The following is a 134,718-nucleotide window of genomic DNA, read 5'->3' on the forward strand; positions in this document are numbered from 1 at the left end:
TTGTGTTTTGTGTGTGATCAGAAATGCTGACAGAACGATCACCAGGCACAATGGCAGAGTGAGAGGACATGTGTGTTCCTCTGCACCCCAGACAGCTCTCAGTGTTCTCACACTCTGCCTCAGGCTCCCAAGGAGCTGCAGGTACAGTGTGAACCACAGCGCGTGGTCAGTGAGTCATGATGTCTCCAAGGTGACCATTGTCACCAAACTCCTCCAGCACAGCCACCTCTGCTCTGGGAGTCCAATCTCTAGACTTCCCCCAAGAACTGCTTTATAGCAGAGGACATGCAAATAGGACGTCCCTCTGCCCATGAAAACCAGCCCATCCCTGACCTGAGCTCTGTGAGCTGATTCCACCAGTGACTGAGCACAGACCAGCACCATGGAGCTGGGGCTGCGCTGGGTTCTCCTTGTTGCTCTGTTGAAAGGTGATTCATGGGGAGCAAGGGATGCTGAGTGTGCAAATGGACATGAGTGGGAGGAACAGTGGATGTGTGTGACCATTGCTGACCAGGATTCTCTGTGTTTGCAGGTGTGCAGTGTGAGGTGCAGCTGGTGGAGTCTGGGGGAGGCTTGGTGCAGGCTGGGGGCTCCTTGAGATTCTCCTGTACAGCCTCTGGATTCACCTTCAGTGATTACTACATGTACTGGATCCGCCAGGCCCCAGGAAATGGGCTGGAGTGGGTTGGTTTTATTAGAAACAAAGCTAATGGTCACACAACAGAATATGCTGCATCTGTGAAAGGCCGGTTCACTATCTCCAGAGATGATTCCAAAAGCATGGCTTACCTGCAAATGAACAGCCTGAAAGTGGAGGACACGGCTGTGTATTACTGTACCAGAGACACCATGAGGGAACTTCAGTGGTAGCCCAGACACAAACCTCCTGCATGGTTGCTCAGGAGCAGAGAGCTCAGCACACAGGAAGTACAGGACCTCAGGAGCAGAGAGCTCAGCACACAGGAAGCACAGGACCCTCAGGAGCAGAGAGCTCAGCACACAGGAAGCACAGGACAGTCAGGAACAGAGAGCTCAGCACACAGGAAGCACAGGACCCTCAGGAGCAGAGAGCTCAGCACACAGGAAGCACAGGACCTCAGGAGCAGAGAGCTCAGCACACAGGAAGCACAGGACCTCAGGAACAGAGAGCTCAGCACACAGGAAGCACAGGACCTCAGGAGCAGCAGGCAAGGTCAAAGGCCGGCTGTCTGAGTGTTGGAGCTGCGTCTCTGTCCAACAGTGGTTAAGAATTGCTGTCTAGATTTAGGATCTACCTCTCCTGCGATGTCCACAACACAGCCAGTCCCTGCCTGCATTTTCCTCACTGGTTAATCTTGATGTAAAGAAGTTTCAGCATTGGAGCTCACATGGCATGTATTACACTGTAGGTGGATTAATCCTGTCCGTTATTCTTTCCACATTCTCCTTATCCCTCTATTTTTCTACAGCTTTGGGAGCTGCCTTACACCATCCTCATGCCCAGACACAATATACTTTCATATTATTTGATCTTGAACATACTCCACCCTCTTCTTCCTCCCAGACATCTCCCAATCATTCTAGTTTGTGATGTGTCCACTCAGAAAAACAGAGCAAGTGAAGCAGGAAGTGGATATTAAGTTGGGTCCAAATACTTGATACGCATGAATACAAATAGAAAATGGAACCTGATGAGGTTGTTGAAGGAGGGAGGGAAGGAGGCGGAGGCCGGAGGAGCTGCGTTTGTCAGGGGACACCATGTGGGGGTATAGAGAGTTATAATGTGGTTCCTTGTACAACCAACACAGGCCAATAAACATGAATACAGAGAGTTCTGGATTCTGCTGTGAATTTAAAATGACAACAAACCTCGTCCCATGAATGAAACATACACCATCCTTGTGTTGACGGAGGTGACTGACTTGGTCAGCAGAATCTCAACCTGAGGAAAGTAGGGTCTCTGCTGAAGCCCCGGTGAAGCCCGGCAGACGTGGCTGGGTTTTCCTGGTCAGCACAGAGCTTGGAATGCACGTGGTGAACAGATTAGAGCCGTGTCACTGACCATGAGCCTCACTGGTCTCTCGGCCTTTCCAGGCCTGTAGAGCTGGACACATGGAGAACAGAATTTGACCCAACTGACTTTTTAACTAGTTTAGTTTCTCACGCAGTGACACTCATTCTCACACATCTCCTTCTCTGTCCACCGGATAATGCACATTGTGGGCGAGGTGCTGTAAAGCGCAGGCTCAGCCTCCTGTGAGGAGTCAGGTGTCAGCATCCTTCCGGGCTTTGGGAACAGACGGTGGGAATTCTCAGTCTATTCCCGGGACGTCTCCTGTCTGTGCAGGATCTCCAGAGAATGACAGCTGGCAGCGGGGCTGTCACAGACGGGGTGTGACACGGGTGCAGACACAGGCCTCAGCTGTGGGGCTCCACTCCTATGGAGTAGCCTGGTGTCCTGTGGCTCCCAGCTGACCCGCCTGGGCCCGGCTCTGGTCCCAGAAGCCGCTGACGGGGCTCACGGCAGCCGGGGCTGTGGGGCGGGGACGGTGACTGCAGCTGTGCGTGGCCACCGCTTCCAGCCAACCTCTGACCTTTACAGAGATGTGCACTCACACGTTCTACAGAACAGGGGAAAAGTTATCTTAGTGCTTCATGGAGGCAAAATTACTACAGATGCACCACATGTGCTCGTGTATAAAATACCTACGTATATTACATGTAACATTACTATAGGCACCGTTGTCCATGCTCTCCTCAATGCTGGGCAAAGCTCTCAGCAGGTTTTACTGCTGCAGGGAGAGACCTGAGACATGAGAACTAGGAGTCCGCGGCTCAGGACTGCGGCAGCACCTTCTCTCCACTAACTGCCATCCTGCGGGCTGGGACCACCAACTGAGGCGGAGAGGAACCAGGGGTCTTGTTCCCACACCGCTGCCCCAGCGAGGGCTGCTTCCCACGGGCAGCCACACAGAAGCGCCCGTGCCTCTCAGCAGCATGTGTCCAGGCCTGGTCTCAGCACCTGTGCATAGGGTCAGCAGGCCATGGCCCTGCTCCGTGGAGAGGACATTGAAGAGGAACTGCTAGTATGCTTATAACAGCCACAAGGCCAGAACGTCCTGTGCAAATGTGCACATCAGTCTCCAGAAACAGTGAATTACCAGGTCTCTGAAATCTGTCCTCTAAACCTAAGAAGAGTGTGGTGTCGGTTAGCCACAGAGCACGGCACCAGACCCAGGAAAGATGAGTGCTGCACAACTCAGCAGGGGGGATGAGCTCAGTACCACGGCCATAACAATCAGCAACCGATCTCAGGACAGAGTTCCATGGTGCCACAGCCACAGAACCTCTCCTGCAGCACAGATTGTCTGTAAAGCCACAAAAGGCAGAGACAGGACCAACACTGGACATGGATATCGTGTCTGATAATCTGCACACGCACTCACACAGGGAAGCAGGAAAGACTGTCATTTCCATCACTGAGGAGTCTGTGGGAGCAGAGGACCCTTCTAAGCTCAGGACAGATTCTGTGGTGGCAACATTCTTGCCAAGGCCACAATCCATATGGTGCAAGGCAAAGACCGAGACCTGACCAACGTTCAGTGTGGATGTCGGGTCTGATAATCCCACACACTACATACAGAGGGAGGAAAGGGTTGGTGACATTTCAGAAAGACCAGAGAAGCCTCTCAGAAAACTGTGAAATGACTTGGGAGAGCCTAGAAAGGACAGGTTCTTGCGTTTTCATCTCAGCCTGGGGCAGAGGAAGGTGAGCTCCTCCTCTGCACACACAGCAGGTCAGAACCGCTCACTGAATGCATGAGAGGGGAGAACCAGCACTCCCTTAATCCATGTCCACCAGTGACACACAGGGAAGGGAGAGAAGTGAACTTGGTGCTGCCAGAGTCTGACGTTAAAATGTAGACTACACGCTCATTCCTGTGACTGCACTCGTACCCCATATGACAGCAACAGCGAAAAATAAAGATATAAAGGCACAAAGAGATTGCTGGGAACCACCTCTTCAGCAACATGAAATAATGCAAAAGAGTAAAGCTTCAGCATAATGATAGTAGTGATAATGTCTCTAAAATGATTTACTATCCACGTTGTATCATCCAAACAAATGTCTCAAGAAAACAACAAAAGACAAGTCTAGAACCCAGTGAAATAATGATAAGAAGACCTGCATTGAGAGTTCTTAAAAAGATAAATATTCCGGGTGCTGGTGTCTCTCATTTTTAATCCTAGCTACTCAGGAGGCTGAGATCTGAGGATGGTGGTTCAAAGCAAGCTCAGGCAGGAAAGTCTGTGAGGCTCTGATCTCCAATAAACCATTAGAAAACCAGAAGTGCAACAGTGCCCAAGCAGTAGGGCTCTTGCCTTGAGCTGAAGAGCACAGGGACAGCGCCCAAGCACAGAGTTTAAGCCCCACGACCGACAACAAAAAGACAAATATTCAAGTGCAAGATAATATGCTAATATCAATGAAATGCAAATCAATCCCACAGTGAAATATCACCTCACCTAAGTCAGCATGACTGTTATCACAAACATGAAAAATATAAATGCTGGTCTTCTGGTAGAGTGTGGGGAGGAGTTCTTCTGCTGAGAATGCAAACTGCAGTTTTGTGTTGTTTTGTGGGTATTTTTTACACATTTAGTTTGAGGAAGGTCCTGAGATTAAATAAAGGTCTAACAAGAGAACAGATAAAGGAAATGGGATAGGTGTGGACAATGGAACAGTACTCACACAGACAGGAAGAAAGACTGCCATTTGTGACAACTTAAAGGAAGTTAGCTTAAAGGAAATAAACCAACCATAGAAACACCAGTGTCACATTATGTCTAGAAGAAATACACTGCATAGAACAGAAAAGGAAGTGTTGGTTACTAGAGAATGAGGAAGGATGGAGGGAGGACGGGATAGACGGAGGTTGGAAGTTGGGTACAAAATTGCATGAAATAAGGAATCAAATGATTGATAAAACAATATGAAGAACATGAAAATAATTTATCGATAGTTACCAAATCAATGTTTACCTATGAGCACTGTATGTTACATGTAGTGACTCACTGAAGTTATGACAATATACAATACATTTGAAATTGTCACAAATGTACAATACATATGACTGACAAAAACAAACAACAAAGACTGGGAAAACTGATACAGCAGAGTCCACTATCAAGCACCTGCCTGAATCCTGGCCATCTTGGTTGGTGGTCAGAATGAAGTAAATTGCGGAAATGCCAAACCTGATCTCGGCTCAGGAAGGAGGCTCTGCAGAGCTCACAGATGAGCACCATTCTCCTGGAACACACCAGGAACTGTGGGCCATCCTTGGCTGTGCAGACCCAGACCAGGCATGGAGCTCATACCATGGGAGACACTGCCAGTGTGGAAACACATTCACGATTGATTTACACTCTTGCGAGTGCACAAGGAGGTCACACGCGTGTTGCACTTTGTGTTTTGTGTGTGATCAGAAATGCTGACAGAACGATCACCAGGCACAATGGCACAGTGAGAGGACATGTGTGTCCCTCGGCACCCCAGACAGCTCTCAATGTTCTCACACTCTGCCTCAGGCTCCCAAGGAGCTGCAGGTACAGTGTGAATCGCAGCATGTGGTCAGTGCGTCATGATGTCTCCAAGGTGACCATTGTCACCAAACTCCTCCACCACAGTCACCTCTGCTCTGGGAGCCCAATCTCTAGACTTCCCCCCAGAGCTGCTTTATAGCAGAGGACATGCAAATAGGACGTCCCTCTGCCCATGAAAACCAGCCCATCCCTGACCTGAGCTCTGTGAGCTGATTCCACCAGTGACTGAGCACAGACCACCACCATGGAGCTGGGGCTGCGCTGGGTTCTCCTTGTTGCTCTGGTGAAAGGTGATTTATGGGGAGCAAGGGATACTGAGTGTGCAAATGCACATGAGTGGGAGGAACAGTGGATGTGTGTGACCATTGCTGACCAGGATTCTCTGTGTTTGCAGGTGTGCAGTGTGAGGTGCGGCTGGTGGAGTCTGGGGGAGGCTTGGTGCAGCCTGGGAGGTCCCTGAGACTCTCCTGTGCAGCCTCCGGATTCGACTTCAGTAGCTATGAAATGAACTGGGTCCGCCAGGCTCCAGGGAAGGGGCTGGAGTGGCTCTCATACATCAGTAGTGGTAGTAGCAGCATATACTACGCAGACTCCGTGAAGGGCCGCTTCACCACCTCCAGAGATAACAGCAAGAGCACCCTTTACCTGCAGATGAACAGCCTGAGAGTGGAGGACACGGCCGTCTATTACTGTGCTAGACACACAGTGCAGGAAATCCAGTGTGGGCCAGACACAAACCTCCCTGCAGGGCGCTCAGCACCAGCAGGGGGCGCTCGGCACATCTTGGAGCCAGGTCAGCTCAGGAGCAGCTGCACACAGAGCCCAGGGCTGCTCTCCTGCTGTCTGCCCTGCCTCTGTGCCCACAGTGTGACAGCATGTCTCCTGAGTTCATGACCCGCACTCCTCTGTGATGTCTCCAGTCCTTTGCTAGGACTTTAAGAATGAACAGAGTATCACAAGGGAAGCAAAAATGGCTCTGCAGTGGTGACCAGTATTTGATCCTGAAGAAACTCAGGGACCCTGGTGACCCCATGGGACTCAGGACAAAGATCCCAGGATTCACAGAGCTGGAATTTGTTCTGTGAACAAGAGGGAAAACGCCTGGCATGGTGACTGGTGTCTACAATCCTAGAGACCTGGGAGGAGGAGAGCAAAATTATTTTGAGGAACTCATCTCAATCAATAAGCTGAATGTGGCAGCTGTTTCCTGTGATTCGAGCTACACAGGAGGCAAGTGTGGAATCACTGTCTGAAACCTGCCCCAGGCAAAACCACAGCACTCTACCAGAAAAATAACTAAGATTCGAAAAGTAGAAACATGGTTAAATTGGCAGGTGTGAGCCTAACAGAAGAGGCCCTGAGTTCAAAATAGGAGAGACAGAGACAGAGATGGAAACAGAGACAGAGACAGCTCAGCTCACTGACTCAGGAATCTTATCAGGCCCCAAACCCTGCCTTTCTCCCTTGCCTGTGGCACTGGGCATGGGGCTTCAGAATTCTTCCATTAATTCATTTTCCTCCTCAGTGACTCTCATACTCTCAGCCTCCTTTTCCCTTTGTCCAACCACCAAACGTACTTGGGGACCCAAGTCATAAAACACAGAGTCAGCCATAACCCTGGAGCTCAGTCTATTGCACCCTGGGAAATGTTAGTGGACTCCTCAGTCTCCCCTGCCCAGGGCCTCTTGCTGTTCTCCATGGGGACGTGGAAGTGGACACGAGGAGTCTGGGTTGGACTGGACAGACAACAGGCCATGTGCATGTAGACTGAGCTTGCTGGGCCCCGTCTGTCCTGGGGTTTCCTACATCACGATGGCTCTGGAGTCCTGTGGATGTCCCGTCTGGGATGGAGGCCGGGTCCCTGTGGCTCCGTCATGAGCACTGTCTCCCAGGGACTTCTCTATGTCTGTGTCTGTGGTCATCCTTGACTGTCTGGATCAGATGTTCTGCTTTCCACTGTGAGGTTTACTTAAACATAGGGAGACTTCACTTCAACAAAGCACAGAGAATTACACATTGGTGAAACTGAGTTTGCCATGATCTCCAAGATCAGATCTGAGGAAGGCTAGAGATGAAAAACACAAATCCACCCAAGCCTAATGGAAAATGCTGCCAACAAATCTCCCAGAAACATTGAGACATAATGAAACATATATACAGACATACAGAATTCAAGAATATTAGGAAACACATTTACTATCATATCAAATGTAAACTGTATATATTAATTTATTGCTAGATTTTAGGCAACTAGCAGCAGCTTAGGCTAGCTACCATCATCTCCAAGAACATGCCAAGGTGTGTGATACTATGATATTACAACAATCACAAGGTCACTAAATAATAGGAATGTTTTATCTGCAACATAAACCTGTGGGACAATTTTATTTATCTTGATCATCACTGCCCAAACGTTGTGATCTGAGCTGCTCATCGCTACGTGTTCTGATCAGGAAGTTGGCAAGATGCATGGCAAAGGCCATTCTGATGTTTCTCAGATAGAAATTTGGGACAGAGCAGTGGAGCATGGAGCACAGGACATCCAAGGGAGAATGTGGCAAAAGTGGCCTAAGATAAAAATAAAGGTCCAACAAGAGAAGAACAGATACAGAAAATGGGAAAGGTGTGGACAATGGAATAGAACTAACCCACAGAATGGAAGAAAGACTGTCATTTGTGATAGATCTAAAGAGAGTTAGATTAAAGGAAATAAACCAACCATAGAAACACCAGTATCACATTATGTCTTATTTGCAATAACTAGTATATATCTGAGACAAACAGAAACTGTCAGACAAGTTGATGTTAGGCGAAGTGAACCCCAAGAAAGGATTCAAATGGTTTTACTTTCTTTCAATTGTTTCTAAAATATTTATAAGATTACTTCTTTGTTACTTTGTATGTCCCTCCCCCACAGTATAACACCTGCTTTCACTGTATTTGATGTTGGTATAAGTTGTGGGCAGGAAGGGAAAAAACCAATTGTTTAAATAGGGATACAGGTGGACCCATGTACAAGATGTTATGTCGAAAATCAAACTTTACAACTTTGGCCGGGATGGGGGAAGGTGTTGGTACGGTTGAGAATGGAAGGGATGGGAAGGGGAAACAAAGGAGGAGTCAACAATGCTTGATAAGAAATGTACTCATCATCTTGCCCATGTAATTGTAACCCCTCTGTACAGTATTTTCACAAAAAAAAAATTGCAAGCAAATAAGGAATCTCATACTTAGTAAAACAATTTGAAGATCACACAAATACTTTATCAAGAGTTACCAAATCAACATTTATCTATGAGCACTGTATGTTACATGTAGAGACTCATTGAGGTTATCACAATATACAATACATGGGATACTGTCAGAAATGCAGAGTGCATATGAACCAGAAAAACGAACAAGAAAGCCAGACTGTGAAACTGATACACCAGAGCCCACTGTCAAGCATCTGCCTGAATCCTGACCGTCTTGGTTGGTGGTCATATTGAAGTAAAGTGCGACAAAGCCACACCTGATCTCAGCTGAGGAAGGAGGCTCTGCAGAGCCCACAGATGAGCATCATTCTCCTGGAACACACCAGGAACTGTGGGCCCTCCTTGGCTGTGCAGGCCAAGACCAGGCATGGAGCCCCTATCACGGGAGACGCTGCCAGTGTGGAAACAATTCACCATTGTTTTACACTCTTGCGTGTGCACAAGGAGGTCACAGGCATGTTGCACTTTGTGTTTTGTGTGTGATCAGAAATGCTGACAGAACGATCACCAGGCACAATGGCAGAGTGAGAGGACATGTGTGTCCCTCTGCACCCCAGACAGCTCTCAGTGTTCTCACACTCTGCCTCAGGCTCCCAAGGAGCTGCAGGTACAGTGTGACCCACAGCACATGGTCAGTGCATCATGATATCTCCAAGGTAACCATTGTCACCAAACTCCTCCAGCACAGTCACCTCTGCTCTGGGAGCCCAATCTCTAGACTTCCCCCCAGAGCTGCTTTATAGCAGAGGACATGCAAATAGGATGTCCCTCTGCCCATGAAAACCAGCCCATCCCTGACCTGAGCTCTGTGAGCCGATTCCACCAGTGACTGAGCACAGACCAGCACCATGGAGCTGGGGCTGCGCTGGGTTCTCCTTGTTGCTCTGTTGAAAGGTGATGTATGGGGAGCAAGGGATACTGAGTGTGCAAATGCACATGAGTGGGAGGAACCGTGGATGTGTGTGACCATTGATGACCAGGATTCTCTGTGTTTGCAGGTGTGCAGTGTGAGGTGCGGCTGGTGGAGTCTGGGGGAGGCTTGATGCAGCCTGGGGGGTCCCTGAGACTCTCCTGTGCAGCCTCTGGATTCACCATCAGTGGTTACTACATGGACTGGGTCCGCCAGGCTCCAGGGAAGGGGCTGGAGTGGGTTGCACGAATTGATCCAGTTGGTGGTAGCACATGGTACGCAGACTCTGTGAAGGCCGGTTCACCCTCCCCAGAGACAACAGTCAAAGCACGCTGGACCTGCAAATGCGCAGCCTGAGAACCGAGGACACGGCCCTGTGTCACTGTGCAGGGCACAGTGAGAGGAGCCAGTGGGGCCCAGACACACAGGTGCAGCGGCCTGGGCCAGCAGGCGCTGAGCCGCGTCAGCTGCAGGTGTGGTGAGGAGGTGGCCCTGGGGTCTGGCCTCCACCCTCCCAGGGCTCCAGGACCCCAGCTGGTGTCTCCCCTGCGCTGCTGCTCGGACGCAGAGGCTGGGCTGCTTCCATCTGAACGCAGGCAGGGCCTGACAGCGCAGCGAGGCCCAGGCTCCGGCTCAGGCAGAGCTGGCTCCGCACAGGCCAGGCGGGTCTGGAGCGCTCAGGGCTCGGGGGCGTGCTCTCCCGCAGGGTCAGCACAGAGACTCCGGGCTTCCTGCTGAGCACAGACTGGGCCCGGCTGTGGGAGCGGTGACCGCAGACTCCGGAGCCCGCGCTGACAGGACCGGCCTCCGTCCTCCCGCCCGGGCAGGCTCACAGACCCGGGTGGGCCCGGTGCGCGCGCAGCAGGTCCCGGCTGACGTCATCACCCGCGCTCCCTCCTTCACGAGTGCGCAGCCGCACTGGGCTGCGCGTGCGCCTTGGGCTCCCCTCGCCGGGGCGCGTCTTCCCGCGGTCCCTGTGGCTCGTCGTCTGGAGGCGGTGGCGGCCCCGGGCGGCGAGCACGGCCGCCGCGTCCTCCTGCTCGGTCACAGGACGCGGCCGTGCAGGGGAAGGACGGGAGGACGGCGGACGGGCGATGGCGGCCAGCGCGCTGTCCATCCGTCTGTCCGTGCGGAGCCGCACCTCGGGTTGCGGGGTGCGGACGAAGGCCGTGCGGGCGCCGCTCCGAGCCCGCGGCGGGCGTCTGTCCGCCTCCCTAGGCCGCGTCTCCAGGTGTCGCGCGGCGCTGCGGCTCGGGCCGGGCCAGGCCGCTCGGACCCCGTCACGTGGTGTGGGGCGGGTGTGCGCCTGCGCACGCAGCCAGCTGTCCGTACGGGTCCCACGCAGGACTCCTGCGCGTGCGCACACTGACCCGTGCCAGGTCTTCACCAGGACGGTGGCTCTGCGCAGATGCAACGGAGGCCGGCGTCTGCTCTGTCCGTCTTGGTCGAGGACATTAGGCCGTCTGCGCAGAGCCCTGCCTGCCTCTGAAACCTGATCCCATCTGGTCGTGCTGCCTCTTGACCGAGTGCAGCTTGCAGCCGACCAGCTCACCAAGGACCCCGAGCCAGAGCCCATCCCCTGGCTGCGGTTAGCCTCCGCCGCGGAGGCGCCAGGGCCTGAAGGCCCCGGCCGGTGAGAACAGGCTTCCGTCCGTGTGGCGACACGGGGAGGTGTCACAGCGGTGTGCGCACTCACACAGACGATGAACCAGGCCAGCGGAGGAGTTCGCGCTGAGGAGTTCCTGGCGGTCGAGAGGCGACGAGGTGCGGGACGCGGATCCCATGCCAGCCGGCAGGAGAGCCGCTGCCTTCCTTCTCCGCGGAGGCCGGCACAGAGAAGGCGGGAGCTGCGCGGGGCTCACGGAGTGAGGGCTGCTCTGCGTGACGGGGCCGTGGATGTGCGGGCTGCGTGTGCACAGGAGTCGGCGCAGGCGCACTGCGCGGTGAGTCCGGTCCGCGTTCTCGGGCGTGGGGCGTCATGGAGGGACGGCGGCGTCCGCACAGGAGGCCGCGCCGCGGGGAGACGCCTGGCCCAGGCTTGGCCTCCGCGCTGCGGGCCCTGCCGGCGCTGCGGGCCCGTGTCGGCCTCTGCGACCACATCAGCGGTCTGGGGCCGGGCGCGGCCAGCCGCCACAAGGCTCCGCGGCCCAGGGCCAGGGCGGAGCGCAGGCGGCGGACGGCCCAGGGCAGCAGCCTGCCCTGCAGCCAGAAGGCCCGGTCCAGCCCAGCGGAGCGGGACGGGGAGGGCCGGGCCGCCGCGGAGGCGCCAGGGCCTGAAGGCCCCGGCCGGTGAGAACAGGCTTCCGTCCGTGTGGCGACACGGGGAGGTGTCACAGCGGTGTGCGCACTCACACAGACGAGAGCGCGCGTTCCAGAGGGCTGCGCACCGTGCACCTCCACGTGCGTGTGTCCGTCCGCTGTATTTATACACAAGGCCTAGACATGCACACGGGCTCCGTGTCATGTGGGATCCAGATAATTCCGATTCAGGTTACACGAGTACCACCGGGATAGAAGGGGAAGGAAGCATAGATACATATATTCACAGTGCGCACACACATATATATATTCACAGTGCACATATATATTCACAGTGCACACATATATATATTCACAGTGCGCACACACATATATACATTCACAGTGTACATATATATTCACAGTGTGCACACATATATATATTCACAGTGTACATATATATATATTCACAGTGCACACACACATATATATTCACAGTGTACACACAAATATATATATTCACAGTGCGCACACATATATTCACAGGGCACACACACATATATTCACAGTGTACACAGATATATTCACAGTGTACACATATATATATTCACAGTGCGCACACATATTCACAGTGTACACACACACATATATTCACAGTGTGCACACATATATTCACGGTGTACACAGATATATTCACAGTGTAGACACATATATATTCACAGTGTACACACACATATATATTCACAGTGTACACACACATATATTCACAGTGTACACACACATATATATTCACAGTGTAAACACAATATATATTTTTTCACAGTGCACACACATATTCACAGTGTACACACACATATATATTCACAGTGCACATATATATATATTCACAGTGTACACACATATATTCACAGTGTACACACATATATAGTTACAGTGCACACACATATTCACAGTGTACACACACATATATTCACAGTGTACACACACATATATATTCACAGTGTACACACACATATATTCACAGTGTACACACACACATATATATATATACTCAGTGTACACACGTATATATATTCACAGTGTACACATAATATATTCACATTGTACACACACATATATATTCACAGTGTACACACACATATTCACAGTATACACATACATATATATACTCACAGTGTACACATATATATTTTCACCGTGTACACACATGTATATATTCACAGTGTACACACATGTATATATTCACAGTGTACACATATGTATATATTCACAGTGTGGACACATATATTCACAGTGTACACACATATATTCACAGTGTACACACATATATTCACAGTGAACACACACATATATATTCACAGTGTGCACACACACACACACTTCCATCACCGGCTGGAAGAGGCGGTCTCCATACCCCTCTGTGGTCCTTCACAGGTGAATTCATTCTCCCTCCTGAGGGGTTCTGGGGGCTGTACAGCAAAGACTCTACTCTGAGTGAAGGTTGTTGGCCTTGCGGCCATGCCCAGCTATCTTCAGACACTGGATACCCCAATGGACAGGACACTCTCAGCCTTGCTCATGGGGTCCTGGACAGGGTGCTGACCTGTGTCCTGGCCAAGAGCTGATATCCTGAACTTGTTCTGTGGTGGAGTCTGGAACTGAACATGAGGCAGTCCTGCAATGGAGCCCCTGCACAGGTGAGGCCCAGCCTCCTTCCCCAAGTAGAGCCCTCCATGAGCAGCCTGGACGGAGCCCCAACAAACACAAGGACCAGGGACGCCCAATCCTGCATGGTACCCACGGGACTCCTCAGAGAGGGGTCAGCTTACTGAGCTGGTCAACCAGGAACAACAGGAACTCAAGGACCTGTGATCAACACTGACCGTCTGTGAGCACTGCACAGAATTCTGTTTGTGCAAATGAGAATGAGATGTGACCATATTGACAGCACAGATACCTGAGGGAGGCTGTGCAGACCTGAGTCCATCCACCATGGTTCCCAGGGTTCCGAGTTCAGTGAGGTCACACACAGCCCCACATATCAGAGGGCCGCCTCCCTCCCTCTCCCTCTAAACCCAGGTCACGTCTTGAGCTAACAAGCACCTGCTTCATGAATATGCAAACAAGCAGGATCTGCGGTGGACAATATACACAGGCTCCTTCCCAGAGCAGCCTGCTGTCGCCTCTTCTGTGACACCCAGAGCTCAGAGCCCACTATGCACCTGAACTGGAGCTTCCTCTTCTGGGTGGCCACAGCTACAGGTGAGTGCTGCCCAGGACAAGCCCCAAGGGACCAGACCCTCACCAGAGAGTTCACACCTCCCTCTCCTCTGCAGGTGTTCACTCCCAGGTCCAGTTGAGGCAGCCTGGGGCTGAAGTGAGGAGACCTGGAGACTCGGTCAGGCTAGCTTGTAAGGCCTCTGGATATACCTTCACCAGCTATTATATGCACTGGGTGAGGCAGAAGGCAGGACAGGGGCTTGAATGGATTGGAAGGATCGATCCTAGTGATGGTGAGACCAAATATGCTCAGAAGTTCCAGGGCAAGGTCTCCCTGATTGCAGACACCTCCTCCCGCACAGCCTCCATGGAGCTGAGCAGGCTGACAGCTGAGGACTCGGCCATGTACTACTGTACGAGGCACAGTGTGCACACCCACATCCTGAGTGTGTCAGAAACCTGAGGCAACGCAGCTGTCTCGGGCTGTGAGGAGAAGGCTGCAAACCTGAGCCCATGCTGAATGTGGGAAAGGTTCCACCATCACCATTCTCAGAAAACACAGACAGCAAGGGGTTCCTCGTGAATAAAGCCAGGGCAAACACTCCCAGCTAATAGTCATGTGAACACGTTTTCCAGTCAACTGATCCCCTGTCTACAGAGTTTTTAGCATAAAAGGATGCTGGAGTTTCTCAAAAGCTTTCTGCATCAAGATGATAATTTTTTGTTCTAGACATACATAGGTATATAACGCTGTGTAGATATGCACACATGTATTTGTGTGTAGAACAAGTTTATTCCATGTGTGTTATATATATGTGTGTATATGTTGCTCTAATGTGTACTCTATGTATAACTTCACACATTTATATACATATACAAATCTAATTTGCTTTCATGTAGTTTCTGTCTGTATGTACATGTTCATATGCAAATTTGCAATGCATATCTATGTTCACAAACACAGAGATTTATCGACCCTCTTTTCACTGAAATATGAGGGGAGGAGTTTTCATATTTCCTGCACTGTCCATCACCTGGGAATACGTCTAGAACCTGAAAGTCTGTTTCCTCTTATTTGTGTCTGGTGAACTGGTAAACCAGACAAGGGACTACGGGCTCATCAAACACCTACTCCACAGGGAATATTCACCCAGGACCTCTTCCCCTCCTCTTACATGTTCACTTCACAAGGGACGTCTTCTCTTCCCTTACACATTCACTTCACATGGGACGTCTTACCTTCCTCTTACACATTCATTTCACATCAGATCTCTTCCCTTCCTCTTACACATTCACTTCACAATGGACCTGTTTTCTTCCCTTATACATTCATGTCACACAGGACCACTTTTCTTCCTTACATTCACATAAAAGGAACAATCTCTATGCAATTGCAGAACCAAAATAATTCACAAGCCATATTTGTTTAACTTCAGGTTCATCCTCATTGTAATATTTCTGCTTGTAGAGAACCTATACTGCTACAATATGGAACATTGATCACACATTAAGTCTAATTCTTGTGAAATACCCACAAAATCGGTGCCATTTTTATTTAGCAGAATGTACAGACCAGGTGGTGTTCATGACAAAATGCAGAGGCTACATCAGAGAATTACGCAGGTTCCCAGGCCTACCCATGCACAGACTTCCCCAGAACCTAGAGCCTGCTGTGGGGTCATACATGGAGTAGAGTACATGGACCTACATGGATGTACCATGTCCTCCTACAGTCCCGGTGACCTTATCTGGGGTCATAAATGAATTGCAGTAAATGGAGTTACATGGGTGTACCAAGACCACACACACTCCTGTGACTTACCCAGGTCATGAATGGACCAACAGCCATGTACTGCCATCTCACAGTCCTGTCATGATGCTGTGCTCTGCTGGGTTAGGAAAAAGGATGAAAATGATGGTCATGGAAACTTGCTGCACTTGAGAACCTCCATGATTTCCTGTCACGTGAACTCCCAATTCTCCACAGTGACTGGGTTGTGTGGGACCACGTGGAATTCCTTCTTAGGAAAAATAAGACTGATGTCCAACAGTTAGAATGCCATCATTCTTAGAATGTATTCTGGCGAACTTTACTACCAGAGTAACCACCGTGTGTTCTCGTGCAATCCTGCAGTCTCTTCTCATGAGTGGTCACTTCTACCAATCTCTCTCCCAGTTCAGTATACTTCTGAAGACCAGGACAAGCCCTGCAATCCCAGAACACTTGGTCCACAAGGATTATCCTGCTTCTGCATGCTTGTTCTTTCTCTTTCCCTCCACTGACACTCATTGGATCTACTTCCTGATCAAGGTTCCAAGGTTCTGTGTATGTACATATATGTGTGTTTGTGTATATATGTGTGATTGTGTATTGTGGGCATGTATGTACCTGTGAGGTGTGTGTACAGGTATGTGTAGGTGTGTATTTTTTGTGTGATAAAGAAAGACACTGTTTGCATTCACATATTACATATCTAGATGAAAAATCAGGTCTTTCAGCATGAATGCCTCTTGGTAATTGCAAGGACCAGGGAGATGAGGCTGCAGTCACAGGACTCAGGTGACTAGAGACCCGCGGTCACCTCCTCTCAGGGGACAGGTGACAGGGATGCTGCCCCTCGTATGCAGCCACAAGCAGGATGCCCCCACATGCAAATTCCCACATACACACCAGGAGAAGTTGCACCCTCGCTTAAATTCAGCCTCTTCTGCACTCTGGAAATGCTGTCTGCGCGTGACAGCCGTGACCTCGTGAACGTGAAGCAGGTCTGGTCTTTGTGCTCCTGCTGGCAGTTCACAATGGTGGTGACTTGGGACTGGGCAGGAGCGTGGGATGCGGCGTCTGGGCCAAGATGCAGCTGCTCCTTTGTCCACAGCTGTGCTGTCCCAGATGCAGCTGCAGGAATCAGGCCATGGCCTGCTGAGGCCCGTGCAGAAGCCGTCCCTCTCCTGTGCGGTCTCTGGTGACTCTGTCAGCATGGTGACTGCGGAGCTGGACCCAACAGGCCTCAGGGAAAATGCTGAAGTGGAATGGACACATCTATAAACGTGGGAGCACCGCATACAGCCCGTGCCTCCAGAGCAGAGTCACCATGCCAGTGCACACCTCCAAGGACCAGTGCTCCCTGCAGCTGAACTCTGTGACCATGGAGGACACAGCCTTGCACTACTGTGTAGGACACACTGAGGAGACCAGGTGTGAGCCCTGACACAAGCCTGCCGCAGGGACGCACGGGACCCACAGGGACGCCCAGCACGCCCAAGCCCAGAGCCCATCCAGAACACAACGTGCAGCCAAGGGCTGTTGTCACCATCTGGCTGCCCTCTGTCCAGCCAACTGCCAGGGATCCCCTCTGGATCTGGGAGGCTGCCACTCCGTGGTGTCTCTGAGTTCACAATGTGATCATGTTGTTATGATTTTTAAACGATAAAGCATATTCCCACATCAATGAGACCAGGGCATCGCCCTGGAAACGTCAACAACCCAGCCGTGGTCCCCAGGACCTGAGGAAGGCCAGGGGACCTGACGATCATTTTCCCATGAGACCTGGGGAGACACTCTGGGATTCCCTGCTGAGGAGGCCCTGAAATTCCCGTTGAAAACCTGAGGGACATGGCTATGCACAGGGTACTCCCTGCAATCCAGGCTGTGTGGGAAGTGGGGATGGGAGGATTATAGTTTGAATCCAGCCAGTGAAAATACTAGCCAGGCTGAATCTCAGTCAAGGAGCTAGACGTGACGTCTCAAGCCCTCTGGGCCCCCAGCTACATCAGAGCTATGGACACAGTGTTTGAGCTCCAAGCCCAGCCTCAGTCAACACCAAGGCTCTGCCCGAATGACAGCTTTCAGCAAAATGAGAGGCATGGCCCAGTCACGGCACGATGGCCCAACGAGCACAGGCCTGAGTTCTAACCTAGTACTTCCAAATCCTGTGAGGAGAAGCCAGACCGCCACCCCTGGAGCTAGCAAACCTTCCCTTTCTCCCCTTCCCGCCTGTGCACATCCAGCTCATGACTGGACAATGGGGTAGTGTCAGTGTACTCATTTTCCTGCTCAAAGACTCTGTTCCATGTGTCTTCTTTTCTCTGTTCAGCCAGAAATGGCCGTTGTAAGTGTGTGGACTGAACCCCAGGTCAAGTAGGGACCTGGGGTCAGGTTTTGCTCAGGCTGGGGCTTCTGCAGACCTGGAAAACGTGCTAGTGCCATGTCTCAGCCTGTGTGCATCAGCCCTCTCCTGCTGCGTCTCAGCAGGCCTTCTGTGGGAATGGAGGTGGACATCAGGTCTGGAGGGAGGCTGACCAGGAGTCATGGGATGTGGATGCAGAGCTCACCCTTGTCCACTCTGAATACATGATTTCACCTCCACCGTCTGCAGCTCTGGGGAAATGGACACATGGGCTGCCTGTTTGTGCTGTGAGGTCCAGGACCAAGGGCAGGTGTCCGTTAGTCCTGGAATTGTGCGCTGTCCAGGACCGAGGACAGGTGTCTGTTAGTCCTGGAATTGTGCGGTGTCTAGGACCGAGGGCAGGTGTCTGTGAGTCCTGAGGGCAGGTGTCCGTGAGTCCTGGCGTAGTGCACTGTCCAGTACCAAGGGCAGGTGTCTGTGAGTCCTGGTGTAGTGCACTGTCCAGGACTGAGGGCAGATGTCTGTGAGTCCTGGCATTGTGCACTATCCAGGACCGAGGACAGGTGTCCATGAGTCCTGGTTTTGTGCACTGTCCCAGCACTGCTGCTCACCCTGAACCTTGTGCTGAGAAGAGCAGCCTCCTGAGGCATCTGCCCCACATCCTGGCCACTGTGGTGCAGTTCCTCACTCTCCTCTCATACTCCCATCTCTGAGACAAAGACAAATCACGCCCTGTTCCCTCACCACACCATTACACGAAGGAATAAGGCTCATTTCTTGAGGAAGGTTTTTTGTCTGGACTCCATGGCTTAGGAAAGGCGTCTTCCACCTGTGAAGGTTTCATCCTGTGGAATCATTTGGACAGTACACAAACCCTTCTCCTCACCAGGAGACAGCACCCTCCAGGTACCTGCTGAGTGTGTGTGGAGCAGGAGGGGTGCAGTGCTGTGCTGACCTGGAATCCTGGTGCCTATGTGTGCCACAGCCATGGTGACTGCAGACACCCAGTAAAGACACCAACTGTGGAACTCAGATTTTGGCCTCCAGGATGGCAGAGCCTTCCTCTAGCTCAACACTGAGTTGTTACATACCACACCACATTTCCATACAACAGTTTACCCAGCATAGGAGTCCCCACACAGACACTAGCAGTCTGAATACCATCACCATTGGTACAGATTCTTCCTGTTGATTTCCTCTCCATTCTCCTATAAGCTCCTCCAGCTTCTTGAGAAAATTTCCTTATTTGCCCCAGGGTGGATCGGTGTCAAGCTGGTTCTCCCTGTTCTCCCTGAGCCTATAGATTTCCTCATCCTCCTGAAGATCCCTCCACAGCCTCCTGGACATTGGGTGATTGTCTGTTTATTTCTGGGCTTTAATTTCTGGACTGGTAGGCAGACATCCACTGAGCCTTTGGACACACCAGCAAACCCACCGCCCCGTACTTTGACAGTTCCAGGCTTCCAGGCATTATCAGTGTCATCCTTCTACCATAACGGCTGATGTGAAGATTGCATTATGTGGGTCTTTCCAATGTTTATCTGCTACTGAAGGATTGCACACAGAAGTGGAATTTCAATATTAAGGGCATATAATGCCATTGCTATGTCGTGAGAGCTCCCAAAACTCAAGCTATGAGATCCAAAAGGATAGGGAGGATGCATTGCCACCTCCCACATGAACCCTCAGAGTACTGAGACTATCCTGAAAAGGTCACTCAGTCTTGACTTGATAGGAATGCAGATTTCTATGCTGGTGTAAGCTAATTTCACACCAGGCTTTCTGGAAGCTTGGGCTAGAGAAGAGTCAATTACTGCTTACATTGTCCTCTTAAGATAAAGAGGTCATTATCACTGACATGGGATTATACCACGTGGTTGGTGCTAGTGATTCACTCTCTGAGGTACGCCCTGCACCCTACTCAATAAATACCTTGTAAAATGGCCCCAGGGCACCTGAAGCTGGTGGAAGGCTTCAGAGTCCCCAGGCACCCCAAAGCTGATTCCAGACCTGTGTCCATTACTGTCCAGTCCCCAGGCACTGCATATTGCAACATGTGTGGACATAAATGACCACTCTGGACTGAACATTCCAGAACCCAGACAAAACACCATTAAGAATTGATAAGTGCTTGAGGATATAACTGTTTAACAGGATCTAAACAGTATACAACAGATACATGCACTAAACCTGATAGGCTGCCTACTCTGTTTAGTGTCAGTTCAAATAACAGATCAGGAAGAGCATCGAAAAAATTAAGGCTCACCTTGTGGAGGGGCTGCTGGTGTCTAGGCCCTGCTCAGGAGAGGGCTCAGCCCACATGCTCCAGATGACCGAGCCCCCGAGAGCATCGGGTTCTGGGAAGGAGGGAGGGACAGTGATGGTGCCACTGCTCCTGCTGTGATGGTGACATTTGGTAAAAGTTCTCAAGGTCAGAAAGTTTTGTAATTATTTCTATTTCGTTGACGTAACATGGACAATTAAAACGATGCACATTCACACTTAGAGTGCAATGTGATAATGTACACAAATGCTGTGGAACCATTGTCAACGAAGAGCTAAGGATCGTACACCGCGCACAGGTTCCATTCTTTGACAGTGAGGAAGCTTGCGGTCTGCTGACTTACATGTTTTCACAAATACAGACCACACAGGTGTCACAAGCCCTCCTTTGTCTTTCTGAGCCTGCATTACCACACTTCACGTGAACTCCCTAGAGTCATCTATGTTGTCACAAATGCCAGGACTTCCTCCTTCTCATGGATGAATAAACTCCTGTTTTGCAAAGATACCACATTTCCTTTCTCCATTCGTTCTCTCCTGGCTTGCTGATGTAAACAATGCGACAGCAACCGAAGATAAAAAACAAATATGCCACTGGACATTACTGGAGTTTGGAATCCATGGCATTTCTAGTGTTTGTGTGCTCATGGACTGTGGTATAACTTCCAGTCACGTTCTTATTTACATTCTCACTATCAGCCTGCCTGCTTCACATGACCCAGCTTGGCCCCCAACACTTGGTATCTCTCATGTGTTATACGCATTTTTATTGTGCACTTTTGCACAAACAGGGACCTTGCACTCTCCCTCTGCTTTCTCACTCAAGGCTGGTTCTCTACAATTTGAGTCAGGCCTTAATTTTCTTTTCCCTTTTGCATTCACGACTAGGACTCAAAATCAGAACCTGATGCTTTCTCTCATTGACTAACCGCCTAACAACTGAGCCATGCCCCCAACACCAGGGTTGATGATTTTTTTTTCATTTCCTTCATTTCAGGGTTTTTGCTAGTTAACAGGTCCTCAGCCCGTGTGTCCCACGGCAGAGCTGGCAGTCACTCTGTGAGCACACCTGATGGTACGTGCTGACTGCTCAGCTGCTCTTCCCCAGCAGGAGACCTGCACACAGGTCCGAGCTCAGTGCCACAGTTTCTCCACCCTGACTGCTTCTCTGTCATGTCCTGTGTCCCCAGGAACTCCCTGTCGCTTCTCCTTTCCTCTCTTCCTCAGAATCTGCTCACCTTTGTGTCAGTGGATTCTTGTTCATGGACAAAAATGTTCACATGCAGCTCACCATCTTGTCCAGCACTAGGAATCACTGGAACCAATGAATTGAAAGACTGATGCAAGGAAACTATCAAAGGGTTGATAAAACAATTTTAAGAAGACACTAGTCACTTGTTGATAGTTACCAAATACTCATTTACCTATGTTTTGTTATGAGTATGACTCACTGAGGTTATTACAAGTTCACAATACACATGATTTAGTCGCACATACACAATACATATGAATGAGAAAAATAGATTTTAACAAATGAAACACCAGAGCCCACTATCAAGCCTCTGCCTTAATTGTGGCCATCCTGGCTGGTGGTCAGAATGAAGTAAAATGCGGCAAGGCCACACCTGATCTCGGATCAGGAAGGAGGCTTTGTGAGCTCACAGATGAGCACCATTCTCCTGGAACACACCAGAGACTGTGGGCCCTCCTAGGCTGTGCAGGCCCAGACCAGGCATGGAGCTCATACCACGGGAGATGCTGCGAGTGTGGAAACAAATTCACCATTGTTATACACTCTTGCGTGTGCACAAGGAGGTCACAGGCGTGTTGCACTTTGTGTTTTGTGTGTGATCAGAAATGCTGACAGAACGATCACCAGGCACAATGGCAGAGTGAGAGGACATGTGTGTCCCTCTGCACCCCAGACAGCTCTCAGTGTTCTCACACCCTCAGGCTCCCAAGGACCTACAGGTACAGTGTGAACCACAGCACGTAGTCAGTGTGTCATGATATCTCCAAGGTGACCATTGTCACCAAACTCCTCCAGCACAGTCACTTCTGCACTGGGAGCCCAATCTCTGGACTTCCCCCCAGAGCTGTATTATAGCAGAGGATATGCAAATAGGACGTCCCTCTGCCCATGAAAACCAGCCCATCCCTGACCTGAGCTCTGTGAGCTGATTCCACCAGTGACTGAGCACAGACCACCACCATGGAGCTGGGGCTGTGCTGGGTTCTCCTTGTTGCTCTGGTGAAAGGTGATTTATGGGGAGTAAGGGATACTGAGTGTGCAAATGGACATGAGTGGGAGGAACTGTGGATGTGTGTGACCATTGCTGACCAGGATTCTCTGTGCTTGCAGGTGTGCAGTGTGAAGTGCAGCTGGTAGACTCTGGGGGGAGGCTTGGTGCAGCCTGGGGGGGTCCCTGAGACTCTCCTGTGCAGCCTCTGGATTCACCTTCAGTAGCTTTGGCATGAACTGGGTCTGGCAGGCTCCAGGGAAGGGACTGGATTGGCTCTCATACATCTGTGGTAGTAGTAGCACATACTACGCAGACTCTGTGAACGGCCACTTCACCACCTCCAGAGACAACAGCAAGAGCACACTTTACCTGCAGATGAACAGCTTGAGAGTGGAGGACACGGCTGTCTATTACTGTGCTAGAGACACAGTGCAGGAAATCCAGTGTGGGCCAGACACAAACCTCCCTGCAGGGCACTCAGCACCAGCAGGGGGCGCTGGGCACTCACTGAGGTCATGGCAGTCACAGGAGCAGCTGTGGAGCTCAGGCCCTGACTCCTCTGTGTGCCTGGCCTCTCCACAGGAAGCTGCGTCACCCACAGAGCTGTCTAGGGTGTTTAGGGCTCCCAGGCTGAGTGAGGACATTGCTCTCCATTTCCACTGGTTTCTCTCCATCTGCAGAGATCCTGAGCAGAGTCCATCTGGCCTTCCCCATGCTGTCCTTCGTCTTCCTAGAGGAAGAGCAGACACTCGCTGCTCACTTTTTTTTTTTTTTTTGGTAGGACCTTGGTCTGGAACTCTGGGCCTGGGTGCTGTCCCTCACTCTTCAGCTCAAGGCAAGCGCTCTACCACTTAAGTCACATCACCACTTCTGGTTTTCTTGTGGTTTATTCTCCAATAAAGTCCCTGACAGTTTCAGGGACTTTCCTTCCCCGGGCTGGCTTTGAACCATCATTCTCAGATCTTAGCCTCCTGAGTACCTGGGTTTACAGGCATGAGCCAGCGACACTGGGTTCATACTCACTTGTTTACACTCAACCTCTGCCAGACCCTGGAAATACTTCCTGTGAGTCACAGACATCTTCCTGATGCCTGAAATGCTGGGCGGACCTTTGTTTCCTTGCTGGCCGTTCCTGGGTGTAGGACATTGGGATGCAGTCAGGATGTTGTGAGGACGCTGCATCCGAACTCAGAACACACCGTCTCTCCCCATGCCCGGCACTGAGGTGCTCTGTCTTCAGATGTCCTGTCCCAGCAGCTACAGGAGTCACGGGCTGGCCTAGCCAAGCCCGCACGAGGTCTCTGTCCCTTGCCTGCACCATGTAGGTGGCACTGGCTGTCATTACTGATGGAGCTGGGTCCCACAGCCCCAGGGAAGCTACTGGGAAGGACAGGAGACATCTTCAACTACAGCTGTCTCTCAGGAGTCAAGTCACAGTGTCTGAGGACACAGCCAAGAACCAGATGTCCATGAGCTGAGCACGGTGACCACTGGGACCTAGCCACGGATTACTGTGCAAGAGACACCGGGAGGGACATCAGCATGAGCCCTGACACAGACTGATCACCAGACCCTGAGCCTGAGCTGCGGAGATGCTCAGGGCCAGCAGCCCTGGATCTCACCCCAGAAGCTGGGTGGGAGCTCGGTGTCAGGTTCTGTGATGCCTCCTCCCATTCCCAGGGTCCCTCTGGACACCTCCCCAGCACCCCACAGTCCCTCTGGACATGCCTGCCTTCCTTTTGTTTCCTCTTCCTCACGTGCTCACTGGCGCACTGTGGGAGGGAAGGACTTCCTGTGTGTGGGTGAGATGGGATCAGCCATCAGCTTCCTGCAGAGCACTGCCACTTTCTGTGTCCTTCTTCCCTGATGCCCACACCTGTCTCAGGTGAGCGGCCTCCCTTCCTCTTCCCCTCAGCCTCCCGTGCTGTCCACTCTGTGTACACTCCTGCTTCACAGCCCACGGCAGCTGCTGATGGTCATTTCCACTCTGTCTACACCCTCAGGATGGAGGGGGATGGAGCACCACCTGAGCTCTCAGTCCCCAGCAGGGGGCAGAGGCAAGGGCAGAGAGGAAAGCCCTCCCACCCAGGGGTTTCCAGGGGTCTAATGGAGGCCCCACTGTCTCTCAGGGGGTGTTCCAACATGGTTGACAATGCAGACTCAATTGCACTAAATATCCCTCAAACAAGGACATCCTCAGCTAGGGACTGAAATGTGTTTACCTACAAGACCAATAAATGTAAGTGAAACAAAAGACAGTGTGATATCCCAAGACTCCAGGCTTAAATGAGGAAGTGAGCCCAGTGCAGCCATCTCCTGTCATGGGGACCATCCACAGAGGCCGAGGAGCCTTCATCCTGCCCTCTGCAGCCACCACAGATGCCTGGCTCACAGCACTGCCGACCTCAGCCTCTCTTTACACTGGGAGCTTCTCACAGCAGATCTGTCTCCACCTTCAAGTCCCTGGGGTGGCAGCGAGGTCCCCAGCCGTGTGTCCCATGGCAGAGCTGCCAGTCCCTCTGTGAGCACACCTGATGTCACCTGCTGATGCTTCAGCTCTCTTCCCCAGCAGGAGAGCTGCACACAGGTCAGAGCTCAGTGCCACAGTTTCTCCACCCTGACTACTTCTCTGCCATGTCCTGGGTCCCCAGGAACTCCCTGTCGCTGCTCCTTTCCTCTCTTCCTCAGAATCTGCTCAACTTTGTGTCAGTGGATTCTTGTTCATGGACAAAAGTGTTGTTCACATTTAGCTCACCATCTTGTCCAGCACTAGGAATCACTGTAACCAATGAATTGAAAGACTGATTCAAGAACACTGTGAAAGGGTTAATAAAACAATTTGAAGAAGACACAAGACATTTTCCATAATTACCAAATACCCATTTACCTATGAGCATATTGTTATTGATTGTGACTTATTGAGATTATTATTATTATTGAGATGGACAACACAGATGATATTGTTACAAATAAATGCATATAAACAGGATAAACAAACAATAAAGCCAGACTGTGACAAGTGAAACACCAGAGCCCACTCACTCCCAAGCGTATGCCTGAACCCTGGCCATCTTGGTTTGTGGTCAGAATGAAGTAAAGTGTGGCAAAAACACACCTGACCTCATCTCAGGAAGGAGGCTCTGTGAGCTCACATATGAGCACCATTCTCCTGGAACACACCAGGAACTGTGGGCCCTCCTTGGCTGTGCAGACCCAGACCAGGCATGCAGCTCATACCACAGGAGATGCTGCCAGTGTGGAAACAATTCACCATTGTTTTACACTCTTGCGTGTGCACATGGAGGTCACACACGTGTTGCACTTTGTGTTTTGTGTGTGATCAGAAATGCTGACAGAACGATCACCAGGCACAATGGCAGAGTGAGAGGACCTGTGTGTCCCTCTGCACCCCAGACAGCTCTCAATGTTCTCACACTCTGCCTCAGGCTCCCAAGGAGCTGCAGGTACAGTGTGAACCACAGCGCATGGTCAGTGCGTCATGATGTCTCCAAGTTGACCATTGTCACTAAACTCCTCCAGCACAGTCACCTCTGCTCTGGGAGCCCAATCTCTAGACTTGCCCCCAGAGCTGCTTTATAGCAGAGGACATGCAATAGGACGTCCCTCTGCCCATGAAAACCAGCCCATCCCTGACCTGAGCTCTGTGAGCTGATCCCACCAGTGACTGAGCACAGACCACCACCATGGAGCTGGGGCTGCACTGGGTTCTCCTTGTTGCTCTGTTGAAAGGTGATTTATGGGGAGCAAGGGATACTGAGTGTGCAAATGGACATGAGTGGGAGGAACTGTGGATGTGTGGCCATTGCTGACTAGGATTCTCTGTGTTTGCAGGTGTGCAGTGTGAGGTGCAGCTGGTGGAGTCTGGGGGAGGCTTGGTGCAGCCTGGGGGGTCCCTGAGACTCTCCTGTGCAGCATCCGGATTCACCTTCAGTGGTTACTACATGGACTGGATCTGCCAGGCTCCAGGGAATAGGCTGGAGTGGGTTGCATGAATTGATCCAGGAGGTGGTAGCACACGGTACCCAGACTCTGTGAAGGGCCGGTTCACCCTCTCCAGAGACAACAGTAAAAGCACGCTGTACCTGCAAATGAGCAGCCTAAGAACCGAGGACTCGGTCCTGTATTACTGTGCAAGGCACAGTGAGAGTAGCCAGTGGGAGCCAGGACACACAGGTTGGTAAAACAACTTGAAGAACATGAAAATAATTTATCAGTTACCAAATCAATGTTTACCTATGAGAAATCTGTTACATGTACTGACATTGAGATTATGACAATATACAATACATGTGGAATTGTCACAAATACACAATGCATATGAAGCAGAAAAACCAATAGGAAAGATTGACTAACAAATGATACAGCAGAGCCCACTGTCAGGAATCTGCCTGAACCCTGGCTGTCTTGGTTTGTGGTCAGAATGAAGTAAAGTGCAGCAAAGCCACACCTGATCTCGGGTCAGGCAGGAGGATCTGCAGAGCTCACAGATGAGCACCATTCTCCTGGAACACACCAGGAACTGTGGCATCAAGAAGGTGCAGGACCTGCTCTTTCTTGGCAGCCGCTGGGCTTTCCTCTTCCCCTCCGGGTCTCGGGTGGTTTCCTGTTTCTTCTCTAAGTTCACGTCTCAGCTTCCTTGCCAAATGTTCATGAACAGATCCTGGGCTCTGCTTTGAAAAGAAAAGTGGATCCTCTGACCCTAGCTATTCCAGGGTCTGACATCTGAAGCTCGTGTGGGAAGCCAGCCTGTGTGGGCAAGTCTGTGCTGCTAAATCTAATGATCCAAGACAGCAGTAGTGAAGCTGTGGCTCAAGTGGTACAATGTTAGCCTTCAGAAGCAGTTCGTGAGCTGGGTGCAGGCCCTGGGCTCCAACCCAGGACAGGCACAAAAAATGCAGCCTGCAGGCTTGTATCTGTCATGATAGAAGTTAGTTCTGGCTCATCCTGAACACAGAATTGTTCACTAATGGAAGTGTGTCAGCACACTCACAACTAGAATTCCCTGAATGACCAGAGCTCAGGGACTGGTCAGGCAAACATGATGGAACCAGGAAAACAAAAGTTTCAGGTGAATTGTGCATGCAGCTGTCCAACACTGATGATGGGAATGTACACATAAGACCAAGAAGAGAAAACATAACGCAGACGTCCTCAAATTCACAACCCAGTAGTGTAAAGCACTGCAGATCACTGGGACACAGACACGTGTGAAGACCACACACTGGCCCTCCCCAGCCCAGCCCTGAGGGCCTTTTTCCAGTTGCCTCTATTTCCAGACTCCAGAGGTTCAGCCTCACTGTTCTCTGGAAGCCAGCGTCTCACAGGCCCCGGAGGTTCTTGCAAATGCCCTGAACATTACCGGACAGGACACAGACAAGAAGGGGACTGCTGTGCCTACAGTGCTCAGGACAGGTACCCGTGGTCCAGACCGGTAAGCAGAGCTGTCTGGAGACACAGTGCAGGGTACTTGAAGGTGGAGATCTACCCTAGCAAGACCATTCAGGAAACACTTTTCAACCAATAGCTGAGTGTGGTGTGTGTGTGTCAGCTGGACTCCTGCAGACTAAGATTGAGGAGATCACCAGAGCAGCACAGCCAGACTAAGCAGTTCATGAGACTCCATCTCAGAGAAAGACGCTCAGTGTGCTGACATGTGCCTATAATCCCAGCCATGATGGAAACTTCACTTAGGAAGATGGAGCTCCAGGTGAGAATATGACCAAAATAACCAGACCCTTCTCAAAATGGCACTAGTACAAAGAAAGTCTGGAAGTCTGCCCAGTGCTAGAGCAACTGCATGGCAGGCCGGAGGCCTCGAGCTGAAGAAAACATCAGTACCTGTGCTGTCCAAATGAAACATTGCCAGCCCTGTTATGTACTCACATGCACACAGTGTGAGTAGATTCACATTGTGTGTCAGAAATAAAATGTGGGCTACATTGTGCAAAGAATCTCCAGGTTAAGAGGCCTGGCTCTGTTGACAGACCTTTAAACACTGAGTAAAAGCATCAGGCACCAAGTTAGAGTTTTGATCTTTGACATTAAAACATGAAAGACTAGAAAAGTATCTTTCCATTTGAACTAGTCCGTACCTGGTCTTGAAAGCTCATAGGTAGGAGTGTACATGTGAGTGTGTTGGTCTAAATTATGTGTGTATATAATTCCTACATATTCACACACACCAGCCTATAGTTTGTATATATGATGGGTGTGTAAATGTGTATGCACATACAAATACACCATATGCAATTATCTGTGTGTATATACACATAAGGCATTTACATAGGTATGTCACATGTGTGAATATGTGGATGTAATTGCGTATGCAATATTTGCATGTGTGGATGTCGATGTGTAAAATACCTTTGAATCCCTGAGATGAGAAGGAGGTTTCCATGTTCCCTCCTGTCTTTCCTCTGTGAATACCTCCAGGTCCCTGAACAGCTCCCCTACCATACATCCCATCCGGTGTTGTGAGGATGGGTGCTGGGCTTGATGTACTGGAGACTAGGCCCAGACTGAGCTCTCTTGAGAACAAAGCTGAATCAACAATTCAGGGGACCCTGGGCAAGGATGAGTGTGCTGTGTCTCTCCCTTCCTCCCTCTCCTCCCCTCAGGTCTTCACATATATGTATAAATGAAACTACAACTATCTGGCTGGGTAATCAGATCGATGTATATTACATTTATGTTATCCACACCCTTCAAGATAGTTTGTACTATTTCTGGTCTAGTCTGTAAGCACATGGAGGATTCCTGGGGTATCGGCCCTGATTGGGGCGTCTGCGATTTGGCTAGGGTTGGTGGCTCTCTGTCCTCAGGTGTGCTGTCCAGGTGCTGCGGGAGGAGGCCCTGCTGGCTGGTGAAGCTCTCGCACACCCTGTCTCTCACCTGCGCTGACTCTGGACCCTCCATCAGCACCACCAGACCCTCACTGTCCGGAAGAGCTTGGCGTGTTTAGCATGCCGTCTGTGGTGGTCTCACTAGCTGCAGCCATCCTGCACGGGCTCCACCTCCATCTCCAGAGCCATGGTCACAACCAGAACTCTGCATTGGGACTCTGTGAGCTCAAGGACCTGGCATGGAGTGCTGTGCAGAAGAGACAGTGAGGGGACTCAAGTGAAGCCTGAGCAGAGCGTTTCCTCCCTGAAGGGACAGGGTCAGCAGGGGGCCAGCGGAACCACCAAACTCCCACAGTTAAAAATAGCAGGTGCAGAGATGGAGGCTGGGGAGTGAGAGGCTCCAGTCTCCTCTGTGGTCTCCTCAGCTTTAGCTCATTACCTAGGAGAACCCACAACCCACAGGCTGTAGGGTAAATCGCCAACTTCTGAGCACAGTAAGCTTTTTCCATTCATATGAGCAGCACAGGAAGAATGTGCATGAATAGGAGACAATAGAAAAAGACTGAACATTTTCACAAACTGGGTGTATTCAGAATATCCAGTTTTCATCAACATGAGCAATGTCATCATCCACAATCAAACTTCTATCTTCATCTCCAGGAATGCAGCTTGAGTCTGACTGGAATAAAGTCTTCCTCACTCCTTCACGGAGTCTGAGCACAGCCAGCTCTCTCTTCTGATGGCAACTTGAGAAGGCCTGGTGACACCAGAGAAGGAATCAAATCTGAGGGGAGAAGGGAGCCTGACTGGATGAAGGCCAGCTACCAGGTCCCTTGCCTGTACTCTCTGTCCAAGATGACAGTGACAAAATAGTTTCCTCATTACCAGAACACAATATATCCTTTCTGTCTCTCTGTCTCTGTCTCTCTCTTGTACACTGCTGTCATGAAGATACAACCATATCTAGCGAGAACATGTTTTTAGAATAATAAGCTAACACCTTACTTTTAATAACCTGGAGCTGAAAATTTTTAATACTGATTAACACAACAGTTGGATTACAATTGTTACAATCAATGTAATGCATTTAAAGAAGGCCATGAGCTAACTGGAGGTAAGTCAGGAGGAGGGATGAGGGATGGAAAATTGCAGAGGAACCAAAGGAAACATGTCTGGATGAGCCCTGGGTTTGCTTGTGTGTGCCAATGGTTGAACAAGTGTCTGTATTCACCATGGTCAGATGCACCTTTAGAAATGTGCAGTTAATTACATTCCATATTGTGATCTGTTTTGCAACAGATAATGAACACATGTCAAAATATAAAAAATACCATACATTTATATACTCATGTCTATATATAAACAGATGTGATACAAGAGACTCACAGTCACACTTGTGCCTTCACTGGGTTCCCTCCCTTTTCTTTCAGTAAACACAGTAATGGCGCTAATTCACACCTAGTCTCACTGCAGAAAAGAGCTTCTTCTGAAAACCTCACAAAGTCAACGCCCTGTGTGCTTGAGATGTTCTAGTGAGCAGACTGGAGGGGGAGTGAGAATCAGAGAGGTATGTGCTGAGGATAACTTCAATGAGATATGAAGTCTGTAGACATGTCACAACTATTTATCATTATTTTTGTACTGTGCTTGTTTCCAAAAAGATAAAATATAAAATTTATATTTATAGTACATGTTTGCACACATGCACAGGATTAATAGGATTGTGGTTAACAAGACATAATCACGTAGAGTTACTGTGCTTTCCTTCATGCAATCATTGTCAGACTCCCAACTAGCTCTCCTATATCAGCTCCTCCCCTCTGAGGCCTCCAGCCCAGAGCTGCCTTTATAGGAGACAGACATGCAAATGGGGTGTCCACCAGCCGATGAAATTCAGACCCCGCAGCTTTAGGGGACAAGCCCAGCCTGGATTCCAGTGATCCGATTCAATGGTCAGCTCAGAAACAGACGTGTCTCCATGGAGTTGAAGCTGAGATGGGTTTTCCTTGTGGCTATTTTACAAGGTAATTTATGGGAGCAAGAGATGCTGAGTGAGAAGAACAGTTCATGTGTGACCATTGCTGACCAGGATTCTCTGTGTTTGCAGGTTTGCAGTGTGAGGTGCAGCTGGTGGAGTCTGGGGGAGGCTTGGTGCAGCCTTGGGGGGGGGGTCCCTGAGACTCTCCTGTGCAGCCTCCGGATTCACTTTCAGTGGTTACTACATGGACTGGATTCACCAGGCTCCAGGGAAGGGGCTGGAGTGGGTTGCACGAATTAATCCAGGGATGGTAGCACATGGTACGCAGACTCTGTCAAGGGCCGGTTCACCATCTCCAGAGACAACAGTAAAAGCACACTGTACCTGCAAATGAGCAGCCTGAGAACCGAGGACACGGCCCTGTGTCACTGTGCAGGGCACAGTGAGAGGAGCCAGTGGGGCCCAGACACACAGGTGCAGCGGCCTAGGCCAGCAGGCGCTGAGCCGCGTCAGCTGCAGGTGTGGTGAGGAGGTGGCCCTGGGGTCTGGCCTCCACCCTCCCAGGGCTCCAGGACCCCAGCTGGTGTCTCCCCTGCGCTGCTGCTCGGAGGCAGAGGCTGGGCTCCTTCCATCTGAACACCAGGCAGGGGCCTGACAGCAGCGATGCCCAGGCTCCGGCTCAGGGCAGAGCTGGCTCCGCACAGGCCAGGGCGGGTCTGGAGTGCTCAGGGCTCCCAGGTGCGTGCTCTCCCGCAGGGTCAACACAGAGACTCCGGGCTTCCTGGTGAGCACAGACTGGGCCCGGCTGTGGGAGCGGTGACTGCAGACTCCTGAGCCTGTGCTGACAGGACCGGCCTCCGTCCTTCCGCCCAGGCAGTGCTCATGAGACCAGGTCAGACCAGTGTGTGCACAGCAGACCAGCATCTGACTTGACACACCCATGTTCATACTCACCTTCATGAGTGTGCAACCGCACTTGACTGCGTGTGTGCTGGGGGCTCACCACACTGCTGGATGTGTCTTCCTGGGGATCAGGCATGGCTCATCCTTCTGGAGGAGATGGGTGGACATCGTGCACAACCTGCACAGCCTGCACAACTGCATCCACCTTCTGCGAGGGTGGACAGGACGTGACCGTACAGAAGATGGAGTAGGAAGACAGATGGACAGACACCAAGTAGAAATTAGGGACAGGGTAGGGAGCATGGAGCACAGGACATCCTAGGGAGGACGTGGCAGAAGTGGCTGAGGTACGTTCACATCTTGGGTGACTGTAGAAGTCCACCTAGGGTAGGCCAGCAAGCTTATGGGAGTGTGAATCTCTCAGCAGCGTCAAGCATTCAGGATTGCTTTCTTTGACTACAGGTAATAAAATGTGAGAAGAGGAAACAGGAAAATGTAGTCATAAAGAATCAATGGGTAATGAACAGAGAGTTCTATTAGGAGGTGTGGCAGTACGACTGTGGCCTAAGATTTCCTGTGGAGAGAGAGGCCGGGGCTGCTGACCAGGAAAACAAAGAAGAACCAGGGACATTTCAGAGGCAGTCACCCCAAACCCAGACTCACAGCACAGCACCTTCTGTGTTCTGCTGAGATTTTAACATAAGACACACACACACATTTTAAACGTCACCATCAGGAACTGAAATGACTGCGGGACATCAGGGTTTCTGGTCCTGAGGGAGGCTCTGTCCTGTTCAACCCCAGGCCCAGGGCCTGCACCCCTCCCACCAGGCCCCATTCTGAACATTCACCTCCTCTCTGTGCTGACGTGCTGGGGACCAACACTTGACTTTCCACTTGGACCTCCAAGTTATGGAACCCAGAAGCACAACCCTCCTGACACTTTGACTAAAGTTTGAGTAAGAAGCCACAGTTGTGAGTAGTATTATGGAAAGTGTGCCATATGAATGCCTCTGTACACACATGCTCAGACATCAATAACTAGTCAGGTCTCCCATTCACATCCATGTGCACATACATCAACTGCAAGGTCTCCAATGAAGACACAGGAAAATCAAGGCTTTCTATGCAGAATATAGAGCCCAAGGAATAGCCAATTGATAATTTAGATTTTATATCAGGATCAATTAAAGATGTGACTTAAAACTCATCAAATTCCTGTTCAAGTGAAAAATAAATAAATAACAGGCTTTGAAGTGGAAGAAATGTTGTCAAATCCCACAACCAACGGCATTTGTGCATCCAGACTGTGAGAGGAACCTCAACAGTCAACTGTTGGAAAACCCATTGATGAACTGGCAAAGACTTGTACAGATATTGTGTAGCTGTCCCTAGGCTAATGCATGTCAAGTGCACACTTGGTGACTGTGAGGTTCATGTAGGCATTTATCCTCAGTGAGGTTGTTGGCAGTAAGCAGTCGATGAGATGAGAGGAAGTGACAGACATGTAGATGATGACAGAAGAAATGCAGGCTTGTCAGCAGTGTCCCCATGAGCCTGGCTCTCTGAGTCTTCTTTCAGCAGTTCCTGCAGTGCATCACGTCTCTCCTACTCTCACTAGAGGACCGTGACCCACTCAGCTCAAGAATGGAGCAGAGGACACTGACCTCAGCAATGAGGGAGAGGAAGGACAGATGACGTAGCAGACATGAGATCTTCTCCCCAGTGCACACGGCTGTGTGGAACCTGTGTGTACTTTCCCGTCTGTGCAGGGAGGTGACTGTAATATTCAGATCAACGTGGGACGAATACGTGGATAACCAGCAGGTGGCAGCAATGGGATGCCATGTGTTCTGGGAGGCCATCTTTGTAGCAATGCCCCTCAGGACTCTCACATCTGCCTCAGCACTGCCCTCCCTGACACCTCCACCCCGGCTCTCACTATGTAGTAGAAGACATGCAAATAGGGCCTTCCTCTACTCACTAAAACCAGGCAGCCCTGACCCTGAAGGCATGGAGAGACGTCAGCCCTGGATTCCAGGTGAACCATTCAGGGCTCAGGCTGACACAGACCTCTCACCATGGAGCTGGGGCTGCACTGGGTTCTCCTTGTTGTTCTGATGAAAGGTGATGTATGGTGACAAGACACACTGAGTGTGCAAATGGACATGAGTGGGAGGAACCGTGAATGTGTGTGACCATTGCTGACCAGGATTCTCTGTGTTTGCAGGTGTGCAGTGTGAGGTGCGGCTCGTGGAGTCTGGGGGAGGCTTGGTGCAGCCTGGGGGGTCCCTGAGACTCTCCTGTGCTGCCTCCGGATTTGACTTCAGTAATTACTGGATGAGCTGGGTCCGCCAGGCTCCAGGGAAGAGGCCTGAATGGCTCTCACACATCCGTGGTGATAGTAGTAGCATATACTACGCAGACTCTGTGAAGGGCCGCTTCACCATCTCCAGAGACAACAGCAAGAGCACCCTTTACCTGCAGATGAACAGCCTGAGAGTGGAGGACACGGCCATCTATTACTGTGCTAGAGACACAGTGCAGGAAATCCAGTGTGGGCCAGACACAAACCTCCCTGCAGGGCACTCAGCACCAGCAGGGGGCGCTCGGCACATCTTGGAGCCAGGTCAGCTCAGGAGCAGCTGCACACAGAGCCCAGGGCTGCTCTCCTGCTGTCTGCCCTGCCTCTGTGTCCACAGTGTGACAGCATCTCTCCTGAGTTCATGACCCCCACTCCTCTGTGATGTCTCCAGTCCTTTGCTGAGACTGTTAAGAATGAACAGAGTATCACGTTGGAAGCAAAAATGGCTCTGCAGTGGTGACCAGTATTTGATCCTGAAGAAAGTCAGGGACCCTGGTGACCCCACGAGACTCAGGGAAAGGTCCCAGGATTCACAGAGTTGGAATTTGTTCTGTGAACAAGAGGGAAAACACCTGGCACAGTTACTCATGTCTGCAATCCTAGAGACCTGGGAGGAGGAGAGCAAAATGATTTTGAGGACCTCATCTCAATCAATAAGCTGAATGTGGCAGCTGTTTCCTGTGATTCCAGCTACACAGGAGGCAAGTGTGGAATCACTGTCTGGAACCTGCCCCAGGCAAAACCACAGCACAGTACCAGAAAATAAATAACATTAAATAGCTGTAGAAAGGGTTGAAATGCAGGTGTGTTCCTAAAATAGTAGCCCTGAGTTCAAAACAGTACAGAGAGAGAGAGAGACAGAGACAGACACAGAAAGACAGACAGTCAGACAGAGAGCATGCACAGCCCATTGACCCATGACTCTTAACAGACCTCAAATCCTGCCCTCCTCCCTCCACCTGTAGCACTGCTCAGGGGTTCAGAACTGACCTAACAGAATTGCTACATTCATTCACTTTCTGAATCAGTGATTCTTGGTATCACAGCCTCCTTTTCTCTTTGTCCAACCACCAAATGTACTTGGGGACCCAATTCATAAAACACAGGGGTCGGCCATACCCCTGGAACTCAGCCGATGGTACCCTGGAAACGTGGTGGACTCCTCAGTCTCCCTTGACCAGGGCCTCTTGCTGTCCTCCAGGGGACGTGGAAGTGGACACAAGGAGTCTGGGTTGGACTGGACAGACAACAGGCCATGTGCATGTAGACTGCCCTTACTGGGCCCCGTCTGCCCTGGGGTTTCCTCCATCACGATGGCTCTGGAGTCCTGTGGATGTCCCATCTGGGATGGAGGCCAGGTCCCTGTGGTTCCATCATGAGCACTGTCACTGTGCAAGTGTGCCATGCCACCTCCTGTGGGGTCTGCATGAGAGATCGGGCAAGGCAAAGCATAAGCTTCAAGGAAGCATACCTGCAGGAAGGGGGTGTTGGTTCAAGGCTTCCCATACTCTTGGCTGCATCTTTATTGCCTCTACCTTTATTCTTATTATATTCTTCTTGGCTGTACATTCGTTGCCTTTAATCTCATTTTGCCTATTTTTCTATTGATCTGTGAACAGAGCATGTTTTATCTTTCCAGTCCAATAGAGACGGCTTCTCTGAATATTAAAGACTAGGACCAAAGATTAGATGTGGGCAATGCCCCAATCAATCTATCATCTGATGTGACGCTGCCTCCAGAAGCTCCTGCAACTTCACAAGCAGTTTTGCGGCTCACGTATAGTAAATATAGAAACTTAAAATTTCCAGATATGTTACAACAGGCAGAATTAATGAATTAAACTAACCAGAAGGAGTTATCCCAGAAGCACAGCAAGTTCTAGGAAAAGGGATCCCTGATAATAAAAGGAAAAGAAAGATTCCCCCAACAGTTATGACTAAGTTTGGTCTAGCTTATGTTCTAGGGAATAGATGGTGGTTTCCCACAAAATATAAAGTTAGTGACATCACATTTCCTGAACTGACCGATGAACCATTGCCTTACACAGGAACTTATAAAGATGAAAATGGATTAATGTAAAAGGAAAGAGTATTTGGTACTCATTAGATTTTATGCTAAGATTAGGCAGCTCTAGACCTTTATGGTGTTTATTATTAAAACAACAACAAGATAGTTTAAAATAACAATTAGAAATTTATGTGAACAAATATTGGGATTAAAATTATAGAAAATGGAGAATGCCTGACTCAACCTGGAATTGGCTTTTAGGATGGTTTCAAAGGGACTTGAAAATATATGGAAAAAATAAAAAGAGTACAGTATAAGTACAGCCCTGTCTTAGGTTTGTTAATTATTAAACATAAAAAGGCTGAAGAGATGACGCATTCTATTAAACAATATGCTAGACTTGTCTCACGCCACTTAGCTCAAACAGTTGGTGGGATAGTCATCAGTTTCCATATAACCCATCAATGATTTGCTTTTCTTAAAAATTGATTACATGCTTAAACAAACAAAGAATCTATGTCACAATCACACACTGTATAAAAATGTTAATTCTCCTCAATGAAGATACACTCAGATGCAACTCTTTTGAGTCTGTGTCTGTCACTTTGCCGATTCCTTGCCCACCTATCCCGAGATCCCTGTCCCGTTGGTCCCAGTGCTCTGGCTGAGCTGGTCCATCGCACAAGTGCATCGTAGGCATGAGGGGCTGGGCCCAGGTGATCTCACAGCAATCTGACTGAGCTCCCTGCATCCCAGACACCCCCACCTGCTCAAACAGGTCCTTGTTTATTTCTCCATTACATCCTGATCAGAGAAGAGCAAGCTTCACTTTCTGAACAAGAACGTGTGTGTGAACTCTACAGGCTTTAGGAAGAAGACTTGCGAGTTCTGAGGCTTTCCCTGGACAGTTTTTGTGGATAATCAGACAAAGTATTCACTTGTTCAGGAAGCATCCGTTCTGTGTCCATGTGGACACAGATGTGTGCAGGAAGCAAGATAATCTCTACTTTGTGGGGGAAGGAAAGAGAGTCAGGAGGAGAAAAACTGTGGAAATGGGGGAATGTTTGACACTGTTCAAATGGAAATGTCCTCATCACCTGTCTTCGGTAACTGTAACTCTCTGTACATGAGCTTTTCAATAACATTGTAAATATTAAAGAAAATTAACATCAAACTGTTCTGTAGTCCAGCAATTCCACTCCTGGGAATTTATCCAGAAGATTACAAACCAGGATGCTTTAGACTCATCAGGTTAAAGTATAGAACCAGCCCAGATGCACGTCCCCCCTCAGTGTGTATGTGTCTGTGTCTGTGTGTCTGTGTCTGTGTGTGTCTGTGTGTGGGGGAGGGGGGTGACATAAGTTCCCTTATGTGACCATTACATATTTGTTGACACAGAGCCTCCCTAGACCCAGCCATAGCCCTCCTGGGCACTGACCCTGACATCAGGAGCCAGGATATGAGGACAGCTGCCTGTCCATGTCCATTGACACGCTAATCACAATAGCCAAGATGTGGAAACCGCCCAGACGCCCAAATGAAGGAGTGGATCCAAAGCTGTGGTACCTACACACAGGGGCATTTTACACAGCCATTAGGAAGAACAAAGTTGTCATCTGCAGGGACATGGATGGACCTAGAACAAACTGTGTGATGAGGTAAGCCAAGCTCAGAGAGATAAATGGCCCACGTTCTTCTGATATGTGGGAATTAGATCTAAACTACAGGGGGATGTGATAACTGACATGGGACATGATTCTCCATATGTGACCGTTCCATACTTGCTGACAAATGATATCCTCTAGACAATCGAGGGCCAGGTATTTATTCCAGTCCATCTTATCAACCTATGTTTTTCCCTCTCTTTCTAGAACTTCAAAGGTGAGCTGAGCACCAGTGGCTCATGCCTTGTAATGCTGGCTGCTCAGGAGGCTAAGACCTGAGGATCATGGTTCAAAGCCAACCTGGGCAGGAAAGGCCTGTGATACTCTTATGTCCAGTTGACCACTCAAAAACTGAAAGTGGTACTGTGGCTCAAAGGAGTCGAGAGCTAGCCTTGAGCAAAGAGAGCTCCAGAACAGCACCCAGGCCCTGAGTTCAAACCCACGACTGACAAAGAAGAAAAAATAGGAGAGAGAAACTCAAGCTGCTTTCTTTAGTAAACTTATATTTACTTTCTTTAAGTAGTACAAAGAAGTGACTCCTCAGCCAATCTGTTCATACGAACCATCCGCCTTGATCAAAGTGACCCTTTCATCATTCTCCTCAGCCTCCCGACCCCGCCCCTCCCCTCATTTGTTTAGTTTCCTCAGAGATGCATTGATATCATGGCTGCTTTCTCACCCCTCCCCTTCCCCTCCAACACCTTTCCAGAGCTAGTGCCTGGTATTCATCTTGGAGTGTCAGCTAGTATTCTAAGGAATTACACCATTTGCATTGCAGACACCAGAGTCAGGTAACACATTTGTGTGCACTTGTACACACAATCCTGTTTGTGTTCACGGGCACATGTATGGATTAGATCGGGCTTCCACACAGGAGGGAGAACTTGCATCCTTGTCTCTATGGCCTGACTTACCTCACTTAAGCTAACTTTTGCCAGGCCTGTGCATTTCTTTGCGAATGAGGTAAAATCATTCTTTCTAGTAGATGAGTAATTCCATGGTGCTCCTATACCACTCCGTCCATTCGTCCATTGAGGGGCACCGGGGCTGTTCCGGGCCTTGGCTCAGTTCCTTGCTCTCTGCAGTGCTGGTCACTTCCACTCTGCCTGCCTGGAGGCTGCTGAAGTCTAGCTTTGCTGGGAGTCGCTGCTCGTGTGCTGTCATTACGTCAGCACTAGAGGGCAGTGCAAGTCCAGATTTGTTCAGAATGAACCAGGAAGTCAACTAGAAATAGTAGTTTATCTTCTCAGGCCTGTGCCTGGGGCTGGGGGAGGTGCAGGTGTACAATACAACACACACCCACATTGGCAGTTAATGGAGATGCTAGTGACATGGACTTTCCTACCCTGGATGACTTCAAACCATGATCATCACATCTCAGCTTCCCATGGAGCTGGGATTATAGTCATAAGTCACCAGTACCAGATGATTTTAATTCCTTTTTATTGGAACAGAGTTTGAAATATTCCTTAGTACAACTGTAGAGCAATAGATCCAGAGCTTGTCAGGATATTTTTACATTTAAATTAGACATGAATCGTTTATGTTTTATTTTTATGTGTGCTTACTGAAATAAGTGCACATTTTGGGTGTGTGGAACATCTAATATAAAGATGTTTTGTTCCCCAATAATTAGTACATGAAGTTTTTATATAAGTATATTGTAATTATTAAAGTGTTGTCCAGACCACTTACCATTTCCTAACTCAGGTAATGAGTAGATTCTTTTGGACAATGTCATGCAGTACATGAAGTTTTACCTGTGGATGGACTTTAAATGAGTGACAGAGATGGAATTCTAGGGTGTAGAGACAAAAGCTAACCAGCTGCCTTTTCTACTTTTTCACTGAAAAACTAAAATTGGGATTTCTACTTGTATGAACTCACAGACCAGCCCTTCAGTTTTTCTACCTCCCCTTACATTTGAGATAATTTTAATAGTTTTCCTCCTGCTCTTCTTCCCATCCTCACATCCTTTTAATGTTTCCTTCTGTTCTCTCTTCTTCTCCACCTCTGCTTCCTACTGCTCCTCCTTCTTCCTCTCTTCTGCTTTCTTACACATCACACTTCATAGGAATCTTGTCTACCTGAGTGAGATTCACTCTGCTTCCATGGATATTCACATCACTATCAGAGTTAGATCTCCTGTGAGGGCTCTGCCTCAGCCTCTTAGCTAATCAGCAGTGATGCCCTGGCTGCTGTTCCCAGCTGAGCAGCAGGATCCCATGGATAACAGCAGAGTGGACAGAGCACAGGTGTGAGCCAGCATCCTGCTGAGCCGAGTGCCTTCCTACAGGAGCCTTGGCCATGCGAGTCTCCAGCTGTCACCGTCTTGTGAACAGAGGTCTGTCTTCCAACCCATGGACACCATGCTGGGCCAGCAGCTGCCCAGACTCTGCCTTTGCCTTGCATCTCTACAGAATGAGGAGAAAACCTTGGTGGGACACCAAGGAATCAGGTGGCTGCACTGGTTTCCTGAGCCCAGCGGCAGTCCAGGCCTTTCAGACATTCCTGGTTCATTCTGTAGCACACACTTGTCCTAGGCTGAGACATATGAGCTCAGCCCACATGACAAAGGACCTCGACCCACCATGTGAGCCCAAGTGTGGTGGTCAGACCTCCCAGTTCAGGACAGCTGCATGTCAGTCAGACATATCAGACACAACGACCCAGCATGGTCCATGGTACCACACAGACTCCAATCTTCACCACTGCACGCCGCCATCAGCCACCTCAGCCCACGAGATCCACAGGAAACCTTGGGACTCCAAAGCCCAACCTCAGCCCTGCTGGAAGTCCTTCCTGAGGTTAGCTGCATCTTCTCTTTGTGCTTGTCAGCTGGTGAAGGTGTCACTAAGGACAATAGATTATGTTACACGGTGAGATGTTACCTCATTGACGACTGAAGATCAACCTCCATCAGTGATATGTCACCTGATAAAACCTCCAGATTCAAACGTGAGATGTGATATGAAAGAACTTTTAAGTTTCTCCATGTGTCTCTCAAATAAATATGAGTGAAACACGAGAATTTCCCAATTGCACCAAATACACAAACACACAGGTGGAGTGTTCAGCGTGTCTGCTGCCTGCTGGGGAACTTGGCACACGCTCCTTGGGCTTCATCTGGGGAGCTGGCCAGGGGTCCGCATGGAGCTTCCTTATGTGAGCCCTCTTACTTGAGTGAACGTGAAGCATTGCTGGTCAAGAGCTGCAGGACACGGAGGAGCCTCCCTGCCTGCCCTAGACACAGCCTCCTCCTCTGAGGACAAAATGAGCTCCATCTCTCTTGGTCTCTCTCCCACCCTCTCCAGATTGAACCAGGTGCAGGGTCTTTGCCTTGCTGTCTGGGGACAGGGTCCTGTCTTCCAGAGAGAGGCCCAGAGCCTCACTGCCTCTGAACCACAGCGTTGAACCAAAGCTGTGCTCAGAACCTGGTTCTGAGTGTCACTGGCCGTCCCCATCCAGCAGACGTGGACACTGCCCAACAGTGCACCAGACCTGCCCTCCTCAGACTCCCCATCCTGAGCCATGAGGCCTGAGCGGAGGAGGTGGAGTCAGCACCAGGTGAGAGGAATGCAAATGCACCCGGCCCCTCCCACGCCTGGGTTGAAAAGACCAGCACTGAGCTTGGCTGAGGACGGCTGTGGACAGGACAGCATGGACAGGCTGTGCTCTACCCTCCTGCTGCTCACTCTCCCTTCCTGTGAGTGCTCTGCTCAGGGCCCTGGGGTGGGAAGTCTCCTGTGCTCCCCTGACCCTGCTTCACCTCCGCCTGGTGTTTCTCCACAGGGGCCCTGGCCCAGATTGCCCTGAAGGAGTCTGGCCCTGGGCTGCTGCCACCCTCCCAGACCCTCAAACTCACCTGCTCCATCTCGGGATTCTCTCTGAGCACTTATGGTGTGGGTGTGAGTTGGATCCGGCAGCCCCCAGGGAAGACCCTGGAGTGGCTGGCCAATGTGTGGTGGGATGATGATAAGTACTACAACCCAGCCCTGAAGAGCCGGCTCTCCATCTCCAAGGACAGCTCCAACAGCCAGGTGTTCCTCACATTGGACAGCGTGGACTCTGCAGACCTATTACTGTGCTAGAGACCACAGAGGCACAGCCACGGGGGCCTCCTGCACAAGATCTCAGGCTGGGCCTCAGCTCTGTGCTGGCCCCGAGCATCAGGAAGGTGCAGCTGCTGCTCTTTCCTGGCAGCCTGTGGGCTTTCCTCTTCCCCTAAGGGTCTCAGTTGGTTTCCTCTTTCTTCTCTAAGTTCACATCTCAGCTTCCTTGCCAAATGTTCATGAACAGGTCCTGGGCTCTGCTTTAAAAAGAAAAGTGGAGCCTCTGATCCTAGCTATTCCGGGGTCTGACATCTGAAGCTCATGTGGGAAGCCAGCCTGTGCAGGCAAGTCTGGGCTGCTCAAATCTAATGATCCAAGACAGCAGTAGGGAAGCTGTGGCTCAAGTGGTAGAGTGTTAGACTTCAGCAACAATTCATGGGCTGGGTCCAGGCCCTGGGCTCCAACCCAGGACAGCACAAAAAAATACAGCCTGCAGGCTTGTATCTGTCATGATAGAAGTTAGTTCTGGCTGACCCTGAACACAGAATTGTTCACTAATGGAAGTGTGTCAGCACACTCACAACTAGAATTCACTGAATGTCCAGCGCTCAGGAACGGGTCAGGTAAACATGTCGGAACCAGGAAAACAAAGGTTTCAGGTGGAGTGTGCATGTAGCTGTCAAACACTGATGATGGAAATGTACACATTTAGCCAAGAAGAGAAAAACATAACAAACTCATAGCCCAGTAGTGTAAAGCACTGCAGATCACTGGGACACAGACACGTGTGTGAAGACCACACACTGGCCTTCCCCAGCCCAGCCATGAGGGCCTTTCTCCAGGTGCCTCCATTTCCAGACCTCCAGAGGTTCAGCCTCACTTTTCTCTGCCGAGTCAGCGTCTCACAGGCCCTGGAGGCTCTTGCAAATGCCCTGAACAGTACTGGACAGGACACAGACAGGAAGGGGACTGCTGTACCTACAGTGCTCAGGACAGGTACCTGTGGTCCAAGCACATAAGGCTAGCTGTTCTGCTTGAAGGTTGAGAACTATTCTAGCTAGATGTTTCAGGAAACTCTTTTCAACCATTTGCTGTGGTGTGTGTGTGTGTGTGTGTGTGACATCCCTACTCCTGCAGACTGAGATTGAGGAGCTCACCAGGCCAGCACAGCCAGGCCAAGCAGTTCATGAGATTCCATCTCAGAGGAAGATGCTCAGTGTTCTGACATGTGCCTATAATCCACAGATGGAAACTTCACATAGGAAGATGGAGCTCCAGGTGAGAATATGACCAAAATCACCAGACCCTTCTCAAAAATGGCACTGATACCTCGAGTTGAAGAAATCATCAGTGCCTGTGTTGCCCAAATGAAACATTGCCAGCCCTGTTATGTACTCACATGCACACAGTGTGAGTGGATTTACATTGTGTGTCAGAAATAACATGTGGGGGGCTGGGAAGGTGGCTCAGTGGTAGAGCGCTTGCCTTGCATGCATGAGGGCCCTGGGATCGATTCCTCAGCACCACATAAGCAAAAAGAAAAAAAGCCAGAAGTGGCAGTGTGGTTCAAGTGGTAGAGCTGAGGGACAGCATCCAGGCCCAGAGTTCAAGTCCCACAACCGGACCCAAAAAAAATTAAATTAAATTAAATTAAATGTGGGCTACATTGCGGAAATAATCTCCAAGTTTGGAGGCTGGTTCCATTGGTAGAGCTCCAACCAATGAGTAAAAGCATCAGGCACCAATTTGAGTTTTGATCTTAGACTTACAAAAAAAAAGACTAGAAAAGTATCTTTCCAATTGAACTACTTCATTCCTTGTCTTGAAAGCTCATAGGTAAGGGTGTACATGTGTGTGTTAGTCTCAATTATGTGTGTATATAAGTCATGCATATTTACACACACCAGCCTATAGTTTGTATATATAATGGGTGTGTCAATGTGTATGCACACATACAAATAGACCATTCTAAAATAGCTGTGTATCTAAAGCTACCAGCACGACTATGTTTATTGCAGCATTATTTACTATAGCTAAGATATGGAACCAACCCAGATGCCCCTCAGCAGATGAATGGATCAAGAAAATGTGGTATATATACACAATGGAATTCTATGCCTCCATCAGAAAGAATGACATTGCCCCATTTGTTAGGAAATGGAAAGGCTTGGAAAAAATTATATTAAGTGAAGTAAGCCAGGCCCAAAGAAACATAAGCCCCATGGTTTCCCTTATTTGCAATAACTTGTATATGTCTGAGTCAAGCAGAAAAGGTCAGTTAAGTTGATGTTGGGGAAAGGAAACCTAAGATAAGTATTCAAATGTTTTTTTTTCTTTCACGTGATTGTTTCTAACACATTTATAAGATTATTTCTTTGTTGCTTTTTATATCCCTCCCCTACCGTATAACCCCTCTTTTTACTTTATTTGATGTTGGTATAATTTGTGGAGGGGAAGGGAAAAAACAAATCATTTAAATAGGGATACAGGTGGACCTATTGCAACAATGAGATGTACAAGTCATTATTTCAAAAACGAACTTTACAACTTTGGTGTGGGGGGAGGAGGAGGATTGGATGGAGGTGCGGGGAGAGGATGGAAAGGGATGGGAAGGGGAAACAAAGGAGGAGGCTACAATGCTTGATAAGAAATGTACTCATTATCTTGCCCATGTAATTCTAACTCCTCTGTACCGTCTTTTCACAATAAAAAAATAAAATGTCCAGCATAAATATACCCAAGGACAGAAGGCCCTCTACAATGACAACTCTAAAACACTGATGTAAGGAATTGAAGGGGACAGTCATAAAAATAAAGGCAGTGGAAGGACATTAAATTACAAGGATCCAGAAAACAGATACTGTGAAAATGGCCATATTACCAAAAGAGGTCTAAAGACTTGATCAACCTCCATCAAAAGTCCCATGGCCTTCTTTCCAGAAATGGAAAATGAAAGTGATATTAAATGTCACATGGAAGTACCAAAGACCTTGAGCAAAAGAAGTAGTGCTGGAAGTGCACAAGACTTAATTCACATTTTGCCACTGAGGAGAGAATAACATTCAATTCCTACAGTAAACACAGGATATGCAGAAGGGGAAGAAATCTTGGCCATACATGCATCTGACAGAGGATGAATTTCCAGGATACATGAATCCCTCAAATAACTAAACACCAGTACACACAATTCCATTAATAAATATATAGAGGAATAGGTCAGAGCTCAAAATAAGAATCTCCTATGGCCAATAACACATAAAAGACATTCAATATTCTCAGTCATAAACGAAATACACATCATGACTGCACTGCATTCCAACTGTACCCTGTCAATCATAAAGAGAACAAACAAGAACTGGCAAAGATGCAGGAAAAGAAACCTTCCGTGGTGCCCTCAGAATGTGAGTGAGTGCACTATGGGACTCAGAATGGAAAACCCTCCACAGACTAAAAGCAAAGCCACCATGATCCTTCTCCTCACTCCTGCACACCCCAAGGGGTCTCTGGCAGTCTATGATATAGTGACCGCACAATTGTGTTTGTCTTGAACTGTCCACAATAGGAAAGGTTTGGGGATCAGACTGGGTCCCTTCATGGATTCCTCAAAGGATGAACCTAGAAAGTTTGTTATCTATGCAGAATGGAATTACTCAGCTATAAAGAGAAATAATGGATACAGAATGGAATTACTCAGCTATAAAGAGAAATGAACTTACTTCACTGGAAGGAAAATAGAAAAAATAGAGAACACTTTGTTGATGAAAATAAGCCAGACACCAAAGGAGTAATACTGCGTGTTTGTCTCTTAGCTAGAATAAAGATCTGGAGAAGATCAAAAGCATGAATATAAAATTGGAATGGCAATAGCATGCAGAAGCCAGCAAGACTGATCAGGGGCAGGAGAGCGTGTAATCAAAGTGCATTATGCGTGTGAAAATGTCATAAGGAAACCCATTATTTGGTACAATGAAGCTAATTTGAAAAGAAAAAATGGCCCAACACTGGTGGCTCACACCTGTCATCCTAGCTTTCAGGAGGCTCAGATCTGGGGACCACAATTCAAAATCATCCTATGCCAGAAATTCCGTGAGACATTGATCTCCCATTAATCACAGACAAAGACAGGAGTGGTGCTAGCTCTACAGGAAAAGCGCTAGCCCTGAGCAAATGGAGCTCAGGGAAAGAGTCCAGGCCCAGGTTCAAGGCCCAGGACTAGCTGGAAAAAAGAAGTAAACAGAAAACCTGACAGAGCAGAGAGATGAGCTTCGGCATGAATGCTGGAGTGGTCCAGGATCTCTGATAAGAGACTGTGATGGAAAGAGGAACCGAAGTGGGGCTCCCGGAGCTGAGACCTGAACGGAGCCTTGGAGCAGCCACTCTGTCACAGACGCAGGGCTCAGGATGAGGGCAGAGTGGGGCATGAATGGTGCGGGCACCATGCAGCCCAGGACGCCCTGGACAGACCCCCTCCACACTGCCCTGGGTGCCCATGTGGCCACCTCAGTCTTCGCAGGGGTGAATCCTGTGTCCTGGCAGCGAGGGGTTCAGTGCTGACCCTGTATAGAGCACAAGCCTCGGGGTGTTACATGGTCTCTCTGCAGGGCACAGAATCCAAGATGGATGTGTGGAGACCGTCTGATTCATGGGGACAGGCAGAGACAATGAGAGAAATGGGGACAGCGCAGGAAGACCACTAGACAGCGTCCTCAGAACTATGGGCTCGGCAAACCCAGAGAGCAAAGCCTAACTGACCTGTGGGGTGACCTGTGCTCAGTACTGCACGTGACAAAGCTCAGTGAAAATCGAGCCTGAGAGAGCTGCAGACACACAGACCCCATGCATGGGGCTTCTTGCCCAGGTATGCCCTGTACCGTCTGTGTGTGTGTGTGTGTGTGTGGGTGTGTGTGTGTATGTGTGCAAGAAAGAGAGAGAAAGATCTTGTGTGTGCACATCCACTGTGTGCACACCTGTACCCAGCACAACATATATATGTGCACATCCACACTGTGTGTGCACACCTGTACCCAGCCCAATATATAGGTGTGCACATCCACACTGTATATGCACACCTGTACCCAGTACAATATATAAATGAGTGAGACCTCGTGTGTGCACGTCCACACTGTATGCACCCAGCAGGGACTCAAGTCCCTGTTGTTATATGTCTCACTGGGAGACACATACAATAGACCCTATGGAGAGATCTAAGAGTATAGCTCTTCACAAAGACGAAGTCAAAGACCAACAAAGTAAGCACCAGAAAGAGGGCACTGGGAGTGGAGAGATGAGGGGCAAATGGTAGAAGAATGATGTAGACAACGTGGAGAACGCAGGCAAGAATACAATGCGTATGCCACAGAATTGAGAACACTGAGCTAAGGGTGGGTCAAAGGGGAAAGGTGAGGAAGGAATGACTCAGATCCACATGCCTTGTATCCATGAACTGCTGTGTTCAATGATGTCAGCATACATGTCCTGAACATTAACCAGAGAGAGGGAAGAGGAGGTTTGAGGGGTGGGCAAGAATGTTGAAATGGGCAACGTTGATCAAGCCATACTGTGTTCATAAACTGCCTCACTGAATGGCAATGCCTATATAGAGCGATTTAAAGATCAAGGTGTTTTATTTTTTATTTAATTTTTAAAAACTTTTATGTGTTGTTGATGTACAGAGCGGTTACAGTTACGTGAATCAGGTACCATCAGTGCAGTTCTTTATGAACCATTCTTCCTCTCTGTTGCTCTCTCCCAATCCTTCCCTCCTGTCCCCATCCATAAGATTTCCATTTTGGGGCTGGGGAGGTGGCTCAGTGGTAGAGCGCTTGCCTTGCATGCCCGAGGCCCTGGGTTCAATTACTCAGCACCACAAAATCAGAAAAAGCCAGAAGTGGGGCTGTGGCTCAAGTGATTTAGCACTGGCCTTGAGTTGAAGAGGTGAGGGGCAGCGCCCAGGCCCAGAGTTCAGGCCCAGTTCATTTTGCACATAGTGTCTGGTGAGTATCACTGTTGTATTTGTTCATCCTTGTTCTACCTTTCATATGTCCACCTCAACATCCCAAATACAAACACAGTAAGAAAGAATTCAAAAGGAAAAGGGAAATACAATCTTTAAAAATCAAATGGCTCAGCAATCTTGACTAACTGAAGGAAAGTTAAACTTTAAAGAAGTTCATATTCCCTTAGTGTTTAATCTTGAAGCCAATTGATTAGAGACATTTCACAGTTGATCCACTCATCTAACAAACTCTGCCTTCTACCTGCCTTCCACCTCTGTGCACTGCCCTCCTGAAACTTCTGCCCCAGAGCTGCTTTATAGCAGAGGACATGCAAATAGGACGTCCCTCTGCCCATGAAAACCAGCCCATCCCTGACCTGAGCTCTGTGAGCTGATTCCACCAGTGACTGAGCACAGACCACCACCATGGAGCTGGGGCTGCGCTGGGTTCTCCTTGTTGCTCTGTTGAAAGGTGATTTATGGGGAGCAAGGGACACTGAGTGCGCAAATGGACATGAGTGGGAGGAACAGTGGGTGTGTGTGACCACTGCTGAGCAGGATTCTCTGTATTTGCAGGTGTGCAGTGTGAGGTGCAGCTGGTGGAGTCTGGGGGAGGCTTGGTGCAGCCTGGGGGGTCCCTGAGACTCTCCTGTGCAGCCTCCGGATTCACCTTCAGTGATTACTACATGCACTGGCTCCGCCAGGCTCCAGGGAAGAGGCCTGAGTGGCTTGGAGAAATTAATGAAGGTGGTAGTAGCACATACTACGCAGACTCCGTGAAGGGCCGCTTCACCATCTCCAGAGACAATAGCAAGAACACACTTTACCTGCAGATGAACAGCCTGAAAGTGGAGGACAAGGCCGTCTATTACTGTGCTAGAGACACAGTGCAGGAAATCCAGTGGGGGCCAGACACAAACCTCCCTGCAGGGTGCTCAGCACCAGCAGGGGGCGCTCGGCACAGCTTGGAGCCGGGTCAGCTCAGGAGCAGCTGCACACAGAGCCCAGGGACTGCTCTCCTGCTGTCTGCCCTGCCTCTGTGTCCACAGTGTGACAGCATCTCTCCTGAGTTTATGAGCCACACTCCTCTGTGATGTCTCCAGTCCTTTGCTGGGACTGTTAAGAATGAACAGAGTCTCACGGTGGAAGCATAAATGGCTCTGCAGTGGTGACCAGTATTTGATCCTGTAGAATCTCAGGGACCCTGATGACCCCATGAGACTCAGGACAAAGATCCCAGGATTCACAGAGTTGGAATTTGTTCTGTGAACAAGAGGGAAAATGCCTGGCATGGTGACTAGTGTCTGTAATCCTAGAGACTTGAGAGGAGGAGAGAAAAAGGATTTTGAAGACCTCATCTCAATCAATAACCTGAATGTGGCAGCTGTTTCCTGTAATTCCAGCTACACAGCAGGCAAGTGTGGAATCACTATCTGGAACCTGCCCCAGGCAAAACCATAGCACAGTACCAGAAAATAAATAACATCAGAAAAGATGCAGAAAGGGCTGAAATGTATGTGTGTGCCTAAAAGACTAGCCCTGAGTTCAAAACAGTACACAGAGAGAGAGAGACAGAGACAGAGACAGAGACACAGAGACAGAAAGAGAAAAAGGGAGAGGGAGGGAGAGAGAGAAAGAGCGCACAGCCCATTGACCCATGACTCTTAACAGGCCTCAAATGCTGCCCTCCTCCCTCCACCTGTGGCACTGCTCAGGGGTTCAGAACTGACCTAACAGAATTGCTCCATTCATTCACTTTCTTCCTCAGTGACTCTCATATTCTCATTCTGCTTTTCTCTTTGTCCAGCCACCAAATGTACTTCGGGACCCAAGTCATAAAACAGAGGGGTTGGCCATATCCCTGGAGCTCAGCCCATGGCACCCTGGGACACTTTGGTGGACTCCTCAGTCTCTCCTGACCAGGACCTCTTGCTGTCCTCCGTGGGGACATGGAAGTGGACACGAGGAGTCTGGGTTGGACTGGACAGACAACAGGCCATGTGCATGTAGACTGGCCTTGCTGGGCCCCGTCTGTCCTGGGGTTTCCTCCATCACGATGGCTCTGGAGTCTTGTGGATGTCCCGTCTGGGATGGAGGCCGGGTCCCTGTGGCTCCGTCATGAGCACTGTCACTGTGCAAGCGCATCGTGGGCACGAGGGGCTGGGCCCAGGTGATCACACAGCAATCTGACTGAGCTCCCTGCATCCCGGATGCCCCCACCTGCTCAAACAGATCCTTGTTTATTTCTCCATTACATCCTGATCAGAGAAGAGCAAGCTTCACTTCCTGAACAAGAACCTGTGTGTGTGAACTCTGCAGGCATTAGGAAGAAGACTTGGGAGTTTTGAGGTTTTCTCCTAGACAGTTTTTGTGGATGAGGAGACAAATCATTCATCTCACCAGGAGACATCCATTACTCTGTCCATGTGGAGACTGTGGTGTCTTCGGTCCTCATTTGGATGTGAAAACTCATCAGGAGGAGCTGGTATCTCATAGCACAACACTAATCATTGTAAAAAGATGAAGAAAGGAAAGATTTCACCAAAACAAAATCATCAATACTTTAGAGCATGTGTCTTCTTAGACTATTAGTCATTTAACAATGTATGTCTGTATTGAATAATAACCAGTACCTGTTATTGTATATCCTTTATAATAATAACTAAATTAATTAATTGGTAAACAAATGCACTGGCCCTGCCTCTGCTCTTCCTGCCCCAGCTCTCCTCTGTGTCTGCCCTACTTCTGCTCATCCCCTGACAGTCTCCCAGGCACTTCTCCATGTCTGTGTCTGTGGTCATCCTTGACTGTCTGGATCAGATGTTCTGCTTTCCACTGTGAGGTTTACTTAAACATAGGGAGACTTCACTTCAACAAAGCACGGAGAATAACACATTGGGGAAACTGACTTTGCCATGATCTCCAAGATCAGATCTGAGGAAGGCTAGAGATGAAAAACACAAATCCACCCAAGCCTAACGGAAAATGCTGCCAACAAATCTCCCAGAAACATTGAGACATAATGAAACATATATACAGAATTCAAGACTATTAGGAAACACATTTACTATCATATCAAATGTAAACTGTACAGCAATGTATTGCTAGATTTTAGGCAACTAGCAGAAGCTTAGGCTAGCTACCATCATCTACATGAACATGCCAAGGTGTGTGATGCTATGATATTACAACAATCACAAGGTCACTAATAATAGGAATATTTTATCTGCACCATAATTCTGTGGGACAATTTTATATATCCTGATAATCACTGCCCAAACATTGTTGTGAGCTGAGCTGCTCATAGCTACGTGTTCAGAACGGGAAGTTGGCAAGATGCATGGCAAAGGCCATTCTGATGTTTCTCAGCTAGAACTTAGGGACAGGGCAGTGGAGCATGGAGCACAGGACATCCTAGGGAGAACGTGGCAGAGGAGGGCTGAGATTAAAGTAAAGGTCCAACAAGAGAAGAACAGATAAAGGTAATGGGAAAGGTGTGGACAATGGAATAGAACTAACCCACAGACTGGGAGAGAGACTGTCATTAGTGATAGATCTAAAGAGAGTTAGATTAAAGGAAATAAACCAACCATAGAAACACCAGTATCACATTATGTCTTATTTGCAATAACTAGTATATGTCTGAGACAAACAGAAACTGTCAGACAAGTTGATGTTAGGAGAAGTGAACCCCAAGATAAAGATTCAAATGATTTATCTTTCTTGCAATTGTTTCTAACACATTTATAAGATGATTTTTTGGTGCTTTGTATGTCCCTCCCCCACGGTATAACCCCTGCTTTCACTGTAATTGATGTTGGTATAATTTGTGGAGGGGAAGGGAAAAAAATCGTTTAAATAGGGATACAGGTGGGCACGTTGCAACAATGAGATGTACAAGTCGTTATGTTGAAAAACAAACTTTTCAACTTTTGCCTGGGCAAGGGGGGGGAAGAGAAAGGAGGGAAAGTGGGAGGAGGAGAATGGAAGGGATGGGAAGTGGAAACAAAGGAGGTGCCAATAATGCTTGATAAGAAATGTACTCATGGTCTTGACCATGTAATTGTAACCACCCTGTACGGTATGTCAACAATTAAAAAAAAAATTGCAAGCAAATAAGGAATCCCATGGTTTTCAAAACAATTTGAAGAACACACAAATACTTTATCGATAGTTACCAAATCAGTGTTTACCTATGAGCACTGTATGTTACGTGTAGTGACTCATTGAGGTTATCACAATATACAATACATGGGATACTGTCAGAAATGCAGAGTGCATATGAACCACAAAAACAAACAAGAAAGCCAGACTGTGAAACTCATACAGCAGAGCCAACTGTCAAGCATCTGAACCCTGAACCCTGGCCGTCCTGATTTGTGGTCAGAATGAAGTAAAGTGCAGCAATGCCACACCTGATCTCGGCTCAGGAAGGAGGCTCTGCAGAGCTCATAGATGAGCACCATTCTCCTGGAACACACCAGGAATTGTGGGCCCTCCTTGGCTGTGCAGGCCCAGACCAGGCATGGAGCTCATACCACGTGAGACGCTGCCAGTTTGGAAACAATTCACCATTGTTTTACACTCTTGCGTGTGCACAAGGAGGTCACACGCGTGTTTTACACTCTTGCGTGTGCACAAGGAGGTCACACGCGTGTTGCACTTTGTGTTTCGTGTGTGATCAGAAATGCTGACAGAACGATCACCAGGCACAATGGCAGAGTGAGAGGACATGTGTGTCCCTCTGCACCCCAGACAGCTCTCAATGTTCTCACACTCTGCCTCAGGTTCCCAAGGAGCTGGAGGTACAGTGTGAACCACAGCGCATGGTCAGTGCATCATGATGTCTCCAAGGTGACCATTGTCACCAAACTCCTCCAGCACAGTCACCTCTGCTCTGGGAGCCCAATCTCTAGACTTCCCCGCAGAGCTGCTTTATAGCAGAGGACATGCAAATAGAATGTCCCTCTACCCATGGAAACCAGCCCAGCCCTGTGAGCTAATTCCACCAGTGACTGAGCACAGACCAGCACCATGGAGCTGGGGCTGCACTGGGTTCTCCTTGTTGCTCTGTTGAAAGGTGATTCATGGGGAGCAAGGGAAACTTAGTGTGCAAATGGACATGAGTGGGAGGAACAGTGGATGTGTGTGACCATTGCTGACCAGGATTCTCTATGTTTGCAGGTGTGCAGTGTGAGGTGCAGCTGGTGGAGTCTGGGGGAGGCTTGGTGCAGCCTGGGGGGTCCCTGAGACTCTCCAGTGCTGCCTCCGGATTCGACTTCAGTAGTTACTACATGAGCTGGATCCGCCAGGCTCCAGGGAAGAGGCCTGAGTGGCTCTCATACATCAGTGGTAGTAGTAGTGACGTACAGTATGCAGACTCTGTGAAGGGCCGCTTCACCATCTCCAGAGACAACAGCAAGAACACACTTTACCTGCAGATGAACAGCCTGAGAGTGGAGGACACGGCCGTCTATTACTGTGCTACAGACACAGTGCAGGAAATCCAGTGTGGGCCAGACACAAACCTCCCTGCAGGGCGCTCAGCACCAGCAGGGGGCGCTAAGCACACACTGAGGTCATGCTCAGTCAGCAGCAGCAGGGGGCGCTGGGCACACACTGAGGTCATGGCAGTCACAGGAGCAGCTGTGGAGCTCAGGCCCTGACTCCTCTGTGTGCCTGGCCTCTCCACAGGACGCAGCATCCACCACAGAGCTGTCTAGGTTCTTAAGGGTTCCTTGCTAGGTGAGGACATTGCTCTCCAATTCCACTGGTTTCTCTCCATTGCAGAGATCCTGAGCAGAGTCCATCTGGCCTTCCCCATGTTGTCCTTCATCTTCCTAGAGGAAGAGCAGACACTCACTGCTAACTTTTTTTTTTTTTTGGTAGGACCTTGGGCTGGAACTCTGGGCCTGGGTGCTGTCCCTCAACTCATCAGCTCAAGGCAAGCGCTCTACCGCTTAACTCACATGACCACTTCTGGTTTTCTTGTGGTTTATTCTCCAATAAAGTCTCTGAGAGTTTCAGGGAATTTCCTGCCCGGGCTGGCTTTGAACCACCATCCTCAGATCTCAGCCTCCTGAGTACCTGGGTTTGCAGGCATGAGCCAGCGACACTGGGCTCATACTCTCTTGTTTACACTCAGCCTCTGCCAGACCCTGGAAATACTTCCTGTGAGTCACAGACATCTTCCTGATGCCTGGAATGCCAAGCAGGCCTTTGTTTCCTTGATGGCCGTTCCTGGGTTTAGGACATCGGGATGTGGTCAGGATGTTGTGAGGACGCTGCATCCGAACTCAGAACACACCGTGTCTCCCCATGCCCGGCACTGAGGTGCTCTGTCCTCAGATGTCCTGTCCCAGCAGCTGCAGGAGTCACAGCCTGGCCTGGCAAAGCCCGCACGCGGTCTCTGTCCCCTGCCTGCACCATGTAGGTGGCACTGGCTGTCATTACTGATGGTGCCGAGTCCCACAGCCCCAGGGAAGCTGCTGGGAAGGACAGGAGACATCCTCAACTGCAGCTGTCTCTCAGGAGTCGAGTCACAGTTTCTGAGGACACAGCCAAGAACCAGATGCCCATGAGCTGAGCGCAGTGACCACGGGGACCCAACTATGGAGTACTGTGCAAGAGACACCGGAAGAGACGTCAGTGTGAGCCCTGAGACAGACTGTCCACCAAACCCTGAGCCTGAGCTGCAGAGGTGCTCAGGGCCAGCAGCCCTGGATCTCACCCCAGAAGCTGGGTGGGAGCTGGGTGTCAGGTTCTGTGGCGCTCCCTCCTCCCATTCCCGGGGTCCCTCTGGAAACCTCCTCAGCACACCACAGTCCTTCTGGACATGCCTGCCTTCCTTTTGTTTCCTTTTCCTCACGTGCTCACTGGGGCACTGTGGGAGGGAAGGACTTCCTCTGTGTGTGGATGAGATGGGATCAGCCATCAGCTTCTTGTGGAGCACTGCCACTTCCTGTGTCCTTCTTCCCTGATGCCCACACCTGTCTCAGGTCAGCGGCCTCTCTTCCTCTTCCCCTCAGCCCCCATGATATCCACTCTGTGGATACTCCTGCTTCACAGTGCACAGCAGCTGCTGATGGTCATTTCCACACTGTCTACACCCTCAGGATGGAGGGGGATGGAGGACCACCTGAGCTCTCAGTCCCCAGCAGGGGGCAGAGGCAAGGGCAGAGAGGAAAGCCCTCCCACCCAGGGGTTTCCAGGGGTCTAACCGAGGCCCGAATGTCTCTCGGGGGTGTTCCAACATGGCTGACAATGCAGACTCAATTGCACTAAAAATCCCTCGAACAAGAGTATGCTCAGCTAGGGACTGAAATGTGTTTACCTACGAGACCAATAAATGTAAGTGAAACAAAGAGACAATGTGCTGTCCCAAGACTCCAGGCTTAAATGAGGAAGTGAGTTGAATGCAGCCATCACCTGTCATGGGGAACATCCACAGAGGCCGAGGAGCCTTCATCCTGCCGTCTGCAGCCACCACAGCTGCCTCGCTCACCGGCACTGCTGACCTCAGCCTCTCTTTCCACTGGGAGGTGGGCTTCAAACTGTAGACCTTTTTCTTCTTGATTCTGTTTCTCCGTGGTTTGAATGGTGCTGTTTACTCTTTCATGATTCCTGGGCTCTTTCTGTCTTCCTATCTTCTGAGCACCATCTGTCATTTGGGACCCTGAGCCTTCTCACTGATGCAGGGAATTAGAAGAATGGAGGATGGTGCTAACCTCCTAGTTTGCTGTTTGTGGTGCAGTGATTTGAACTCCATGCTTTGCAGTTGCTAATCCGATGATCTGCTGCAGAATCAGGCCTGCAGCACTCTTCACCATTGTGTATTTTTGAGGTAGTAAGTTTTTTCTGCAGAGGCAGACATCTGGATGGTGATTCAGAAGAGAGTAGAAAGCAGGGCGGGTGCTTTCCATGATTCTCCTGGATTCTCCCCATGGAAGCTGAGCATTCTCTCTTAGGACAGTCTCACAGGACTGCTTTTAAATCCCAGGCTCACGCCTGTAATCCTAGCTACTCAGAAGGCTGAGATCTGAGGATCAAGGATCCAAACAGCCTGGGCAGAGAAGTCCTCACGAGACTCTTTTTTTTTAAATTTTTTAATTGTGAACATACTGTACAGAGGGGTTATAATTACATGGGCAAGATAATGAGTACATTTCTTATCAATCATTGTAGCCTCCTCCTTTGTTGACCCTTCACATCCCTTCCCAGCCCCTCCCCCGCTCCTCCCCACCCACCAAAGTTGTAAAGGTCGTTTTCGACATGAAAACTTGTACTTCTCATTGTTGCAACGGGTCCACCTGTATCCTTATTTAAATGACTTGTTTTTCCCTTTCCCCTCCACAAATTATACTGACATCAAATACAGTGAAAGCAGGAGTTATACTGTGGGGGAGGGACATCCAAAGCAACAAAGAAATAATCTTATAAATGCATTAGAAACAAATGCATGAAAGAAAAAAAACATTTAAATACATAGCTAAGGGTTCATTTCCCTAACATGACCTTATCTGACCTTTTTGGCTTGACTCATACATATACTAGATATTGCAGATAAGGGAAACCATGGGACCTATGTTTCTTTGGGCTTGGCTTACTTCACTTAATATAACTTTTTCCAAGTCTTTCCATTTCCTAACAAATGAGGCAATGTCATTCTTTCTGATGGAGGCATAGAATTCCATTGTGTATATGTACCAAATTTTCCTGATCCATTCATCTACTGAGGGGCATCTGGGTTGGTTCCATATCTTAGCTATGGTAAATAATGCTGCACCTCACGAGACGCTTATCTCCAATTACCCACTCAAAAACCGCATGGACGGGCTGGGAAGGTGGATCAGTGGTAGAGCGCTGGCCTTGCATGCCTGAGGCCCTGGGTTCAATTCCTCAGCACCACATAAGCAAAAAGAAAAAAAAGACGCATGGTGCTGTCTCGCAATGTGGTAGAGCATTAGCCTTGAGCAAAGGAGCTCACAGATAGTGCCCCCATTGTGAGTTCAACCCCCACCAAAAACAAAGACATAAAAAGAAAAAAATCAGTTTGATCAACATGGGTCCATCAGTGTCACCCATTTAAACTTTCTCCCCATTCATGCACAATTATATTTCCTCCAACAATTTGAACCTAAACATCATTTATGTTGAGTGTTCTACCACTAAGATACATTTGTATACTTTTAAATTGACATAACACATTTAGGAGAGAGATCGTAGTAATTTGATATGCTAATGTAATGTGTAATGATAAAATTCAGTAAACAGCATACCCTTCTCTTCAACATTAAATTAATGCAAGACAATTTAACAGGCAGGTGTGTGACAGAGCAGCGAGGCCCAGGGTCCTGCTTCAGGGCAGAAATGGCCCAGAACAACTTAGCACGGGAGTGAGCTTATCACCAGGGACTTAACAGTCAGCAACCGATATCGGGACAGAGTTCCATGGTACCACAGCCACAGAACTTCTCCTGCAACACAGATTGTCTATAAAGCCACACAAGGCAGAGACAGGACCAACACTGGATATGGATGTCATGTCTGATAATCTGCACACACACACACAGGGAAGAGGGAAATACTGTCATTTCCATTACTGATGAGTCTGTGGGAGCAGAGGACCCTTCGAAGCTCAGGACAGAGTCTGTGGTGGCAACATTCTTGCCAAGTCCCCAATCCATATGGTGCAAGACAAAGACCGAGATCAGACCAACATTCAGTGTGGATGTCATGTCTGATAATCCCGCACACATAAATACAGAGAGGAGGAAAGGGTTGGTAACATTATGGAAAGACCAGAGAAGCCTCTCAGAAAACTGTGAAATGACTTGGGAGAGCCTAGAAGGGACAGGTTCTTGGGTTTTCACCTCAGCCTGGGGCAGAGGAAGGTGAGTTCCTCCTCTGCACACACAGCAGGTCAGAACCGCTCACTGAATGCATGAGAGGGGAGAACCAGCTCTCCCTTAATCCATGTCCACCAGTGACACACAGGGAAGGGAGAGAAGTGAACTTGGTGCTGCCAGAGTCTGACGTTAAAATGTAGACTACACGCTCATTCCTGTGACTGCACTCCTACTCCATATGACAGCAACAGCGTAAAATAAAGATGTAAAGGCACAAAGAGATTGCTGGGAGCCACCTCTTCAACAAAATGAAATAATATCAAAAGAGTAAAGCTTCATCATAACTATAGTAGTGATAATGTCTGTTAAATGATTTACTATCCACATTGTATCATGGAAACAAAGGTCTCAAGGAAAAAACAAAAGACAACTCTAGAACCCAATGAAATAATGATCAGAAGACCTGCATTGACAGTTCTTTAAAAAGATAAAGAATCTGGGTGCTGGTGGCTGTCCTCTTTAATCCTAGCTACTCAGGAGGCTGAAATCTGAGGATCGTGGTTCAAAGCAAGCTCAGGCAGGAAAGTCTGTGAGACTCTGATCTCCAATAAACCATTAGAAAACCAAAAGTGCAACACTAGCTCAAGCAGTAGAACTCTTGCCTTGAGCTGAAGAGCGCAGGGACAGCACCCAAGCCCAGAGTCTAAGCCCCACGACTGACAACAAAAAGACAAATATTCAAGTACAAGATAATATGTTTATATCAATGAAATGCAAATCAGTTCCACAGTGGAATATCACCTGACCTAAGTCAGCATGACTGTTATCACAAACACAGAAGAATATAAAAGATTGTCTTCTGGTAAAGTGTGGGGAGGAGTTCTGCTGAGAAGGCAAACTCCAAAGTTTTAAGTTGTATTGTGGGTATTTTTTACACATTTAATTTGAGGAAGGGCCTGAGATTAAAGTAAAGGTTCAACAAGAGAACAGATAAAGGAAATGGGATAGGTGTGGACAATGGAACAGTACTCACACAGAAAGGAAGAAACACTGCCATTTGTGATAGACCTAAAGGAAGTGAGCTTAAAGGAAATAAACCAACCATAGAAACACCAGTATCACATTATGTCTGAAGAAATAGACTGCATAGAACAGAAAAGGAAGTGTTGGTTACTAGAGAATGAGGAAGGATGGAGGAAAGACAGTATTACACGGAGAACGAAAGTTGGGTACAAATTTGCAAGCAAATAAGAAATCAAACGATTGATAACACAATGTGAAGAACATGAAAATAATTTATCACCAGTTACCAAATCAGCGTTTACCTATGAGCAGTGTATGTTACATGTCGTGACTCATTGATGTTATGACAATATACAATACATGGGATATTGTCAGAAGTGCAGAGTGCATATGACTGACAAAAACAAACAACAAAGATTGACAGTGAGAAATGATACACCAGAGCCCACTACCAAGGATCTGCCTGAATCCAGGCTGTCTTGTTTGATGGTCAGAATGAAGTAAAGTGTGACAAAGCCATACCTGATCTTGGCTCAGGAAGGAGGCTTTGCAGAGCTCACAGATGAGCACCATTCTCCTGGAACACACCAGGAACTGTGGGCCCTCCTTGGCTGTGCAGGCCCAGACCAGGCATGGAGCTCATACCACGGGAGACACTGCGGACAGTGTGGAAACAATTCACCACTGTTTTACACTCTTGCTTGTGCACAAGGAGGTCACACGCGTGTTGCACTTTGTGTTTTGTGTGTGATCAGAAATGCTGACAGAACGATCACCAGGCACAATGGCAGAGTGTGAGGACATGTGTGTCCCTCTGCAACCCCGACAGCTCTCAGTGTTCTCACACTCTGCCTCAGGCTCCCAAGGATCTGCAGGTACAATGTGAACCACAGCACGTGGTCAGTGCGTCATGATGTCTCCAAGGTAACCATTGTCACCAAACTCCTCCAGCACAGTCACCTCTGCTCTAGGAGCACAATCTCTAGACCTTCCCCCAGAGCTGCTTTATAGCAGAGGACATGCGAATGGGACGTCCCTCTGCCCATGAAAACCAGCCCATCCCTGGCCTGAGCTCTGTGAGCTGATCCCACCAGTGACTGAGCACAGACCACCACCATGGAGCTGGGGCTGCGCTGGGTTCTCCTTGTTGCTCTGTTGAAAGGTGATTTATGGGGAGCAAGGGACACTGAGTGTGCAAATGCACATGAGTGGGAGGAACCGTGGATATGTGTAACCATTGCTGACCAGGATTCTCTGTGTTTGCAGGTGTGCAGTGTGAGGTGCAGCTGGTGGAGTCTGGGGGAGGCTTGGTGCAGCCTGGGGGGTCCCTGAGACTCTCCTGTGCAGCCTCCGGATTCACCTTCAGTGGTTACTACATGGACTGGGTCCGCCAGGCTCCAGGGAAGGGGCTGGAGTGGGTTGCACGAATTGATCCAGGGGGTGGTAGCACATGGTACGCAGACTCTGTGAAGGCCGGTTCACCCTCCCCAGAGACAACAGTCAAAGCACGCTGGACCTGCAAATGCGCAGCCTGAGAACCGAGGACACGGCCCTGTGTCTCTGTGCAGGGCACAGTGAGAGGAGCCAGTGGGGCCCAGACACACAGGTGCAGCGGCCTGGGCCAGCAGGCGCTGAGCCGCGTCAGCTGCAGGTGTGGTGAGGAGGTGGCCCTGGGGTCTGGCCTCCACCCTCCCAGGGCTCCAGGACCCCAGCTGGTGTCTCCCCTGCGCTGCTGCTCGGACGCAGAGGCTGGGCTGCTTCCATCTGAACGCAGGCAGGGCCTGACAGCGCAGCGAGGCCCAGGCTCCGGCTCAGGCAGAGCTGGCTCCGCACAGGCCAGGCGGGTCTGGAGCGCTCAGGGCTCCGGGGGCGTGCTCTCCCGCAGGGTCAGCACAGAGACTCCGGGCTTCCTGCTGAGCACAGACTGGGCCCGGCTGTGGGAGCGGTGACCGCAGACTCCGGAGCCCGCGCTGACAGGACCGGCCTCCGTCCTCCCGCCCAGGCCGCGCTCACAGACCCGGGTGGGCCCGGTGCGCGCGCAGCAGGGCCCGGCTGACGTCATCACCCGCGCTCCCTCCTTCACGAGTGCGCAGCCGCACTGGGCTGCGCGTGCGCCGTGGGCTCCCCTCGCCGGGGCGCGTCTTCCAGCGGTCCCTGTGGCTCCTCGTCTGGAGGCGGTGGCGGCCCCGGGCGGCGAGCACGGCCGCCGCGTCCTCCTGCTCGGTCACAGGACGCGGCCGTGCAGGGGAAGGACGGGAGGACGGCGGACGGGCGATGGCGGCGAGCGCGCTGTCCATCCGTCTGTCCGTGCGGAGCCGCACCTCGGGTCGCGGGGTGCGGACAAAGGCCGTGCGGGCGCGGCTCCGAGCCCGCGGCGGGCGTCTGTCCGCCTCCCTAGGCCGCGTCTCCAGGCGTCGCGCGGCGCTGCGGCTCAGGCCGGGCCAGGCCGCTCAGGACCCCGTCACGTGGTGTGGGCGGGTGTGCGCCTGCGCACGCGGCATGCTCCCCGCGAGGCTCCAGGCTTCCTCCGCCCACCCTGCACCGCGTCCCGCGAGCTCCGCTGACCAGGCGCATGCGCCCCTCAGGACACTTCTCTCTCCTAGGTCTGCTGCCGCCCTGTCCTGCTCAGCAAGGGCAGCTCCGCGTGCAAGGCGCAGGTGCGGTCTCCATGGCGCCTCCTACGGGAGGACGGGATCGGCAATGTGCGCATGCGGGGAACGCGCGGGCCCCGCCCCGTACCACGCACACCTCTGTCCTTGTGTCCTTCTGCTCAGCACAAGCGGGACGGGTCTGCGCATGCTCTGTGGATGCAGAGGCGCTCAGCCCTGTCCACGTCAGCATGTGTATGTATCTTCACACCTTATTCACAAATGCATGTCCCTAGTGTGTGTGCACACGTGCGCACATGTGTAGACATGCACATCCATGTGCACGCATTAATCTCATTGTATATTCATAGACAATTGCGTCTAGATATAAACATGAACTCTGTATTCCGTGGGATCTAGATAATTCTAACTCAAATGACACTTTAACCACTGGGATAGAAGGGGAAGGGTAGACAGACAGACAGACAGATTATATATATTCACAGTGTACACACACACACACACACACTTCCATCACAGGGCTGGAAGGGGCGGTCTCCATACCCCTCTGAGGGTCTCTGGGGCTGTACGGCAAAGACTCTACTCTGAGTGGAGGCTGTTGGCCTTTCTGCTGTGCCCAGCTCTCTTCAGACATTAGACGGCCCACTGCACAGGACACTCTCAGCGTCACTCATGGGGTCCTGGATACGGTGCTGACCCGTGTCCTGGACACAAGCTGATTTCCTCAATTTTTCTGTGGTGGAGTCTGGAACTGAACACAAGGCAGTCCTGCAATGGAGCCCCTGAACAGATGAGGCCCAGCCTCCTTCCCCAAGTTGAGCCCTCCATGAGCAACCTGGACGGAGCTCCAACAAACACAAGGACCAGGGACGCTCAATCCTGCATGGTTAAACTGAAGTAAGCTCAGCGTGCTTCTCAGGACGCTGTCCTCACATAGACAGCACAGATTCATGGGAACCTACAGTGGACACTCCTGGCCATCGGGAAATGGTGGATCTTCTCAAGAAGGAGATGACATCATCGGGTCTCCCTCCTGCTCTCACCTCCTCCACTCATGACTTGTGGAAAGCTATCCGTGGGCCAGGGGGGCTGTCGGTCCTGGGTGGTGGTGGTTGTGGGCTGACTGGGTCCCACCATCCCAGTTCATAGATCTGACATCAGGCAGAACAGAGGGAACTCATGAGAACATCGCGATCTTCCACCCAACACAGAGGCCATTTGCACTTCTGCTGGGGTGGGATCTGTGCCTGGGTCTAAGGAGTCAGGATGTCCATGGGTAGATTAGCCCAGCAGGTGATAAGGGCAGGGCCATATGCAAATCTCCCAGGCCCCAAGAGTAGAAAGGCCAGGCTCCTCTGACACATACACACGGGCCTCGCCCTCCAGTCTCCAGAGCCACTCGGTCCACATCCCAAGCATGGAGTCGATGTGGAGGCTCCTTCTCCTGCTGATGGTGGCCCCAGGTGAGGACCCCAGGCCAGGGCTGCCGAGGACATGGAGTAGCTCCCGGCCCTAACTCCAGTGTCTCCTTTATAGGAACCTACACCCAGATGCAGCTGGTGCAATCTGGGCCTGAGCTGAAGAAGCTTGGAGAGGCCATGAAGATCTCCTGCAATGCTTCTGGATACACCTTCACAAGCTATGCTATTAACTGGATGCGGCAGGAGCCAAGAGATGGCCTGCAGTGGATGGGGTGGATCAACACTAACACTGGAAATCCAACCTACGCTGAGGGCTTCAAAGGATGATTCATCTTCTCCCTGAGACCTCTGTCAGCACAGCACATCTGCAGATCAGCAGCCTGAAGGCCGAGGACACAGCTGTGTACTACTGTGCAAGACACGGTGAAGAAACCACATCCAGAAGGCATCAGAAACTCTGAGAGAGAAGCTGCTCCTGCTCACCAGACAGCAGCACTAGCTGCACACAGCCTGTGGTGGAGGTTGTGATTTAGAGCTGGGAAAGGTAGGAAAGAGCTTTGCTCATCTGCAGAATATTTTTCCAAGATGTTGACAGGTGGTGGAATGGGAGAGAAATTGATTGCAGCAGGCACTAATTTGTGGAGTAAACATTGCTCCCCTAACAGCTCTCACCATAAAGACACTGAAGAGTCTATAGTGAAATCCTCTCTTAGGAGCTGACACCTCTGACTCCATCGCTTGTAGTGCAAGAACAGGGCAGATCAGACAGCTCACTATGGAGACAGTACAGTGCTCCCTCATGTACAGTAGAGATCACACAGATCAGACAGCTCACTATGGAGACAGTACAGTGCTTCCTCAATACATTAAAAGTAGATCTACTACATGAATCCTGCATATGACTTCAGAGTGTAAAGACAAAGAACAATTCCCTGACTGCCTCAATTCCTTTTTACTCATTCCTTTCAAGGTGCTATTCACAGCAACAGTATTCTCTCATTTTCCTATGTGCCAAGCAAGGGATTACAAAGTAATGATGCTGTTAATATACCTTCCTTGCTGGATATATTGCACTATCAGATGACCAAAAGATTCCACCCAAAGCCTTTGGATATGAGAAGTAATTTTCAGCAACACAGAAAATCAGCATGAAGAATCAGCTCCTTCTCTTTTACCGGTACCCTAGTGAGAAACAAATCAGGAAAACAGCCATTTACAAGACCATCAGAAAATAAATAAAATGCCCAGTATAAATATACCTGGGGACAGAAAGCCCTTTACAATGACAACTCTAAAACGCTGACAAAAAGAATAGAAGGGGACAGTCTTATCAATCAAGGGAGTGGAATGACTTTAAATTACAAGGATGAGAGAACAGACAATGTGAAAATGGCCAAATTACCAAAAGAGGTCTAAAGACTTGATCAACCTCCATCAAAAGCCCTATGGCCTTCTTCCCAGAAATGGAAAATGAAAGTGATGCTAAGAATCACCTGGAAGTACCAAAGACCTAGAGTAAAAGCTGCTGGAAGTGGAACAAAAAATTAACGCCGGGAGCCAGTGGCTCACGCCTGTAATCCTAGCTACTCAGGAGGCTGAGATCTGAGGATCTCGGTTTAAAGCCAGCCCAGGCAGGAAAGTCCATGAAAATCTTATCTCCATTAAACCACTAGAAAACCTGAAGTGGCACTGTGGCTAAAGCGGTAGAGCACTCACCCAGAGCTGAAGAGCTGAGAGATAGCACCCAGGCCCAGAGTTCAAGCCCTATGACCGACAAAAAAATAAAAATAAAATTAAAAACTTAATTCACTGTGGAGAGCTGCGGGAGCCGACCAAAGATGGCGCAGCCACATGGCATGGCCACGACCAAAGATGGCTCTGGCTTCCACCTTCTGCCTTCCCGATGGCGAGTGCTCTCTGTGAAAAACAACTCCTTATATGGCTATGGCTTGGCTACTGGCTTGCTTCCGTGTTTGTGACCCTATTGGTATATGCCACGTGGCACCTCGGGATTGGCCATCCAGGAGGCTTATAACCGGAGTGCGGGTGCGGGGCGAGAGAGAAGCTAACAATCAAGGTTCCTGAATAAACTGCTTTGAGAAGAATCCCGGGTCCTGTCTTCCTTGCTGGTCGAGGTGGATGCGACAAGTGGTGGCCCGTACGGGGACACTAACTCCACAAGGGATCCAGAACTCCTGGCAGTCAGGGTAGTACACTGGTAAGTTCCCAGGTAAGTGGGAATCCGCGATTAAAGCGGGCATAATACGGGGCTCTTCTCTGTAGATAAAGAGAGAGCGGAAACCTGGGAAGAAATGCAGGCCTAAAGTGAAAGTATAAAAAAAAAAAAAAGAGAGTAAAAGAAGATAAAATTTTCATAACTGAGATGGGCGCCGCGACGTCACATCCAATTTTTCTGGCCCTGGATGAGCTCATACACTCAAAAGGACTAAAGTTAAAGAAGGGTATTTTACAGAGTTTCCTTGATGAATGCAACATTGTAGCTCCTTGGTTCATAGTGTCTGGGGGCCTTACAGTAGCCTCGTGGGAAAAATTAGGGAGGGATTTGGACTTTGCCTATGAACAGGGCACATTAAAGGCAGGAGCCCGCACCATTTGGAAACTGATAAGGGGCTGCCTGGAGGACCAGCGCTGCTGTGAGGTTATAGAAAATGGACAGTCAGCACTGGAGCAGTTACAGGAGGAGAGGCCAGAGAAGGCGATCAGTGAAAAGGGAGACAGTGAACAGGGCAAAAGGGGGCAACTATACCCAGATCTGTCCGAGCTAAAATCGGAACGAGGGAGTTCCAGCGAGTTAGAGGAGAAGAAGTGAGAGCACTTATTCAACAGATGAAAAGGAGCCGTATAAAAAAGGGAGAACATAAGCTAAGCCAACCTGTGCTTAATGAGGACGTAGAAAGAACTTTTGGTCAGGCCCCTTTAGATGACGTGGAAAGAACTTCCGGTCAAGTCCCTTTAGGTCCTCCTCCATATTAACATGGAGCCAATGGGCATACGTTTTGCCCGGATACTTGGCGGACTGCCCGAGCAGAACTCGCCTTCCCAGTTTTTCAAGACGGTAATCAACAGAGATTTCATGAGCCTCTAGAATTTAAAGCAATTAAGTCCCTGGCTGAGTCTGTTCGGACGTATGGGATTACAGCCTCTTTTACTGTAGCTCAAGTGGAAGCTATAAAGAGATACTACATGACCCCCTCTGATTGGGCAAGCCTAGCACGGGCATGTTTGAGTCCAGGCCAATACTTGGATTGGAGGGCATTTATGCTGGAATTTTGTAATGAACAGGCAGCCATCAATCAAGCAAACGGACACCAGGCTTGGGACAGAGATATGCTCTTAGGACAAGGCCGCTTTGCTAATGCTCAGACAGGATATCCCCCTGAAGTGTATCAACAGATAAATGATGTTTGCATTAGGGCGTGGAAATCACTACCAAATAAGGGGGAAGTTAGTGGCAATCTCACCAAGATCCTGCAGGGGGCTACTGAGCCTTTTTCGGATTTTGTGGCCAGAATGGTGGAAGCAGCAGGCAGAATTTTTGGGGACCCTGACATGGCCATGCCTCTTATAAAACAATTAGTCTATGAACAATGCACCAAAGAATGTAAAGCCGCCATTACCTCGTATAAATATAGAGGGTTGGAGGCCTGGATGAAAGTGTGCAGAGAGCTGGGAGGACCTCTAACTAATGCAGGCCTTGCCGCCGCAGTACTACAGTATTCAAATAGGCAGGGGGTGGGGGGTGAAGCTCTGGAGTGACATCTGGAGCATGCTTCAAGTGTGGCAAGGCTGGTCATTTCAAGAGAGATTGCCCAGAGAGAAAAGGAGCCGAAAGAGTTGGAGGATTACAACGGGTAAACAGCCAGGGCTGTGCCCCAGATGTAAAAAAGGAAAGCATTGGGCCAATGAATGTAGATCAGTCAGAGATGCTATCGGCCAGCCCTTGGGCCCCATCACGCAGCCAAAAAAAGGGCAAAGGGGCCCCCGTCCCCAGGGCCCGCAAGTGTATGGGGCAATGGAGAGCTCAAACGAGGAAATTCCCCAAGAAGGATGGCCTACCCTGAGGCATCCCAAGAACCGCAGAGAGCCACTACAGGCTCGGCGGGACTGGACCTCCGTGCCACCACCAGACTCATACTGACCCCACAAATGGGCGTTCAGTTAGTAGTCAGATTTTCAAGGTCCTTTAGAATGGGGCACAGTGGGGTTACTAATTGGCCGGTCTTCTGTTGCCCTTAGAGGGCTTAAAATTCACCCAGGAGTTATTGACCCAGATTATACAGGTATAGTTAAAATTATGGTAGAAGCTCCAAAAGGCATTGTAGCAATTTCCCCTGGAGACAGAATTGCCCAATTGTTACTCCTGCCTAGCTTACATGAAAAATTTCCTGCCGTACAGTCTGAGAGAGGTGAAAAGGGTTGTGGCTTCTCCGGAATTGAGTCAGTGTACCTAGCCCTGGATTTCGACCAGAGACCCATGCTTGAGCTGGAAATTGAAGGAAAAAGGATTATAGGACTGTTAGACACAGAGGCCGATCGTACCATTATTGCAAAAAAGGATTGGCCGAGAGGGTGGCCATTACAGGCCTCAGAACAAACTCTGAGAGGGCTAGGCTATGCCAAAGCTCCTGACTTAAGTGCAAGACCCCTCAACTGGAAGGATGGAGAAGGACACTCTGGAAACATCCAGCCTTATGTTTTAGAATTGCCTGTCTCCCTGTGGGGTCGAGATTTACTAAAAGAGATGGGGTTTTGCCTTAGTAATGAATATTCTCCCACCTCGAAGGAAATGATGTTACGAATGGGCTACTGCCCAGGGCAAGGACTGGGAAAAAACTTGCAAGGCCGTAAAGAACCTATTGATGTCCACCAAAAACTTGATAGACATGGGCTGGGTTTTTCATAGGGGCCGCTGAGGATCAAATTCCCATTACCTGGAAAACGGAGGAACCGGTATGGGTAGCTCAGTGGCCTCTATCCTCCGAAAAGCTTTTAGCCGCTCATAAACTGGTAGAAGAACAAGTAGCCCTGGGCCATGTGAGACCCTCAGTTTCACCATGGAATACTCCAATATTTGTGATAAAGAAAAAGTCGGGTAAATGGCGATTACTTCATGATTTGCGTGCCATAAACGCACAGATGCAAATTATGGGCCCTGTACAAAGAGGGTTACCTTTGCTTTCTGCACTTCCTGCCCATTGGCCTATTATGGTAATAGACATAAAAGATTGTTTCTTTTCTATCCCCTTGCATTCCACTGATTGTGAGCGCTTTGCCTTTACTGTGCCCTCTTGTAACCATGAGGAACCTGACCAAAGATATGAGTGGGTTGTGCTGCCTCAGGGTATGGCCAACAGCCCCACTATGTGTCAGCTGTTTGTCGGCAGGGCTATAGCTCCTGTTAAAAAAAGGCATCCAAAACTCAGGGTGGTCCATTATATGGATGACATTTTGTTAGCTCATAAGGAAGAGGCTGGGTTACAAAAGGCTTATGCAGAATTGGTTTTTGCCTTAAGGGAACAGGGTCTTTATCCGGCGCCAGAAAAAATACAAACAGGCAGAGTGGTGGAGTATCTGGGAGCTAAGATACATCCCAGGTCGATCATGCCCCAGAAATTGACCCTGAGAAAAGATAACTTAAAGACTTTAAATGATTTTCAAAAATTGTTGGGGGATATTAATTGGATAAGGGGGTATTTAAAATTGCCAAATTATGAATTAAAACCCTTATTTGATATGCTAACAGGAGATATAGATTTAAACTCCCCATGAGACCTGACTGAGAGCGCCCGATTTGCTCTTAAAAGGGTGGAGGAGGCTTTAAGTGCCGACTGTTTAAACAGGCTACAAGATGGCCAACCTTTTGATTTATGCATTCTTCCTACTGAGACCCAACCAACTGGGGTACTTTGGCAAAAGGGGCCGTTGATGTGGTTACACCCTCATGTTTACCCCGGAAAGGCGCTGGAGTATTACCCTGAGGTGGTAGCGGGCTTAGCTCTACAAGGAGTTCAACAGAGTTTACAATTTTTTGGAGTTTATCTGCACTCCATCATTGTTCCCTACAATGCCTACCAAGTTCAGACTTTATGTGCCACTATTGATAATTGGTCCATTTTGAGATGCAAGTTTCCAGGAGATATTGATAATCATTTGCCCAAAGACCCCCTACTAAGATTTGTAAAGGAACATCCAGTGATTTTTCCAAAGGTAACTGCCCAAAAGCCTATTAGAGAGGCTATAAATATTTTTACAGATGGCTCCAAAACGGGATGCGGGGTATACGTTGCAGGTAACCAAGACCCCGTGCAGCATCAATTTGTCCCCGGTAACCCACAGATTGTTGAGTTGATGATTGTAATTGAAGTATTTAAAGCTTTCCCCTATCCCTTTAATTTAATATCAGATTCAGCCTATGTAATAAATGCTTTAAAAATATTGGAAGCGGTTGGTACAATAAAGGCTACCAGTTCTGTTCTAGCTCCCTTTACCTTGCTACAATCCCTTATATGGCAACGCAAGGAACCCTTTTTTCCAATGCATATTCGAGCACATACGGGCCTTCCAGGGCCACTGACAAAGGGTAATGCCTTGGCTGATGCGCACACTCGTGCTGAGTGGGCGCTCCATGCTTCTTCTGTTGACTTAGCAAAAGATTTTCATGCCAAATTTCATGTAAATGCCAAGACTTTACAAAGCCGCTTTTCCCTTTCTAGAGCGGATGCACGTCAAGTGATAAAGGAGTGTCCTCGATGTATTATTTACCATAAGCCCCCTACGTTTGGAGTTAATCCACGTGGTTTAAGACCCTTACAAGTATGGCAGATGGATGTAACTCATGTACCTGAATTTGGCCGTTTAAAATATCTACATGTTTCTGTTGACACCTTTTCGGGTGTTGTATTTGCCACCCCCCTGTCAGGGGAAAAGGCTACTGATGTAATATCTCACTGCTTGGAAGCATGGGCAGCCTGGGGAATGCCAAAACAGCTAAAAACTGATAATAGTCTGGCCTATACTGGGCAGCGCTTTGTTTCCTTTTGCACTCAGATGGGTGTTACCCTGGTGCATGGACTGCCCTATAACCCTCAAGGACAAGAAATTGTGAAAAGAGCTCATCGCACTATCAAGGAAATGTTACAAAAACAAAAAGGGGGAGCTGGACCCCTGATGGCTACAGCAAGACAAAGAATAGCCATGACACTTTTCACCCTAAATTTTTTGAATTTGGATAACGCTGGTCGCTCAGCGGCGGATAGGCATAACAGTTCCACTCCTTCGGCCTTAGGATCAGCTTTGTGGAAGGATGTGCTCACGGGGCTCTGGAACGGGCCTGACCCCGTGCTGGTATGGGCACGAGGATCTGTTTGTGTTTTTCCTCAGAATCGTTCGGATCTAGTGTGGGTGCCTGAATGACTTGTGCGGCGAGTCCAAGATGAGCGGAACCCGGAAAAAACAAAAGATTGCGTTGCTGATCATACAGCTCCTGATGATCCAACAGGGACAGATGGTACTGAGGTGGGGAATACTGTCTGCATTCCCGAGGCCCATGCCCGTGAGACATGACGCCTCTCTTTTCCCTAAATTTTTCACCACAAATAAGACTCTTAACCTTCCCTTCTACCCAGAGGATAAAGAAATGGCAGGGGTTGGTGAAGCTAGAAAAATTAGCTTGATGGGCACGCTATGCTTTTGCTTAAGTGATGCGACCCTTAATGGTAGTTGCATAGCCTTGACTCATTCCCCGGCTGCTTATTTTAGATATTGGTATGGGAATCCGAGATCAACTGAGGCTTGGGCAAATGCTACTGGGTTTGTTGGTACTGTTTTAGGCAGATATTATAAAAGTTTAAGTTAAGTAGAGACCCGTGGCCTGTAAAACAACCTAAATGGGCCCCTTTTTGCTTGCCTGACCGTATGGGGGAGGCTTGGCCCTGGACAGGTTGCCACTCACGACAGGTTGTTTGGGCTGATGAGTCTGAGCATTTTTCATTTTCCCCTAGTGTCTTGTCCAATGCTAGTGTACTATTTAGGGATGGAATTAATCCCTTTAATAATTGGCTGTTATGTGGTCTTAATGGAAGTTGCTTGCAGTCCGAACCTATAGTTATGCTGCAAGGGGGTCAATTTTTTATAGCAAACATGACTTGTAATGTGATTAGTACTGCCCATACTGTAGGCGCCAATTGTCATTTTAGTAAGAATTATACGGTAATCAGCTATCAGCCTACCCCCATGTGTGTGGTTTCCCCTTTTGTGTTTTTGGTAATTAACGACACTTCTGTATGCTCAGATGATGTGTGTGCTTGTACTAATGAAACCTGCTATTATGCTACCTGCTGGAGTTCTCAGTATCCGTTAGCTATAGTTGCACGCATTCCGCGTTGGGTGCCTGTGCCAGTAGATGCTTCTCAAGCTGTAACCTTGTTTAGGCATAAGAGAGATTTTGGCATCACTGCGGCCATTGTAACTGCTATAGCTGTGGCTGCCGCGGGTGCGACGGCTGCCGCTGTCGCCATTTCACATACTGTGCAGATGGCTCAGACTTTAAATAACCTGTCGGCTACTACAGCCAGAGCTCTGGATTTACAACAAGTGGCCATTGCACAATTAAAAGGAGGACTGATGCTGTTAAATCAAAGGATTGACCTTGTGCAGGAACAGGTTGATAGCGTGTGGCAGTTGGCTCAGCTGGGATGTGTTCAAAAATATGAAGGGCTTTGTATTACTGCTATTCAGTATTATAACTATACTCAGGCAGCAAATTTGTCTAAACAACTGTCAAGTTATCTTTTAGGCAACTGGACTGGGAAATTCGACCAATTGATGTTACAGCTACGATCGGCCATTGTCGCGGTAAACTCCACCCGGATAGATGATGCCCTGTTACAAGAGGTTTCCTCCTGGATTTTGACAGCTGTGGATCATTTGAAGGAGTGGGCGGGAATAGGCTCCCTTATCGGTATCTTGGCATTGGTGATCTTGCTGTGCCTGTGGTGCATATGCCGGATTAGGAGCTCGCAGCGCAGGAGTATGGCTATGGTGGTCCAGGCCTTCACTGCCATTGAGGCCGGACAGTCCCCCCACGCGTGGCTTGCCACGTTAAAGGAATAGCACAGGGTGTAAGGCAAACGCACTGCATTTGGGCAAACGCACTGCACATGGGAATCACTTCCTGGCGTGAGCCCAAGAAGAGCATGTTGTGTTGCAAGTGGGTTGATGCCCAAGATCCCACCTCTGCAAAAAAGGCATCGGACGGGCCTGGTTGTCACTGGGGGAAGCGAGCCCCTCAGGCGAAGACCAGTGCAAGGTCCTCTCATTAATGTTTTAGACAGAGGCCCAACCTCTACTCTTTTTTTTTTTTTTTTGTCAGTCGTGGGGCTTGAACTCTGGGCCTGGGCGCTGTCCCTCAGCTCTTCAGCTCAAGGCGAGCGCTCTACCACTTGAGCTACAGCGCCACTTCCGGTTTTCTGGTGGTTTATTGGAGATAGGAGTCTCACGGTCTCTCTTGCCCGGGCTGGCTTTGAACTGCGATCCTCAGATCTCAGCCTCCTGAGTAGCTAGGATTACAGGCGTGAGCCACCAGCGCCCGGCATCCAACCTCTACTCTTACCTGTCGCTTAATAAAACAAAAAGGGGGAGCTGTGGAGAGCTGCGGGAGCCAACCAAAGATGGTGCGGCCGCATGGCATGGCCACGACCAAAGATGGCGCTGGCTTCCACCTTCCGCCTTCCCGATGGCGAGTGCTCTCTGTGAAAAACAACTCCTTATATGGCTATGGCTTGGCTACTGGCTTGCTTCCGTGTTTGCGACCCTATTGGTATATGCCACGTGGCACCTCGGGATTGGCCATCCAGGAGGCTTATAACCGGAGTGCGGGTGCGGGGCGAGAGAGAAGCTAACAATCAAGGTTCCTGAATAAACTGCTTTGAGAAGAATCCCGGGTCGTGTCTTCCTTGCTGGTCGAGGTGGATGCGACAATTCACATTTTGCCACTGAGGATAGAATAGCATTCAATTCCTACAGTAAACACATAATATGAAGAAGGTAAAGAAATCTTGACCATACATGCATCTGACAGCGGATGCATTAACAGGATATATGAAGCCCTCAAATAATCACCAGTACACACGATTTAATTAATAAATAGGTATAGGAATTGGTCAGACCTAAAATAAGAATCTACTATACCCAATCACATATAACAGATATTCAATATCCTCAGCCATAAATGAAACACTCATCATGACTGCACTGCATTCCAAAGGTACCTTGTCAATCATAAAGAGAACAAACAAGAACTGGCAAGCCTGCAGGAAAAGAAACCTTCCATGGTGCCCTCAGAATGTGAGTGAGTGCACTATGGGACTCAGAATGGAAAACCCTCCACAGACTAAAAGCCAAGCCACCATGATCCTTCTCCTCACTCCTGCACACACCCAAGGGGTCTCGGGCAGTCTATGATAAAGTGAACGTACAGTTGTATTTGTCTTCAACTGTCCATATAGGAAAGGTATGGGGATCAGACTGGGTCCAGTCAATGGATTGCTCAATGGATGAACCTAGAAATTATGTTATGTATACAGAATGGAATTACTCAGCTATAAAGAGGAATGATGTATACAGAATGGAACTACTCAGCTATAAAGACGAATGAACTTAAATCTCTGGAAGGAAAATTAAAAAAATAGAGAAGACTTTGTTGATGAGAATAAGCCAGACACCAAAGGAGTAATACTGTGTTTTTGTCTCTTAGGTAGACTAAAGATCTGGAGGAGATCAAAAGCATGAATATAAAATTGGAATGGCAATAGCATGCGGAAGCCAGCAAGATTGGTAACAGGCAGGAGAGCGTGCAATCAAAGTGCATTACACACTCATGTGAAAATGTCATAAGGAAACCCATTACTTGATACAATGAAGCTGATTTAAAGAAAAAGTGGCCCAACACTGGTGGCTCACACCAGTCATCCTAGCTTTCAGGAGGCTAAGATTTGAGGATCACAGTTCAAAATTGCCTTATGTGAGAAATTCCATAAGACATTTATCTCCCATTAGTCACAGACAAAGCCAGGCGTGGTGCTAGCTCTGGTGGTAGAGGGGGAGCCCTGAGCAAATGGAGCTCAGGAAAAGAGTCCAGGCCTAGGTTCGAGGCCCAGGACTAACTGGAGAAAAGAAGTAAACAGAAAACCTGACAGAGCAAAGAGATGAGCTTTGGCATGAATGCTGGAGTGGTCCAGGAGCTCTGATAAGAGACTGTGATGGAAAGAGGAAGCCAAGTGGGGCTCCCTGAGCTGAGACCTGAAAGGAGCCTTGAGCAGCCACTCCGTCACAGACGCAGGGCTCAGGATGAGGGCAGAGTGGGGCATGAAAGGTGCGGGCACCATGCAGCCCAGGACACCCTGGACAGACCCCCTCCACACTACCCTGCCTGCCCATGTGGGCACCTCAGTCTTCCCAGGGGTGACTCCTGTGTTCTGGAAGCGTGGGGCTCAGTGCTGACCCTGTACAGAGCTCGGGCCTCGGGGTGTCACATGGTCTCTCTGCAGGGCACAGAATCCAAGATGGATGTGTGGAGACCGTCTGATTCATGGATGGCTGGGGACAGGCAGAGACGACGAGAGAAATGAGGACAGCACAGGAAGACCACTGGACAGCGTCTTCAGAACTATGGGCTCAGCACCCCAGAGAGGCAAAGCCTAACTGACCTGTGGGGTGACCTGTGCTCAGTACTGCAGGAGACAAAGCTCAGTGAAAATCCAGCCTGGGAGAGCTGCAGACCCACAGACCCCAAGCACGGGGCTCCAGGTGTGTCCAGTACCATGTGTGTGTGTGTGTGTGCGTGTGTGTGTGTGTGCGTGTGTGTGTGTGTGGAGAGAGAGAGAGAGACTTCATGTATCCAAGTCCACACTGTGTATGCACAACTGTACCCAGTACAATATATAAATGAGTGAGACCTCATGTGTACACGTCCACACTGTGTGCACCCAGCAGGAACTCAAGTCATGGAAAATCATTCAGTCGCTCAGGATTCAGGTCTCTCAGTTGATGTTGGATTTTGTTGGTAACTATACTTGCTCTTTCTTTCCCATCATCCCTCTGGGAGTATCTGCCCTATTCCAGGCTCATGTTGTATTTACAACACATGTAACTTGTGACTCAACACCCTGTGATTCAGACGATAGCAAAACCTTGGAATCTGAATGAAAAATTAGCCCTGGGGGCATTAGCGCTTTGCTGCGGGTGCTATGGATAAATCATTTGGAAGGTACAATGTGAAAGGAGTATAGGCCGAGGTGGGAAGTTATGGGGTGCTTGTCTTGGCTCCCCAACATTCATGACCTGGAATTTAACCCTTGCAGGGAAGCAGCCTGACTCATGGATGGTGAGTGTCCTCCTGTCCGCTTGAGGAAGGGAGCTGATCTTTCCTTCCCATCCTGCAAGGGAAGGATGCAGGTGTATATTGTGCCACATGAGGACACAGCAGTTAGACCACCTAGGAACCAGAAAAACAGCCCAAAGCTGACAGAAAAGTGCTTGATCTTGAACACCTTGGCCCCCTGATTATGAGAACAAATCCTCACCCTGTATAGGTTTCCCCATCGGGGATATGTTAATACCACCAAGAATGGACTAAGACACCACTGAGCTGAACTTGGTGGCTATGCAGGGGAAAACATCCAGCAAACTATGGATTGAGGCCAGCCTGCACAAGAAGTTGATGAGACCGTATTTCCTAATAATCCAGGCATGGGGCCCACACCTGTAAACTCAAATATAATGGGCATCCTAGGAAGATAACAGCATGAAGCCAGCCCTGGCCAAAGTCATTTCATCCTACGTGAGAAACAGCGTAGAGTCAAAGGAGCTGAAGACATGGCAGAGAGCGTGCTTAGCAAACACAAGGCTGTGATTTCAAACCCAAATACCAAAAATAAAAGTAAATGAAAAGAGAACATAAAATGACCACCCTAAAATGATCCCCTTAGCATATCTGCAGTAGGAAGCACACAGCCTTCCTTAACCCACAACCACTGCTGGTGGGAGGAGGGGTGGAGTGGAAGCCAAGGACATGCTTCTGGAAGAATGCCCCATTTCCTGACTGCTTCTGGTGAAGCAGATTTCCCTGTGCTGTGGTGCTTATGAAATGTTATAACCAAGTCCTCTAAGTGGTAAAGCTGAACAAGTTGGCAGCAAATAAAATAAGTGCCTTTCCGTAGTTTAAAAGTGACAAAATGGTCAGATGGGTTGGTTGCCCCTGCTCGGTAGGGAGACTGGCAGGAATGACTGGAGCCAGTCCCAGAGACACATTGTCAGCCCAGAGATAAACACGGTCATGCACAGCAATCCATTCAGCTGCACAGAAAGCATAGATAGGAGAACACATCCCATACCACCAGGAAAAATGCATGGCCATATCCCCAAAATCACTAAAGAAAAATACAGCAAAAATGGCTGGACACACAGCTCATGGGGCAGTGCACCTCTCTAGCAATCAAGAGACTCTTCAATTACAAATTCATACCACCAATGTGACACATGCACACATCATGACACCTAATGTGAGTGATGACTGACGGTGCTGTGTAAAATGCAGTAAGATGAGGTCTCCTAAAGCATTCGCTCTGCTGTGGAATGAGGTCTGTGTTCTCTTCCATGTAATCATTGTCACTGCTGACTGCCTGATTCTCCTGTCTTCTCTGCACTGCCTTTGCTCAGATTCCACCCCAGAGCTGGCTATATACCAAGAGAACATGCAAATGGGGCCTCCCTCTGCTCATGAAAAGCTGCAGCTCTGCAGGTCAGGCCTGACTTCCAGGGGATCCATCCTGAGATCAGCCATGGACACAGACCTCCACCATGGAGGGGGATCTGATGTGGGTTTTCCTTGTGGCCATTTTACAAGGTAATTTGCAGAGAAGAAGGGACACTGGGTGTGTGAGTGGAGCTGAGTGGGAGGAACCGTGGATGTGTGTGACCATTGCTGACATGGATTCTCTGTATTTGCAGGTGTGCAATGTGAGGTGCAGCTAGTGGAGTCTGGGGGAGGCTTGGTGCATCCTGGGGGGGTCCCTGAGACTCTCCTGTGCAGCCTCTGGATTCACCTTCAGTGGTTATTGGATGAACTGGCTCCGCCAGGCCAGGGAAGGGGCTGGAGTGGATTTCATCCATTTATGGTAGTAGTAACATACAGTACACAGGCTCCGTGAAGGGCCGCTTCACCATCTCCAAAGACAACAGCAAGAACACACTTTACCTGCAGATGAACAGCCTGAGAGTGGAGGACTGGGCCGTCTATTACTGTGCTACAGACACAGTGCAGGAAATCCAGACACAAACCTCCCTGCAGGGCGCTCAGCACCTGCAGGGGGCGCTGGGCACACACTGAGGTCATGCTCAGTCAGCACCAGCAGGGGGTGCTGGGCTCACACTGAGGTCATGGCAGTCACAGGAGCAGCTGTGGAACACTCTGGTTCTGACTCCTCTGTGTGCCTGGCCTCTCCACAGGACGCAGCGTCCCCCACAGAGTTGTCCACTGTGTTCTTACTGTTCTCCAACCACTCAGAACACAGCTTTTTCCATATTCAATTGTCCTGATTCTGTTGTGGTTGATGATGCCTCCTTGAGAGGACCAGACACAGCACCATGCATGGTGAGATCACTGGGGTCAAACATGAGGAAGGTCAAGATCCCTGCTCAGTCCTTTCCTCTCAGACTTGGGTGAGACGCAGTGGACTCCCTGGCTAGGTCAGTCTTTATCCTCAGGTCAGAGTGCAAGGGATGTTGTGCAGAGCCAGGGCCTCCATGTCGCTGATGGATTTCAAGGCCCACCGTTCTGCTCACAGAGCCCAGAGTCCAGCCCGGCTTTGGTCCTGTTGTCCCCTTTCCTCTTGCTGGTGACATGTGAGGGGCCATCGGTCAGGACCGGGGGCTGCTCTGTGACCCACAGAGCCCAGTCTTGGGCACCGCTGAGATGTGGTTAACTCCAGAGGCCCAGTGACCCCCACCAGCTCCTCTGCCTCCATCCCTTTCTACACATGCTGTAGATGATGAGGTTTAATGGGATTCTCAGCCACAGTTCTGGATCTGGTCACTGCTTGATCCTAGAAGGACTCCTGTGTTCTTAATTGTCTCTGTGTTGTCCACACCTGTCCTTCACATTAATCCCCTGCAGACGTGGCCTGTATGCAGTCTCTAGACCCCAGACCCAGTACCGGGACCTGGAGGACAATGAGGCTGTGGCCGTGACTCCTGCATGCCTGGGAAGAACTCACTGGTGTCCCCAGGCTGCGTGCCCTGGACTGTCCTGTCCTCCTCTCTATGGACTCTGGCAGGAAGCTCAGGGGATATCTGTAGCTAAGGGCACATGGATGAGTGTGAAAACAGTCGTCACTTGGGATTTCACCTGCATCACCTCACTGTCCTGAGCCTGCGCACATGGGACTGAGGACCGGCTGGGGCCAGGTCCTCCTGGAGCACGTGGGCTGTGGAGGTGCAGGGTGGGTGGGAGCTCCTGCGATTGGCCCTCAGGAAGAGATCTAGAACCTCCCGCAGAGCCTGCTGCAGACGCTGCCTCTGTGGTGGAATGTCATCCTCTCTAGGCTGTTCCCACTCAGATCCACCCAGGTTGCCAGAGAGGAATTAGTGAGGAATTTCATTCCATCCACACAACATCTCCACTGCAACCTTCAAAAGGCTTGGCTTTTAATATGCGGCATTGATCTGCCAGGGCTATTTCCAGTCCTGGGTCACTCAAAATCCAGGCTGCCATGCCTCAGTATCAAGTCTGTGTTTGTGTAAAGGCCTGGAGAAAAGGATCCTCCGAGACAAGTGAGGAGTGGGGACTATGTGGCGTTGGGGACCTGGGTCTAGCGTGGTGACCTTCCTGGATGACAGGTTTCTCACAATGTGCGTGGATGAGAGCAGTGCTCCATGTGCAGTAAGAGCAGAGAGCTCAGGTCATCCCTGCTTCCCAGAACAACGATGCTCATGGTCCTCTCCTGCTGTTGTTATATGTCTCACTGGGAGACACATACAATAGACTCTATGGAGAGATCAAAGAGTATAGCTCTTCACAAAGACTAAGTCAAAGATCAACAAAGTAAGCACCAAAAAGAGGGTACTGGGAGTGGAGAGATGAGGGGCAAATGGTAGAAGAATGAAGGAGACACCATGGAGAACACAGGCAAGAATACAGTGCCTATGCCACAGAATTGAGAACACTGAGCTAAGGGTGGGTCAAAGGGGAAAGGTGAGGAAGGAATGACTCAGATCCACATGCCTTGTATCCATGAACTGCTGTGTTCAATGATGTCAGCATACATGTCCTGACCATTAACCAGAGAGAGGGAAGAGGAGGTGGAGGGGTGGGCTCAAATGTTGAAAGGTTGATCAAGCCTCAGTGTGTTCATAAACTGCCTCACTGAACAGCAACGCCTTCATGGAGCGACTTAAAGATCAAAATGTTTTATTTAATTTTTTATTGAATTTTTAAAAATTGTTTTTTGTGTAGTTGATGTACAGAGCGGTTACAGTTACGTGAATCAGGTACAATCAGTGCAGTTCTTTATGAACCATTTTCCCCTTCTGTTGCTCTCTCCCAATCCTTCCCTCCTGTCCCCACCCATAGGATTTCCAGTTCATTTTCCACAGCGTCTGGTGAGTATCTCTGTGATATTTGTTCATTCCTGTTCCAGATTTTATGTGACCCCCTTACCCTCCCAAATACAAACAATAAACAATACAAAAGGCAGAGGGAAAATGTTTTTAAAAGCAAATGGCTCAGCAATCTTTACTAAGGGAAGCAGAGTTAAACTTCTCTAAAGAAGTTCATATTCCATCAGTGGGTTTCTTGAAGCCAATTGATTACAGACAATTCAGTTTATTCACTCATCTAACAAACTCTGTCTTCCAACTGCATCTCCTGTGTGCACTGCCCTCCTGAGACTTCTGCCCCAGAGCTGCTTTATAGCAGAGGACATGCAAATAGGACGTACCTCTGCCCATGAAAACCAGCCCATCCCTGACCTGAGCTCTGTGAGCTGATTCCACCAGTGACTGAGCACAGACCACCACCATGGAGCTGGGGCTGCGCTGGGTTCTCCTTGTTGCTCTGTTGAAAGGTGATTCATGGGGAGCAAGGGATACTGAGTGTGCAAATGCACATGAGTGGGAGGAACAATGGACATGTGCGTAAACATTGCTGACCAGGATTCTCTGTCTTTGCAGGTGTGCAGTGTGAAGTGCAGCTGGTGGAGTCTGGGGGAGGCTTGGTGCAGCCTGGGGGGTCCCTGAGACTCTCCTGTGCAGCCTCTGGATTCACCTTCAGTAGTAATTACATGAGCTGGGTCCGCCAGGCTCCAGGGAAGGGGCTGGAGTGGGTTGCAGAAATTCACCCTAATGGTGGTAGCACATGGTACCCAGACTCTGTGAAGGGCCGCTTCACCACCTCCAGAGACAACAGCAAGAGCACACTTTACCTGCAGATGAACAGCCTGAGGGTGGAGGACACGGGCGTCTATTACTGTGCTAGACACACAGTGCAGGAAATCCTGTGTGGGCCAGACACAAACCTCCTGCAGGGCGCTCAGCACCAGCAGGGGGCGCTGGGCACAGCTTGGAGCCGGGTCAGCTCAGGAGCAGCTGCACACAGAGCCCAGGGCTGCTCTCCTGCTGTCTGCCCTGTCTCTGTGTCCACAGTGTGACAGCATCTCTCCTGAGTTCATGACCCGCACTCCTCTGTGATGTCTCCAGTCATTTGCTGGAACTGTTAAGAATGAACAGAGTATCCCGGTGGAAGCAAAAATGGCTCTGCCGTGGTGACCAGTATTTGATCCTGAAGAAGCTCAGGGACCCTGGTGACCCCATGAGACTCAGGACAAAGATCCCAGGATTCACAGAGTTGGAATTTGTCCTGTGAACAAGAGGGAAAACACCTGGCATGGTGACTGCTGTCTGTATTCCTAGAGACTTGGGAGGAGGAGAGAAAAATGAGTATTTGTGGAGGCCAAGTGGGCAAAATCTTAATGAGAAACCATCTCATCAGTAAGTTACATGTGGCAGCTGTTTCCTGTGATTCCTGCTACAGAGGAGGCAAGTGTGAAATCACTATCTGGAACCCACTCCAGGCAAAAACACAGCACAGTACCAGAAAATAAATAACATCAGAAAAGCTGTAGAAAGGGCTGAAATGCATGTGTGTGCCTAAAATAGTAGCCCTGAGTTCAAAACAGTACAGAAAAAGAAAGAGAGACACAGAGACAGAAAGAGTGAAAGGGAGAGAGAGAGACAGAGACAGAGACAGAGAGAGACAGAAAGAGAGAGAAGGAGAGGGAGGGAGAGAGAAAGAGAGAGAGCACAGCCCATTGACCCATGACGCTTAACAGGCCTCAAATGCTGCCCTCCTCCCTCCACCTGAAGCACTGCTCAGGGGTTCAGAACTGACCTAACAGACTTGCTCCATTCATTCACTTTCTTCCTCAGTGACTCTCATATTCTCATTCTGCTTTTCTGTTTGTCCAGCCACCAAATGTACTTGGGGACCCAAGTCATAAAACACAGGGGTTGGCCATACCTCTGGAGCTCAGCCTATGGCGCCCTGGAAACGTGGTGGACTCCTCAATCTCCCCTGACCAGTGCCTCTTGCTGTCCTCCAGGGGATGTGGAAGTGGACATGAGGAGTCTGGGTTGGACTGGACAGACAACAGGCCATGTGCATGTAGACTGGCCTTGCTGGGCCCCGTCTGTCCTGGGGTTTCTTCCATCACGATGGCTCTGGAGTCCTGTGGATGTCCCGTCTGGGATGGAGGCCGGGTCCCTGTGGCTCTGTCATGAGCACTGTCACTGTGCACGCGCATCGTGGGCACGAGGGGCTGGGCCCAGGTGATCTCACAGCAATCTGACTGAGCTCCCTGTATCCCGGACACCCCCCACCTGCTCAAACAGGTCCTTGTTTATTTCTCCATTACATCCTGATCAGAGAAGAGCAAGCTTCACTTCCTGAACAAGAACCTGTGTGTGCACTCTACAGGCTTTAGGAAGAAGACTTGTGAGCTCTGAGGGTTTCCCCTGGACAGTTTTTGTGGATGATGAGACAAATCATTCGTCTCACCAGGAGACATCCATTACTCTGTCCATGTGGAGACTGTGGTGTCTTGGGTCCTCATTTGGATGTGAAAACTCATCAGGAGGAGCTGGTATCTCGTAGCACAACACTAATCATTGTAAAAAGATGAAGAAAGGAAAGATTTCACCAAAACAAAATCATCAATGCTTTAGAGCATGTGTCTACTTAGACTATAAGTCATTTAACAATGTATATCTGTATTGATTAATAACCAGTACCTGTTAAGGTATATCTTTTATAATAATAACTAAATTAATTAATTGGTAAACAAATGCACTGGCCCTACCTCTGCTCTTCCTGCCCCAGCTCTCCTCTGTGTCTGCCCTACTTCTGCTCATCCCCTGACAGTCTCCCAGGCACTTCTCCATGTCTGTGTCTGTAGTCATCCTTGACTGTCTGGATCAGATGTTCTGCTTTCCACTGTGAGGTTTCAACAAAGCACAGAGAATAACACATCCGGGAAACTGACTTTGCCATGGTCTCCAAGATCAAATCTGAGGAATGCTAGAGATGAAAACACAAATCCACCCAAGCCTAATGGAAATGCTGCCAACAAATCTCCCAGAAACATTGAGACATAATGAAACATATATACAGACATACAGAATTCAAGAATATTAGGAAACACATTTACTATCATATCAAATGTAAACTGTACATCAATGTATTGCTAGATTTTAGGCAACTAGCAGCAGCTTTGTCTAACTACATGAACATGCTAAGGTGTGTGATGCTATGATATTACAACAATGCCACTAAATAATAAGAATGTTTTATCTGCACCATAATTCTGTGGGACACCTTTTATATATCCTGATCATCACTGTCCAAAACATTGTTGTGAGCTGAGCTGCTCAGAGCTACGTGTTCTGAACGGGAAGTTGGCAAGATGCATGGCAAGGGTCATTCTGATGCTGCTCTTTTAGAAATTAGGGACAGGCCAGGGAGCAGGGAGCATAGGACATCCTAGGGAGAACCTGGTAGAAGTGGCTGAACTACGTTCACATCTTGGATGGCTGTAAAAGTCCACCTAGGGTAGGCCAGCAAGCTTATGGGAGTGTGAATCTCTCAGCAGAGTCAAGCATTCAGGATTGCTTTCTTTACTTGTAATAAAATGTAAGAAGAGGACAAAGAATAATGTAAATTCAGAAAGAATCAACGGGTAAAGAACAGAGAGTTCTATTAGGAGGTGTCACAGTATAGCAATGGCCAAGGAACAAATCCTCAGATTTGCTGTGGACAGAGAGAGGTCGGGGCTGCTGACCAGGAAAACAGAAATGAGAACCAGGGACATTTCAGAGGCAGCCACCCCCAACCCAGACCCACACTGCAGCACCTTTTGTGTTCTGCTGAGATTTTACCATAAGACACACACACATAACGTCATCCTCAGGGACTGAAATGAGTGCGGGGACATCAGGACCTCTGGTCCTGAGCAAGGCTCTGTCCTGTTCAACCCCAGGCCCAGAGCCTGCACCCCTCCCACCAGACCACATTCTGAACGTTCACCTCCTCTCTGTGCTCATGTGCTGGGGACCAAGACCTGACTTTCCACTTGGACATCCAAGTTATGGAACCCAGAAGCACAACCTTCCTGACACTTTTGACTCAAGTTTGAGTAAGAAGCCACACTTGTCAGTAGCATTATGGAAAGTGTGCCATATGAATGCCACTGTACACACATGCTCAGACACATGCACACACATCAATAACAGGTCAGGTCTCCCATTCACATTCATGTGCACATACATCAACAACTTCCAGGTCTCCAATGAACACACAGGAAAATCAAGGCTTTCTATGCAGAATATAGAGCCCATGGAAAAGCCAATTGATAAATTAGGTTTTTTATAGCAGGATCAATTAAAGATGTGACTTGAAGCCCATCAAATTCCTGTTCAAGTGAAAAATAAATAAATAACAAGCTTTGGAGAGGAAAAAACGTTGGCAAATCACACTCTCAACACCATTTGTGCATCCAGACTGTGAGAGGAACCCACAACACTCAACTGCTGGAAAACCCATTGATGAACTGGCAAAGACTTGTACAGATATTGTGTAGTTGTCCATATGCAAATGCATGTCAAGTGCACACTTGGTGACTGTGAGGTTCATGTCAGCATTTATCCTCAGTGAGGTTGTTGGCAGTAAGCAGTCGATGAGATGAGAAGAAGTGACAGACATGCAGATGATGACAGAAGAAATGCAGGCTTGTCAGCAGTGTCCCCATGAGCCTGGCTCTCTGAGTCTTCTTTCAGCAGTTCCTGCAGTGCATCACGTCTCTCCTGCTCTCACTAGAGGACCGTGACCCACTCAGCTCAAGAATGGAGCAGAGGACACTGACCTCAGCAATGAGGGAGAGGAAGGACAGATGACGTAGCAGACATGAGATCTTCTCCCCAGAGCACACGGCTGTGTGGAACCTGTGTGTACTTTCCCATCTGTGCAGGGAGGTGACTGTAATATTCAGATCAGCGTGGGACAAATACGTGGATAACCAGCAGGTGGCAGCAATGGGATGCCATGTGCTCTGGGAGGCCATCTTTGTAGCAATGCCCCTCAGGACTCTCACATCTTCCTCAGCACTGCCCTCCCTGGCACCTCCACCACGGCTCTCACTATGTAGTAGAAGACATGCAAATAGGGCCTTCCTCTACTCACTTAAACCAGCCAGCCCTGACCCTGAAGGTGTGGAGAGATGTCAGCCCTGGATTCCAGGTGAAGCATTCAGTGCTCAGGCTGACCACAGAGCACTCACCATGGAGCTGGGACTGCGCTGCATTCTCCTTGTTGTTCTGCTGAAAGGTGATGTTGAGGGACAAGACACACTGAGTGGGAAAATGGACATGAGTGGGAGGAACCGTGGATGTGTGTGACAATTGCTGACCAGGATTCTCTGTGTTTGCAGGTGTGCAGTGTGAGGTGCAGCTGGTGGAGTCTGGGGGAGGTTTGGTGCAGCCTGGGGGGTCCCTGAGACTCTCCTGTGCGGCCTCCGGATTCACCTTCAGTAGTTCCTACATGAACTGGCTCCGCCAGGCTCCAGGGAAGAGGCCTGAGTGGCTCTCATACATCAGTGGTAGTAGTAGTGACATACAGTATGCAGACTCTGTGAAGGGCCACTTCACCACCTCCAGAGACAACAGCAAGAACACACTTTACCTGCAGATGAACAGCCTGAGAGTGGAGGAAACGGCCGTCTATTACTGTGCTAGACACACAGTGCAGTAAATCCAGTGTGGGCCAGACAAAAACCTCCCTGCAGGGAGCTCAGCACTGGCAGGGGGCACTGGGCACACACTGAGGTCATGCTCAGTCAGCAGCAGCAGGGGGCGCTGGGCACACACTGAGGTCATGCTCAGTCAGCACCAGCAGGGGGCGCTCGGCACACACTGAGGTCATGGCAGTCACAGGAGCAGCTGTGGAGCTCAGGCCCTGACTCCTCTGTGTGCCTGGCCTCTCCACAGGACGCAACGACCCCACAGAGCTGTCCACTGTGTCTTGCTGTTCTCCAACCCCTCAGCACACAGCTTTTTCCGTCTTCCATTGTGGTGGTTCTGTTGTGGTTGATGATGCATTCTTGAGAGGACCAGGCACAGCACCATGCATGGTCGGTGGACACAGCTGAGATCACTGAGGTCAAATCTGAGGAAGGTCGAGATCCCTGCTCAGTCCTTTCCTCTCAGACTCAGGAGAGACGCAATGGACTCCCTGGCTAGGTCAGTCTTTATCCTCAGGTCGGAGTGCACGGGATGTTGTGCAGAGCCAGGGCCTCCATGTCACTGATGGATTTCAAGGCCCACTGTTCTGCTCACACAGCCCAGGCATCCACCCAAGCTTTGATCCTGTTGTCCCCTTTCCTCTTGCTGGTGACATGTGAGGGGCCATCGGTCAGGACCAGGGCTGCTCTGTGACCCACTGAGTCCAGTCGTGGGCACCGCTGAGCTGTGGTTACCTCCAGAGGCCCAGTGACCTCCACCAGCTCCTCTGCCTCCGTCCCTTTCTACACACGCTGTAGATGACGAGGTTGGATGGGATTCTCAGCCACAGTTCTGGATCTGGTCACTGCTTTATCCTATAAGGATATATGTGTTCTTAATTGTCTCTGTGTTGTCCACACCTGACCTTCACATTAATCCCCTGCAGATGTGGCCTGTATGCAGTCTCTAGACCCCAGGCCCAGTACCGGGACCTGGAGGTCAATGAGGCTGTGGCCCTGGCTCCTGCATGCCTGGGAAGAACTCACTGGTGTCCCCAGGCTGCGTGCCCTGGACTGTCCTCTCCTCCTCTCTATGGACTCTGGCGGGAAGCTCAGGGGAAATCTGTAGCTAAGGGCACATGGATGAGTGTAAAAACAGTCGTCACTTGGGATTTCACCTGCATCACCTCACTGTCCTGAGCCTGTGCACATGGGACTGAGGACCGGCTGGGGCCAGGTCCTCCTGGAGCACGTGGGCTGTGGAGGTGCAGGGTGGGTGGGAGCTCCTGCGATTGGCCATCAGGAAGAGATCTAGAACCTTCCGCAGGGCCTGCTGCAGATGCTGCCTCTGTGGTGGAATGTCTCCTATCTAGGCTGTTCCCACTCAGATCCACCCAGGTTGCCAGAGAGGAATTAGTGAGGAATTTAATTCCATCCACACAACACCTCCACTGTAACCTTCAACAGGCTTGGTTTTAATGTGCGGCATTGATCTGCCGGTAGTATTTCTAGTCCTGGGTCACTCAAAAGCCAGGCTGCCACGCCTCAGTATCAAGGCTGTGTTTGTGTAAAGGCCTGGAGAAAAGGCTCCTCAGAGACAAGTGGGAAAGGGGGACAATGTGGCGTTGGGGACCTGGGTCTAGCATGGTGACCTTCCTGGCTGACAGGTTTCTCACAATGTGCGTGGATGAGAGCAGTGCTCCATGTGCAGTAAGAGGAGAGAGCTCAGGTCATCCCTGCTTCCCAGAACAATGATGCTCATGGTCCTCTCCTGCTGTTGTTATACGTCTCACTGGGAGACACATACAATAGACCCTATGGAGAGATCAAAGAGTATAGCTCTTCACAAAGACGAAGTCAAAGACCAACAAAGTAAGCACCAGAAAGAGGGTACTGGGAGTGGAGAGATGAGGGGCAAATGGTAGAAGAATGAAGGAGACAACATGGAGAACACAGGCAAGAATACAGTGCGTATGCCACAGAATTGAGAACACTGAGCTAAGGGTGGGTCAAAGGGGAAAGGTGAGGAAGGAATGACTCAGATCCACATGCCTTGTATCCATGAACTGCTTTGTTCAATGATGTCAGCATACATGTCCTAAACATTAACCAGAGAGAGGGAAGAGGAGGTGGAGGGGTGGGCAAGAATGTTGAAATGGGCAACGTTGATCAAGCTTCAGTGTGTTCATAAACTGCTTCACTGAACGGCACCACCTTTATAGAGCAACTTAAAGATCAAATTGTTTTATTTTTTATTTAATTTTTAAAAACTGTTTTTGTGTAGTTGATGTACAGAGCGGTTACAGTTACGTGAATCAGGTACCATCAGTGCAGTTCTTTATGAACCATTCTTTCTCTCTGTTGCTCTCTCCCAATCCTTCCCTCCTGTCCCCATCCATAAGATTTCCATTTCGGGGCTGGGAAGGTGGCTCAGTGGTAGAGTGCTTGCCTTGCATGCCTGAGGCCCTGGGTTCAATTACTCAGCATCACAAAAACAGAAAAAGCCAGAATTGGCGCTGTGGCTCAAGTGGTTTAGCACTGGCCTTGAGCTGAAGAGCTGAGGGACAGCGCCCAGGCCCAGAGTTCAGGCCCAGTTCATTTTGCACACAGTGTCTGGTAAGTATCACTGTTGTATTTGTTCATCCTTGTTCTACCTTTCATATGTCCCCCTCACCCTCCCAAATACCAACACGGTAAGAAAGAATTCAAAAGGAAAAGGGAAATACAATTTTTAAAAACCAAATGGCTCAGCAATCTTGACTAACCTAAGGATAGATAAACTTCTTTAAAGAAGTTCATTATAAATTAGTTTTTAATGTTAAAGCCAATTAATTAGAGGCATTTCAGTTTATCTACTCATCTAACAAACTCTGCCTTCCACCTGCATCTCCTCTGTGCGCTGCCCTCCTGAGACTTCTGCCCCAGAGCTGCTTTATAGCAGAGGACATGCAAATAGGACGTCCCTCTGCCCATGAAAACCAGCCCAGCCCTGACCTGAGCTCTGTGAGCTGATTCCACCAGTGACTGAGCACAGACCACCACCATGGAGCTGGGGCTGCGCTGGGTTCTCCTTGTTGCTCTGTTGAAAGGTGATATATGAGGAGCAAAGGATACTGAGTGTGCAAATGCACCGAGTGGGAGGAACAGTGGACGTGTGTGACCATTGCTGACCAGGATTCTCTGTGTTTGCAGGTGTGCAGTGTGAGGTGCAGCTGGTGGAGTCTGGGGGAGGCTTGGTGCAGCCTGGGGGATCCCTGAGACTCTCCTGTGCAGCCTCTGGATTCACCTTCAGTAACTATGGCATGAACTGGGTCCGCCAGGCTCCAGGGAAGGGGCTAGAGTGGGTGGCGGTTATATGGTATGATGGAAGCCAGCAAAAATACTTGGAGTCTGTGAAAGGCCGGTTCACCATCTCCAGAGACAACTCCAAGAACATGCTGTACCTGCAAATGAACAGCCTGAAAGCAGAGGACACGGCTACGTATTACTGTGCTGCACACAGTGCATGGAGTTCAGTGAGAGCCCAGACACAAACCTCCCTGCATTGGGCTCTGGCCTGCAGGGGGCGCTCAGCACACAGGGAGCTCAGGCTCAGCCCCAGGGCCAGGAGCAGAGGGATCTTCCAGCTGTGCTCCTCTGTGTCTGCCCTGCCTGTGCTCATCCTACCCCAGTTCCACTCTGTGTCTGCCCTGCCTGTGCTCATCCTACCCCAGTTCCACTCTGTGTCTGCCCTGCCTGTGCTCATCCTACCCCAGTTCCACTCTGTGTCTGCCCTGCCTCTGCTCATTCTACCCCAGTTCCACTCTGTGTCTGCCCTGCCACTGTGAGGTTTACTTAAACATAGGATGCCACTTCCTGAACAAACACAGAGAATAACACATTGGTGAAATTGACTTTGCCATGTTCACCAAGATCAGAGCTGAGGAAGGCTAGAGATTAAACAAATGATACATCAACCCAAATATAATAAGAAATGCTGCCAACAAATATCCTAGAAACATTGAGACATAATGAAACACACAGTGTTTCATGATATAGAGAATTCAAGAATGTTAGGAAACACATTTACTGTCATATCAAATTTAAACTGCACATCAATGTATTGCGCCCTTCATGCAACTAGAAGCACCTTACATTAGCTACATTATCACCAGGAACATGCTGGGATGCATGATGCTGTGACATTACAACAACTGCAAGGCCACTAAATAAATGTTTTGTTTTGTTTTTTTAAATTTAATTTTATTTTATTTGTGAACATACTGTACAGAGGAGTTACAGTTACATGGGCAGGATAATGCGTACATTTCTTACCAAGCATTGCAGCCTCCTCCTTTGTTTACCCTTCACATCCCTTCCCAGCCTCCCCCCTCCCCCCCTAATCCCAATCCTTCTCCTTCCCCCCCTTTCCCCCCATCCCCCCCTCCCCCCCCCCCCGGACTAACGTTGTAAAGCTCGTTTTGGACATGACAACTTGTACTTCTCATTGTTGCAACAGGTCCACCTGTATCCTTAAACAACTGGTTTTTCCCCATCTCCTCCACAAGTTATACTGACATCAAATATAGTGAAAGCAGGGGTTATACTGTGGGGGAGGGACATACAAAGCAACAAAGAGATAATCTTATAAATGTGTTAGAAATACATGCATGAAAGAAAAAAACATTAAAATACACATCTAAGGGTTCATTTTCCTGACATCACATTATCTGACCTTTTCCGCTTGACTCATACATATACTAGATATTACAAATAAGGGAAACCATGGGACCTACGTTTCTTTGGGCCTGGCTTACTTCACTTAATATAATTTTTTTCCAAGTTTTTCCATTTCCTAACAAATGGGGCAATGTCATTCTTTCTGATGGAGGCATAGAATTCCATTGTGTATATATACCACATTTTCTTGATCCATTCATTTACTGAGGGGCGTCTGGGTTGGTTCCATATCTTAGCTATGGTAAATAATGCTGCAATAAACATAGTTGTGCTGGTAGCTTTAGTGTGGTCTTGTTTGTAAACATTAGGGTAAATGCCCAAAAGTGGGATTGCTGGGTCATAGGGGAGCTCTATGTGAAGTCTTTTGAGGAACCTCCATACTGCTTTCCAAAGTGGTTGAACAAGTTTACATTCCCACCAACAATGAAGTAAGGTTCCTCTCTGTCCACATCCCCTCTAGCATCTGTTGTTGTTAGAGTTCTTGATTTTTGCCGTTCTAACTGGAGTGAGGTGATATCTCAATGTTGTTTTGATTTGCATTTCTTTTATGGCTAGGGATGTTGAACATTTCTTCATGTGTCTATTGGCCATCCTTCTTTCTTCTTCAGAGAAGTTTCTCTTTAAGTCTTTCGCCCACTTATTTATTGGGCAGTTGTTTCTTTGAGGATTTGTTGTTGGGGGTTTAATTTTTTGAGTTCCAAGTATATTTTAGATATGAGACCCTTGTCCGTTGTATGGCTAGTAAAGATCTTCTCCCAATCCGTGGGCTTTCTATTGATCTTACTAGCTATGTCATTTGCCCTGCAGAAGCTCTGCAACTTTATGCAATCCCATTTGTCCAACCTTTCTTTGATTTGTTGTGTTTCCGGGTCTCTATTCAGAAAATTTCGGCCTGAGCCAAGGAGACCTAGGGTTTCTCCTATTCCATCCTGTAATGTTTTCAGAGTGTCTGCTTTGAGTTCAAGGTCTTTGATCCATTTGGAGTTGATTCTGGTGCAGGGTGATATATAAGGATCTAGCTTAAGTTTTCTACAAGTAGTTAACCAATTTTGCCAGCACCATTTACTGAAGAGGTTGTCTTTCTTCCATTCTATTGTTTTAGCTCCCTTATCGAAGATTAGATGGCTATAGGTCTGTAGGTTCATTTCTGGGTTTTCAATTCTATTCCATTGGTCCTGAGATCTGTTCTTATGCCAATACCAAGCTGTTTTGATTACTATGGCTTTATAGTAGAGTTTGAAGTTTGGTATTGATATTCCTCCAGCAGTGTTCTTTCCATTCATGAGCGTTTTTGCTATTCGGGGTCTTTTATTGTTCCATATGAATTTTTGGATTGCCTTTTCTATTTCCTTGAAAAATGAGGTTGGAATTTGGATAGGTATTGCGTTGAATTTGTAGATAGCCTTGGGAAGTATTGCCATTTTCACGATGTTAATCTTTCCAATCCAGGAGCATGGGAGGTTTTGCCATTTTTTAAGTTCTGTGTTGATTTCCTTTTCAAGATTTTAAAGTTTTCATCATAGAGGTCCTTCACTTCTTTAGTTAAGTTAATTCCTAGGTATTTTATTTTTTGTGGGGCTATTACAAATGGAGTTGCTTTCCTAATTTCAGCCACACTTTTCTCATTGTTGGCATACAGAAAAGCCATTGATTTTGGGGGGTTAATTTTATAACCTGCTACTTTGCCAAAGTTTTGAATCAGCTTGAGTAATTTGGGAGTGGAGTCTATGGGATTCTTTAAATACAAGATCATGTCATCTGCAAAGAGGGAGAGTTTTATTTCTTCTTTCCCTATTTGGATCCCCTTTATGTCTGCATCTTGTCTTATTGCTGTAGCTAGGCATTCTAATACTAGATTGAAGAGAAGTGGAGAGAGTGGGCATCCTTGTCTTGTTCCTGAGTTAAGAGGAAATGGCTTTAGTTTTTCACCATTGAGTATAATGCTGGCTGTAGGTTTATCATATACAGCCTTTATTGTATTGAGGAATGTTGCATGGATTCCTAATTTTTCCAAAACCTTCATCATAAAGGGGTGTTGGATCTTGTCGAATGCTTTTTCTGCATCTATTGAGATAACCATGTGGTTCTTATTCTTGCTCCTGTTGATGTGATGAATAATATTAATTGATTTGCGTATATTGAACCAGCTTTGCATCCCTGAAATGAATCCTGTTTGATCGTGGTGTATGATTTTTTGGATGAATTGTTGAAGTCGATTGGCCAAAATTTTGTTGAGAAGTTTTGCATCAATGTTCATCAAAGAAATGGGTCTATAGTTCTAAAAGAAATGTTTTATCTGCACCTTAATTCTGTGGGACAACCTTTATATATCTTGAACTTCACTGCCCAAAACATTGTTGTGAGCTGAGATGCTCATATCTACATGTTCTGATCAGGAAGTTGGCAGAAAGATGGATGGCAAAGGCCATTCTGATGTTTCTCAGATAGAAATTAGGGACAGGGCAGGGAGCATGGAGCACAGGACATCCTAGGGAGGACGTGGCAGAAGTGGCTGAGGTACGTTCACATCTTGGGTGACTGTAGAAGTCCACCTAGGGTAGGCCAGCAAGCTTATGGAAGTGTGAATCTCTCAGCAGTGTCAAGTATTCTGGAATGCGTTCTTTGACTTCTTGTAATAAAACGAGAGAAAAGAACGAAAGGATAAATGTAAAGTCAGAAAGAGTCAAAGGGTAACAAACAGAGAGGTCTCTAAGGAGGTGCCACAGTACGGCAGTGGCCAGAGGAACAAATCCTAAGATTTGCTGTGGACAGAGAGCGACCAGGGATGCTGACCAGGAAAACAGAAAGGAGAACCAGGGACATTTCAGAGGCAGCCACCCCCAACCCAGACCCACACTGCAGCTCCTTCTGTGTTCTGCTGAGATTGTGACATAAGACACACACACACTTTAAATGTCATCCTCAGGGACTGAAATGACTGTGGGACATCAGGGCCTCTGGTCTTGAGGGAGGCTCTGTCCTGTTCAACCCCAGGCCCAGGGCCTGCACCCCTCCCACCAGGCCCCATTCTGAACGTTCACCTCCTCTCTGTGCTGACGTGCTGGGGACCAAGGCCTGACTTTCCACTTGGACCTCCAAGTTATGGAACTCAGAAGCACAACCCTCCTGACACATTTAACTCAAGTTTGGGTAAGAAGCCAGACTTGTGAGTAGTATTATGGAAAGTGTGCCATATGAATGCCTCTGTACACACATGCTCAGACACATGCACACACATCAATAACAGGTCAGGTCTCCCATTCACATCTATGTGCACATACTTCAATAACTGGTCAGGTCTCCAATGAAGACACAGGGAAATCAAGGCTTTCTATTCCAAATATACAGCCCATGGTATAGCAAACAGATAATTTAGATTTTATATCAAGATCAATTAAACATGTAAGTTGAAACTCATCAAATTTCGGCTCCAGTGAAAAATAAATAGATGACATGCTTTGGAGAGGAAGAAATGTTGGCAAATCAGACACCCAACATCATTTGTGCATCCAGACTGTAAGAGGAACCCTCAACATTCAACTGTTGGAAAACCCATTGATGAACTGGCAAAGACTTGTACAGATATTGTGTAGTTGTCCCTAGGCTAATGCATGTCAAGTGCACACTTGGTGACTGTGAGGTTCATGTAGGCATTCATCCTCAGTGAGGTTTTTGGCAGTAAGCAGTCGATGAGATGAGAGGAAGTGACAGACATGCAGATGATGACAGAAGAAATGCAGGCTTGTCAGCAGTGTCCCCATGAGCCTGGCTCTCTGAGTCTTCTTTCAGCAGTTCCTGCAGTGCATCACGTCTCTCCTGCTCTCACTAGAGGACCGTGACCCACTCAGCTCAAGAATGGAGCAGAGGACACTGACCTCAGCAATGAGGGAGAGGAAGGACAGATGACGTAGCAGACATGAGATCTTCTCCCCAGAGCACACTGCTGTGTGGAACCTGTGTGTACTTTCCCGGCTGTGCAGGGAGGTGACTGTAATATTCAGATCAACGTGGGATGAATACGTGGGTATCCAGCAGGTGGCAGCAATGGGATGCCGTGTGTTCTGGGAGGCCATCTTTGTAGCAATGCCCCTCAGGACTCTCACATCTGCCTCAGCACTGCCCTCCCTGACACCTCCACCCCGGCTCTCACTATGTAGTAGAAGACATGCAAATAGGGCCTTCCTCTACTCACTAAAACCAGCCAGCCCTGACCCTGAAGGCGTGGAGAGACGTCAGCCCTGGATTCCAGGTGAACCATTCAGGGCTCAGGCTGACACAGACCTCTCACCATGGAGCTGGGGCTGTGCTGGGTTCTCCTTGTTGCTCTGATGAAAGGTGATGTATGGAGACAAGACACACTGAGTGTGCAAATGCACAGTAGTGGGAGAATCTGTGGATGTGTGTGACCATTGCTGACCCAGATTCTCTCTGTTTGCAGGTGTGCAGTGTGAGGTGCAGCTGGTGGAGTCTGGGGGAGGCTTGGTGCAGCCTGGGGGGTCCCTGAGACTCTCCTGTGCAGCCTCTGGATTCGACTTCAGTAGCTATACCATGCACTGGCTCTGCCAGGCTCCAGGGAAGGGACTGGAGTGGCTCTCATACATCCGTGGTGATAGTAGTAGCACATACTACGCAGACTCTGTGAAGGGCCGCTTCACCATCTCCAGAGACAACAGCAAGAACACACTTTACCTGCAGATGAACAGCCTGAGAGTGGAGGACACGGCCGTCTATTACTGTGCTAGAGACACAGTGCAGGAAATCCAGTTTGAGCCAGACACAAACCTCCCTGCAGGGCGCTCAGCACCAGCAGGGGGCGCTCGGCACAGCTTGGAGCCGGGTCAGCTCAGGAGCAGCTGCACACAGAGCCCAGGGCTGCTCTCCTGCTGTCTGCCCTGCCTCTGTGTCCACAGTGTGACAGCATCTCTCCTGAGTTCATGACCCGCACTCCTCTGTGATGTCTCCAGTCCTTTGCTGGGACTTTAAGAATGAACAGAGTATCACAGTGGAAGCAAAAATTGCTCTGCAGTGGTGACTAGTATTTGATCCTGAAGAAGCTCAGGGACCCTGGTGACCCCATGAGACTCAGGGTAAAGATCCCAGGATTTACAAAGTTAGAATTTGTTCTGTGAACAAGAGGGAAAAGCCTGGCATGGTGACTCATGCTTGCAATGCTAGAGACTTGGGAGGAGGAGAGAAAAATGAGTATTTATGAAGGCCAAATGGGCAAAACCTTAATGACAACACATCTCAATCGATAAGCTGTATGTGGCAGCTGTTTCCTGTGATTCCAGCTACACAGGAGGCAAGTGTGGAATCACTGTCTGCAACCTGCCCCAGGGGAAAACACAGCACTCTACCAGAAAATAACATCAGAAAAGATGCAGAAAGGGCTGAAATGCATGTGTGTGCCTAAAATACTAGCCCTGAGTTCTGGGGGGGGGGGGGGAGAGAGAGAGAGAGAGAGAGAGAGAGAGAGAGAGAGAGGAGGGAGGGAGAGGGAGAGGGAGAGAAAGGCACCCACACAGCTCACTCTTAACAGGCCTCAAATGCTGCCCTCCTCCCTCCACCTGTAGCACTGTTCAGGGGTTCAGAACTGACCTAACAGAATTGCTCCATTCATTCACTTTCTGACTCAGTGATTCTTCTCTTTTCAGCCTCTTCTTCTCTTTGTCCAACCACCAAATGTACTTGGGGACACAAGTCAGAAAACACAGGGGTCAGCCATATCCCTGGAGCTCAGTCTATGGCACCGTGGAAACGTTGGTGGACTCCTCAGTGTCCCCTGACCAGGGCCACTTGCTGTCCTCCGTGGGGACGTGGAAGTGGACACGAGGAGTCTGGGTTGGAGTGGACAGACAACAGGCCATGTGCATGTAGACTGACCTTGCTGGGCCCCGTCTGTCCTGGGGTTTCCTCCATCACGATGGCTCTGGAGTCCTGCGGATGTCCCGTCTGGGATGGAGGCCAGGTCCCTGTGGCTCCGTCATGAGCACTGTCACTGTGCACACGCATCGTGGGCACGAGGGGCTGGGCCCAGGTGATCTCACAGCAACCTGACTGAGCTCCCTGCATCCCAGACGCCCCCACCTGCTCAAACAGGTCCTTGTTTATTTCTCCATTACATCCTGATCAGAGAAGAGCAAGCTTCACTTCCTGAACAAGAACCTGTGTGTGCACTCTACAGGCTTTAGGAAGAGGTTCTGAGATTTTCTCTGGACAGTTTTTGAGGATGATAAGACAAATCATTCATCTCACCAGGAGACATCCATTACTCTGTCCATGTGGAGACAGATGTGACCTCGTTTGGAAGAGAAAACTCCTGGTGAGGAGACCCTGGTTCCCATAGCACAGGGAGGGGACTGTAGAAGACACTTCTGTATTCATCATTGTAAGGAGTGAAGACAGGATGGGAAGATTTGTACCTAACAGAAATCATCAATAGTTTAGACAAAATCTACTTAACCTATTGAACATTTATCTATGTGTGTGTGTATTGTGTATTTTATAGCATCCTGTTGTTGGCATGTGTCATTATAATGAATAAATTAATTAATTAATTCCAAAGTGAGTAAATTAGGAAACATACAATTAACCCTGTGTGAGCTCTACTGATGTCTAGGGGCCTGCATGTCAGCGGTGTGTAGACCTCAGGGTCCAGGCACTGTGGCACACTGTGTTTCATGGGTAACGGGGACAGGGAAGCATCATCTCAGGGCATGTGTGAATACTTCTGATATTGGTGCTCATTTTGGTTTCCTGAAAACACTTTTCAAAATTTTTATAGAATGGAAAATATTGTTCCACCTCTATTGGTACAAATTCATAATTAAATACACATGTATTTAGATTTGCAGCATTGCCAAAATTATTATTATTATTATAAATGTGATGTTCACAGGGTTACAGTTGAATAAGTTAGGTAAAGAATAGGTTTTCTTTGGACAATATCAACCGTTCCCTAGCACTCTCCCCATTTCTCCCTCCATCAGTTGTATAAGTCATCATCTACATAGTGTCTAGTGAGTACCACTGCTGCCTTTACTCAGCCTTTTACTTACCCTCTGTGCAGCCCCATGATCCCGAGGGTGCAGTTACTGTGAAACCATTGTGAAATGAAGCTAATGCACAGAACATCACCTCACATGGACTCCTCCATGTTCTGCAGAGATGATGTCTTCTAGGTTCTGAGACTTGGATCGTCCCTATTGTTGAAGAAATGACGTGGTTTCAGGCTTCTGTATTTCTGAGACTTGTCCTGGGGCTGCTGTAGGATCACTCATGGAGGACAGGCCCTGTGCTGACGAGAAGATGTGTTCTGGAGCCATTTCATTAAGTGTTCTGCAAAAACTGTTAGATCCTGAACGTGTCATCACCTAGCTGGGCACCTGTCAATAGTGCGTGTAAGTCTAGCAACTCAGGAACCTGGCATCTGAGGATTGTGTTCTAAGCTAGGCTGAGCAGGAAAGTCCATAGGACTCTGATCTCCAATTAACCACCAACGGCAAAGAATGAAGCTAGGGCTCAGTAGTAGAGCCTGAGCCTGAAGCAGAAATGCACAGAGACTGCACCCAGGCAGTCCTGGAGTTCAAGGCCAAGGACCACCATCATAAATAAAAAAGCAATCATCTGTCACCTTCACTTTAGCTCCAGTATTTCATGTGCATGTATAAGGAGCAACAGCGTGTTGACTGGTGCTTCTCCAGAGAGACCGTGAAGGTCAAGACGCCGCCTCCAGTAACGTGTCCTGTGACTTCATTACTGGACAGAGCATGTGTCACCTTGGTGACCCCTCTCAGCACTATTGGATGACAGTCGTATTCATATATTTAGAAGAGACAGCAAGGCAAACCACTCAAAAAGAGCCAAGAACTCAAGACGAGGAAAGCGCAGTGGAGGAGGAATGGACACCATAATTGGAAGGCTCTTCAGAGCTCAGCCCGGGCAGCGGCAGCGCTCACAGAGCCCTGTGCTCTCAGAGCTTCTCCTCCAGGGCCGGGGTGAGGACAGGCTGCGTCCAGTGCCTGATGCTGTCGTTCTACCCTGTGCCTGAGGCGAGAGTGACAGACTCACTGGGTCACCACAGGGGCCAGCCTGCTGCCGACCCTCCAGGGACGTGGATTCCATGCATGAACTCCAGTGGAGGGCGTTTGCTCCATGGTCTGACCTGTGTCTTCTGGCTTGCGTCCTCTGCCTCCTGCTGCTGCCAGAATCATGGGCTGAGCAGTCAAATGTGGAATTCTCTAGAAAGAGTTGCTCAGCTCTGCTCCAGAGACCAAGAATCCCAGGTGACATGGAGGCAGGGTGAGGACTGTGAGGGAGCACCGTGGGCTCCTGCTGTCCCGTCTCATTCAGACGTTTCCACAGACAGAGATCAGCAGGAAGAGAAACACTGCACTTTTCACAGCGGATGGGGAGTGGGTTTATACACTGGTGCTTTGTGCCTCTTTGTTCCAGGAAGCAAGATCATCTCTCCCTACGAGGCCGATAAGGACACTCCTGCCCTGCAGAACTGGCGTCTGCCCCCTAATATCAAGAGCACACAGGTCAGTAATAAGGAGTGAATAAACGGTTAGTAAGTCTCGGTACATCCATGGCACAGGTAGAAGACGTTCCCTCTCCACCATCACAGTCTGATCCTTGAGAGACCCGGTTCTCGGGATCAGTGATATCACTACTTGTTCACTGTTTGAGACCGATGCTGCACAGCAGTGTGTGCATTTCAACACCAACCCAGTGTCACAGTGACACTGATGAGGAAATGGGGGGTTTAGAATAAGCAAGTGGAGCCAGGCCCCAGTGCTCTCCTTCTCATCCTAGCAGTTCAGGAGAGGATCACACACAGATCTGGGGATCACACTGTAGCCAGTGCAGGAAGGAAAGGCTGTGAGACTCTTACCTCCATTAACGGCCAAAAAGCCAGAAGTGGTGCTATGGCCGAAATGGGAGCCAGTCTTCATCAGAATGCAGACACACTGATTTGAACAGTATACATGTACACCAGGGACTCCAGGTCTCTCTGGAAACTTCTTTTCTATTTCCTGGGAGTAAACTACCCGAGTAACCACCGTGTGTCTTCATGCAATCCTGCAGGCTCTTCTCATGAGGGGTCACGTCTACCAATCTCTCTCCCAGTTCAGTACACCTCTGAAGACCAGGACAAGCCCTGCAGTCCCAGAACACTCGGTCCACAAGGATTCTCCTGCTTCTGCATGCTTGTTCTTTCTCTTTCCCTCCACTGACACTCAGTGGATCTACTTCCTGATCAAGGTTCTGAGGTTCTGTGAATATATGTATATGTGTGTTTGTGTATGTATATGTGTTTCTGTTTGTGTGCATAAACATACAAATGATGTGTGTGTGTCAATGTTCCTGCAGGTCTGTTTTCCTGATGTGTGTAGAGATACAGGTAGGGTTTACCTGTGTGTGTGATACAGAGAGACACTGTGCTGATTGCACATATTATATCTCTTGGTCTCTCCTCATAGCCTTCACCTCACTTCCTTCTTGGCAGGGCAGGGCCCCCAGTGGAGAGCTTGTCAAGACAGGGGCGCGATCAGTGGTCCCCTGTCTCCCGCGGTCACCTCCCCCGGGAGACAGGGGACAGGGGAATGAGGGCGGAGGTCTCTAGAGACCCGTGGTCACCTCCCCCGGGGGACAGGGGACAGGGACGCTGCCCCTCATATGCAGCCACAAGCAGGGTGCCCCTCACATGCAAATTCCTGCATACACACCAGAGAAATCCCACCCTCGCTTAAATTCAGGCTCTTCCACACTCTGGAAATGCGTCTGCATGTGACAGACGTGACCTCGTGAACATGGAGCAGGTGTGGTCTTTGGGCTCCTGCTGGCAGCTCACAGCGGTGGTGACTTGGGACTGGGCAGGAGCGTGGGATGCGGCGTCTGGGCCGAGATGCAGCTGCTCCTCTGTCCACAGCTGTGCTGTCCCAGGTGCAGCTGCAGGAGTCAGGCCCTGGCCTGCGGAGGCCCGTGCAGACGCCGTCCCTCTCCTGGGGTCTCTGGTGACTCCATCAGCATGGTGACTGCGGAGCTGGACCCGACAGGCCTCAGGGAAAACGCTGGAGGGGACTGGACACATCTATAAACGTGGGAGCACCGCGTACAGCCCGAGCCTCCAGAGCAGAGTCACCATGACAGTGCACACCTCCAAGGACCAGTGCTCCCTGCAGCTGAGCTCCGTGACCATGGAGAACACGGCCTTGCACGACTGTGTAGGACACAGCGAGGAGACCGGGTGTGAGCCCTGACACAACCCTGCCATAGGGATGCACAGGACCCTCAAGGATGCCCAGCACACCTGAGCCCAGAGTCCATCCAGAACACAGCCTGCAGCCCAGGGCTGGTGTCACCGTCTGGCTGGGTCTGTCCAGCCGATTGCCAGGGATCCCTTCTGGATCTGGGAGGCTGCCACTCCATGGCATCTCTGAGTTCATAATGTGATCATGCTGTTATGATCTTCACATGATAAAGCATATTCCCATATCAATGAGACCAGGGCATTGCCCTGGAAATGGCAATGACCCAGCCGTGGTCCCCAGGACCTGAGGAAGGCCAGGGGACCTGACGATCACTTTCCCATCAGCCTGGGGAGACACTCTGGGATTCCCTGCTGAGGAGGCCCTGAAATTCCCGTTGAAAACGTGAGGGACATGGCTATGCACAGGTCCTCCCTGCAATCCAGGCTGTGTGGGAAGTGGGGACTGGAGGATCCTGGTTCAAATCCAGCCAGGGAAAACACTAGCCAGCTGAATCTCAGTCAAGGAGCTGGAGGTGATGGCCCAGGCCCACAGGGCCCCCAGCTACACCAGAGCTATGGACACAGCATTTGAGCTCCGAGCCCAGCCTCAGTCAACACCAAGACTCTGCCCGAATAACAGCTGACAGCAAAATGAGAGGCATGGCCAGTCACAGCATGATGGCCCAACGAGCACAGGCCTGAGTTCTAACCCAGTACTTCCAAATCCTGTGAGGAGAAGCCAGACCACCACCCCTGGAGCTGGCAAACCTTCCCTTTCTCCCATTCCCGCCTGTGCACATCCAGCTCACGACTGGACAATGGGGTAGTGTCAGTGGACACATTTTCCTGCCCAGAGACTCTCCTCCGAGTGTCTTCTTTCCCCTGGTCAGCCAGAAATGGAGGTTGTAAGTGTGTGGACTGAACCCCAGGTCAGGTGGGGACCTGGGGTCAGGTGTTGTTCAGGCCGGGGCTTCTGCAGACCTGGGGAACGTGCCGGTGCCATGTCTCAGCCTGTGTGCATCAGCCCTCTCCTGCTGCCTCTCAGCAGGCCTCCTGTGGGAATGGAGGTGGACGTCGGGTCTGGAGGGAGGATGACCAGGGGTCGTGGGACGGGGATGCAGAGCTCAGCCTTGTCCACTCTGTTCACATGATTTCACCTCCTCCGTCTGTGGCTCTGGAGAAATGGACACATGGGCAGCCTGGTTGTGCTGTGAGGTCCAGGATCCAGGGCAGGAGTCTGTGAATCCTGGTGTAGTGCACCACCCAGGACAGAGCGCAGGTGTCCGTGAGTCCTGGCGTTGTGCATGTCCGGCACTGCTGCTCACCCTGAACCCTGTGCTGAGCAGAGCTGCCTCCTGAGGCGTCTGCCCAGCGTCCTGGCCCCTGTGGTGCTGCTACTCACCCTCCTCTCACACTCCCCTCCCTGAGACAAAGACAAATCTCACCCTGTTCCCTCACCACACCATTACCCGAAGGAACAAGGCTCATTTCTTGAGGAAGGATTTTTGTCTGAACTCCATGGCTTAGGAAAGGCGTCTTCCACCTGTGAAGGTTTCATCCTGTGGAATCATTTGGACAGTACACAAACCCTTCTCCTCACCAGGAGACAGCACCCTCCAGGTAACTGCTGTGTGTGTGTGGAGCAGGAGGAGTGCAGTGCTCTGCTGGCATGGGGTCCTGGTGCCCATGTGTGCCGCAGCCATGGTGACCGCAGACACCGCAGTAAAGACACCAAGCTGTGGAACTCAGATTTTGGCCTCCAGGATGGCAAAGCCTTCCTCCAGCTCAACGCTGAGTTGTTACATACCACACCACATTTCCATACAACAGTTTACCCAGCATAGGAGTCCCCACACAGACACTAGCAGTGTGACTACCACCACCATTGGTACAGATTCTTCCTGTTGATTTCCTCTCCATTCTCCTATAAGCTCCTCCAGCTCCTTGAGAAAACTCCCTTATTTGCCCTCTTTTGTCTTTCTGAACTGCATTACCACACTTCACGTGAACTCCCCAGAGTCATCTATGTTGTCACAAATGCCAGGACTTCCTCCCTTCCATGGATGAACAATCTCCTGTTTTGCAAAGACACCACATTTCCTTTCTCCATTCCTTCTCTCCTGGACACCTGGGTTAATCTCCTGGCTTGCTGATGTAAACAATGCCACAGCAACTGAAGATAAGAAGCAAATGTGCCACGGGACATTACTGGAGTTTGGAATCTACAGCATTTCTAGTGTTTGTGTGCTCATGGACCGTGGTATAACTTCCAGTCACGTTCTCATTTACATTCTCACTGTCAGCCTGCCTGCTTTACATGACCCAGCTTGGCCCCCAACACTCGGTATCTCTCATGTGTTATAAGCATTTTTATTGTGCACTTTTGCACAAACAGGGACCTTGCACTCTCGCTCTGCTTTCTCACTCAAGGCTGGTTTTCTATCATTTGAGTCAGGCCTCAATTTCCTTTTCTCTTTTGGATCCATGACTAGGACTCAAAGTCAGAACCTGATGCTTTCTCTCATTGATGAACCGCCTAACAACTCATCCAGACCCCCAACACAAGGGTTGGTGATTTCCTTTCGTTTCTTTAATTTCAGGGTTTTTGCTAGTTAACAGGTCCTCAGACCATGTGTCCCACTGCAGAGCTGCCAGTCCCTCTGTGAGCACACCTGATGGTACCTGCTGACAGCTCAGCTCTCTTCCCCAGCTGCAGAGCTGCACACAGGTCAGAGCTCAGTGCCACAGTTTCTCCACCCTGACTGCTTCTCTGCCATGTCCTGGGTCCCAGGAACTCCCTGTCACTTCTCCTTTCCTCTCTTCCTCAGAATCTGCTCATCTTTGTGTCAGTGGATTCTTGTTCATGGACAAAAGTGTTGTTCACGTTCAGCTCACCATCTTGTCCAGCACTAGGAATCACTGCAACCAATCAATTGAAAGACAGAAGCAAGGAAACTATCAAAGGGTTGATAAAACAATTTGAAGAAGACACAAGTCACTTGTTGATAGTTACCAAATACTCATTTACCTATGTTTTGTTCTGTGTGTGACTCACTGAGGTTATTACAAGTACATGATACACATGATTTTGTTGCAAATACACAATACATATGAATGATAAAAATAGATTATAACAAATGATACACCAGAGCCCACTTTCAAGCATCTGCCTGAACCCTGGCCTTCCTAGTTTGTGGTCAGAATGAAGTAAAGTGCGGCAAAGCCACACCTGATCTCGGGTCAGGAAGGAGGCTCTGCAGAGCTCACAGATGAGCACCATTCTCCTGGAACACACTAGGAACTGTGGGCCCTCCTTGGCTGTGCAGCCCAGACCAGGCATGGAGCTCATACCACAAGAGATGCTGCCAGTGTAGAAACCCACTCACCATTGTTTTACACTCTTGTGTGTGCACAAAGAGGTCACAGGCTTGTTGCACTTTGTGTGCTGTACCTGCAAATGAACAGCCTGAGAACTGAGGACATGGCCTTGTATTACTGTGCAAGAGACACAGTGAGAGGAGCCCATTGGGAGCCCAGACACAAACGTGCACGCAGCCTAGGCCAGCAGGGGGCGCTGAGCTCACGTCAGCTGCAGGTGTGATGAGGAGGTGGCCCTGGGGTCTGGGCCTCCACCCCTCACAGGGCTCCCAGGACCCGAGATTGTATCTCCCCTGCACTGCCTGCCAAGGAACCCCGAAGGCTTAGCTCCTTCTTATTGAACACAAGGCAGGTGAGTGACAGAACAGCAAGGCCCAGGGTCCAGCTTCAGGACAGAATTGGTCCAACACAACTTAGCACCGGCAGTGAGCTCATCGTGGGTGTAACAGTCGGTGTTAGGGTTTTTTTTTAAAGAGGCAGGCAAGTAAGAACTGCACCATGCACCTGGTATTCAGGTAAGGGGTGGGTTTATTCAGTAGACCTGCTGGGACCAGGCAAGGTTGGCACTCCACGCAGTTGGCAAAAGAGAGCATCTGGCCCTGGGTTAGGCCTTATACAGGGTAGGGGTGGGGAAAGGTGTGTCCAGGTAAAGGGAAGTGGGATCAGGTGGGAGAAAGGTGTGGCCACATCAGGTTAAGATGTGACCTCAGCGGATGCAGGTGTGACCTCTTCCAGGTGTCCCAGTTGCCTAGGTAATGCAGGTACTGGGCGAGGTCTGTTCCCTGTCCAGGAATGCACCTTACATTCCAGCCTTTTGATAATTATGAAAAAGGGCGAAGATTCTCTCTGGCTACTTCCTGCTGGCAACGGGCGTCGTGGGGATAAAAGGCTGAGATGTGGTCCACTCTGGGAGAAGGCAGCAGGCAGCAGCTGGCACTTGGGTGCTGAGTCCTTCGATGAAGTCTGGAGAAGTTTCATGAGGCATTGATGGAAACCTGAACAAATGGAAACTCTGACAATTTTTAAACCTAGAATGGCTAGCCTTTGAGAGGGAATCTAGAGGGGGGTTCCTGGGACCCAGCCTGCATCGCACTCTTCAGGGCACAAGCCAACATGTAGAAAAGAGAAAGCGAGAGATAGGGAAAGTTGGACATGAGTGGCAGAGAGAGAGCAAAGAGAGCCTGAAAGTAAACAGACTTCTGACCATTTACCACTGCAGTGGCAAAAACTGTTTAAAACTGAGAATGGCAGAAAAACTGACTTGCAGCACTCCATTAAATGTAGAGTCAGTCTGGTGAGTGAAGGAGAGCTGACCAGGCAGAAGCAGCGTCCCGACTTCCCCCAGAGCCCTCTAGACAGAAATGGCCAAGCCCCCAAAACCAAGCGTCCTCGGCTTCGGAGGTGACCGGCCTTTCAGCTAAAGGCTGTAGGAGCTCTCTGGCATGGCTCCACGTCTGGACAGAGACTGAGCAACAGAGAGCCGTAGAGAGTAGTTTCACTCACCAGAGTAGAGAAGTGGTGTGGACGTGGATGTGAAGGCCAGCAATGGTATTGGTGAAAAATCTCACGTGGTGTCTCAAAGCAGTTCGGTTCACAAAAAAGGGGTGGTTAGGAAATTCTAGGTTTTATTGGGTAGCCGATGAAAAGAACATCACGCTCTATTCAGGCAGGAAAAGTTAATTTGACAGAACAGCTGCCCCCACCAAGCATGGTGGAGAAACATGGCTGAAAAAGGAAAAGGGGGGAGGAAGAGGGGTGACCACCTCTGGGCCAGGACTTATCTAGGCCAGGGACAGGAAGAGGTGTGGCCAGGTGGGGGAAAGGTGTGGCCACACTGGAGATGGGAGGCATGTGACCAGAGGTGGCCTGGGATGTAACCTAGTAGGAGAAGCTGCCTGCTTTCAGGTCTGCTAGTTCCATGATGTCTGCAAGAAGTGAATCTCTTGGAGGAAGTTTTCTCAGGCAGTGGGCTGGACAAAGATGAAAAGGAAATATATTACTGAAAAGATTGGATATCCATGGCTTGGAGGTGACCTAAGGGATGAGGTAGTGAGGTGTGTGGAGAGGAGAGCAGTTAGCTCAGTGTTACTCACCCGGATGTTCAGGGATGCGAGATAGCCTTACCTTGGTAGGCCCAAGGGGGGAACAGGTGTACCTGGAAGTCAGTGTTGGTATAGAAGGGGCAGGAGCAGGAGCCCTTTTTATTCTTGACAGGTGAATCCACTGGGGCTGTCCCTTGAGCTTGACTGCAGTGGGCATGGTCAGCAGAAACTGGTGAGGGCCTGTCCACTTAGGGTGTAAACCAGATGGATTAAGGCTCTTGAGAAACACTTGATCACCAGGCAGGGGGAGTGGGAAAGGGGCCTTGATGAGGCTGAGGGAGACACTGGTCAGCATGTTAGCGCAGCATGTGCCTAAGAAAGGTTAGGATGGGAAGGTAGTCTATTAGTGGAGTCTTGGCATTGTCAGTAGGGAAATTACCTAGGAGAAAAGGTCTTCCATACATTAACTCAAAGGGGCTGAGGAAAGTAGGGCTGCGGGGAGAAGCACGTAAGCGGGTGAGCGCCAGGGGTAACAGTTCTGGCTAGGATTGCTGGAGCTTAGTGAAAGTTTAGTAAGTTGTGTTTTGAGGAGTGCATTAGCTCTTTCAACCTTTCCAGAAGACTGAGGCCTATAAGGAATGTGAGGATTCCACTGGATGTTTAGAGAGGATGCCACCTGTTGGGTCACTTTGGAGATGAAAGTAGGCCCCTTGTCAGATTGAAGTGACCTGGGTAAGCCAAACCTAGGAATAATTTCTTTAATAAGGACAGAGGCAACAGTGTCAGCAGTCTCCGACATTGTGGGATAGGCTTCAATCCATCCTGAAAAAGAAGGTACTTCAGCCGCTTACATCTGGGCATGTGAGTGAAATCTATCTGCCAGTCTTCCCCTGGGGTGTGTCCCGTGCTTGGGAATGCAGCTGGTCGGAGACCACCCTGTGAGCAGGTAAGAGCACGTGTGGGGCAGGCTTGGGTAATAGCCTTTAGTTGGGTAGTTAGGCTAGGGCAATGGATTAAAGGTTTAAGAAGGTGGGAGAGAGGCTTGTATCCAATGTGCAGCGCCTGGTGAACCTGGGAAAGAAAGCTGTCTGCTTGTGTCTCAGGAAGAACAACTCGTCCTTCCAGAGACCACCATCCCTGTGCTTCCTGGGAGGCTCCCTGGTGGGTAAATTTCTTGAGCTCCTGTGTGGTATAAGAGGGTTGTATTGAAGGCAATACCAGAAGCAAAGGAGCTGGAAGTTGTCTCTGGAGTTGTCTCTGGGCTGCTACCTTTGCCTGCTTTTGAATTGCCAACTGTAATGGCATCCAATCCAGTCTGGTGTCCTCTGCAGTGAATGAGCGCTACCTGTTGGGGAAGGGAAGCAGCTTCTAATAGCTTAAGAATAAGTGAGGCATTAGTAATGGGAGTCCCTTTGGTGGTCAGGAAGCCACGCTCCTTCCAGATTGCTGCATGCAAATGGAGAATATGATAGGCATATTTTGAGTCTATATAAATATTAATCTTCTGTCCCTTGGCTAAAATTAAGGCCCTAATTAAAGCTATAAGTTCTGCCTTTTGTGAGGTAGTGCTAGGGGGCAGAGGGCTGCTTTCAAGAATGGTACAGTTATTAACGATGGCATAGCCCGCAACTCGCCTTCCTGAAGAGGTAGATGTGGAACTGCCATCGATGTACCAGGTGTCTTCTGGGTCAGGAAGAGGAGATTCCGAGATACCTGTAAAATGGGGTGTGAATTCCTCCAAGGTCTCTGTACATGAATGGGAAGGAGGGTTAGAATTGGATGGAAGCAAGGTAGCTGGATTGAGCCGGGAGCAGCTTTCCAGTGAAAAGTCAGGGTTTTGAATAAAAGTAACATGAAGCAGCTGTAGGCGGGAAGGGGAAAGGGAAGACAGGGATTTATGAGACCAAAGGTCCTTTAGTCTGTGGGGAGAGAGAATGGTAGTGGGTTGGCCAAAAGTGAGTTTTGTGCTCTCCTGTGCTAAGGTGGCTGCTGCTGCCAAAGCTCGAAGACAGGCTGCCATTTATGTTAGTTTTTTTAAAAAGAGGTAGCCGAGTAAGAACTGCACCACGCACGTGGTATTCAGGTAAGGGGTAGATATATTCAGTAGACCTGCTGGGACCAGGCAAGATTGAACCTCCACGCAGCTGGCAAAAGAGAGCATCTGGCCCTGGGTTAGGCCTTATATAGGGTAAGGCGTGGAGAAAGGAGTGTCCAGGTAAAGGGAAGTGGGATCCGGAGGGAGAAAGGTGTGGCCACATCAGATTAAGATGTGACCTCAGGGGATGCAGGTGTGACCTCTTCCAGGTGTCCCAGTTGCCTAGGTAATGCAGGTACTTGGCAAGGTCTGTTCCCTGTCCAGGAATGGACCTTACAGTCAGCAACTGATCTCAGGACAGAGTTCCATGGTACCACAGCCACAGAACCTCTCCTGCAGCACAGATTCTCTGCAAAGCCACACAAGGCAGAGACAAGACAAACACTGGATGTGGATGTCCTGTCTGATGATCTGCACATGCACTCACACAGGGAAGAGGGAAAGACTGTCATTTCCATCACTGATGAATCTGTGGGAGCAGAGGACCCTTCTAAGCTCAGGACAGATTCCGTGGTGGCAACATTCTTGCCAAGGCCACAATCCATATAGTACCAGGCAAAGACCGAGACCTGACCAACGTTCAGTGTGGATGTCGTGTCTGATAATCCCACACACTACATACAGAGGGAGGAAAGGGTTGGTGACATTTCAGAAAGACCAGAGAAGCCTCTCAGGAACCTGTGAAGTCACTTGGGAGAGCCTAGAAAGGATAGGTTCTTGGGTTTTCATCTCAGCCTGGGGCAGAGGAAGGTGAGCTCCTCCTCTGCACGTACAGTAGGTCAGAACCGCTCACTGAATGCATGAGAGGGGAGAACCAGCACTCCCTTAATCCATGTCCACCAGTGACACACAGGGAAGGGAGAGAAGTGAACTTGGTGCTGCCAGAGTCAGACGTTAAAACGTAAGACTACACTCTCATTCCTGTGACTGCACTCCTACTCCATATGACAGCAACAGCGTAAAATAAAGACATAAAGGCACAAAGAGATTGCTGGGAAACACCTCTTCAGCAACATGAAATAATGTCAAAAGAGTAAAGCTTCGTCATAATGATAGTAGTGATAATGTCTCTAAAATGATTTACTATGCATGGTGTATCATAGAAAAAAACGTCTCAAGGAAACAACAAAAGACAAATCTAGAACCCAGTGAAATAATGATCAGAAGACCTGCACTGAGAGTTCTTTAAAAAGATAAATAATCCGGGTGCTGGTGGCTCTCATTTTTAATCCTAGCTACTTAGGAGGCTGAGATCTGAGGATCGTGGTTCAAAGCAAGCTCAGGCAGGAAAGTCTGTGAGACTCTGATCTCCAATAAACCATTAGAAAATCAGAAGTGCAACTGTGGCTCAAGCAGTAGAACTCTTGCCTTGAGCTGAAGACCCCAGGGACAGCACCCAAGCCCAGAGTTTAAGCCCCAGGACTGACAACAAAAAGAGAAATATTAAAGTACAAGATAATATGCTACTATCAATGAAATGCAAATCAATCCCACAGTGAAATATCACCTCACCTAAGTCAGCATGACTGTTACCACAAACATGGAAAATCTAAATGCTGGTCTTCTGGTAGAGTGTGGGGAGGAGTTTTGCTGAGAATGCAAACTCCAAAGTTTTAAGTTGTTTTGTGGATATTTTTTACACATTTAGTTTGAGGAAGGGCCTGAGATTAAATAAAGGTCCAACAAGAGAAGAACAGATAAAGGAAATGTGATAGGTGTGGACAATGGTACAGTACTCACACAGAAAGGAAGAAAGACTGCCATTTGTGATAACTTAAAAGAAGTTAACTTAAAGGAAAAAACCAACCATAGAAACACCAGCATCACATTATGTCTAGAAGAAATAGACTGCACAGAACAGAAAAGGAAATGTTGGTTACTAGAGAATGAGGAAGGATGGAGGGAGGACAGGATAGACAGAGGTTGGAAGTTGGGTACAAAATTGCATGAAATAAGGAATCAAATGATTGAAAAAACAATACAAAGAACATGAAAATAATTTATCAACAGTTACCATATCAATGTTTACCTATGAGCAGTGTATGTTACATGTAGTAAATCACTGAAGTTAGGACAATATACATGTGAAATTGTCACAAATACACAATATATATGATTGACAAAAACAAACAACAAAGACTGTGACAACTGATACACCAGAGCCCACTATCAAGCATCTGCCTGAATCCTGGCCGTCTTGGTTTGTGATGAGAATGAAGTAAAGTGCGGCAAAGCCACACATGATCTCGGCTAAGGAAGGAGGCTCTGCAGAGCTCATAGATGAGCACCATTCTCGTGGAACACACGAGGAACTGTGGGCCCTCCTTGGATGTGCAGGCCCAGACCAGTCATGGAGTTCATACCATGGGAGACGCTGCCAGTGTGGAAACAAATTCACCATAGTTTTACACACTTGCGTGTGCACAAGGAAGTCACACGCGTGTTGTACTTTGTGCTTTGTGTGTGATCAGAAATGCTGACAGAACGATCACCAGGCACAATGGCAGAGTGAGAGGACATGTGTGTCCCTCTGCACCCCAGACAGCTCTCAATGTTCTCACACTCTGCCTCAGGCTACCAAGGAGCTGCAGGTACAGTGTGAACCACAGCACGTGGTCAGTGCGTCATGATGTCTCCAAGGTGACCATTGTCACCAACCTCCTCCAGCACAGTCACCTCTGCTCTGGGAGCCCAATCTCTAGACTTCCCCCCAGAGCTGCTTTATAGCAGAGGACATGCAAATAGGCCGTCCCTCTGCCCATGAAAACCAGCCCAGCCCTGACCTGAGCTCTGTGAGCTGATTCCACCAGTGACTGAGCACAGACCACCACCATGGAGCTGGGGCTGCGCTGGGTTCTCCTTGTTGCTCTGTTGAAAGGTGATTCATGGGGAGCAAGGGAAACTTAGTGTGCAAATGGACACCAGTGGGAGGAACAGTGGATGTGTGTGACCATTGCTGACCAGGATTCTCTGTGTTTGCAGGTGTGCAGTGTGAGGTGCAGCTGGTGGAGTCTGGGGGAGGCTTGGTGCAGCCTGGGGGGTCCCTGAGACTCTCCTGGGCAGCCTCCGGATTCGACTTCAGTAGTTACTGGATGAGCTGGGTCCTCCAGGCTCCAGGGAAGGGGCTGGAGTGGATTTCATACATCTATGATAGTAGTAGCATATACTACACAGACTCTGTGAAGGGCCGCTTCACCATCTCCAGAGACAACAGCAAGAGCACATTTTACCTGCAGATGAACAGCTTGAGAGTGGAGGACACGGCCGTCTATTACTGTGCTAGAGACACAGTGCAGGAAATCCAGTGTGGGCCAGACACAAAACTCCCTGCAGGGCGCTCAGCACCAGCAGGGGGCGCTGGGCACACACTGAGGTCATGGCAGTCACAGGAGCAGCTGTGGAGCACTCAGGCCCTCACTCCTCTGTGTGCCTGGCCTCTCCACAGGATGCAGCGTCCCCCACAGAGCTGTCTGGGGTCTTAAGGGCTCCTGTGCTGGGTGAGGACATTGCTCTCCAATTCCACTGGTTTCTCTCCATCTGCAGAGATCCTGAGCAGAGTCCATCGGGCTTCCCCATTCTGTCCTTGGTCTTCCTGGAGGAAGAGCAGACACTTGCTTGCCGCGGACCGGGTTCTGTCGGGACGACGGAGGATACCTAAGGGAGGAACCTGGAATAGGTGGGGAGATGGCAAACAGACAACTCACACACATTAGGAGTGGATGCTGAGTGCGATTTAATGCAGAGGATAGCAAACTTTTATAACAGAAGTCTTCATGAGAGAGGGCAAAAGGGCAATCTTGCTGCATGGCTTCATTTTTTGGTGGTCACCAGCTGATCTCCTGATAGGCGCTTGTTTCCGGCTTATCTCTAAGAAATACAACGATTGCGATGTTTGTCACCAATTAACCATTACCTATCTTTACAGAGGCCTTAACTTTCCCAAATAGATCTTTCCTGTTTCTTCTTTAATAGTAAACCTCAAGGAGACCTGGATCTAGCAATTCTCTAGGTCTAGCAATTCTCTTAGTAAATAGCAGGAAATTCTTTCTCCTAAGTAATTATCTCAGCAATTGCCATACATTCTTTCTGTTCTAGCTGAGCCTACAGCTTCTTGTAAATCCCTTACAAACAATTCCTTCTGCTGAAGTGACTTTGTGAAAACCCCCAATACTTTTATATTTACTTATAACTTGTCCCCTAGCCTCCATAAGAGGGGTTTCAGGGTAGCACTTAACTCTGGTGAGTTAGTCATATTTTTAAGACACTCATCAGATATTGGAGTCGTCAACACTCTTAAGAAAGAGCTTTGAATAAGGGAACGTTGACAATGAGCAAGTACAAAGAGCAGTAGAAGCAGTAAAAGATTAATAGGCACTCTTATGCAGTGAAGAAAGGCAGAAACACATCTTTTCCCAGGGGTTTTTCCAGCCTTTTCCCAGGAGTAGGCCTCTTAGAAGCCCTATTCTCCGAGGTAGACTTCAGTGAAGTCCCAAAACTTGGAGATAGGTTTCTGTAAAGCCCCATTCTCTGAGGTAGACTTCGGTGAAGTCCCAAAACTCAGAGGTAGGTCTCGAAGCCCCTATCATGGTCTGATAGATGGTTTCCCATGCTAAGCAGACTCTACTGGGGTCGGCGTGGCACTTGCTGCTCACTCTTTTTTTTGTTTTGTTTTGTTTTGGGGTTTTTTTGGTCATGCTGTTTGAACTCTGGGTCTGGGCGCTGTCCCTCAGCTCTTCAGCTCAAGGAGACCACTCTACGGCTTGAGCCACAGTGACACTTCTGGTTTTCTGGTGGTTTTTTGGAGATAAGAGTCTCAGGGACATTCCTGTCTGGGCTAGCTTTGAACCACAATCCTCCGATCTCAGGCTCCTGAGTACCTGGGTTTGCAGGCATGAGCCAGCGACACTGGGCTCATACTGACTTGTTTACACGCAGCCTCTTCCAGACCCTGGAAATACTTCCTGAGAGTCACATTTTCCTGAGGCCTGGAAGGCCATGGGCCTTTGGTTCCTTGATGGCCATTCCTGCATGTAGGACATCGGGATTTGGTCAAGATGTTGTGAGGACGCTGCATCCGAACTCAGAACACACCGTGTCTCCCCCTCCCCGGCACTGAGGTTCTCTGTCCTCAGATGTCCTGTCCCAGCAGCTGCAGGCGACCCACAGCCTGGCCTGACCAAGCCTCCGTGGTATCTGTTCCTGCCTGCACCATGTAGGTGGCACTGGCTGTCATTACTGATGGAGCTGGGTCCCACAGTCCCAGGGAAGCTGCTGGGAAGGACAGGAGACATCTTCAACTGCAGCCGTCTCTCAGGATTCCAGTCACAGTGTCAGAGGATACAGCCAAGAAACAGATGTCCATGAGGTAAGCACAGTGACCACCCAGACCCAGCCATGGATTACTGTGCAAGAGACACCGGGAGAGATATGAGTGTGAGTCCTGACACAGACTTTCCCCCAGACCCTGAGCCTGAGCTGCGGAGGTGCTCAGGGCCAGCAGCCCTGGATCTCACCCCAGAAGCTAGGTGGGAGCTCGGTGTCAGGTCCTGTGACGCTCCCTCCTCCCATTCCCGGGGTCCCTCTGGACACTTCCCCAGCACCCCACAGTCCCTCTGGACATGCCTGCCTTCCTTTTGTTTCCTCTTCCTCACGTGCTCACTGGTGCACTGTGGGAGGGAAGGACTTCCTGTGTGTGGATGAGATGGGATCAGCCATCAGCTTCCTGTGGAGCACGGCCACTTCCTGTGTCCTTCTTCCCTGATGCCCACACCTGTCTCAGGTGAGCGGCCTCCCTTCCTCTTCCCCTCAGCCCCCGTGCTGTCCACTCTGTGGACACTCCTGCTTCACAGCGCACGGCAGCTGCTGATGGTCATTTCCACTCTGTCTACACCCTCAGGATGGAGGGGGATGGAGGACCACCTGAGCTCTCAGTCCCCAGCAGGGGGCAGAGGCAAGAGCAGAGAGGAAAGCCCTCCCACCCAGGGGTTTCCAGGGGTCTAACGGAGGCCTGACTGTCTCTCGGGGGTGTTCCAACATGGCTGACAATGCAGACTCAATTGGACTAAAAATCCCTCGAACAAGAGTATCCTCATCTAGGGACTGAAATGTGTTTACCTACAAGACCAATGAATGTAAGTGAAACAAAGAGACAATGTGATGTCCCAAGAACCAGGCTTAAATGAGGAGGTGAGCCGAGTATAGCCGTCTCCTGTCATGGGGACCATCCACAGAGGCCGAGGAGCCTTCATCCTGCCCTCTGCAGCCACCACAGCTGCCTGGCTCACAGCACTGCCGACCTCAGCCTCTCTTTACACTGAGAGCTTCTCACAGCAGATCTGTCTCCACCTGCAAGACCCTGGGGTGGCAGCGAGGTCCCCAGCCGTGTGTCCCATGGCAGAGCTGCCAGTCCCTCTGTGAGCACACCTGATGTCACCTGCTGACGGCTCAGCTCTCTTCCCCAGCAGGAGAGCCGCACAGGTCAGAGCTCAGTGCCACAGTTTCTCCACCCTGACTGCTTCTCTGCCATGTCCTGGGTCCCCAGGATCTCCCTGTCGCTTCTCCTTTCCTCTCTTCCTCAGAATCTGCTCAGCTTTGTGTCAGTGGATTCTTGTTCATGGACAAAAGTGTTGTTCACGTTCAGCTCACCATCTTGTCCAACACTAGGAATCACTGTAACCAATGACTTGAAAGACTGATGCATGGCTGGGAAGGTGGGTCAGTGGTAGAGCGCTTGCCTTGCATGCATGAGGCAATCGGTTCGATTCCTCAGCACCACATAAGCAGAAAAAAAAAACGGAAGTGGCGCTGTGGCTCAAGTTGTAGAGCGCTAGCCTTGAGCTAAAGAGCTGAGAGCACCCAGACCCAGAGTTCAGGCTCCACGACCGACAAAAAAAAACAAAAACAAAAAAGACAGATGCACGGAAACTGTCAAATGGTTGATAAATCAATTTGAAGAAGACACAAGGCATTTTCCATAATTACCAAATACTTATATACCTATGAGCACATTGTTATGGATTGTGACTTATCGAGATCATTATTATTGAGATTAACAACACCAATGATATTGTTACAAATAAACGCATATAAACAGGATAAACAAACAAGAAAGCTAGACTGTGACAAGTGATACACCAGAGCCCACTGTCAAGCATATGCCTGAACCCTGGCCATCTTGGTTAGTGGTAAGAATGAAGTAAAGTATGGTAGAACCACACCTGATCTCGGCTCAGGAAGGAGGCTCTGTGAGCTCACAGATGAGCACCATTCTCCTGGAACACACCAGGAACTGTGGGCCCTCCTGGGCTATGCAGGCCCAAACCAGGCATGGAGCTCATACCATGGGAAATGCTGCCAGTGTGGAAACAATTCACCATTGTTTTACACTCTTGTGAGTGCACAAGGAGGTCACAGGCGTGTTGCACTTTGTGTTTTGTGTGTGATCAGAAATGCTGACAGAACGATCACCAGGCACAATGGCAGAGTGAGAGGACATGTGTGTCCCTCTGCACCCCAGACAGCTCTCAGTGTTCTCACACTCTGCCTCAGGCTCCCAAGGAGCTGCAGGTACAGTGTGAACCACAGCACGTGGTCAGTGCATCATGATGTCTCCAAGGTGACCATTGTCACCAAACTCCTCCAACACAGTCACCTCTGCTTTGGGAGCCCAATCTCTAGACTTCCCCCCAGAGCTGCTTTATAGCAGAGGACATGCAAATAGGACATCTGTCTGCCCATGAAATCCAGCCCATCCCTGACTTTGTAGAGAGCTGCGTGCAGCCGCACCTGGAAGATGGCGCCAGCCTCCACCCTCCGCCTTCCCAATGGTGAGTGCTCTCTGTGGTAAACAACTCCTTATATGGCTAAGGCATAGAATCTGGCTTGCTTCCTCGCACCTGGACCTACTGATGGCTCTCACATGGCATATCAGGGTTGGCTACCCAGCGGGTACTTAAGGCTGTGGGGGATTCTCCCCGGGGTCAAGATTGCTCAAAGGTCCTGAATATACTGTGGAAAGAAGAGCTTGGTGTTGCGTCTTCCTTGCTGGTCGAGGTGGTCGTGACAGGTGGTGGCCCGTACGGGGACTCAGCCATAACCTCAACGAGGACTCAGAACTCTCTGCGGTCAGGGTGGTGCACCGGTAAGTTCCCAGGTAAAGGGGGAATCCGCGACAAGAGCGGGGGGATTTTTGCTCTTCTCTGTAGATAAAGAGAGAGCGAGAACCCGGGGCTACTCGATAGAATAGCCAAAAGTAAAAGTAAAAGATTGTTTACCAGGTTAAGATTTTTAAAACATGGGTGCTTCTTCTTCGCACCCAATTTTTTTTGGCTCTCAATGAGCTACTGCACTCAAAGAAGTTAAAAATAAAAAAAGAGTACTTTAGAGAGATTTTTGGATGAATGTGACATCGTTGCCCCGTGGTTCGCTGTCTCCGGAAGCCTCACGGTGGCCTCTTGGGAGAAACTAGGGAGGGACCTAGATTTTGCCTCTGAACAAGGAATGCTTAAGAACGGAGTGAGACCAATATGGAAACTGATAAGAGGCTGTCTTGAGGACCAGCGCTGCAGTGAGGTGGTAGAGAATGGTCAGGCCGCCCTAGAAATGCTGCAGGGAGAAAGATCGGAAAGGGCAGGCAGTGAAAAGGGGAAGAGCAGGAGGGGGTTATACCCCGATCTTGCCAAACTAGAGACCTCTGAGTCTACAGACTCAGAGGAACTACAATCACTCATAGAACAAATAGAAAAAACAAAGATAAGAAAGAGGAGGAAAGAGAAGGAGAGAGAGGACCCAGATAAAGACGAATGCACGCCCTCCATGCTCCGCGCCACACCCTCGGCCCCTCCGCCTTATGCGGAGGACCCCGGAAGTGGCAACTCTGGCTGTTCTTTCAGCCCAGACGTGTGGAAAGCGGTCAGAACCAAGTTACATCTAGCCTGTCCAATATTTCAGGATCCACAGGGACAGCGGTATCATGAACCCTTAGATTTTAAGGTGATAAAATCTTTAGCTGAGTCTGTGTGGACATACAGAATCACGGCCTCCTTTACTGTGGCCCAGGTGGAGGCCCTAAACAGACACTGCATGACACCCGGTGATTGGAGTGGGCTCGCACGAGCTTGTTTGAGCCCAGGTCAGTATTTAGATTGGAAGGCCTTTTTGATTGAATTTACTAGTGAAGAGGCTGCGGGAAACCCAGCTTGGGACAGAGATATGCTGCTTGGGAGGGGCTGGGAAGTTGGCTCAGTGTGTAGAGCGCTTGCCTTGCATGCCTGAGGCCCTGGGTTCGATTCCTCAGCACCACATAAGCAAAAAGAAAAAAGCCGGAAGTGGCACTATGGCTCAGGTGGTAGAGCGCTAGCCTTGAGCTGAAGAGCTGAGGGACAGCACTCAGGCCCGGAGTTCAGGCCCAGGAAAAAACCTATTCAAAAAACGCTGCAAATTTGTCTAAACAGTTGTCTAGTTATCTTTTAGGTAATTGAACTGGGGAGTTCGACAGCCTGATGGAACAGCTCAGGGTTGCCATCATCACGGTGAACTCGACCCGAGTGGATGCCGGATTGGCGGAGGGGTTATCTTCATGGATCTCCGCTGCCATGAATCATCTTAAGGAGTGGGCGGGTTTGGGAGCCCTGACAGGCGTCCTGGTATTAGCCTCCTTGGTATGTCTGTGGTGCATTTGCCAAATTAGAGGTTCTCAGCGTCGCAGTGCAGCCATGATTATCCAAACCTTTACAGCTATTGGAGCAGGACAGTCCCCCCATGTATGGGTTGCTAAGACTGGCCATGTTTGAGCACAGGATGCAAGGTTTGAGCACTGCACTTGGGGTCCACCGAGGTTGTGGGCCCCAAGAAGAGCATGTCTGATTGCATGTGGGTTGATGCCATAAGTCCCACCTCTGTGAAAAAGGGTATCGGACGGGTCTGGTAATCATTAGGTGGATAACACCTGAGTGAGGATCAGTACAATGTGCCAAATTTCTTCTACAGAGATCAGACCTCTACTCTTGCCTGTTGCAAAATAAAAAAGGGGGAACTGTAGAGAGCTGCGTGCAGCTGCACCTGGAAGATGGCGCCGGCCTCCACCCTCCGCCTTCCCGATGGCGAGTGCTCTCTGTGGTAAATAACTCCTTATATAGCTAAGGCATAGAATCTGGCTTGCTTCCGTGCACCTGGACCTATTGATGGCTCTCCCGTGGCGTATCAGGGTTGGCTACCCAGTGGGTACTTAAGGCTGTGGGGGATTCTCCCCGGGGTCTGAGGTCAGAAGATTGCTCAAAGGTCCTGAATAAACTGCGGAGAGAAGAGCTCGGTGTTGCGTCTTCCTTGCTGGTCGAGGTGGTCGTGACATGACCTGAGCTCTGTGAGCTGATTCCACCAGTGACTGAGCACAGACTACCACCATGGAGCTGGGGCTGCACTGGGTTCTCCTTGTTGCTCTGTTGAAAGGTAATTCATGGGGAGCAAGGGATACTGAGTGTGCAAATGGACACCAGTGGGAGGAACAGTGGATGTGTGTGACCATTGCTGACCAGGATTCTCTGTGTTTGCAGGTGTGCAGTGTGAGGTGCAGCTGGTGGAGTCTGGGGGAGGCTTGGTGCAGCCTGGGGGTCCCTGAGACACTCCTGTGCAGCCTCCGGATTCACCTTTAGTGGTTACTACATGGATTGGGTCCGCCAGGCTCCAGGGAAGGGGCTGGAGTGGGTTGCAGGAATTGATCCAGGGGGTGGTAGCAGATGGTACGCAGACTCTGTGAAGGGCCGGTTCACCATGTCCAGAGACAACAGTAAAAGCACGCTGTACCTGCAAATGAGCAGCCTGAAAACCGAGGACACGGTCCTGTATTACTGTGCAAGGCACAGTGAGAGGAGCCAGTGGGGCCCAGACACACAGGTGCAGCAGCCTAGGCCAGCAGGCTCTGAGCCGCATCAGCTGCAGGTGTGATGAGGAGGTGGCCCTGGGGTCTGGCCTCCACCCTCCCAGGGCTCCAGGACCCCAGCTGGTGTCTCCCCTGTGCTGCTGCACGGACACAGAGGCTGGGCTCCTTCCATGTGAACACCAGGCAGGGGCCTGACAGAGCAGCGAGGCCCAGAGTCCATCTTCAGGGCAGAATTGGCTCTGCACAACTTAGCACCAGGAGTGAGCTCATCACTGTGGGCATAACAGTCAGCAACTGATCTCAGGACAGAGTTCCATGGTACCACAGCCACAGAACCTCTCCTGTAACACAGATTGTCTATAAAGCCACACAAGGCAGAGACAGGACCAACACTGGATGTGGATGTCGTGTCTGATAATCTGCACACGCACTCACACAGGGAAGAGGGAAAGACTGTCATTTCCATCACTGAGGAGTCTGTGGGAGCAGAGGACCCTTTGAAGCTCAGGACAGATTCCATGGTGGCAACATTCTTGCCAAGGCCACAATCCATATGGTGCAAGGCAAAGACCAAGACCTGACCAACATTCAGTGTGGATGTCGTGTCTGATAATCCCACACACGCACATACAGAGGGGAGGAAAGGGTTGGTGACATTTCAGAAAGACCAGAGAAGCCTCTCAGGAACCTGTGAAATGACTTGGGAGAGCCTAGAAAGGTCAGGCTCTTGGGTTTTCATCTCAGCCTGGGGCAGAGGAAGGTGAGCTCCTCCTCTGCACACACAGCAGGTCAGAACCGCTCACTGAATGCATGAGAGGGGAGAACCAGCACTCCCTTAATCCATTTCCACCAGTGACACACAGGGAAGGGAGAAGAGTGAACTTGGTGCTGCCAGAGTCTGACGTTAAAATGTAGACTACACGCTCATTCCTGTGACTGCACTCCTGCTCTATATGACAGCAACAGGGTAAAATAAAGATATAAAGGCACAAAGAGATTGCTGGGAAACCCTCTTCAGCAACATGAAATGATGTCAAAAGAGTAAAGCTTCATTATAAGGATAGTAGTGATAATGTCTCTAAAATGGTTTACTATGCATGGTGTATAATGGAAACAAAGGTCTCAAGGAAACAACTAAGTCTAGAACTCAATAAAATAATGATCAAAATCCTTCATTGACAGGTCCTTAAAAAGATAAACAAATATTCAAGTACAAGAAAATATGCTTAATCTCAATGAAATGCAAATCAATTCCACAGTGGAATATCACCTCAGCTAAGTCAGCATGACTGTTAATCACAAACATGGAAGATATAAATGCTGGCTTTGGGTGGAGTGTGGGGAGGAGTTCTTCTGCTGAGAATGCACACTCCAAAGTTTTGTGCTGGTTTTCGGGATTTTTTTTAACATTTTTAATTTTAGTAAGGTCCTGAGATGAAAGTAAAGTTCCAACAAGAGAAGAATAGAAAAAGGAAATGGGATAGGTGTGGACAATGGAATAGAACTAACCCACAGAAAGGAAGAAAGACTGTCGTTTGTGATAAACCTAAAGGAAGTTAGCTTAAAAGAAATAAACCAACCATAGAAACACCAGTATCACATTATATCTAAAAGAAATAGACTGCATAGAACAGAAAAGAAAGTGTTGGTTACTAGAGAATGAGGAAGGATGGAGGGAGGATGGGATTAGAGGGAGGTTGGAAGTTGGGTACAAAATTGCATGAAATAAGGAATCACATGGTTGGTAAAACAATTTGAAGAACATGAAAATAATTTATTGATAGTTACCAAATCAATGGTTACCTATGAGAAATCTGTTACATGCAGTGACTCATTGAGGTTATGACAATATACAATACACGTGGGGGCTGGGAAGGCGGCTCAGTGGTAGAGCGCTTGCCTTGCATGCATGAGGCCCTGGGTTCGATTCCTCAGTGCCACATAAGCAAAAAGAAAAAAGCCAGAAGTGGCGCTGTGGCTCAAGTGGTAGAGCGCTAGCCTTGAGCTGAAGAACTGAGGGACAGTGCCCAGGCCCAGAGTTCAGGCCCCAAAACCGGACCCCCCCCAAAAAAAAATACATGTGATATTGTCACAAATACACAATGCATATGAACCAGAAAAAAAAAAAAAAACAGGAAAGCTTGACAGTGAGAAATGATACACCAGAGCCCAGTATCAGGAATCTGCCTGAACCCTGGCCGTCTTGGTTTGTGGTCAGAATGAAGTAAAGTGCAGCAAAGCCACACCTGATCTCGGGTCAGGAAGGAGGCTCTGCAGAGCTCACAGAAGAGCACCATTCTCGTGGAACACACCAGGAACTGTGGCATCAGGAAGGTGCAGCTGCTGCTCTTTCCTGGCAGCCTGTGGGCTTTCCTCTTCCCCTCAGGGTATCAGGTGGTTTCCTGTTTCTTCTCTAAGTTCACATCTCAGCTTCCTTGCCAAATGTTCATGAAGAGATCCTGGGCTCTGCTTTAAAAAGAAAAGTGAAGCCTCTGACCCTAGCTATTCCAGGGTCTGACATCTGAAGCTCATGTGGGAAGCCAGCCTGTGCAGGCAAGTCTGTGCTGCTAAATCTAATGATCCAAGACAGCAGTAGTGAAGCTGTGGCTCAAGTGGTAGAGTGTTGCCTTCAGCAACAGTTCATGGTCTGGGTCCAGGCCCTGGGTTCCAATCCCCAGGACAGCACAAAAAATGCAGCCTGCAGGCTTGTATCTGTCATGATAGAAGTTAGTTCTGGCTGACCATGAACCCAGAATTGTACACTAATGGAAGTGTGTCAGCACATTCACTACTAGAATTCACTGAATGCCCAGGGCTCAGGGACTGGTCAGGTAAACACGAGGAAACCAGGAAAGCAAAAGTTTCAGGTGGATTGTGCATGTAGCTGTCCAACACTGATGATGGAAATGCACACATAAGACCAAGAAGAGAAACATAACAAATTCACAACCCAGTAGTGTAAAGCACTGCAGATCACTGGGTCACAGACACGTGTGAAGACCACACACTGCCCTCCCTAGCCCCTCCCTGAGGGCTTTTCTCCAGGTGCTTCTATTTCCAGACCTCCGGAGGTTCAGCCTCACTGTTCTCTGCCAAGCCAGTGTCTCACAGGCCTAGGAGGCTCTTGCAAATGCCCTGAACAGTACCGGACAGGACACAGACAGGAAGGGGACTGCTGTGCCTACAGTGCTCAGGACAGGTACCCGTGGTCCAGGCCGATAAGCAGAGTTGTCTGGAGACACAGTGCAGGGTACTTGAAGGTGGAGATCTATCCTAGCAAGACCTTTCAGGAAACACTTTTCAACCAATAGCTGAGTGTGGTGTGTGTGTGTCAGCTGGACTCCTGCAGACTAAGAGGAGCTCACCAGGCCAGCACAGCCAGGCCAAGCTGTTCATGAGGCTCCATCTCAGAGAAAGATGCTCAGTGTGCTGACATGAACTTATAATCCCAGGCATGATGGAAACTTCACATAGGAAGATGGAGCTCCAGGTGAGAATATGACCAAAATCACCAGACCCTTCTCAAAATGGCACTGATACCATCAAAGACTGGAAGTCTGCCCAGTGCTAGAACACCTGCATGGCAGGCCGGAGGCCTCGAGCTGAAGAAAACATCAGTAGCTGTGCTGCCCAAATGAAACATTTCCAGCCCTGTTATGTACTCACATGCACACAGTGTGAGTGGATTTACATAGTGTGTCAGAAATAAAATATGGGCTACATTGTGCAAAGAATCTCCAGGTTAAGAGGCCTGGCTCTGTTGACAGACCTTGAAACAATGAGTAAAAGCATCAGGCACCAAGTTAGAGTTTTGATCTTTGACTTAAAAAAATGAAAGACTAGAAAAGTATCTTTCCAATTGAACTAGGTCTTGACAGCTCATAGGTAGGAGTGTACATGTGTGTGTGTTGGTCTAAATTATGTGTGTATATAATTCCTACATATTCACACACGCCAGCCTATAGTTTGTATATATGATGGGAGTGTCGATGTGTATGCACATACAAATACACCATATGCAATTATCTGTGTGTATATACACATAAGGCATTTACATAGGTAGGTCACATGTGTGAATATGTGGATGTAATTACATATGCAATATTTACATGTGTGGATGTCGATGTGTAAATACCTTCAAATCCCTGGGATGGGAAGGAGGTTTCCATGTTCCCTACTGTCTTTCCTCTGTGAATACCTCCAGGTCCCTGAACAGCTCCCCTACCACACCTCCCATCCCGTGTTGTGAGGATGGATGCTGGGCTTGATGAACTGGAGACTAGATCCAGACTGAGCTCTCTTGAGGGCAAAGCTGAATCTACAATTCAGGGGATCCTGCAAGGACAAGTGTGCTGTGTCTTTCCCTTCCTCCCTCTCCTCCCCTCAGGTCTTCACATATATGTATAAATCCCCCATGAAACTATACCTATCTGGCTGGGTAAGCAGATCTACGTATATTACATTTGTGTTACCCACACGCTTCAAGATAGGTTCTACTGTTTCTGGTCTAGTCTGCAAGAACATGGAGGATTCCTGGGGTGTCGGCCCTGATTGGGGCATCTGCGATCTGGCTAGGGTTGGTGGCTCTCTGTCCTCAGGTGTGCTGTCCAGGTGCTACGGGAGGAGGCCCTGCTGGCTGGTGAAGCTCTCACACACCCTGTCTCTCACCTGCGCTGACTCTGGACCCTCCATCAGCACCACCGGACCCCTCACTGTCCGGAAGAGCTTGGCGTGTTGGGCATGCAACCTGTGGTGGTCTCACTAGCTGCAGCCATCCTGCATGGGCTCCACCTCCATCTCCAGAGCCATGGTCACAACCAGAACTCTGCATTGGGACTCTGTGAGCTCAAGGACCTGGCATGGAGTGCTGTGCAGAAGAGACAGTGAGGGGACTCAAGTGAATCCTGAGCAGAGTGTTTCCTCCCTGAAGGGACAGGGTCAGCAGGGGGCCAGCGGAACCACCAAACTCCCACAGTTAAAAATAGCAGCTGCAGAGATGGAGGCTGGGGAGTGAGAGGCTCCAGTCTCCTCTGTGGTCTCCTCAGCTTTAGCTCATTACCTAGGAGAACCCACAACCCACAGGCTGTAGTGTAAATCGCCAGCTTCTGAGCACAGTAAGCTTTTTCCATTCATATGAGCAGCATGGGAAGAATGTGCAGGAATAGGAAACAATAGAAAAAGACTCAACATTTTCAGAAACTGGGTGTATTCAAAACATCCAGTTGTCATCAACATGAGCAATGTCATCATCCACAATCAATCTTCTATCTTCATCTCCAGGAATGCGGCTTGAGTCTGACTGGAATAAATTCTTCCTCACTCCTTCAAGAAGTCTGAGCACAGCCAGCTCTCTCTTCGGATGGCAACTTGCGCAGACATGGTGACACGAGAGAAGGAATCAAATCTGAGGTGAGAAGGGAGCCTGACTGGATGAAGGCCAGCTACCAGGTCCCTTGCCTGTACTCTCTAGCCAAGATGACAGTGACAAAATACTTTCCTCATTACAACAACACAGTATCTCCTTTCTATCACTCTGTCTCTATCTCTCTCTTGTACATTTCTGTCATGAAGATATCACCATAACTAGAGAGAACATGTATTTAAGATAATAAGCTAACGCATTACTATTTAATAACCTGGAGCTGAAAAGTTTTAAAACTGATTAAGATCAACAACAGTTGATTTACAATTGTTACAATCAATGTAATGCATTTAAAGAAGGCCATGAGCTAACTGGAGGAAAGTCAGGAGGAGGGATGAGGGATGGGAAATTACAGAGGAACCAAAGGAAACATGTCTGGATGAGCCCTAGGTTTGCTTGTGTGTGCCAATGGTTGAACAAGTGTCCATATTCACCATGGTCAGATGCACCTTTAGAAATGTGCAGTGAATTACATTCCATATTAATTCATAACAAATTGTGGTCTGTTTTTCAACAGATAATGAACACATGTCAAAATATAAAAAGTACCATACATTTATATACTCATGTCTATATATAAACAGATGTGATACAAGAGACTCACAGTCACACTTGTGCCTTCACTGGGTTCCCTCCCTTTTCTTTCAGTTAACACAGTAATGGCGCTAATTCACACCTGGTCTCACTGCAGAAAAGAGCTTCTTCTGAAAACCTCACAAAGTCAGCACCCTGTGTGCTCGAGATGTTCTAGTGAGCAGACTGGAGGGGGAGTGAGAATCAGAGACGTATGTGCTGAGGATAACTTCAATGAGATATGAAGTCTGTAGACATGTCACAACTATTTATCATTATTTTTGTACTGTGCTTGTATCCAAAAAAGATAAAAGATAAAATTCATATGTACAGGAGACGTTTGCACACATGCACAGGATTAAATAAGAGGAGGGGTTTTTACTGCTCAACAAGACAAATCACATAGAGTTATTGTGCTTTCCTTCATGTAATCATTGTCAGATTCCCCACTAGCTCTCCTACATCAGCTCTTCCCCTCTGAGGCCTCCAGCCTAGAGTTTCCTTTATAGTAGTCCGACATGCAAATGGGGTGTCCACCAGACGATAAAATCAGACCCCACAGTTCTGGGGGACCAGCCCAGCCTGGATTCCAGTGATCCCATTCAGTGGTCAGCTCAGAAACAGACAAGTCTCCATGGAGTTGAAGCTGAGATGGGTTTTCCTTGTGGCTCTTCTACAAGGTAATTTGTGGGGAGCAAGGGATGCTGAGTGAGAAGAACCGTGGATGTGTGTGACCATTGCTGACCAGGATTCTCTGTGTTTGCAGATGTGCAGTATGAGGTGCAGCTGGTGGAGTCTGGGGGAGGCTTGGTGCAGCCTGGGGGGTCCCTGAGACTCTCCTGTGCAGCCTCCGGATTTGACTTCAGTAGCTATACCATGCACTGTCTCCGCCAGGCTCCTGGGAAGAGGCCTGAATGGCTCTCATACATCTATGATAGTAGTAGTATAAACTACGCAGACTCCGTGAAGGGCCGCTTCACCACCTCCAGAGACAACAGCAAGAGCACACTTTACCTGCAGATGAACAGCCTGAGAGTGGAGGACACGGCCGTCTATTACTGTGCTAGACACACAGTGCAGGAAATCCAGCGTGGGCCAGACACAAACCTCCCTGCAGGGCACTCAGCACCAGCAGGGGGCGCTGGGCACACACTGAGGTCATGGCAGTCACAGGAGCAGCTGTGGAGCTCAGGCCCTGACTCCTGTGTGCCTGGCCTCTCCACAGGACACAGCGTCCCTCACAGAGCTGTCTAGGGTGTTAAGGGCTCCTGTGCTAGGTGAGGACATTGCTCTCCAATTCCACTGGTTTCTCTCCATCTGCAGAGATCCTGAGCAGAATCCATCTGTTCTCCCCATGCTGTCCTTCGTCTTCCTAGAAGAAGAGCAGACACACACTGATCACTTTTTTTTTTTTTTTGGTAGGACCCTGGGCTAGAACTCTGGGCCTGGGCGCTATCCCTCAGCTTTTCAGCTCAAGGCAAGTGCTCTACTGCTTAAGTCACATCACCACTTCTGGTTTTCTTGTGGTTTATTCTCCAATAAAGTCCCTGAGAGTTTCAGGGACTTTCTTGCCCGGGCTGGCTTTGAACCACCATCCTCAGATCGCAGCCTCCTGAGTACCTGGGTTTGCAGGCATGAGCCAGCAACACGGGGTTCATACTCACTTGTTTACACTCAGCCTCTGCCAGACCCTGGAAATACTTCCTGAGAGTCACAGACGTCTTCCTGACACCTGGAAGCCTTTGTTTCCTTGCTGGCCGTTCCTGGGTGTAGGACATCGGGATGCGGTCAGGATGTTGTGAGGACGCTGCATCTGAACTCAGAACACACCGTGTCTCCCCATGCCCGGCACTGAGGTTCTCTGTTTTCAGATGTCCTGTCCCAGCAGCTGCAGGAGTCACAGGCTGACCTAGCCAAGCCCCCGTGGTCTCTGTCCCCTGCCTGTGCCATGGAGGTGGCAGTGCCGTCATGACTGATGGACCCGGGTCCCACAGCCACAGGGAAGCTGCTGGGAAGGACAGGAGACATCTTCAACTACAGCTGTCTCTCAGGAGTCGAGTCACAGTGTCTGAGGACACAGCCAAGAACCAGATGTCCATGAGCTGAGCGTGGTGACCACCCGGATGCAGCCATGGATTACTGTGCAAAAGACACCGGGAGAGACGTCAGTGTGAGCCATGACTCAGACTATCCACCGGACCCTGAGTCTGAGCTGCGGAGGTGCTCAGGGCCAGCAGCCCTGGATCTCACCCCAGAAGCTGGGTGGGAGCTGGGTGTCAGGTTCTGTGACGCTCCCTCCTCCCATTCCCGGGGTCCCTCTGGACACCTCCCCAGCACCCCACAGTCCCTCTGGACATGCCTGCCTTCCTTTTGTTTCCTCTTCCTCACGTGCTCACTGGGGCACTGTGGGAGGGAAGGACTTCCTGTGTTGGATGAGATGGGATCAGCCATCAGCTTCCTGTGGAGCACTGCCACTTCCTGCGTCCTTCTTCCCTGATGCCCACACCTGTCTCAGGTGAGCGGCCTCCCTTCCTCTTCCCCTCAGCCTCCCGTACTGTCAACTCTGTGGACACTCCTGCTTCACAGCGCAAAGCAGCTGCTGAGGGTCATTTCCACTCTGTCTACACCCTCAGGATGGAGGGGGATGGAGGACCACCTGAGCTCTCAGTCCCCAGCAGGGGCAGAGGCAAGGGCAGAGAGGAAAGCCCTCCCACCCAGGGGTTTCCAGGGGTCTAATGGAGGCCTGTCTGTCTCTCAGGGGCTGTTCCAACATGGTTGACAATGCAGACTCAATTGCACTAAACATCCCTCGAACAAGAGTATCCTCAGCTAGGGACTGAAATGTGTTTACCTACGAGACCAATAAACATAAGTGAAACAAAGAGACAGTGTGATGTCCCAAGACTCCAGGCTTAAATGAGAAAGTGAGCCGAGTGCAGCCGTCTCCTGTCATGGGACCATCCACAGAGGCCGAGGAGCCTTCATCCTGCCCTCTGCAGCCACCACAGCTGCCTGGCTCACAGCACTGCCAACCTCGGCCTCTCTTTACACAGAGAGGTGGGCTTCAAACTGTAGACCTTTTTCTTCTTGGTTCTGTTTCTCCGTGGTTTGAATGGTGCTGTTTACCCTTTTATGATTCCTGGGCTCTTTCTGTCTTCCTATCTTCTGAGCACCATCTGTCATTTGGGATCCTGAGCCTTCTCACTGATGGAGGGAATTAGAAGAATGGAGATGGTGCTAACCTCCTAGTTTGCTGTTTGTGGTACAGTGATTTGAACTCCATGCTTTGCACTTGCTAATCCGATGATCTGCTGCAGATTCACACCCGCAGCACTGTTCACCGTTGTGTATTTTTGAGATAGTAAGTTACTCTCTGCAGAGGCAGACATCTGGATGGTGATTCAGAAGAGAGTAGAAAGCAGGGCGGGTGCTTTCCATGATTCTCCTGGATTCTCCCCATGGAAGCTGAGCATTCTGTCTTAGGACAGTCTCACAGGACTGCTTTTCAATCCCAGGCTCACGCCTGTAATCCTAGCTACTCAGAAGGCTGAGATCTGAGGATCAATGTTCCAAACAGCCTGGGCAGAAAAGTCCTCACGAGACTTACCTCCAATTACCCACTCAGAAAACACATGGCACTGTATCTCAAAGTTATAGAGCATTAGCCTTGAACAAAGGAACTCACAGACAGTGCCCACATTGTGAGTTCAACTCCCACCAACAACAAAGACATAAAAAGAAAGAAATCAGTTTGATCAACATGTGTCCATCAGTGTCACCCATTTAAACTTTCTCCCCATTCCCTCACAATTATACATCCTCCTACAATTTGAACCTAAACATCATTTATGTGTTTACCACTAAGATACATTTGTATACTTTTAAATGGACACAACACATTTAGGAGAGAGATCTTAGTAATTTGATATGCTAATGTAATGTGTAATGATAAAAATCAGTAAATAGCATACCCTTCTTCAGCATTAAATTAATGCAAGACAATTTAACAGGCAGGTGCGTGACAGAGCAGCGAGGCCCAGAATCCTACTTTAGGGCAGAAATGGCCCAGAACAACTTAGCATGGGAGTTAGCTTATCACCGGGGGCTTAACAGTCAGCAACCGATCTCGGGACAGTTCCATGGTACCGCAGCCACAGAACCTCTCCTGCAACACAGATTGTCCATAAAGCCACATAAGGCAGAGACAGGACCATCACTGGATATAGATGTTGTGTCTGATAATCTGCACACACACTCACACAGGGAAGCGGGAAAGACTGTCATTTCCATCACTGATGAGTCTGTGGGAGCAGAGGACCCTTCTAAGCTCAGGACAGATTCCGTGGTGGCAACATTCTTGCCAAGGCCACAATCCCTATAGTGCAAGGCAAAGACCAACACCTGACCACCGTTCAGTGTGGATGTCATGTCTGATAATCCCACATAGGTACGTACAGAGGGAAGTAAGGGTTGGTGACATTTCAGAAAGTCCAGAGAAGCCTCTCAGGAAATGGTGAAATGACTTGGGAGAGCCTAGAAAGGACATGTTCTTGGGTTTTCACCTCAGCCTGGGGCAGAGGAAGGTGAGCTCCTCCTCTGCACACACAGCAGGTCAGAACCGCTCACTGAATGCATGAGAGGGGAGAACCAGCACTCCCTTAATACATGTCCACCAGTGACACACAGGGAAGGGAGAGAAGTGAACTTGGTGCTGCCAGAGTCTGACGTTAAAATGTAGGCTACACTCTCATTCCTGTGACTGCACTCCTACTCCATATGACAGCAACAGCGAAAAATAAAGATATAAAGGCACAAAGAGATTGCTGGGAACACCTCTTCAGCAACATGAAATAATGCAAAAGAGTAAGATTCATTATAAGGATGGTAGTGATAATGTCTGTAAAATGATTTACTATCCACATTGTATCATGGAAACAAATGTCTCAAGGAAACAACAAAAGACAACTCTAGAACCCAGTGAAATAATGATCAGAAGACCTGCATTGACAGTTCTTTAAAAAGATAACCCGGGTACTGGTGGTTCTCATCTTTAATCCTAGCTACTCAGGAGGCTGAAATCTGAGGATCATGGTTCAAAGCAAGCTCAGGCAGGAAAGTCTGTGAGGCTCTGATCTCCAATAAACCATTAGAAAACCAAAAGTGCAACACTAGCTCAAGCAGTAGAACTCTTGCCTTGAGCTGAAGAGCGCAGGGACAGCACCCAAGCCCAGAGTCTCAGCCCCATGACGGACAACAAAAAGACAAATATTGATGTACAAGATAATATGCTAATATCAATGAAATGCATATCAATCCCACAGTGAAATATCACCTCACCTAAGTCAGCATGACTGTTATCACAAACATGGAACATATAAATGCTGGTCTTCTGGTAAAGTGTGGGGAGGAGTTCTGCTGAGAATGCACACTCCAAAGTTTTAAGTTGTTTTGTGGATATTTTTTACACATTTAGTTTGAGGAAGGGCCTGAGATTAAAGTAAAGGTTCAACAAGAGAAGAACAGAAAAAGGAAATGGGATAGGTGTGGACAATGGAACAGTACTCACACAGAAAGGAAGAAAGACTGTCATTTGTGATAGACCTAAAGGAAGTTAGCTTAAAGGAAATAAACTAACCATAGAAACACCAGTATCACATTATGTCTAGAAGAAACAGACTGCATAGAACAGAAAAGGAAGTGTTGGTTACTAGAGAATGAGGAAGGATGGAGGAAAGACAGTATTACACGGAGATCGAAAGTTGGGTACAAATTTGCAAGCAAATAAGGAATCAAACGATTGATAACACAATGTGAAGAACATGAAAATAATTTATCACCAGTTACCAAATCAGTGTTTACCTAGGAGCAGTGTATGTTACATGTAGTGACTCATTGAAGTTATGACAGTATACAATTCATGGGATAGTGTCAGAAGTGCAGAGTGCATATGACTGACAAAAACAAACAACAAAGATTGACAGAGAGAAATGATACACCAGAGTCCACTATCAAGCATCTGCCTGAAATCTGACTGTCTTGTTTGATAGATTGAAGTAAAGTGCAGCAAAGCCATACCTGATCTCAGCTCAGGAAGGAGGCTCTGCAGAGCTCACAGATGAGCACCATTTTCTGGAACACACCAGGAACTGTGGGTCCTCCTTGGCTGTGCAGGTCCAGACCAGGCATGGAGCTCATACCACATGAGACCTTGCCAGTGTGGAAACAATTCATCATTATTTTACACTCTTGCGTGTGCACAAGGAGGTCACACGCGTGTTGCACTTTGTGTTTTGTGTGTGATCAGAAATGCTGACAGAACGATCACCAGGCACAATGGCAGAGTGAGAGGACATGTGTGTCCCTCTGCACCCCAGACAGCTCTCAATGTTCTCACACTCTGCCTCAGGCTCCAAAGGAGCTGCAGGTACAGTGTGACCCACAGCACGTGGTCAGTGCGTCATGATGTCTCCAAGGTGACCATTGTCACCAAACTCCTCCAGCACAGTCACCTCTGCTCTGGGAGCCCAATCTCTAGACTTCCCCCCAGAGCTGCTTTATAGCAGAGGACATGCAAATAGGACGTCCCTCTGCCCATGAAAACCAGCCCATCCCTGACCTGAGCTCTGTGAGCTGATTCCACCAGTGACTGAGCACAGACCACCACCATGGAGCTGGGGCTGCGCTGGGTTCTCCTTGTTGCTCTGTTGAAAGGTGATTTACGAGGAGCAAGGGATGCTGACTAGGAGTAACCATGGATGTGTGTGACCATTGTTGACCAGGATTCTCTGTGTTTGCAGGTGTGCAGTGTGAGGTGCAGCTGGTGCAGTCTGGGGGAGGCTTGGTGCAGCCTGGGGGTCCCTGAGACTCTCCTGTGCAGCCTCCGGATTCACCTTCAGTGATTAATACATGCACTGGCTCCGCCAGGCTCCAGGGAAGAGGCCTGAGTGGCTCTCATACATCAGTGGCAGTGGTAGTGATATACAATATGCAGAATCCGTGAAGGGACGCTTCACCACCTCCAGAGACAACAGCAAGAACACACTTTACCTGCAGATGAACAGCCTTAGAGTTTAGGACACAGCTGTCTATTACTGTGGTAGACACACAGTGCAGGAAATCCAGTGTGGGCCAGACACAAACCTCCCTGCAGGGCGCTCAGCACCAGCAGGGGGCGCTGGGCACACACTGAGATCATGCTCAGTCAGCACCAGCAGGGGGCGCTGGGCACACACTGAGGTCATGGCACTCACAGGAGCAGCTGTGGAGCTCAGGCCCTGACTCCTCTGTAGGCCTGGCCTCTCCACAGGACGCAGCGTCCCACACAGAGCTGTCTACTGTGTTCTTACTGTTCTCCAACCCCTCAGCACACAGCTTGTTCTGTCTTCCATTGTCGTGGTTCTGTTGTGGTTGATGATGCATCCTTGAGAGGACCAGACACAGCACCATGCACAGTCGGTGGACACTGCTGAGATCACTGGGGTCAAATCTGAGGAAGGTCAAGATCCCTGCTCAGTCCTTTCCTCTCAGACTCGGGAGAGACGCAGTGGACTCCCTGGCTAGGTCAGTCTTTATCCTCAGGTCGGAGTGCACGAGATGTTGTGCACAGCCAGGGCCTCCATGTCACTGATGGATTTCAAGGCCCACGGTTCTGCTCACACAGCCCAGGCATCCAGCCCGGCTTTGATCCATTGTCCCCTTTCCTCTTGCTGGTGACATGTGAGGGGCCATCGGACAGGACCGGGGGCTGCTCTGTGACCCACAGAGCCCAGTCTTGGGCACCGCTGAGCTGTGGCTACCTGCAGAGGCCCAGTGACCCCCACCAGCTCCTCTGCCTCCGTCCCATTCTACACATGCTGTAGATGACGAGGTTGGATGGGATTCTCAGCCACAGTTCTGGATCTGGTCACTGCCTGATCCTAGAAGGACTCCTGTGTTCTTAATTGTCTGTGTTGTCCACACCTGTCCTTCACACTAAATCCCCTGCAGACATGGCCTGTATTCAGTTTCTAGACCCCAGGCCCAGTACCGGGACCTGTAGGTCAATGAGGCTGTGGCCCTGACTCCTGCATGCCTGGGAAGAACTCACTGGTGTCCCCAGGCTGCGTGCCCTGGACTGTCCTCTCCTCCTCTCTATGGACTCTGGCGGGAAGCTCAGGGGATATCTGTAGCTAAGGGCACATGGATGAGTGTAAAAACAGTCGTCACTTGGGATTTCACCTGCATCACCTCACTGTCCTGAGCCTGTGCACATGGGACTGAGGACCGGCTGGGGCCAGGTCCTCCTGGAGCTCGTGGGCTGTGGAGGTGCAGGGTGGGTGGGAGCTCCTGCGACTGGCCATCAGGAAGAGATCTAGAACCTCCCGCAGAGCTTGCTGTAGACGCTGCCTCTGTGGTGGAATGTCATCCTCTCTAGGTTGTTCCCCCTCAGATCCAGGTTACCAGAGAGGAATTAGTGAGGAATTTCATTCCATCCACACAACACCTCCACTGCAACCTTCAAGAGGCTTGGCTTTTAATGTGCGGCATTGATCTGCCGGGGGTATTTCTAGTCCTGGGTCACTCAAAAGCCAGGCTGCCAGGCCTCAGTATCAAGGCTGTGTTTGTGTAAAGGCCTGGAGAAAAGGCTCTTCAGAGACAAGTGGGAAAGGGGGACAATGTGGCGGTGGGGACCTGGGTCTAGCGTGGTGACCTTCCTGGCTGACAGGTTTCTCACAATGTGCGTGGATGAGAGCAGTGCTCCATGTGCAATAAGAGGAGAGAGCTCAGGTCATCCCTGCTTCCCAGAACAACGATGCTAATGGTCCTCTCCTGCTGTTGTTATATGTCTCACTGGGAGACACATACAATAGACCCTATGGAGAGATCAAAGAGTATAGCTCTTCACAAAGACTAAGTCAAAGAACAACAAAGTAAGCACCAGAAAGTGGGTACTGGGAGTGGAGAGATGAGGGAAAATGGTAGAAGAATGAAGGAGACAACGTGGAGAACGCAGGCAAGAATACAGTGCCTATGCCACAGAATTGAGAACACTGAGCTAAGGGTGGGTCAGAGGGGAAAGGTGAGGAAGGAATGACTCAGATCCACATGCCTTGTATCCACAAACTGCTTTGTTCAATGATGTCAGCATACATGTCCTAAACATTAACCAGAGAGAGGGAAGAGGAGGTGGAGGGGTGGGCAGGAATGTTGAAAGGAGCAATGTTGATCAAGCCACAGTGTGTTCATAAACTGCCTCACTGAACGGCAACACCTTTAATCAATGTGTTTTATGCTTTATTTAATTTTTAAAAACTGTTTTTTGTGTAGCTGAAATACAGAGCGGTTACAGTTAGGTGAATCAGATACCATCAGTGCAGTTCTTTATGAACCGTTCTTCCCCTCTGTCCCTCTCTCCCAATCCTTCCCTCCTGTTCCCCATCCATAAGATA

General features: G+C 49.3%; 1 protein-coding gene, 2 pseudogenes and 6 gene segments (V, D, J or C); all 9 read left to right on the forward strand.

Moving 5' to 3' along the window:
• Nucleotides 1–328: 328 nt before the first annotated feature.
• LOC122101361 lies at nt 329–10,165 on the forward strand. The segment is given in 3 exon segments: nt 329–428; nt 533–835; nt 10,154–10,165. Coding segments are annotated over 3 exon segments (351 nt in total).
• A 3,991-nt stretch (nt 10,166–14,156) lies between these two features.
• On the forward strand, nt 14,157–14,678 carry LOC122101357. The segment is given in 2 exon segments: nt 14,157–14,250; nt 14,325–14,678. Coding segments are annotated over 2 exon segments (393 nt in total).
• A 2,363-nt stretch (nt 14,679–17,041) lies between these two features.
• On the forward strand, nt 17,042–26,336 carry LOC122101383. The segment is given in 4 exon segments: nt 17,042–17,188; nt 17,289–17,404; nt 23,206–23,306; nt 26,308–26,336. Coding segments are annotated over 4 exon segments (393 nt in total).
• A 146-nt stretch (nt 26,337–26,482) lies between these two features.
• LOC122101384 lies at nt 26,483–32,522 on the forward strand (annotated as a pseudogene).
• Nucleotides 32,523–34,623: 2,101 nt separating this feature from the next.
• LOC122101385 lies at nt 34,624–42,733 on the forward strand. The gene is made up of 5 exons (XM_042671743.1): nt 34,624–34,732; nt 34,836–35,146; nt 37,291–37,295; nt 42,260–42,348; nt 42,435–42,733. Exons 1-5 carry the CDS (start codon nt 34,687–34,689, stop codon nt 42,731–42,733), a joined length of 750 nt encoding a protein of 249 aa, XP_042527677.1. The 5' UTR covers nt 34,624–34,686.
• Nucleotides 42,734–49,050: 6,317 nt separating this feature from the next.
• On the forward strand, nt 49,051–77,997 carry LOC122101386. The segment is given in 8 exon segments: nt 49,051–49,161; nt 49,266–49,471; nt 54,080–54,184; nt 67,050–67,055; nt 67,318–67,324; nt 77,328–77,409; nt 77,619–77,627; nt 77,748–77,997. Coding segments are annotated over 8 exon segments (711 nt in total).
• A 2,640-nt stretch (nt 77,998–80,637) lies between these two features.
• On the forward strand, nt 80,638–81,353 carry LOC122101387. The segment is given in 3 exon segments: nt 80,638–80,731; nt 80,838–81,235; nt 81,309–81,353. Coding segments are annotated over 3 exon segments (489 nt in total).
• Nucleotides 81,354–88,929: 7,576 nt separating this feature from the next.
• LOC122101388 lies at nt 88,930–113,595 on the forward strand. The segment is given in 7 exon segments: nt 88,930–89,019; nt 89,123–89,250; nt 95,216–95,398; nt 107,887–107,922; nt 110,993–111,010; nt 111,530–111,725; nt 113,552–113,595. Coding segments are annotated over 7 exon segments (651 nt in total).
• Nucleotides 113,596–118,814: 5,219 nt separating this feature from the next.
• LOC122101389 lies at nt 118,815–119,360 on the forward strand (annotated as a pseudogene).
• The last annotated feature ends 15,358 nt before the right edge of the window (nt 119,361–134,718 follow it).

The sequence above is a fragment of the Dipodomys spectabilis genome, unplaced genomic scaffold (genome assembly GCF_019054845.1).
Source record: "Dipodomys spectabilis isolate Male_0828 unplaced genomic scaffold, ASM1905484v1 ptg000657l, whole genome shotgun sequence".
NCBI classification, from domain to species: domain Eukaryota; kingdom Metazoa; phylum Chordata; class Mammalia; order Rodentia; family Heteromyidae; genus Dipodomys; species Dipodomys spectabilis.

What these genes read in the sequence shown, in the direction of transcription:
- LOC122101385 (XM_042671743.1), top strand. Translation starts at nt 34,687, where the DNA reads ATGGAGCTGGGGCTGCACTGGGTTCTCCTTGTTGTTCTGATGAAAG. An exon ending in CCTTGTTGTTCTGATGAAAG is followed by an intron (nt 34,733 to 34,835) that starts GTGATGTATGGT and finishes CTGTGTTTGCAG; the next exon opens with GTGTGCAGTGTGAGGTGCGG. An exon ending in GCTGCTCACTCTCCCTTCCT is followed by an intron (nt 42,349 to 42,434) that starts GTGAGTGCTCTG and finishes GTTTCTCCACAG; the next exon opens with GGGCCCTGGCCCAGATTGCC.